The 144179-nt window shown below is 39.3% G+C and overlaps 1 protein-coding gene across 1 annotated transcript; it reads right to left on the bottom strand.

Moving 5' to 3' along the window:
* Positions 1 to 33953: 33953 nt before the first annotated feature.
* LOC149007498 (Molecular chaperone Hsp40/DnaJ family protein) lies at positions 33954 to 101584 on the bottom strand. The gene is made up of 11 exons (XM_089164547.1): positions 101070 to 101584; positions 89386 to 89454; positions 88422 to 88514; positions 75103 to 75224; positions 74557 to 74752; positions 58016 to 58191; positions 56993 to 57122; positions 52685 to 52845; positions 36211 to 36302; positions 35758 to 35854; positions 33954 to 35049 (listed from the first exon to the last, which is right to left on the bottom strand). Exons 1-11 carry the CDS (start codon positions 101355 to 101357, stop codon positions 35004 to 35006), a joined length of 1470 nt encoding a protein of 489 aa, XP_089020673.1. The 5' UTR covers positions 101358 to 101584; the 3' UTR covers positions 33954 to 35003.
* Between the last annotated feature and the right edge of the window lie 42595 nt (positions 101585 to 144179).

Raw genomic sequence — 144179 nt, forward strand, 5'->3', positions numbered from 1 at the left:
CCTTGCTGCCATTGCTTCTATCACTAACTGTTTTTGACTACAGAATAACTCTCACTATTTCACGTGAAAAGTATCTCTTTAGGTTACTTCCAACTAGTATATTGTTGAACCAAAGTACACCAGGAAAATTTCCAGGAAAAGACGAAGGGACACAACTGGTCCGCTTAAATACCAGACTCCTTAGACAAAATTTTCCTAGACATGCACTTAATCACCCAACATACCTTTCCAAGATACCCGAAAAGAAAACAAACACGTGAATAATGACTTCAAAAAATTTCTGCAGCACCTTCGTAGGAAGAAAACAAAACCTTGCTCGATACCACTTGTTGGGTTATGAAAAACCCACCGAACAGAACAATCAGCAAATAAGAGAAAAGAAGAACACAAGATTTTACGTGGAAAACCCTTAAAGGAAAAAACCACAGGCAAGAGAGAAAACTCCATTATAGATAAAGAAATATACAAGAGGAAAGATTTTGGGATGAATTACATATGGAGGGGGAGGCATCCTTTTATAGCCTCTCCCCATCCTACCTTCTCCCACATCTACTCGAACTAGGACTAAAACTATTAACAAACTCCCACTTCTTTATGATGTGGGATAACAACTCCTACTAGATGTGGGACTAAGACTATACAACACTACCAATGGAAGACAACTCGAATTTATTAGTAGATTCTGAATATTTAAAGCCTTGGCTAAGAGGATGGCATCACAACCCGCCTCCACTTCTATTCCTGCCACTTAGTATCTAAAACTCCATTTACACTTTGCAAACCCAAATAAACCATCAACGCCCTCAAATAATCACACTCCTGCCACCCACTATGCTATTCTTGTCCCACACTTCATCCACGAATGCAACAAAACGATGCAGAAGAAAGGGTTGAGCAATGTTCAAGAAGGTAGGGGTTCCTTTGGGACTGTTTGTGGCACCTTGAGGAAGTACATGCTCTCGGCCATAGTTTGATGAGCTGCTAAAATTGTTACACTCGGGTTAGGCATACACCCCTGTGGCAAAAATTTTACCTTACTTTACAAATGTTTTGAACCATTGCTATCCAAATACCATCAACATTCTAGACTACAAACCCCGCAAATCTATAATTGATAAAGACAATCCAATCTCAAAAGCTGCTGCCAATAAATTCCTTAACCTCTAACTGAAGGGGAGATAATTCCCAACAAAGTGATGTGTGTGGCCAGTTAACCAAAGCATGCAATACTGTCTCTTAAGCTTGATCACATAGAGGATTGCTTGTTGAGGATGCCATATGCCTCTCACCGAGCTCCCTTTTGACTGCAATTGCCTTGTTATAGCATTTCCAAATAAAATGTTGTAACTTGGGTGCAACCGACATGTTCCATAACTACTTTCAAAAAGGATCCGGAGATGAGGATGAAGGTAATGAAAATACATAATCCACATGGCTTAGATGGTAAGCGGACCTCATGCTGAATGATACTTGATATGGAAGTTTCATACCCAACCAGGTCAGACCCGGTTGGGGCTCCACATCCGATCGGTCAATTCTTGGCACGGGTTTCCTAGCCCATCGGGTGATACCCGGTTGGGGCTTCACATTCAATCGGGATAATAACTGACTGGATTGATCAAGGCACGATGACCGCTCAACTAATATGGCAACCTTTCTCTATCAAGAAAGTCAACTCCATCGTTGATTGCACGGGATTAATAACAGGAAGGCACGATCTCAGGAGATATGACAGCCCCCGTCGGATAGACTTACCAAATGCATATAAGGTAACTTTAACGGTATAAGATAGGGGACATACCTCTCTAGTAAGCATCGAATACACTCTGAGTATAATCTTGTGTAGCTTTTGCTCATAGACCTCACTCTATTCATCGTCTGACTTTGCCATCGGAGGCGGCTACCCGGCATACAAGCCGGCCCGCATCTAACCTTTCTTACAGGACTCATCGTCCTGGATACGAGAGGAGGCTCAGTCGGATCCAGAAGTTTAACTGAGATGCATCAATACTTTCTTTGACTTAGCACAAAACCATTTGTTTTCTAGAGTGGGGGGAGATAATTGATATCCTCAAGATCTCAGTTGTTACGGTTAGTCCCACATTGGAGCCTTACAAGCTGAAATGTGGGCTGATATATCTTGGCAAACCCTCACTTGGTAAGCCGGTTTTCCAGATTTTCTAGGTGGTGTGGAACCGAGGTTGTATCATCAGTACTCTCCATAGATGAGAACAAAGAATACGCCAATTGCGAACGCCAATTGCGAATTCCATTCCATGATTGACCAATTAATGAGCTGGTCAACCCAACAAATCACTGGATTTGCAAGAGGGTTGAGGATCTTCCTAGCTAGTAAAGTAGGGAGCCAGATCTATATATATATATATATATATATATATATATATATATAGTGATAGCTCCCTTGCGAATTTGCCTTCTAAGGCATTTAAGTAAGAGATCACGACCCTTCAGTAAACTAGCCCAACCCCAACCCCAAGAGCAATAACGAGGTTTAACTGCTTCAAAGATAGATACATTCGAGTGATCTTTAGCCTTCAAAATTTGCCCCTATAGGATGTCTGGTTCCTCCAATAGCTACTTGCATTGTCATGAGAGTAAGGCTTGATTGAAGACCAGAAAATCCCAAAACCCCAAACCACCATTTGCTTGGCTTTAATAGACATTTCTCCATTGAACCCAACAAACCCCTCTTTTATCATTATTTCGCCACCAAATCTCTTTGACCAAAGTGTTCAATCTCAAAAAATCTCCTTTGGAAACATAAAGACTAACATCGCATATGATGGCAAACTAATGGCAATGACCTTGATCATAATCTCTTTCCTTGCACTTGAGAGAAATTTCTCTTTCCACTCTACCAATTTAGAGGAAACCTTGTTAGTAACATAAGCAAGGGTTCCTCTCTTGGACCAACCAAATGAGGAAGGGAGACCCAACTAGATCCCTAGAGAAGTAACCACATTAAGCCAGAGGATTCCCCAAATAACTTCCCTAGTTTGATGTGGAACCCCTAAAAGACAAGTTTGATTTATCTAAATTTATCTATTGTCGTGAAAGAGCATAGTAGATGTGACATAGATGTGCTTCTAGCACACTAGTGGCAATATCTTTTCTTTATTTTTCTTTTTCCTTATCCTTTGGAATTGAGGTTTACTTGGGCTAGTTTATCCGCACATTGACTACATCCTTGGGGGTAGTTTTTTCACATACATAGTTTAAATATAAGGTGATTGTTCACCGCTGTCCTCAAGGAGATTCAAATTATTGACTTCATACTATGTGAGGTGTTGGTCTCTAACCAATTAAGCAAGTAATGATAGTTTCTTATACATAAGTAATATACCCAAGAAGGTCTTGGCTTCAAATCTGCGTCTAAAGATTCTTTGTGTACATGAAGATGAATACATAATCATTGTGTACATGAAGGTGAATACATAATGACCACTGCACTTGAGAAAATTTTACCTTTTTTGTGATTATGTGAAGCCAGAAATTACATATACAGATTTGTAAACAATTATAATTACACTTCTTTTATATATTTTTAATTATGTTTATACTCCCTATATTTCAAATTACGTATCAATCATGCCTCTACAATTAGAATAAGGGACTGAAATAATAATGACTCAATATCCATTATATTTTCGAAATTCCCACATTATTTTCCTTTACTTTGCAAGAAATATAAAAATATCTTTTTAAATTTAAATAAATTGAACGAAGAAATAAGGTAATTTTATACGTAATGTTGTGTATTCTAGTGGTTTTTAGATATTTTTCAATCTTTCCCTCATTTATAACTTATAAATAGATTTTTCTTGTTTGGCCCAAACTTATAATCATGGTAAAAAATTCGAGGGAAACTCAAGTTTCGACCGGGTGAAAATGGGAAACTTAGGTGGAAACTTGGGAAATTTCGAGGAAACCGAGGACTTTTCCATACAAGTTTCGACAGGTTTTAGAGAGTATTTTGGGGTGGGATCCTATATTTAAGCTAATTAGAGTATAATGAATACATTTGTTGTATTTTACTAAAAAGATCAATGTAGAAATGTCATTCAATGTACATAACATCAATGTAGAGTTGTCCAAACAGTACATTATAAACTTAACTACTTAAGCACATAACATTCAATATATAATTTCTAACTTCAAAATAGTTGACAATAAAAGGAAAATACAACTTAGTGTTAAGAGGAGTGCCAAGAGTGGATTCATCCTGTGAGTTGAGTAGTAATATGCCTGTAACATCCTCTCCTCCAATCAACGAACATAGACATCCCATGACATTTTATGTCAAGTCAAATTAATCGACAACTGTAACTTTATGAGTCTGATCATCAATATGCTTAAGATAACCAACCTGAGGGAATACGCACTTTGGATAGGGAAGTCCTGATGGAGGGGGCATTTGTCATGGGTATTTGGGGAAACATGAAATAAACAAAAAAATTAAAATTTTGGGAAAATTACAAAATATACAAGAAAAAGTCTCAAGTTTCCACGAAATTTCCCCAAGTTTCCCACGAAATTTGGGAATTTTTTTCCTCATGAACCAGTTGGTCCAACTGGGTTGAACCAAGTTTCGACAGGTTTCGAGGTTTCGACAAGTTTCGACAAAATTTCGACAGTTTCGATCGAAATTGAGGACTTTTTTTTCGGTCCCCAAGAATTTTGTTTCACATTTTCCAAAATGGGAAATTTCGATGGAAATTTCGCAAGTTTCAATGAAATTTTATTCTATGCTTATAAATATTCAAATATTTCCACAATTCAAAACTATACAATGATGTCAGGCACAAGGGGAAATTTGTAATAGAAATATTTTCGTAAATATTTAAATGTAATATTTAGCAAATTGAAGAAGTGTATATGTAATTTACTCTTTTATGCGATCTGTATTTATAAGAAGGGGCAATATAACTTGTTTGCACCTTTTTCCCTTATGAAAATTCATGGTGGATAAGTAAAATTAGTTAACTCTACCATCAAAGATTGTTTTATTGGTAATAACTAATGTTTCTTAGTAAAGTGATCATGAATTCAAATTTTCTGGAAGTATATTTAAAATTATATAAAACCTTAGAATTGTTTCAATATTGCTATAACACCATGCAGCCCATGGTCTAGACTCTAGATCAAAACTTGTATTCGAGATGAAATTTCGATCACTCGTTTCACCTCATTTAACGTAAATGAATATTTATTTGGTAAAGTTTAACTATGAATGAGTGGTCAAGATGACATCTTGACCACAAGTTTCGATTTTGACTGTAAATGTACGGTCACACCTATGAGGATATAGTTAAGGCTCGTGTAAGTTAGCTCCGCTAAACATCAGATCCAGAAAAAAAAAAAAAATAATAGACCCAAAGCTTCATATATAAACTGGCAGTTTGCAGCTATCATAGGGTTGGCATAAATCTGTGGGTCCCAGCGGTAAGATTAAGGGTCAATTTTTTTTGAGAAAAAAAGATGATGCGACTTGCGACATCACACGTTTGAAAAGCGAAAGGGATAAAAGGGATTTGGTCAATAATTGGGAGGGCCCGAAGAAGAACGTGCAAGAGCACTATTCAAATGCATGCGCGTTGTACTGTTCAACATTATAACCTGATTATTGGTGGTCGATTGGCCCACTGGGGCCCACTTCAAGCCCTCAATACCTCTAGGACACGAGGAATTTCAAACGGGTGGTTTATATGTACTGTTGTTCCATGCATGTTTAGATCAGAACCGTCGAAATGGTCCCACAAGAAGATCACGGGAGATCTTTTTGTCTCCTTTTCTTGTATACTTTTACAAGTCAAAACAAAACCAGAACCTTACCCCGTCCTTTTTCTTCCGCTGTCTTTTTGGAACTGAGGTGGTGGGTGGGAAGATACACAGAGATGTGGATCCGATCTCCCTTCTGCAACCCTTTCGAATGTGGGACCCACATATAAATCTCTCTCTATATATAGGATAATTGTACTTTACAATCATGCAAGCCACAGAACTAGACCTGTCATCTTAAAAGGGGCCATTAGAAATTCTTTACATTTAATTAACTCATGATTATGAAAGGCATATAGCCAAGTTACTGAAACCAGCTCGCAAGAAATCAGTTCTTTGGCGTATTATGGATCCTTGATTTCTTGATTTTGTAACTTGGATGCTTTGCGTGGGTCATGCGTTAATAAATAGACCATTTTCTACTAAAAAGAAAAAAGAAAAAAAAATTGGCACTTGGCCGGAGAAGAGAAAGAAAGGGGAGAGATCATATAAGAATCTTTTAAATTTGTTAGGAAAACTACATAACTAGTTATTTTTAGACTAAATACTTCAGTATATAAAATTAACCAAAACTGACTCCCAGTTTATAAAACTAACTAAAACAGTAATTTTTCATTCTTTTTGGACATTTTTAACCCTTAAAAAAGTAACTATACCAACATATTAAATATTCTTCTTCTCTATTCTTTTTTTTCCAGATTGCCTAATGTGTTGGGTTTGTTTTTCTCATATGTCACCTCTCATTGAGAAGACCCTTTTGAAAGTTTGAGAGATCCGAAGTGGCATCTTCCAATAACCTGGCAAGTCTCATAGAATCTTGGCTGAAGAAAAACTTGGGCGAATTACCAAAAAAAAAAACAGACTTGGGCAATATTTCGTAGGGGAAATTGGGGTAGTGGTGGTTGGAAGGGGAGGGGATGTGGTGGTGTCTAGTGGTAATGAGTGGTTTCCAATAAGCTATAGGAAGAAGATGGGCAAATGACTATATACCCACTTAAGGGCGAATTTCAATATTCTCTTCCGATGAACAAATTACAATCCCCATTCCACCCAAAATCCTAGGAATTCGTTGATAGTTAGAATAGATTCGTTGATAGTTAGAATAGATTCGTAAACCAGGTCGGCTGATACGTTTTAAAATAGTTCTATATGGCCCCTTCCTATTCCTTCTAGTTTGCAGGGTTGAAACCAAGAAATATTTGTTGTTTTCATGGTGTTTCCTCACGTTTTCAATAAAACCTTCTCGTAGAAGTATTTTAACAATGTTTTCAGTGATATTAGTGGATGCTATTCGAATTGATCCTTTTTTATTCATGTCAACATTTCGTATAGAAGTGATTACGTCAGCAATAGTGTTTCTACCCATGACAAACTATAATTATTGGTGCCCCAAGTTTTGATATAATCAACATGCTCTGTTTTTATTATATATTCTTATTTTACTATGTTCAACTCTATGTATTCCTCTATCCGTAGAGTACATTGAATGTACAGAAATGGCTATAACAGAGTTTCTGTTATTCGTATTAACAGCTACTCTAGGAGGAATGTTTTTATGTGGTGCTAACGATTTAATAACTATCTTTGTAGCTCCAGAATGTTTCAGTTTATGCTCCTACCTATTATCTGGATATACCAAGAGAGATGTACGGCCATCATACATGATTGAGTTGCGAAAACTTCTGGATAGGTATCCTACATCTGAACGGAATTCTTTCTGGTTAAAGAATCTCTTTCTAGTTGCTCTGGAACAATTAGGAGATTCTCTAAAAGAAATACGGGGTTCTGGCGGCAACATGCTATTGGGTGGTGGTCTCGCTTATGGGGTCAAATCAATACGTTCTTAGAAGAAATATTTGAATATCAATCTCATCAATATCATCGCATTGGAATTTCTTTTTGATCTTTTTATTTCTTTCTTTTTTTTAAAAGAAAAGAAAGAAAAGAAGAAAGGTTTTGAATCTTCAGCAAATACGTATATTCGGAATAGGTCCAGAATATAATGGAATAGACGTATCTAGGGATTAGGTATAGAATGAAGCACAAGGGTAATTTAATAAATTAATATTAATAAGATATTTTGATAGTTTTATTTTGAGATTTAACTAAGACTAACTGAGATTGTTAGTTGTGTGTTAGATGTAATATTGGATTAGGTTATACGTAATGGGAACAAAGAAAAGTTTTGGCCAAACTTAAGTGGATTATACATATAAAACTCAAAAGAATATAACCTATTTTGTTGGAGAAGAGTGAGGTAAAGAAAATAAAAACGTTCCCTAAAATCGGACCCGTTCCCTAAACGTTAAAGACTCAACTTCCCTAGGGGAGGTCTTGGGTTCGCACCCGTTCGGCGGCATTAATTATATATATATAAAATCTCCCTTGAGGATGTAATCGTGGTGCGCGTAAGCTGGCCCGGATGAACCTCATCCAAAAAAAAAAAAAAAAAAAAAAAAAAACATATATTAATGATTAAAGGCAAGAGAGAGAGTGGCAAGAAATAACAGGAAAATAAATAAATAAAAAATGAAATTGGAAACGTGCAGAAGTAGAAAGCCGGGGGGAGGTGGAGAGAGAGAGAGAGTTTGTGTGAATTTGGAAAGAGAGATACTAAGGGAGAAAATGAAAAGAGAGAGAGAGGATACTAAGGATAAGTAAAGAGAGAAAATAGGAAAGAAAATAAAAACGTAAATATGAGATTGAATTATGAAAAGAGAGAGGGAGGTAAGATGGGAAGAGGGAGACAATATTTGATAAAAAAACGAAGAAAAAAATCTAATAAGAAAATGGAAGGTGACTCAATATGTACACTTAGGAATTTTTTTCTTAAGAAAAAAAAAAACTCTAATTTTTATTACCTATTGAATATAATTTCTTTCTCTTGATACATAAGATACTCTTGGAGTGAAATGATCTTATACAAAATTTAATCTTGCTCCATTTTTTGCCTATCATGCTTAGAATTGTGTCTTTTTCACAGTTGAGAAATTAAATTAAATATTTATATGTGTAAAATTTCATGTTTTGCACATAACAAGTTTGAATATATATGGTACTTTCAAAGAATGCTAAAAATTTATAAACAACATAAATAAATAAATAAAAACCCCAAGGTATCACTATTCTAAATGTGTAAAATGCATGCTTTATGACTTAAATTTTCATATATAAATATGCTCATCAATTATTGATCAACCAAAAAGAATATCTTTGGTCTCTTTACCAATCTTTTTATGGTTTGAGTCTAAGGACAAAGTCAAGGTCAAGATCTATCATCGTTCAGTGTTTGACTTAGTCTAATCTAATCCTGGAAGATCAAGGTCAAGATCAAACTAAGATACTCAATGTCAAGATTAGGATTTAGAAAGAAAAAAACTAAAATCCCCATGTAACCTTGGATGCATAAGTTGGTTAGTAAGAATCGAAATGAACCACTCCTCATGTGACAGGTGGTTACATAGATTAAATTACTTTGTGTATGTTTTATTTACTAAAATGACAATGCAAGGAAACTTATGATGTTCAAACAAAGATGATATCCTAATTAACATGAAAGATCATGAAGTATTTATTTGTCCATCTAAAAACACCTCAATTTCATATCTTTAGTATCTTAAGATGTGATTGCTTTTGGGATAAGCTTTGCCGGTTAGGTATAACTAAGATGTGACACTAAAATGATAATGAAGGGCCCATAAATGATAAAACTATATCTACTCAATGTTAACCCAATATATATATATATATATATATATATATAATATATATATATATATATATATATATATATATATATATATATATATATATATATATATATATATATATATATATATATATATATATATATATATATATATATATATATATATATATATATATATATATCTACTCTATGGTATGAGTGTGACGTTAAAAATTTCATATATATTGATAAGATAAATTATAATTTTGACTTAGATTTTTTGGAAATTAGCTTATCCTGCCTCTTACTACTTCTTCTCTTCTTCCTCTTTTTTTTTTTTTTTATTTTTATTTTTATTTATTTATTTTATTTTAATTTTTTTTTTAATCTTTTGGTAATATTCTGCCTCTTACTTTTGCAAGGGAAAGTTACTTGGTTAGTTATAATTAGTAGAATTGTTTTGACAAAATACGCTTGTTTTTCAAATAATAAAAGTATAGAGAGATTTTGAGTTTGGGTTTACAAAACTAGTCAAAAGAGTGTCCTCTACTCATCTAAGAGTTTGTTTGGACAATTTTACCCTTCTATCATTCTCCGTCATCATGCCTTGCACTAACACACCTCTCGTGCTATTCGAGTTCAAACCCCTAACCCTCTTCATCTTCTTCCTCCTCCTACGCATTGCAATCTTTTGCACCATTCCTTATCTATCTTCTTTCAATCCCACCATTATAACCTCTTGCTCTGGCTCAACATTTGTGCTTCCTCCATCTTACCCCATTTTTTGTTGATTTTCCCCCCAAGGTTTTGTTTCAACACTGAAGAAATCAATTTCTAGGTCTTTTTTGATTGTGAATCTATAATGCTAACTTAAGATTTTCTTAGTTTTGATTTGGTGATGGTTTTTAATTTTTTATTCTTTGTTTAGGTATTACGACTTTTAGGGTCTAGGGTTTAATTACAAGGTTGCTCAAAGCATTACATTCTGAGTATCTAGTTTAGAATACCCAGACTGTTGCTTCCAGCTAGTATTTATAGAACAACATTAGGTTCTAATATTAGATTCTATGGTTAATTGGACTCTCCAGTAAGGCCCATTACACCGTTGGATTGTAACTAGTCTGATGGCCTTTATTAGAATATAAGTTGGGTATAACTCAAATACCTCAACCATAAGTTAGGTATGACTCAAATACGTCAACAATATCTCCTCGTATGTTCAACATATGGCTCCAGGCATTAGTCCCGAAATGTAATGTTCAAACTCAATACAAAATCATTCCAAACCTTATAAAAGAATTATATTCAATTAAATCCAAATTGTGAAATCCCTCAAATCCCTAACTTGGAATTCCATATTATAGGTCTAAAAACTCGGAGTGCGGGAAGAAGGCAACTGTGGGCCATCCAAGTAGAGATCATTGGGTTGGTTTCCGAACCAATGGAATTAGATGGAGATGAGGTTGAGTTGGGAGTTCTGTTAGAATTTGGAAGAAGATCTAACTCAGACATTGACGAACTTGGTAGATGGATCAAGAATACGGTAATGACACGTGTAGAAGGTTCCAAAAATCTGGTAGGACTCTTCTATAGCATAGAATAAGAGCTAAGGCAGAGCTAGGGCATTTAGGGCCTTAAATTTGCTCTTGGACCAAAAGTACCAAGGGCTGGTTGCCTACCCTAGTCGCCCCAGGCGACCCACCTAGGCAACCAGCCCAGTTTTGGGGAAAAATGGCATTTTAGGAAAAAATGATTTTTGAAGCCCTATTTAAAATTATTTCCCATTCTAAAACATGTCATTATGTTCTAAAGCCATTAGAGAACTTCAGAGCTCCTCAAAGAACCCTCCCAAGGTGGAAGAAAGTGTAGAGAACATCCTTCAAGGTTTTCGAACGGCGATTTGTCTTCTTAAAGGTTAGTATTCATCTTCTTTGTTATAGTTCTCTTCTAAGATTGATTCCTCCTACTGCCAAGACCTAGTTGAAGGCTTCTACTTGCTGTATCAACCTAATTCTTCTATCTTCTTAACTCTAGAGTGAATCCCCATTCACTCTGGCTCATATGTGAATATTGTAGTTAGATTTCGAAGAAGACCTAATATATTTGTTAGGTTTTCATTCTTTTTGCTTTGTTTGATCTCTAAACTATGATAGATCATGTTCTAGTATGATTTTGAATTTTCTAAGTATTTTTGGAGTAGTTTAGAACTCAAACGGGAAGCAGTTTGCCGATTGGAGCCAAATCTGTCCGTACACAGAAGGCTGGTTGAATGGCTTGGTTGCCCCGAGCAACCCACCCATTGACCGACCCATGCTCTAGTAGATTGCATGTCCCAGTTGATTGCCTAGGGCAACCAGCCCGAACAACCACTCTCTGTCACACCCCACCTGCCGGTCTCGGTTACCCGCCCGACAACCCGTGGGAGTGATCCGTCATAGGATCCATGGTTCTAGTCTATCAATAATAATAAATGCAAGTAAAGACAATCAAGAGCAAGAAAAGGTTCAATAATTAAATGAAAGAATTACAAGAGTCTAACTACCCCAATAAAATAATCAAGGAAAGAATAAATAATCAAAATGTAAATGACTTCAGCGGAAGCAATGCAAAAGGTTTAAATAAGTTTCTTTCTGGTTTCTTTTTCTAAAGCTAAAAACTTAGACTCAAGTTTATCAAGATGAGGGGTTCTCCAATTCTCCTCCATACGGTGAGCAAACTGCCTGACGACTTGTCTCCGCCCATCAATAGGTGCTATAAGCGCATTCCATGCACTCAGAGGAGCTCCCGCACAGGCTATCTCCTTTTCCCATTGCCGGTGCCACATCTTCTTCATACGGGAAGGTTCCTTCATAGGAAACCAATCCATCTTCTTGTGCATTTCCTCCATCTGTACAAGCTAATAAAACATAGACAAATAAAGGAATGAGTTCTGGAGAACTCAGTAAGAACAAACAATGATTCCCATCCATATGTTACTGGCACATGTCGGGGTTTCTAATCCAATGCGGGTCATAAAGGTAACATACTACATGAAGTCCAGATACATCCCCTATGGCACCAACCAACTCGGTTCAGTATCCTTCGCAACCTAGGAATGAGAACCCTCACGGACTGGTTACCGCTATTGGACTCCATTCCATAACCCTATGGTCATCCACATATTGTTGGGGCAGAATGCTCTCATGACACCCGGTCCGTTCCTTGGACGTCCATGAGCCCAACCCTAACATATGCAACCCTACCATTTATACGACCAATAGTGGACCATCGTCACATCATTGTCATCATGGGTCATCCGGCTTCAATTCCCCTACCGAAAGGGTAGTAGCATGTGGGGTACCTAGCCATGCAATTCTAGACTCTACCTAGGTATGTCTCCAATAGTTATGATAGAGCTAGAGACATCAGCAAGCATGTGTCCCATACCACAGCCCTCTGATATCCCAAGCTAGGATATCCCAATGGAACACCCTTTCCATCAAAACCACAAACCATCAACCATCAACCATTATCATATCATATTCATAATCAACAAAGTATAAGTAAAGACAATACAAACAACAAGCATATCATAAGATTAGCAAGCTAAACAAGGTTACAATAGCATATGAAATGAAAGAATAGTAATAACAGACACTGGACTAGCATGTTTAAGTCATTTCATACAGATAGGATTGTATGTCCTTACCTGTAATTATGCAGAATCCCTCTAACTTGCAATCCAGGAACTATTATAAGACTTTTATTTGAAACAGAGAACACCTATATACAGGGTTACAATAAGGTATAAGTCGAATGAATCAAATTGGATAAAAACCAAAAGTCATTTGGTCACTGGAAACCAGCCGGTCGCTTAAGTTGAGCGACCGCCACTAGTGACCGCCCCAAAAACAGAGAGTTTTCAATCCGAAACTCAGGCTTCTGATCATCCGATTTCAATCCGAATTTTGAATGATCATAGTCCGAATCTCAAATCTATCACTCCCATAACCACGTGATACTAAACCTAACCAAAGACATCAAATTGGTTATCCAGAATCCTCCCTCTTGATTAGATCAGCCCTTTTCACTAAAGCAGGGTTTCGTTTTCGGATCTGATCTCACCAAGATCATCAAAAAGGTAGACAGTGCAATAGAAGATCAAGAACAACCAAAGGGAAACACTAATCTACTTTTATCATAGCAAGTGGTGAAGTATGAGTGAACAGGGAATCACTTACCTCAACCAGATCAATTATGAAGGATAGTAGAACCTTCTGGGACTCTAATAGCACTTCAGATTTGCTTCTAGCATGTCTCCACAGCTGTCTAACCTCCAAAAACAGTAATCCCGAATATAATATTCATAAAATAGGTGAGGGTTACTATTTATAGGAGTCTGGGGGCAAGATAGGGCAAAACCCCGCAACCAGGACCAGGAGGTCGCTTAAGGCGGTCGCTTGGTTTAATCAACCGCCACTAGCAACCGCCCCCAAGTATATTGCTATACAAGGGTGCTTTGTTTAGGGGATTGATGTCCAAGTACAACCTAACCCTAATGAAGACATGGGGGAGGTCTTACCTTCATTCTGGACATCTCCAGACATCACTTACCTTCCAGAAGTCCAACTACCAAGCAAGGCAGGCTCTTCAACAAGAGAATCCAGATCCATGAGTTCAGGGTATGGATCATGGACTTCTATCCGGACACTCCACAAAAATACCTGGCTAGACCTTCGGGTCTAGGACCTGTAATACGGATCCCGGGTTAGAAATATGGGGGTTGTTACACCCTCTGCCAAGTTGGTCGATTGTTTCTCTTTTCAACGTCATACCTCTAGGGTTGTTTCTAACTTTGAACCAACATGTTAATAGGACTTTTTGGGAAGCGTGAACATACTCTTTGACATATTTTATAAGGTTACAAATCAATAGCAAGGTGAGGATGTCACATCCACCCAGCCGGTACCCTACAAGGCATACCCGGGTATGTGATCTACAACCCCAAAGATCGAGTATCGAAGAACCATGCCTCCCACATACACGATAACATAATCATGAACAAATATAATCAATGTAATGGCACATAATCAATAAGATCAAGACAAGATTAAAAGATACAATGTAATCAGAGTGCGGAAGTAAATGATACCAAAGCATAAATATAATCAGAGTATAGAGAGTGAGCGGAAATCACTCCCTAAATCGCAACAGAAAGTAGTTCGAATCACAGTTAAGGGTTACAAATCCAAGTCTCAAAAGAGAGAAATAAAGGAATAAATATCTAAACAAATCTTTCCTCAGTCTTATACAAAATATCCTCAAAAACATAAACTAATGACACTAGACATGGCCAAATCCGCTCCCGAGAAGATCTAATCTTGGTAGACAGCATAATCTAATGAGGGATCTTCACAGTAGTCTTCGTGATTGCCAGCACCTTGATGGTAGTGTGACTCATCAAAGGGTGCTTCATAGAATTGGCCATCTAGTTCTTCGGTACCTGTGGAATAGTTTAACAAAACATTTGCACAAAAGGACTGAGTTCAAAAGAACTCAGCAAGGCAAGTTATTCCACAATAACATAGATACATGATACAAAACATAACATGATGCAAGATGATATGAAACAGATGATGCAAATATGATTCTAACTGTATGTATGCTAGTCTCTATGGTAGACATGCTTTAAGTCATAGCACCATACTTTCTTGGGTAGGTCTGGTCACTTGGCTCCTGCATCCCTCGGGACAATCCATGGTTGGGGTTTAAGTCACCGCTCTCTCACATCACCATTTGGTATAAGTATTGGCGCATGTCATGGTAAAGCCTAGCCCAACGCAAGTCATTTACTCAGTCGTATCAAGTCAGATCCAGATACTTCCATTCCTCGCCCTGGGCGATCCTTTCCGGTATCCTTCACACTAGAGTCAGCATAGTCCCAGACTATGGACTCATCAACCCTATTGGTCATCCACAGATAATAGACGGGAAGCTCTCATATCCTCTCACGGGTTGGTTACCGGTCTTGAGTGCTCTTGAGCCCAAGTCTAGCTATTTGCAACCCTACCAATAAATGGCCTCTAACGAGTATTCACAATGTGATCTATGTCCTCTCACGGATTGGTTACCAGTCTTGAGCGCCCACAAATCTGCATTACTACCACGGGTCGTTTGGTCTCAATAGCCTTCTAATTCGAGTCTGATACAACAAGGACATCCTAGCCAACACCACTAGACAAGTCCTATGTATGACATCCAATAATCTGGGAGAGCGTCAATGGGCATTATCGGAAACATCCTATATTATTCCCTCCGATGTCCAAGGATAGAAATGTTAATAGGACATTCCCCAATCCCAAATCATACTTATCCAATCACATTCTCAATTCCATCATATCATACACAAATGATATTTCATCATATGAAAAGATATATAATGTAACATGATCAATCACATATGTAATTAACAAGAATATATAATCATGATGACCAAAAGGATATATAACATGGTACTACTATCTTGAAGTACATACAACAGTCATATGATGTTTAAAATATAACAAAGAATGTAAATCTACTAAGTTTCCAATATAGAGGCAAGATTCATATAATTCATGTAATTATGATAATAACCGTCTTTACCTTAAATCGAATTGAAGATAATCCAAAGATCAATTAGAATGGTCCCAAGTTTAGTACTTGCACCCTAGACAATCATATGTGCAATATCAGAAGAAGAATCAAGCAAATCGTAGGTCAAACGGATCAAATTGAGCAAATACATCAATGCTGTGTTCAGCTGGTCGACTGGCTGGTTGACTGACTCAGTCGACCAAGTGAACAGTGTCGGGGCTGAATATAGATTTTGGTCCAAAACCTATCTTCCGGGGCTCAGATCACTCCAAAATTTGGAGGGGATGTTAGGAGCAGTAAATAAAGATTATCTAGCAAAGATTTAGCATAAATCAATGGTCTAATTAAGAATTCCCAATTTGAAACCCTAGCTTCTATATGCTAAACATCATGTTCTTTAATGAAATCAATTGCAAATGCAAGGAACATTAGGGAATCAATTAAGGGAATGATAAGTAATAGATTAGAATCATATACTAATAAGAAATCAGACCTAGTATACTATAGAAATTAGTTTAGGAGATGAAATCATGTTGCTATGAAGAGAATCATGAAAATGCAAGGTTAAGAATAAAAATGGGAAGCATCGCATAGATAGATTGAGAGGGGTTTATGCATTTGCAAGGAGAGAACACAAGAAGAGGTGGTTGCAAGGTTGCAGCACCATCTTTATGGTCTCAACAGCAAGAAAGAGAAGAGGTGAGAATAGATTAGAGAGAGTAAGAATACATACCTTGTAGAAGAAATTTGAGAAGAGAGACAATGATTTTTGATAGAATACTTCACCACTACCAAGGAGAGGTTTTAGGAGGCTCTCTCCACGTTCTCAGGAGGCTAAAGGAATAGAATAGGGTTCTAACTATGAGGTTCCCTTAAGTAGGCAATAAAATAATCCAAAAATCACAATTTTTGTATTTAATAACTAGTTGGTCGACTGGCCCAGTAGACCAAGCAAGAACAATAACTTAGGTCAAGGAATTGGAAGGCCAGATCAACTCAAATTCATTTGGGCTTTCTCCTACAACTCAATCAACAAGTCTAGGTCAGAGTATTACCTTCGAATCAAGTTCGAAAGTGCATTAGGTTCTTCAACTAATCTCTCCCTCTTCTGGGTGCAGCTTCTTACCAAACACTGACAGTGCATCCAAGTAAGGGGCACCATCATCAATGTCCATGGGTTCGGAATCAAACACCATGTCTTTTACTGAGAGGGCCCACAACTTTCTTTTTCCTCCACTCCGGGTCTTCGGACCTACAAACATCAAGGATTCCGGGTCAGGGTCACGGTTAGGTAGGGCTGGATTTCACAGAGGATGTTCACTTGCACATAACCATTGTTATATTCCTAATTGTTATGAAACTTGCTTATATGATTACACATTGTTGTTTTAGGGTATAGCAATTATTATTATAAATATGAAATTTCAGTATAAAAGTGGTTAATAATGTTCATGATATATGGATCAATATACATGTGACTGCATGGACTTAGATTGACTTATGGATTGAGAATGTGATTGAATCCATCTTGTAATGTGAATGTAAGTTGTGATTGTGAATTGGGGAATACCATTCGGGTGCTTCTGCTTTGGGACATCAGTGGAGGTGGTATGGGATAGAATCTTATGATGCCCCTCGACGCTTTTCATAGTTACTGGATGTCAAAATTAGGAAGTCTATTTGAGTTTCATTAGAAACCTTATCCTATTACACCTTATCGGCTGGGTATTAATGCTGAGTGACCTGTGGCAGCAGTGTGGGTTGGTGGGCGCTCAAGACCCATAACCAACTCGTGAGAGGATACAACCACATTGTGGGGGCCATTTATTGGTATAGGGTTGTATATAATAGACTTGGGCTCAGGGACGCTCAAGACCGGTAGCCACCCCATAAGAGGACATGAGAGCTTCATTATATGTGGATGACCAATAAGGTTAAGAGAAGGTGTAGTCTGAGCTAGTTGGTGCCATAGGATACGTTGACTCTAGTAGGGGAGGGTACTGAACCAAGATTGTGAGATGCATGAGGGGAGGTATATGAACCTAGGTTGATGTGACTGAGTGGTTGACTTACCCTAGGCTATGTATAACCTTGACACGTGCCAGTACTCATACCAATTGTGGTGAGAGAGTGGTGACCTAAACCCCAGCCATGGTGATAGTCCGAGAGGGCCCAGGATCTCAAGACCGGTATCCAACCTGTGAGAGATCATAGTGACAAGACCTACTTAGAGGAGGTTGGTGTTTTATCTTAATGCGTGTTTGCCATTAGAGACTAGCATCCTTTAGAATGTAGTTGCATACTTGCATTTTGCCTCATGTCATATTGCACCATATGATATATTAATTTGGACTGTGACATAGGTTATTTGATTGTGAACTACTCTCTGAGTTCTTTTGAGCTCACCCTTGGGGGAATTTGTTGCTTTAGAATTTGTTGTAGATCTACATGATGCAGAAATCCAAGAATACGAGACACCGGCAGCAGATCCGTACGGTGTATAAGATCTTGGGGACTATGATGTTCATAGTGAAGAATGTTTGTGTCTCTACTACGCATATCAGAATTAGTTCGACTCATGAACTAATCTATACCCGTTTGTGATATGGAGATTTTGAGTTTAGAAATTATATTTTTTACTTAAGGACACATACCTAATGTAACACTTAGGTAATTTTGACTTTTCTTATTCCTTTACAGTTAATTACATTAGATTTGATATCACTTCCACACTTTGATTCAGTTTTGAGATCCTTCTAAGATTTTTGTTACTTGATTTATTTCTTTATTAATATTATAACATTGATTTATTCTTGCTCATGATTGGACTATTGTATGGAATGGTTGGTGATTGTCTGAGACCTGATCTATGGGGCTGTGGATCACACACCTGGGTATTCGAAAAAATGGATACCGGCTGGGTGGATGTGACAGAGTGGTATCAGAGCCCAAGGTTTCACACAATCCTAACTATGAAAGCACAGTAGTGGAGCATCTTGGGGTCATAGATCTAGAAGTGACCCAACTTGTCTAGAGTAAATAATAGATAATGACAAACTAGATACTTGAACTAAAGAAACATAATACATCAAGTGTGAATAATAACACAATAATCATGGTGAAACAAACACATATTATATTTAAAAGAAAGAAATTCATAATGCACAATAAATAAAGTGAAACATATTGTCACATCCTCCCAGCCGGTACCCTATCTGGCATACCCGAGAGTGTGATCCACAGCCCGAAGATCAGGTATCGAGTAATCAACCTCCCACATAAACAATAACATAATCATGAACAATAACAATAAAAGTGCGGAAGATAAACCATAGATCCAATAAGGAAAGAATGAATCATAAATAAATCAGAGTACTAGATATAATCAGAGTGTCAAAAACAGATAAGTAAAGTGAGGCAAAATCCCACTCTACAACCAGCGGAAAAGTAGCTCTAAAAGAGAATAAACTAGACAAAATCTAATCCCAGTAGCAAGTACAATGGGTAACTAAATTGTTCTCCACTTTATAGACAACATCCTTATAAGTATAAATCTCGTAAATGGCACAAGGACGCTTCCACTCAATGGTCGGACTAAGCATCGTACGGAGCATAACCACTCGCGGGATCTTCAGTGTAATTGTTGTAACTGCAATCACCTTCCTGGAGATATGCCTCTTCGCCTTGCGCTTCTTCATAGGGACCGTCATAATACTTAGTACCTGCAGAATAGTCTAACAAACATTGTACAATAAAGGAATGACTTTCAAAGAAACTCAGTAAGGCAGTTAAATCCATAATAACATAAATGGCAGGATTTCAGAACAAACATAAATGCAATATGATATGAGACAAGCAATGAATGAATGAATCTAACTCTATATATGCTGGTCTCTATTGGCAGACATGCTTTAAGTCATAGCACCGTACTTCTTTAGGAAAGTCTCAATCGCTCAACATCAGTTGGTAATGGGTTCGGCATCCCTCGGGACATTCCATGGCTGGGGGTTAAGTCACCACTCTCTCACATCACCATTGGTCTAAGTACCGGCGCATGTCATGGTTAAAACCTAGCCAAATGCAAGTCTTCTACTTAGTTACATCAATTCAGATCCAGATACGTCCATTCCTCGTCCCTGACGATCCTTTCCGGTATCCTTCACACTAGAGTCCTCATAGTCCCTGACTACGGACTCATCAACCCTATTGATCATCCACATATGGTAAACGGGAAGCTCTCACGTCCTCTCACGGGTTGGTTACCGGTCTTAAGCGCCCGTGAGCCCAAGTCTAACCATATGCAACCCTACCAATAAATGGCCCCCACAATGTGATTCCTGTCCTCTCACGGGTTGGTTACCGGTCTTAAGCGCCCATGAATCCCCATTGCTACCATGGGTCTTTCGGTCTCAATACCCCTCCGATTAGGGTCTGACATAACAGGACATCCTAGCCAAACACTACTAGACAATCCTAGATATGTCATCCAACAGTTTAGGAAGGTGTCCAGAGGGCATCTCCGGAAACATCCCATAATATTCCCGTAGTAGTCCAAGGACAGAAGTGTCAAAAGGACACCTCTCCTTTCCAAACCATACTTAAGCATACACATGCATCAATTCATATCATCACATATATGGTAACTTCATATATGGAAAGAAATCAATAATTGCAATCACCTTGTATATAATTGGTAAGTAAATCATACATGAGTCAATTCATTATGAATAAGTAATGCTACTGTAATCAAAGTTATGCAACAGTAGTATATCATTGTAAGAATCTAATTAAAGAAACATATCAATGATATTCAAATATAGAAACTAGATTCATGCTATCTATGCAATTAAGGAAATAACCATCCTTACCTTTTATAACTCGCAAAAGAATCCTAAGAAATCAAGTAAGATCTTGGCAAACTTGAGAAGAAGGTCCTAAACAAGTGCATACAACATATTAGGAAAGATCCCTAATAGGAAAAATACCAAGACATCCAAAACAGACCAATTCTGGAGTTGCTGTACTCATTGGTCGAGTGGATTGGTCGACTGGTCCAGTCGACCAATCAGTCGACCAATGCAGACAGTAGCCCAAAAAAAAACAGAGTTTTAAGATATGAAATCCGAATTTGGTGGTTCAAAAGGGTGCTAATCAAGGGGTAAACTACATCAGTAGTATCCTAACATATAGGGGACCTCAAAACACTAATCCAATCAAGCCATCAAGATCCAAATTAGGAAACAAAAAGTTACCATAATTAGATCAACCATGGATCTTGAAGAATTCAAGGTAGAAATCGAAGACAAGAACAATAGGAGGATGGATCATTGCTTCAGGTAAAGATATCATGAAAAACATACTTAGATCTTCAAGGAAATAGGCTTAAAAGCATAAATCTAAATAAGGAAACAAAACCTACCATATATGTAACTATCATGATTCATGAAGAACACATAGTATGGTAGAAGAGAACAACTAGAGATTGATAGATCATGGATCATGAAAAGAAAACACAGCATTTGACTACTAACATGATCAATATAGAAGATCCAAGGAGATCAGAATTCAAATAAGAAGTTAAACAAAGATTAGATCATGGTTTGATCATGATTCCTTCAAAAGCTTGCAATGATCATGGTTAAGATCATTGTTCTAGCCATTAATCCTTAGGATGATCATGAGAGACAAGTCCAGAGATGTTTGCAACAGAGAATGCAGCATCTCCTCTACTGTCTCAACTCAAAAAGGAAAGAAAATCAGAGATGGAGGAGAAGAAGAGAGTGTAGACATACATTTTGATGCAAAAGGAAGAGTTTCGACGAAGATCCGTCAAGAAAATCACCAAGGATGCAAGGGAGATGACTTGCAGAAGTCTTTGGTTCGTTCCAAAGAGTTTGGAGGCAGCAAATACGAAGTGGACTCGAGATTGGACTTAAATAGAGCAAGAAAAACCTAATTGCCAAAGACAGCACTCATTGGTCGAGTGGATTGGTCGACTGGCCCAGTCGACCAATCAGTCGACCAATGCTGACAGCAATTCCAAAACAGGGAATTGAAGACCCAGATCAAATCCAATCCTAAAGGGGTTTTGCACACATGTCAAGTGACTTACCTAATAGGTAGAAATGCCTTCAAACCAAGATAGAGAGCACTCCAAGTCCATCAACTAATCCGATCTTCATCAAGATTCAGTTTCCATAAATAGAACTTCATCATCAACTCTCATGGATTCAAAGCCAGACACCAAGTCCTCCACTGGGATGGCCCAAAGCTGACTTCTTACTTTACTTCGGGTCACTGGACCTACAAATAACAAGGTTTCCGGGTCAAGGTTAGGGCTGGGTTTTACACATATATTATTTGACTTTCATTAATTGATTAGAAATTTTTTACAAGATAGAGCTAAATAAGTACATCTGAAGTTAGCATAAGTCAAAATCCTAGAGCTAATAGCCTATCTAGGTGAATGTCTTTGAGATCTAGTACTATGTTGATCAGTGCGAGCATGGACCTCGTCCTCCACTTGAGACAGTCTCGCATCTATCTCTATATTGTCTTACTTCTGAAATTACAGTAGGCTATTCATGATGTGATTTACATATTTGAATTGAATATGAATGATGGAATTTTGAGTTGGACTTTGATATGATATTCAAGAAATCATGATGTGATGTGATTGCCTAGGTTGTGATTGAGGAATGGGGAATGCCCTTTTGGCGTTTCTGTCATTGGACACTAGTGGAGGTGGTATGGGATGCATTCCTATGATGCCCCTTGGCACTTTGCCTGATTACTGGTTGACATACTTAGGGCATGTTTAGCAGTGTTTGGCTAGGGAAACCCTGTCATATCTGACTCTATCGGAAGGGGTATTGAGACTGAATGACCCATGGCAATAATGGGGATTCCTCAAAAGATGTGCATCAGATCCGTGAGAGGACATAAATCACATTGTGGGGGCCATTCATTGGTAGGGTCGCACATAATAAGCTAGGGCTCGTGGGCGCCCAAGAAGGCGAAAAGCATAAGAGGACACGAGAGCTTCCCATTTATTATATGTGGATGACCAATAGGGTTAAGAGTCTACGTAGCCGGGAAGGAGATGGTGACTCTAGGGGAAAAGATATCGGAAATGATTGTGGGAAGCGAGGAATGGACGTATCCGACCCTAAAGTAGATGTGACTTAGTAGATGACTTGCATTGGGCTAAGTTTAACTTTGAAACGTGCCAATACTCATACCAATGGTGGTAAGTGATAGTGTTGACCCAAAACCTCAGCCATGGAATATCCAGGAAGGATGCCCTGATCCAACTACCGCGGAGAACCCAATGGACCGGGAAGGTTGAGGGAAAGTGATTTGAGAACTACCCAGAAGAGTATGGTCATTTATCTTAATGAATGTTTGCCAATAGAGACCAGCATACATAGAGTTAGAAGCATACTTGCATACTGTTTCATATCATTTGCATTCGTGCCTTGTCCTTGTTCTTAATATTGTGACAGTCGTAATTGTTAATTGTGTTTGAACTATTTGCTGAGTTCTTTTGAGCTCACCCTTCGGGGGACATGTTTTCTTTAGATTGTGTTGTAGGTACTAATGACTGCGTGATCCTGAAATACGAGGCCACGACGTGTGACTCATATGGTTTCCAAGATTTTGGTGACTACGAGCAATACCGCGAATGATACCTGTGTGATGACGGAGTGTACTAGAATTAGCTGGACCATGGAGCTAGAGTGTCCTGTGCTGGAGTCGGAGAGATCCGAGTCTAGACATTGTTTGATGGACATAGATACTCATTTTGATTCTTAGTTTCCTTTATTTCTTTCAAGTTGTAATACTTTGGAGATTTGATCTACCTTCCGCATTGCTTTTATGGGTATATTTCCGCTATACTCTATACCCTGATTTTGTTTTATTCCGCACTCTAATATTCTTTTGTGATCCCTCTAAGATCCATACTTGATTGTTTCTTAATTTACTTGAATACAATGTTTTGTTCTTGCTCTTGATTATATTATTGTGCTATGTGGGAAATGATTGCCCTAAACTTGATCTTTGGGGCTGTGGATCACACTTCCGGGTATTCTAGACAAGGTACTGGCTAGGGGATGTGACAGTTATTGTAAAATCCAGCCCTTTCCTAACCCTGACCCTAATCTAGATCCATTGATATTTATAGGTCCGAAGACCCGAAGTAGTGGTAGAAGAGACTTGTGGACCCTTTTGATTGATAATTTTGAGTCGGAGTCCGAGCCCGTGGACATTGACGATGATACCCCTTACTTGAGTACATTGTCTGTGTTTGGTGAGAATCTTCGCATCGAAAAAGAGTGATTTAGTTGAAGTACCTAATGGACTCCCGTGCATAATCCGAAGGTATTTCTTGAAACTAGACTTCTTGATTGAATTGTAGAAGAAAACCCCACTCAATGTGACCCTGTATAGCCCTCCAAATCCCTGCCCGAAGTTGCTGAACTAATTCTGGATTTTTTGTTGAAACCTGTTTTGGTTGATCCTCTTTGGTCAATGCCATCGACCAAGACCATCGACCAAAGTTTCCCAGACTCAAAGTTAATGATTCTTTGGAATATTCCCTATTCTATTTATACTAGCCTCGTGTTTTGAGCCCTATTCTAATCATTATCACTCCTGAGAACGTGGGGAGAGCTTCCCAAAGTGTCTCCTTGGCATTGGTGAGGAAGATTCCACCCAAATCATTGTCAATCATCGTTCCTTGTCTCCATCAACAACTACAAGGTATGATTCATCACTCTCACTCTCTATTCTATTCTTTTCTACTCTTTTCTACTCCTTCTATTGCTGTTGAAACCTTGGAAATGGTGCTGCAACCTTGCAACCATCACTCCAAGTGTTCACTCTTGCTTAACCTATGATTCTCTCCCTTGTCCATTGATGCTATGCTCTCATTTCAAGCCCTGCATATGCATTCCTTGATTTTCTTCTTAACTTCATGCTTTCTTATCATAAACTAAGGTATATAGTGTGCTATGTCTATATTTAAGGCTAGCATATGATCCTAATTAAATTCCTATGAGTTTCCCTAACTAATGCATGCCTTTCCAATGCAAATGTAATTGATTTCAATCCATGCTATGATTCTTGTCTATTGAACTTAGTAGCTCAATTTGGGGCTTTCTATTTAGACTATTAGATTATGTTAATCCTTGATTTGTAGTGTTCCCATACTATTCTTAAGCATCCCAACAAGTTTTGGATCGATCTGAGCCCCGGAAGACCAATTTCGGACCAAAATCCCCAAAACCCATTATGCAGCCCCGAAACTATTTTGGTTGATCATCCTTGGTCGATGCCATTGACCAAGAGCATCGACCAAACTTGTTGCTGACAGCAACTTCAACCAGTTTTGACCCGTTCAACATCCGATCTTGCCGATTTCTTCTCTAGTCTCTTATTTATGTTTGTTTAGGGTCTTAACACTACTCTTGGATCATTCCTTGGTAACTCTTGATTCGTCATCAACTCAATATAAGGTAAGGACGGTTATCGCCATAAACACATAGGCTATGTACTTATGTTTTGGTACTTATACTTAGTGAACATAGCCTCTTAATTGCTTTTGAATATCATAGGACTGCTATACATGTTTTAGAATAGTAGTATTGTGATTTCATATACTCTTGTTATAATGATTCATTATTCTTGCTACTTGTATTTATGATGGATCATTTCGATGTTATGATTTAACTTTTATCATGATGATGTATCAAATGTATGAGATATGATGGACTTGAGTATGTGATTTCTTAAGTATAACTTGGGATTGTGAAGTGTCCTATTGACGCTTCTGTCCTTGGGCATCGGAGGGAATAGTATGGGATGTTCTCCGAAGGTGCCTATTGACACTTTCCTGGGTTATTGGATGACATAGATAGGATTGTCTAGTTGTGTGGCTAGGTTTGTCCTTGTCGTGTCAGACTTGAATCGGAAGGGCATTGAGACCGAACGACTCGTGGTAGTGTATGGTTTGATGGGCGCTTAAGACCGGTAACCAACCGGGAGAGGACATAAACCATGCTACGGATACCCAAGAGGGGCCATTTATTGGTAGGGTTGCAAATAGCTAGACTTGGGCTCACGGGCGCTCGAGGATCGGTGAGTCATATCTGTGAGAGGACGTGAGAGCTTCCCGTCTACTATTTGTGGATGACCAATAGGGTTGATGAGTCCGGTGGGTAATATCCGTGACTCTAGTGTGAAGGATATTGGAAAGGATCGCCCGGGGCGAGGAATGAACGTATCCGGATTTGACTTGATATGACTGAGTAGATGACTTGCATTGGGCTAGGCTTTACCTGGACATGCGCCAATACTTAGACCAAATGGTGATGTGAGAGAGCGGTGACTGAAACCCCAACCATGGATTTGTGGGCGCTAAAGACCGGTAACCAACCCGTGAGAGGACATAAATCACATTGTGAGGGACCATTCATTGGTAGGGTTGCATTTGGTAGACTTGGGCTCATGGGCGCTCAAGACCGATAACCAACCCATCAAAAGATATGAGAGCTTCCCATTTACTATTTGTGGATGACCAATAGGGTTAATGAGTCGGTAGTCCGAGTTGGTTGTAGCCATATGATACGATGACTCTAGTGGGAAGGATACCGGAAAGGATCGCAAGAGGCGAGGAATGGAAGTATTTAACCTTGACTTGATATAACTAAGTAGATGAATTGCATTGGGCTAGGATTAACCTTGACATGCGCCAATACTCAGACCAATGGTGGTGTTAAAGAGTGTTGACCTAAACCCCAGCCACGGAATGTCTGAGAGGGATGCAGGACCCAATTACCAACAGAGATCCCAAGATATTGAGATGGTTGAGGGAGAGTGATTTGAGACCTACCTAGAGTATGGTTATATGACTTAAAGCATGTCTGCCAGTAGAGACTAACATACATAGAGTTAGAAGCATACTTGAATGACTATCTCATATCATATTGCATCATGTGTGTCTTGTTATCATGTTATATGTGTTATTGTGGAATAAACTGTCTTGCTGAGTTCTTTTGAACTCATCCTTTTTGGAACAATGTTGTTAGATCTTAATACAAGTGCCAAAGACTATGAAGGACAAGAATATGAGATTGCCCCGGATGACTCATACTGTTCCCAAGTTGCTAGGGGTTATGACTATGACTGTGAAGACTAGCAAGGTGACTGTGAAGACTAGCAAGGTGACTGTGGAGCATACTAGGATTAGTCATACTCTAGTGCTAGTACAACGGCACTTGGACATAGAGACTTATACTTTTAGAAGGACTTTGTTTAAGTTTGAAGAGACATTAGTTTAGATATTAGTTTATTTCTTTTCCAGTACTCTTGAAACGATTGTAATTATAGTTGAGTTTTGATCTACATTCCGCTGCTGTTATAGAGTATTTTTCCACCATACTTTATATTTGATTTATTCTTTTGGTATTTTATTTCCGCACTCTGATTGAATTGTAATCTTTCTATGATTATTCATTTATAATACTTAAACATTGATTTAGTTATGTTCTTGATTGTATTATTGTTAATGTGGGAGGTTGACTTCCTCAAACTGATCTTTGGAGTTGTGGATCACACAACCATGAATAGGGTACTGGCTGGGAGGATGTGACATATTTGACCCTATAGAAAGGGGTATTGAGGCCGAGTGACCCGTGGCAACACTAGGGAGTGAGTGCTCAAGACCGGTAACCAAACCGTGAGAGGAGGCAAATCACATTGTGGGGGCCATTCATTGGTAAGGTCGCACATAATAAGCTTGGGCTTGTGGGCGCCCAAGAATACGAGAGGCATGAGGGGACACGAGAGCTTCCCATTTATTAAATGTGGATGACCAATAGGGTTAAGAGTATACGTAGCCAAGAGGAGACGGTGACTCTAGGGGGAAGGATATCGAAAAGGATTGCAAGAGGTGAGGAATGGACGTATCCAACCCTAAGTAGATGTGACTCAGTAGATGACTTGTATTGGGCTAGGTATAACAGTTGACACGGCGAATTCTCAAACCAATGGTGGAGTGAGAGAGTGCTGACTTAAACCCTAGCCATGGAATGTCTGAGAGGGATGCCTTGACCCAATTATCGCGGAGAACCCAAAAGACTTGCTTAAGAGCCGTGAGGGAAGAGTGACTGAGACTACCTAGAGGAGTAAGGCGTGTCTGCCAATAGAGACTAGCATATCTAGAGTTAGAAGCATACTTGCATATTGTTTCATATCATTTGCATTCATGCCTTGTTCCTGATCTTGAGATTGTGAAAGTTATAATTGTTAATTGTGTTTGAACTACTTGTTGAGTTCTTTTGAGCTCACCCTTTGGGAAACATGTTTTCTTTAGATTGTGCTGCAGGTACTGAGGATTGCAAGTGTGAAACCCAGCCCTGACCCTAATCCGGAAACTCTGTTTATTGTAGGTCCAGTGACCCGAAGTAAGGCAAGAAGTCATCTTTGGGCCATTTCTGTTGAAGACTTGATGGCTGGATTGGAATCCATGAGTGTTGATGCTAGTGTTCCAATGGTGGAAACTGCACCTAGATGAAGATTGGATTAGTTGATGGTCTTGGAGTGGTCTCTGTATTGATTCAAAGGCATTTCTAACTCCTAGGTATGTCACTCTAGAGGTGTGCAAAACCCCTTGATGTTTGGACTTGATCTGAGCCTTCAATTCCCTGTTTTGAAGTTGCTGTCTTGATTGGTCGACTCATTGGTCGATTGGATCAATCGACCAATCAATCGACCAATTGATTCTGTTTTTGAAATTTGAATCCTGTCACTTCTATTTAAGTCTAATCTCGGGAATACTCCGCCTCCTCTGCCTCCTAAGCCTCTGGAACGAGTTAGAACCCTAATCTAACCCATTCCCTTGCATTCTTTGGTGATCTCTTTCAAAGACTTGAAGAATTCTTCATCTTTCTACGGCAAAGGTATGATCTCAACCACTCTCTCTTCTATCTCTGAATTTTCTTTCTTTTATTCTGTTTTCGTTGAGATCAGAAAGGTGATGAAGCATTCTTGTAATCATCAATTCTCTGATCTCACCATATTCTTTAAGACTCATGATCATCATCATGTTCTTAAACCCTACCTATTGAATTCTTGAAAACCCTAACCCTAATTCTTTGAAACCCTAATCTGTGTGATTGTCTGGAGAACTTTTGGTAAACTCCCTTGTGAAGGAAAATCTTCTTGAGTAATATTGTGTTAACCTAAACTTCATCATTGAATGACCCTTCTTGTTATTCTTGGCTAACAATTTATCTCCCTTCATCCAGATCTCACAATTATTTTCCGAGGGAACCAAAAATGGTAAAACCCTAATTCTTGGGTAAGATCAAAAACCTCTAGTTTAATCATGGTAACCCAATTATTATGTTTCCTTTACTAGATCTGAATTCTTTCATATCCTAGTTCATTATCTTTAATCTTTCTATTTTTTTCCCTCCTAACCTATGATAACCCTAATCAGGTTAACCTCATGATTTCTAGGTTGTAACTTGAGAACTGTTTTTGAGTTATGGTTTGATATCCTCTATACCCTAGAATACTACCATGATAATTCCCCTCTTAATTGTACCCTTTTGAACCATCGAATTCGGTTCGGATTCTCAAAATTCGGATTCTTGCAGACTCATCTTGCATTGGTCGACTCATTGGTCGATTGGTCAAAGAGACCAATCAATCGACCAATGAGTACAGCAACCTCAATCTTGGTCTGTTTCGATTGATTTATGATCTTTTCCTTTATGCATCTTTCCTAACATGTTGTGTGCACTTGTTTAGGACTCTCTTCTCAGGTTTTATCAAGATCATACTTGATTCTTTAAGATTCCATTCAAGTTAGAAGGTAAGGACAGTTAATTCCTTAACTACATAGATTGCTTGTTCTCTGGTTTCTACTTTATGAAACTATGAGATTACCTACTGTTATTGTATTTTAATTCTGATCTCCTACTGTGGGAATAGTAGCACTTATTTATATCATCTTTTCATTGTTTATGTTATATGAATTACTTATTACTGCTTAATCTGATGTTGCTTTTACATTCTCTTTTATATGATGAACTACCGGTTGTGTATGTCATGACTGATCTGAGAATGTGTTTGCTTAAGTTTGGTTTGGGATTGGGAAGTGTCCTTTTGACACTTCTGTCCTTGGACATTATCGGAAATAGTATGGGATTTTCCGGGGTTGCCCATCGACGCTTTCCCGAATCAATGGTTGTCATACCTAGGGATGTCTAGTAGTGTTTGGCTAGGATACACCCCTGTTATATCAGACCCGATTCGGAAGGGTATTGAGACCGAACGACCCGTGGTAGCAATGGGGATTCACGGGCGCTCAAGACCGGTGAGTTATATCCGTGAGAGGACGGGAATCACATTGTGGGGGCCATTTATTGGAGGGTTGCATATGGCTAGACTTGGGCTCATGGGCGCTCGAGACCGGTGAGTTATATCCGTGAGAGGACATGAGAGCTTCCCGTTTACCATATGTGGATAACCAATAGGGTTGATGAGTCCGGTGAGTAATACCTGTGACTCTAGTGTGAAGGATACCGGAAAGGATCCCGAGAGGGGAGGAATGGAAGTATCTGGAACTGACTTGATGTAACTAAGTAGATGACTTGCATTGGGCTAGGCTTTTCCCTGACATGCGCCGGTACTTATGCCAAATGGTTGTGAGAGTGTGTGTTGACTTAACCCCCTACCATGGTTTGTCCGAGAGGGATGCCCGGACCCACTACCAACAGGAGCCGTATGCGTGACCTACCCAAAGAAGTACGGTGCTATGACTTAAAGCATATCTGCCATAGAGACCAGCATACATAGAGTTAGATGCATACATACATTAATTGTTTCATACTGCATTGCATCATGTTATGTTTTGCCACATGTTATCTATGATGTTATGGATTAACTGAGTTTCTTCGAAACTCATTCCTGTTGTATATTTCTTTTTGTTAGATTATCTTGTAGGTATAGAATACTATGACGAGCAGTACAGCGAATCACAAGCTGATGAAGTGTGTTACACGCAAAGTGCTGGCAACGATCAAGATTACTTTGATGATACCCCGACGGATCAAGCTGCGTACTATTTTTGAGAACGGCATAGAGTTAGAACGGATTCATTGGATTGATGAAGTCCATACTTATGAAGACGTTATTTATAAACTTGAAGACGCTTGATCTTAGTTTATTTATTAGTACATTTGTTTCAGTTGTAATCCCTTTTTGATTTTTATACTACGTTCCGCTATTTTGGTAAAGTGAGTTTCCGCCTCACTTCACTCCTTTTTGATATCATTGGATATCTGGTATCTTTCCGCACTCTGATTATTCTGATTGTTCATTTCTTGTTTTGAACCTTGTTTATAATATTAAACCTTGATTTATTTCTGTTCATGATTATGTTATTGCATATGTGGGAGGATGATTTCCTCGATACTTGATCTTCGGGGCTGTGGATCACACTCTCGGGTATGCCAGTTAGGGTACCGGCTGGGAGGATGTGACAGAAAGATCCCGAACTACGAGGCTAGACCGTGTGACTCGTATGGTTTCCAAGATTCTGGCGACTACGAGCATAAGAGCATTACAGTGAAGCATACCCGTGTGATGACGGAGCGTACTAAGATTAGCCACATCTTGGAGCTTGAGTGTCCCATGTTGGAAAGGGAGACATTTGAGTCTAGACATTGTTTAATGGACATAGATACCCGTTATGTTTAGTTTTAGAACGATTGTTAGTTTCCTTTATTTAATTCAGTTGTAACACTTTAGAGATTCGATCTACCTTCCGCATTGATTTTAGAGTTTTTTCCGTCATACTCTATATTCTGATTTTGTTTTATTATGCGCTCTGATATTCTTTTGTGATCCTTTATTGATTGTTACTTAATTTACTTTAATACAATGAATTGTTCTTGCTCTTGATTATATTATTGTGCTATGTGGGTATATGATCGCCCTAAATTTGATCTTCGGGGCTGTCACACCTTCGGATATTCCAGATAGAGTACTGGCTGGGGTGATGTGATAAAGATGCTCCTGGGAATCAGGAAGAAGAAGAATACTAGAATTCGGGTCAAAACTTAACATAGAGCAAGGAATATAAAAGTATTTAACATAACAAAATTTGTAAAACAAAAGAAACAATGTCATTTAAGACTACAGTAGAGGCCAAATCTAAGCTATGATCCTGTCTAGAAAATGTTGAAACGTTGTTGAGGAATCTGCAAATTCACTTGACCTTACAATTCTTCTAGAGAGCTGAAATGTACCAAAGGTACTTTCTTTAATGTATTTAGACACCCCGATTTGTGCAATACGGGTTCTACAGTGTCTTCACCCCAAGATCAGTCAGACCCCAAGATCAGTCAGCTCAACCTTTAAGGTTGCACCCCAGAAAGGTTACTTAAGGTGTATCAGGTGATGTTCACTGCTTGACAGAACAACTACAGGGAGAGAGAGACAGAAAGAGGAGGAGGAAATTCAGTGTTCAGAATGAACACGAAATTGAGTTTATATAGAGCCCCAAAGGCTGCTAGGTGAAAGGGTAAGGTACCTCTTTTTGTGAGGGTACCTTTCAGCTCAACTCCCTTCAGGAAGGTACCTGTCCAGCTGACCTCCCTGCAGGAGAGTGCCTCTCATGGCATCTCCACGTATTCACCCAGCAGTGGGCTCTCCAGAATAGGGCCCATGACAAAATGAGCCTTTTGGATCAAAGCCCACGACCCACGACCCCAGTCCCAAGTCTTATAGATATATTAATATTAATATTTATATATCTATATAATCATGACAGGTGTCACAACAGATTCAGGCTCAGTTCGTGTCGCACAAATTAATAATACATGGACCCTTACTATATATAAACCATATAATCAGATCCTCTCAACCCGATGTAGGACTAAATAAAACCATGGATAAAAGACACAATTAAAATAGATATTTATATTAAATAAGTTTTAAACATATTTACAAAAACAAAAAAAAAAACAAACAAAAAAAAAAAATAAATAAAAAAAAAAAACACCCTACATTAAAACCAAACCCCCCACCCCCCCCCCCCCCCCCCCCCCCCCCCCCCCCCCCCCCCACCCCCCCCCCCCCCCCCCCCCCCCACCCCCCCCCCCCCCCCCCCCCCCCCCCCCCCCTCCCCCCCCCCCCCCCCCCCCCCCCCCCCCCCCCCCCCCCCCCCCCCCCCCCCCCCCCCGGGGGGGGGGGGGGGGAGAAGACATGGTTGGGGCAACATAGTGACAGGAGCTCCCAATTCCTAGAAAGAAAAATGTGCCCATCCTTGATAGCAGTGTGCAGTAGTGGAGATCCACTCCACCCAGCTTAATTGTCAAACCATCATCCCACATTGTCCTACTTGACTCGGACAGACCTTGTAAATGTAGATTTCACTACCTCATGTGAGTGTGAGAGGATGGTCTGATGGACAGGTTGAGTGGAGAGGATGTAAACTCAATATGGAAATTCATTGTACAGGTTGGTTGGGGTCTATATGGTAAAAGATGGCTCTAGTTCGAGACTTCCAAACCTGCCACAACATAGAGGGCCATATAATAGCAAAGTCTGATTTATTAGGAACAGTTGAACCTACTAAACAAATAACCCAGCCACTCTTTGAAATCTAAACTAAAGAAATCTGTAAAACTTAATCTGAGACGAGAAGCTGCCCAATAGTCGCTGCAAAAGACCAGTAAAAGAGGGCATCGACCACAAACTCTTCAGCACAAAGAGGACAAGCGGAGTTCCGAGACGAATTTCGGCAAAAAAATCAGACATCCCTTCACACGGTAATCTGTGTTTGAGTCGATCCTTCACCGTAAGGCGTAATGTTTGTGTTTGTGCTGTTAATCAAGTAACTCAGCACAAGCATTGCTGCGTGAAATTGACTGATTTTTGTGTTTTAATATTTTTTTAAATTTATATTAGGATCCGGGGAAGGATCAATGTGCTTTATTATATTGAAAACTTGTAAAACTAGTGGTGTTAAATATACAGGAATGTGTGTAATAGAATAATTTTCAAGGCTGTAAACATATTTGTTTGCAAAAACAAGGGGTGTGTATATAATCTAACGTTTACATATGAACCGATCCCAGTATATATGATGCAATTAAACTGATTCCTACTTTAAGCATTTGTGTCTCAGTTAAGACGGCTCATGGACCGAACAGGTTTCAAAATTACAAACAATTATTTTTCCAAAATCCAGCTGCAACGGCGCAGGCCTTCTAACTTGCTACACATGCGACTGACGAAAAAACAAACCCACCCAACCTGGTGGGGCTGGCATGAGTACCCTTTTAAGATAATGTGCTAACTGTTACTCTACTTGATACAAAATAATCATTAACATATGTTATCGGAATGGAAGGACTACAAATCTTCAGGGATCAAACAGGTTCAGCATCACCAGAATGTCAGAAAACTATAGTGAGATGCTCAATTTCAATGCACATGGTTCCCACACGGTAGAGAGAGAGAGAGAGAGAGAGAGAGAGAGAGAGAGAGAGAGGTGGCTGGAAGTCATACAGACCCAATACAGATTTTTTGACTTCTCTATTATGCATAGCCGTATATCCTAGTGAGCTCATACAATGGATCGAATACATCTGTGCCAGTACAATATGTATAAAAAGTTTTCGAAGATTTACATAAGAACTATAATGAAAGAATTTCTACTCAAATGCTGGTTGACTTCTTCGATACGAAATCAACAAGGAAAAAAATGCATCAAGACAATAAAACTGCCGCTTCAATTTTGTGGTCACTTACTGAGGAAAACAATTTGGCCCCCATCGAACATAACGTGCAGAAAAGAATTTGAACTTCAGAGTCTTCAAGATTAGAAGTTATCTTTCAGCCATTTCAGAGCTCCATTCGCAAGAGACCTGTAAGTTCCATAATCATAGATATCCCATAAGCGGTAAGCTAATGTAGCAGTGTCTACATAAATCCAAATACTGCATGGTTTAGTTGCTCGTTCATATCAACTTTTCTTTTCTCTTCCCCAAAGCCTTACTCGGCAAAGGGAATGACTATCAGAAATATGCTATAATCAGAAATACAGGTGCGCATATATTCTACAATTTTTTTTAATTTTTTCACTTGACTATAATGGAATCTACCAACAAGTTGAGAAACTCAGAAAAATACATCCACTCTGACTGCCTGACCATGTCCCTTCTCAGAGGTATGACTGATGTACTCTCTAGGTGCATCTCAAGATCATTAGTGCATTAAAAAGATAGAAACAGTTGTTACAAACTTACAATCACATAGTGGAGATAGATTAGTGAATATTGCATCAAATAGATGCAAGAAAATGGATACCTGAAAGTGAAAGTATACTAACTAATAAGAGGATCTTATTAGCAAAAGAGAGAAACCACTAAGCAAGTGAATAATCTTAATTTTGTGTCACCATGCAGCAAGAATCTAAGAGGTTGAACTAAACCAATTGTGGAGTCTGGGCAACAAAATTCACAGATAAGAAATGTGGCTAATGATGCACTACTTGCTTTATGCTTTCCTAATTAACATATAAATTATCAGTTAAGTAATTACCAAATGGAGGTAAGTAAAAATAAATAGATTACCCAGCAACGTTTCTTAGGTTTTGCCAGAAATCAGTTGAAGCTCCAAGTTCTTCAGTTTTCTCTGAATCTGTAACGGTCTGACTTTCCGAGCTTTTAGCTGAAAAAATAATGTGCATCTTTCAGTAGAAACCAATAACTTCAGCATCATATTGAAGCCTTAAATCATGGTAAATTCGTCAAAGCAGACAAATTTGTTCTTTTTCTGGGAGGTGTTGTGGGTTGGGGGCCCTCAGCCAAGCAAATTGCCATGTCTTTAGGTATACAAAACTAAGCAGCAGCTCAAATCCCATAGGCAAAAGACATTAATTCAGACTATCCGTCCTTTGCAGAAGTAGCCTCTTCAATAACACGATCGAGGTGATATTAATTCAATTTACGCCCTTCACCTACCATAAACACCAAACCTCCTCCCTTTCCTTCCCGATGACCAACAACAACAAAAATAAAACTTACTTGGTGGCTTAGTTTTAGGGCGAGTTCGTTGACGGCTACTCATCCTATCATTTAGGGAAGAAAGTTCTTCAAGCAATTCACGCTCCTTTGCACTGCAAAAACAAATCAAGAATTGGATATGTTTTAGACAACTTAGGAACCTTAAATTATGTATAATCATTCTCATCAGCCTTGACAAATAAATTAGTGAAGACAAATTATTGAAACACAAAATCAAATCACTGCTGGTGGAAAATTGGAGATTCAGCGTGCTTGATGTGGAGCAAATACAGAGCACAAGGCTCCCCCTACTGCAAGGTTAGGGAGAGGCAAATATATGAAACTTTACTGAAGACAAATGATTGAAGCACAAAATCAAATCATTGCTGGCAAAAAATTGGAGATTCAGTGTGGTTGATGTGGAGCAAATGCAGAGCACAAGGCTCCCACTGCTGCAGGGTCTGGGAGAGGCAAATATATGCAACTTTACTAATGCAGCACAGCTATGGAACTACCCAAACCTGCTTGGGAACCCAAATTGAGAACAGGTCCAAGTTTGGACTATATTCAAGTAGATATCTAGGATTTTGACAATTACTAAGGAGATCATACACTTAGGTAGGTAAGAAAGAATAGTCTTCAGTTAGTTTAAGACTGTTAAAGAGTGCTAGTATAATCATTTTCTTACTTTAGTTTGATTAATTATATTTTTGTAATCGATGGATTGAGTATTGAATAGAATGAACTGAATTAGGAAAAAAGGCTCAACTTTTTCAACTTTTTGATCTCCTCTAATAGATTCCCCTTCTCCCTCTTGGGTGATTTCTTCTTCCTCTTCTTCTCTATTTTCTGCAGCTGCTAAGGTAAGTTCTATCTCCTCTTGTCCCCTTTATTAATTTTTTTTTATTATTCCTGTCTCTGGCTGCTACAGTACATTCGTTACTGTTCATGCCACAGAGCAATGAACACGAACACTACAGTATAACAGTTGCTGTCTATGAGTATTATATCCCACCCTAATGATCATAACATTAATTTTCCTCTCCCTGTTTAAACCTAACAAACCATGACATGATTCCATCTATGATTGATCTTGTTTGCTGTTTCTTGTCATTGACTGCACGATTAGGACTTGATAGCCTCTATTTTTTTGCGGTCCTAAAAGAATTACTAATGGTGCCCATGATCCCTGCCCTCATGTTTCCTAGGTGACTTTTTGTTTAATCAATGCATGTTTAGTAGGATCTATATTCCTCATCATGATGGTTTATGTGCTATCTGGTTCGTAGTTGATTTGCACTCCAAATCATGCAATAGCGCCTGTTTCTCTATCAAGCATTCAAGCCCTATTGAGAACACAGAACTTTATGATGTCTGAACACCCTACAGTAGAGATTTTTGAGTACTTTATGATGTTTGAACACCCTACAGTAGTGACTTTTGAATTTATCTTCCCTGCTTTTGCAGTCCAAGGTACCTTCTGATTGCATGCTTCCAATGAGTTGATGTTGCTGTACCTTTGTCACTTTGTGAGCTGAGGACTTGAGCCAAGTCCTGAAGCATTTGGATGGCCTGGTTAGAGACTGCCACCTCTCCAAATAGACCTGCAGATGCTCTGTTTTTTCCCCTATAGCTTCTTGTGATCATCTTCTGGCAACCCTATGCTCTCTGCATTGCTTAATTGGTTCCACCAATACTTTGGGTTTTTGTTAAAACTTACCCGCTGCCCCATTAGCTTATGTTTTCACAGACCTGCTGATTAAAATTTTTGGTTCTACACTGCTTTATATAAGAACTCCATTTCAAAGAGTACTGTTTTACTCTCTCTTTTCCTGCTTCTGTCCAGACGACTGCCTCCATATTTTCCTTGTTCAAATAATGACCAACTCTAAGGGCACTACTTTTTTCTCTGCATATTCAAATTACTACCATGAAATTTATTGGGTTTCCAATTCCTTACTCTGGGCTCAAGCAGTCCAAACCTACATACATGCTAGGGGAAAAAGCAAGTACTTACTGAGAAACCCATTTAGTAAATCATGCATAATTTATGTATTGCAAGTATGCTTCTTCACTGCTCTAGTGTAGTGGTTTCAAACTTAGGGTTGAACTGGAACCCACAAATTTCAAGATCAGTTGAAAAGGAGGACAATTGGTGGTGGGCTTGAGTCTTGACAAACCAGCTAAAATTACCTGAATTGCATTGGACCATCTACTGTAGCTGCTGCCTTTTGCAAAGGTTGCCCCTCTTCAATGGCACCTTAGTCTCGGACATCTAGTGTAGCCTTGGGCTGAAAAGGGGTCAACCATCAGTTCTTCCAAGATCTCAATGAATCCCACACCTTGGGCATGTTCTTCTAGAAGGTAGCTGCAGGTTTTTAAAACAGCAGCAAGATGGATCAAAGGCAGGTTATGATACAGGGGTCTTCACTATTGAGTTTGGGAGGATTCCATTGATGTATACAGGCTAAAGCTGGATCCCTACGGAAGGGGGTTTCCAGAAGCAAAAATTAAAAACTAAATGAGAAAGAAAGGCAAATGGGGATTCGATCTCCTTACTGAGAGCACCAGCTCATGATGGCAGACCTGAAAGGATGGATTCCAAGTCAGCAAGAGGAGTTTAAATTTTGAACACCTCAGCACCCTCGATCCTCTTGGAATTTCATCACGAGGGACCTGGAGTTTTGACAACAAAACCTCAGTTGTCTAAATTCTAAACACCAGAGATATATGTCACAAAGGCGGCAGCAGCCAAGCTTGCAATCAGCAATTTCTATAATAGGTCCTATTACATCCTTACTTATAAGACTCCAAACTAGACCCCTACAAACAGGAAAGGTCTAGTGCAATCCTTAACCCCATTAAACTAACTAGGAAACAAAGAATAAATTAAAATCCCAATTACATTCTACTAATTTGTCATGTGCCAATGACATGATAAGTTAAATTCAACCAACTAATGAACCCAATTGAACCATGGTTCAATTAAAACACATAAAAGGACTAAAAAAGTACAGTACATTGATTTTTGTACTCATGTACCAATTTTTTAGGTCCATTAAGTAGGCTGATTACAAGGGAATACCCTAGGTTGTTTACTGAGAAAAAAGGCCTGTCAGGTGATGGATCTGCATCAAACGCAGCTTGAAAAAAATATTAGTTCTTGAATTTGATGATGAAATGGAGGAAGCATCAAAGCAAGTTGCATCTGTATCCACTCTTTTGAGCTCTCTCTTGGTTGGCTCTTGTTGCGTCTAGAACTTCTTCGAGAGCCGGAGAGTTGAATAATTTCTTGGAGGCTTCTCCAAGCGAATAAGAATAGCTGAGATGCCTGCACTCACAAAGAAAACAAAAATGGGCCGGCCAAGTTTTGGCCGCGGAGCCGCCTCCGACGCCCAAGTTAGTCTAGGCAACAAAAGAAGACCTAGAGAGAGTTCTCAAGGTGTAGTGAATAATGATAAGGTGAATCTCGTACCTTTCTCCTTGTGGGATGAAGGTTTATATAGAGGATACCTGGAGGCAGCGTCTCCTTGTATTTCGCTTATTCTGTTGAAGAGTGGGCGAGAGATCTAAGGAAGCACACTCCCTTCTTTGTCGGGCCTAATAGAGCCGTTATTCGCTTATCCATCTCCCCAAGTCTCGAAACGGATATGTTGAGTAGTTATCTGTAACTGACCCTTTTGACTTGGTCATCTTCAATGTCACTATTGAAGGTCTTCTTACCCGAGTGGGTGTGTATGTTCCTCTCGAGGGAGTTCTTTGAACCTCCCGAAAGAAGGGAACATACTTGCTCGAGCAGAGGTGTGTGTCCCTCCCGAGGGGCTCTCTGAACCTCCTGAGGGAGGGGACACACCTTCCCGAGTGAGGGTGTGTGTCTCTCCCGAGAGGCTTTCTGAACCTTCTGCGGGAGGGGGACACACCTACCCGAGGGGCCCCTCGAGCTATATGTTCTCCACAACAGAGCCCCCCATTCCGTGCAATCGGTTTCTCGAACGTATGGAATGCTTTTCTCGCATCTCTTTGTAGGTTATCTTTTCTTCAGAGATTCTTGGGTATAAGTCGTCTTAAATGACGAAAGTCATCTCTTCAAAAGTCTTCTTAAACGTTGTTATTCTTAACTTCCAACCATCGCATTAATTTGTCTTTATTGCAACTCTTGGTATGCCAACGGTGACATAATCCCAACTGTTGAAGTCTTTGATTCTTGGCCATCCGATCGTGATCTTAGCCTTCAATCTCAACCGTTGCCTCATTTCATCACCAACCGTTGGATCGCAACCTTTCGCATTCTTGATCTCAACCGTCGCCATCGATTTTCGACCGTTAGATTTTGCCTCTTCATTTCCTCACTTTCACTATAAATAGAGGTATAACCTCATTTTCACTCTTTTGCTTGCAAATGTTGTCTCTGAAGTCTCCCTCATTGCTAGCTCTTGCTTTCTTCGTCTCGCTCTTCAACTCTTCAACCAGTAAGTCTCTTCTAACTCTTCTCAATTTCTTTTTCTTTACCATTTCTGCAATCATGGATAAGTTAAGAAAAGGCAAAGAATTAAACCGTCCGTCTTCTCTTAGGGTCACAAAAATAGCCCGACCGTCTTCCCTTAGGGAGGTCCCGACCATAGAGGTTTTGAGTCCCGAAGCTTCTTCTCAAACTCATTATGTGCATTATTCTAGCGAAGAAGATCTTCCCAACTATGCTAACTCTTAAGAAGTTGTGAGAGCAGCGGCTAACTTAGCTAGGGATGACCCGATTAGTCAAGAACCCTTATGTTTTGACTTAGGAACTGACTTGATTAACTTTGAGCCTTCTTCGATTCCTTCTCCCGATCATCAGGAAGTTGATAAGATTAGTCAACCTTTTCCTGCTCAATCTTGAGTCGTTCGTTAGAGGCACTCTTCACCTCATCCTCCTCTCTCTCGTCCTCCGGATTCTAGGAACCGTTGGCCTCCACTTCTTCATGCTGAATTGCTTTCGGAGGAGGCGGTTCTAGAGGAAAAGAGTAAGCCGAAAACTCCCTCTCATATTGATTATGACCGAAAGCTTTTGGGTCCTGAAACCCTGGCGATCTCAAGCAAATTCATCTTAAGCGCTTGAAGGACTTCTGTGAAGTTCCTAGTGATTATTCATTCCTCCTCCCGTCTGAGTCCAGTCGGGTTGGAGAGCCCCTTGAAGAGGCATTTTCCCTTTATTTTGATGCCTTCTTGGGAGGTCTTCGTCTTCCGGTGCAGCGGATTATAGAAGATCTACTCAAGCATTATGAGATTTCTCCTTCTAATTTAATCCCGAATAGTTGGAGAAACGTAACTGGCTTCGTTGGCTTTTGCTACAATGTTGGGGTTAAGCCAACTTTTCCTCTTCTTCATCAATTCTTCAAAGTTAAGAGTCAATCCCAGCGGGAATGGCTTTCTCTTAACCGTCGGGCAACTGACGTGATTGATTGGTCGGGCAAGATAATCCTGCCGGGTACTATGCCGACATCCACCAAGGGGTGGAGACATCACTTCTTTTTTGCAAGCCCCACTCCCGTCGTTCTTCCCGAATACCTTTGTGAAGAAAACAAATCTGGAACTTGAAGAACCCAATAAGCCCGTTGAGTTGTCCGCAGCCGAAGGAGTGGCTTTAGAGAGGACCACCCAATTTGAGGGGGATTCGGCCGCAGTTCATGGGTACTCCTCTGAGTATCCATCTATCTTGCAGTTGTGGGGTCTCTCTCCGGGTGAGCCCCTTATTCTTTGACGTTCTTAAGCTTTCTTTTGATTCTCTTACTTTGTTTCTTCTAATCCTTTTTGTTTGTCATTGTAGTGGCCAGCAAATTAGATATTGACGCTCTTCGGGCTGTTGCCAGTGGTTGTACCAAAGAGGCATTCACCCGCAAACCCGCCAAGAAGACTGCTACCAAAGAAGCTGATCCTGTTGTTCAGGCTTTAAGTGTTCCTGGTTCGGCTAAACCCTCTGGATACTTGAAGAAAGGTTCCAAGAGAAGTGTTTCTGCTGGTCCCGCAGGGGGTCCTCCCGAGGTCGGTGTTCCTCAAGTGTCCCCTTCTAGCCAATCGGGCAAACCCATAAAGAGGCCTCGGGCTCCCGAGGACACTGCTGAGGAGTCTGCTAGGGCTTCTCCAGTCTTCGTTCCCGGATGGAACCTGACTTCTGATGACACTGTTCTTGGGGACCCCAATGCTGCCTGATCTTGGCTTCTTGAAGGGATGGTCCTGTCGGATTGTCAGCATCTAAGAACTCTTCCTGACGACAAATTTTATGCGAATGCTTATAGGTAATTTCTTCTTCCGTTATTTGGCTATGTAGCTTTTGATGTACATTTTGTAACTTGATATTCCAAACTTGCTTTAGGTACTTCTCGGGGGGAGCTCATTACATGGGAGAGTGCATAATTCGCTCTGAACATCTTATTGATCAACTTCAAGCAGCTGAGAAAGCCCATAATCAAGTCAATGTTGAGCATTCCAGTATGAGGAAGAAAGTTGAGTCTTCGAAGAAGCAGAATGAAGAAAATAGCCTGAGACTGAGAGAGATATCAAAAAGAAACTCAGTTCTTGAAGAAGAGCTTTCTCAAGCCAAAAAGGACCTGGAGGAGGCTCTTAGGGAGAAGGAGTTTGCGATCGGGAAAGAGAATATGGAGTCCCTCGTTCTCCAGCTTTGTTCTAAAGTGCGTGCCGAGAAACTTCCTGTTAGTGTTGACGAAGTTCCTGACCTCGTCCAAAAGGAGATTCTCACTTCCTACTTTGGTACTCCCCAGTTCAAGAGACTTTAGACTGATCTCTCCGTCACTGCCTATCGTCTGGGTCTTGATGATGCTTTTACTGCAGTTCTTCAGCGAGTGGATATTTCTAAACCTAAGGAGTTATCCGGGATGTTAGACGGGAGGGTATATGAGAAGCTTGAGAAAGCTATGCCCGAGGGGATTTAGTGCAAGGAACCATTTAGCCCTCCTAATCCTCTTCTCTATGCTGATGAAGTTGAAGAGGAGGGCACTGGAGATAGCTTTGAAAAGGAGACTTCCATGGTTAGGGATACTCCCGAAGAGGAGCTTCCCGAAGGGCAAGACCCTCCCGAGAGTTAGGTTTCTTATGTGAAAGAAAGTTTGTCTTCATTTTTCTGCATCTTGTTTTCGTTTTTCTGCAACTTGAACTTGTTTTTGTACTATCGGTCTGCAACTTGTTTTTGTAATCTCGGCCCTTGTGGCCAAATATTTCGAAGATTAACTTGATGAGGTTAGCTTTCAACTTTGTGATTGTCTGCTAATAACTGAGGCGTTATGCTTTTCTTTCTCCCAAGTAGCTACATGAGTGACTCCCCAAGCGTAATGCCTTAGAGAAATTTAGCCTCTGAAGAAATCTTCTTTGGTTTTCTTGTCTAAAGAAAACTGGGATTTCTCCCGAGTGGCTACTCGAGTGATTCCCCGAGCGTAATGCCTTTGAGAAAATCTATGCTTTGAAAACCTTCCTTGGGTCTTCGCTTCTAAAGATGACTGTGAGATTTCTCCCGAGTGGCTACCCGAGTAATTCCCCGGGTGTAACGCCTTTGAGAGAATCTATTTTGAAAAAACCTTCCTTGGTTCTTCACTTCTGAAGATGACTGTGAGATTTCTCTCGAGTGGCTACACGACTAATTCCCCGGGTGTAACGCCTTTGAGAGAATCTATTTTGAAAAAACCTTCCTTGGTTCTTCACTTCTGAAGATGACTGTGAGATTTCTCCCGAGTGGCTACCCGAGTAATTCCCAAGGTGTAACGCCTTTGAGAGAATTTATTTTGAAAAAACCTTATTGGGTTTTCATTGAAGGGCGTTCTAGGGTTCTTGAACTTGTTATAAGTCAAGAACTCTCTTAGGCTCTTCCTAATCTAAAGAACACTCTTGGGTTCTTGAATCTGTTATAAGTCAAGAACTCTCCTGAGCTCTTCTTACTTTGAAGGGCGCTCTCGGGTTCTTGAACTTGTTTTAAGTCAAGAACTCTCTTGGGCTCTTCGTTATCTTAAGAACGCTCTCGGGTTCTTGAACTCGTTATAAGTTAAGAACTCTCCTGGGTTCTTCTTTCTTTGGGGAAGTACTTGTGTATTCTTGCTTTCTTCATGGGAAAAAAGGGACATAAAAAATGGAGACGTAGATTTTATTGAAAATCAAATGGTTGTTTGACTTGCTGGCCAGTGCTACATATCTTGACTAATTCTACTGATAGAATTTTCGAAGGTTCATGAAATTCCAAGTTTGGTCTATCGTCTCGCCTGTGGCTAAACTTTTTAGCTTGTAGGTCCCCGGCTTTGCCTCCTTTTCGATGACGTACGGCCCTTCCCATGAAGGTGAGAGCTTCCCTTGATTTCTTGGGTCGTAGGCCGCAGCCTTGCGAAGCACTAAGTCACCCGGGCGATGTCTTCTATTCTTCACCCGAGTGTTGAAGTATCCTGCTACTCGATTTTGATATCTTTGATTTCAATATTCAGACATGCTTCGTACTTCATCTAAGTTACTCTTCAAACCTTTTTTGTTTGCTTCTTTGTTGAAGTCTTTGTACCTCTTCAACTCTGCTAATACTTCGACCGAGACAAGTGCCTCGGTGCCGTAAGCCAGCCGAAATGGAGTTTCCCCCATAGGAGTTCGGGCTGTGGTTCGATATGACCAAAGGACGGTAGGTAGCTCTTCTACCCACTTGGCCCGACTTGTCTCCAGACGTTTCTTTATCCCGTCCAAGAGCGTTCGATTGGTTATTTCTACCTGGCCATTGCTTTGCAGATATGCCACGGATGATGTTCTATGCTCAATATGGTATCTTTCACAAAAACGCTTGAAACCTGCTCTGACAAATTGTTTTCCATTATTGGTCACAAGGATCTTTGGAATTCCAAATCTATAAATGATCCTCTCCTCAAAGAACACTTCTGCATTTGCTTCTCAGTAATGGTCGAGAGAGGTTCGGCTTCCACCCACTTAGTGAAATAATTGATTGCGACAACCAAATATTCCCTACTATGGGTGGCCCTTGGAAGCTTTCCCACCAGATCCATCCCCCACATGGCAAAAGGGATGGGGCTGAAGACTGATGTAAGTGGGACAGCCGGAGTTCTCGGAACAGATGCATGAAGTTGACATTGCTTGCGTTTTTTGACATAATCCACGGCGTCCTTCTGAATAGTCGGCCAATAAAGCCCTTGGCGAATTATTTTATGGGCTAATGCCCGACACCCCATATGCGCTCCGCATATTCCTTCATGCACTTCGGCTAAGACATATTGAGCTCGAGAAGGGCCAACACAATTTAGAAGAGGTTGTGTGACTGACCTTTTATAAAGTTTCTCTTATTGGATGGTGAACTTTACTGCTTGATTCTTAATTGCCTTAGCTTCCTTGATGTCTTCTGGAAGAATGTCATTCTTCAAATATGCAATAATTGGATCCATCCAACTGGGTCCTTCCTCAATATCCATCGCCTCAACCTCTTGAATACTAGGAATCTACAATTGCTCAATATAGACGGCTGAGCCTAAGGTTGAATATTTGGATAAGGCTAACTTCGATAACTCATTTGCTACTTCATTTTCCTTTCTTGGGATTTGTTTTATTTCGAGTTGATCGAAATAATGGCAACATCCATCACTCTTGGCCAAGTAATTTGCCATTATTGTTTCTTTCGCCTCGTAAACACCACGAACTTGATTCACGATCAATTGAGAATCGCTTCGGACTTCCAATTCACGAATTCTTAAGGCTCGGGAAAGTCTTAGACCTGCTAGAAGGGCTTCATACTCAGCCTCATTGTTGGAAGCTCTGAAGTTAAATCTTAGAGCGTAATGGATTGTGAACCCGTCCGGGCTAATTAACATTAGCCTTGCTCCACTCCCCGAAGAGTTGCTCGAACCGTCCACATACAAAATCCAAATTTCCCGACCACGTTGTTCTTGTTCTCCCGAAGTGGTTATGTTACTCTCAAGAACAAAATCGGCTAATACTTGGCCTTTAATAACTGGTCGAGTTCTAAACTCAATTTGGTACTTGCTTAACTCAATAGCCCACGTTACCATTCTTCCCGCTAAGTCTAGTTTCTGTAGGATCTTCTTCAACGGGAAGTTAGTCAAGACTACGATCGGATGTGCTTGGAAATATGGCCTGAGTTTTCGAGACGCGGTTACAAGAGCTAAAGCTTGTTTGTCCGCATCCGGATATCGCGTCTCGGCATCCACAAGAACATGACTTATGAAATAGATGGGGTTTTGTGAAGTTCCATCTTCCTTTACTAATACTGCGCTTACTGATGCCGAGGAAATGGCTAAGTGCGTGAATAGTTGCTCTCTCGATCAAGGTCGGGCTAAGAGAGGTGGTGACCCGAGCTTCTCCTTTAACTTCCCGAACGCTTGCTGACATTCGTCGGTCCATAATGTGTCCTTTGCCCTCCCGAGCTCCTTGAGAGCCTTGAAGAAGGGCAAACATTTTTCACCCGATCTTGAAATGAATCTATTCAATGCGGCTACTCTTCCGGTTAGACATTGAATATCACGAACCGTCTTTGGTGATTCAATTTCAATCAAGGCTTTGATCTTTTCCGGATTTGCCTCAATTCCCCTTTGAGATACCATATATCCAAGGAATTTCCCGGAAGAAACACCAAACGCACACTTCTCCGGATTTAATCTCATTTGATATGTTCTCAACATATCAAAGACTTCTTCAAGATCTTCCAAATGACTTCCTCGGACTATACTCTTGATGAGCATATCATCGACGTATACTTCCATATTCCTTCCAATCTGGTCTTTGAAGACCTTATTTACCATTCTTTGATAGGTTGCCCCGTTCAACCCAAAGGGCATTACTTTGTAGAAGTAGCTTTCTCGATCCGTCATGAAGGCCGTGTGCCTCTCATCCTTGGGGTTCATCATAATCTGATTGTATCCCGAGTAAGTGTCCATGAAGCTCAATACTTCATGTCCCGCTGTGGCGTCAATTAACATGTCGATCCGGGGGAGTGGATAGCAATCCTTAAGGCACGCCTTATCAAGTCTGTGTAATGCGTGCACATTCTCCATTTGCCGTTGGCCTTCTTCACCATTACTACATTCGCCAACCAAGTTGGGCATTCTATCGGCTTAATGAAATCCTGATGGCGGCATGTTTCTCGAGCGAAAATTTTCACCTTCTTTGGATCATTGGAATTGCATCTTCTCTAATCCACAAACTATGTTGTGTAATTCTTCAGTCAATTCTAGGCATGTCTTCGGCCGACCACGTGAATACATCAAGATTGTTTTGGAGAAACTCAGTCAGCTCCTTCTTGAAGTCTATAGGTTGTTTTGAACCGATCATAGTTCCTCTCTCGGGAAAATCCGGATGAAGTTGAATTCGCTCAAGCTTCTCAATTGGTTTGGCTCTTTGCATCGCTTCTTCGTTTTAATCATCTCGAACTTCTATGCTCATCATATTGCCCAATCTCTCGGATCTTCTTACTTTCTTGAGATAACTCACATAGCATTGTCTTGAGAGTCGCTGATTAGAAGAGCACTCCCCGACTCTTGCTGTTGTTGGAAACTTCAACTTCATATGCCTTGGAGAAACCATGGCCCCCAAGGCGTTGAGAGTTGGTCTCCCGAGTAAGACGTTATATGCCGAGAGGTCCCGAACCACCATGAAAGTTGACTGGATAACGGCGTCTCGAGGAGATTCCCTGATTCTTAAATCCAACTAGATCATCCCCTCGGATATGGCTGAGGATCCGGCAAATCCATATAGATGAGTCCTACATGGAGTCATCATCTCATCTTCAAGTTTCAATTTCTTGAATGCCTCATATGATAATAAGTCGGCTAAAGATCCCGTGTCCACAAGGACTCGATGAACTTCTCGATTTGCCAATTTCACTTTGATGACTATTGCATCATCGTGCGGAGTAGTTATGCCCTTGAGATCTTCATCCGTGAAGGTTATTGGATCTAGGCATAAGTCATTTCTTCTTTTTCTCAGCAACTGCATCCATCCTACGAACCGCGCTTTTTGTTTAGCCTTCTTGATGGATTCCTCGGTCGGATTTCCTAATACAATATAAATAGGAGAATCTTCTCGATGATCTGGCTTCTTCTCGGGATGCTTATCTGCACGCTCGGGACTCTTGGATCTGGGTCTTTTGGTTGCTCTTGGTGGAGACTTCTCTCGATCTTGTTGCTTCCTTTGAAGATATTTTTCAAGATGACCTCCTTGGATGAGTTTCTCAATCTCAACCTTGAGACTTCTACACTCATCCGTATGGTGGCCGTAGTCCTTGTGAAAGCGACAATACTTAGTCATATTCCTATCTTCAGGTCGAGCTCTTAGCTTGCCCGGCCACTTCAAGAGGTCTTTATCTCGAATTTGCAATAGGATTTTTGACTTTTTTGTATTGAGAGGTGTAAAGTCCTCGTTGGCGAGTCTTTCTTTCCAACTTCCTTTTTTGTCATCCTTTCCCCGAGCGTTTGAATTCTGACCTTTTTCTCCATAATTCTTCTTCTCCTTTATTCCCCTTGTGGATTCTTCGCGGGCTTCGATAACTTCTACAACTGTTGCTTGCTTTTGGCATTTCTTGAGAAGAGCTCCATATGTCTTGGGCTTGTCTTGAAGTAACACTTCTAGCAAGCGTCGTTGAGTTATTCCACTCCATAGTGCATTGTATGCCACCGTATCATCCAACTACTCAACTTCAATAGCCACTTTATCAAATCTTAGGAGATAGTCTCGAACAGACTCACTCAACTTTTGTTTAATGGCGAAGAGGCTATCTGCCGTCTTCTTACTCCCAATACAACTTCGGAATCGGGCAATGAATTTTCTCCCAAGTTCCCGGAAGTTTCGGATGGATCTTGGCCATAGGCTTGAAAACCACTTTATTGCTGGGCCTTTGAGAGAAGCCGGGAAGGTTCGGCATAATAACTCATCTTCTCGGCCAATCACCGCCATAACAGACTTGAAATAGCTAATATGTTCACGAGGATTTGACTTACCTTCATAAGGAGTGAATGTCGGCATGATAAAGTTGGGTGGAAGAGGTGCTCTCATGACTTCTTCTGAGAAGGGCTCTCTGTCAACCACATCATAGTCGTCATCAAGGTCCTGATCATCAAGCTTCCTCTCCAAGTCATCTAATCTTCTCCCGAGACCATGCGCCTCTTGGCGCCCTTGTGGAGACCAAACACTTCCAAGATCTGAATATTGGGAAGTAGGTTCATGAGAAGATCCGAATTGGCTGACTGGCCCTCTCGGGTTATCAGACCTCATATCCCTTCTTCCTTGGCTTTCGTCTTCTTGTTCTCAAACTCTTTCATTTCGACGTTCTCTTCTTGGTAAATCCTGAGTCTGCCTGAGCCCGGCCAAACGGTTGAACACACTGATGCCATGTTGAGAAACACGATATTGGTAGAACGGCTTATCAATCAATGATCTCAAGCCATCTATTTATAATTAAGTGGAAAGTACACTATTACAAGGAATAGAATTTTACATGAATACAAACTCTAATTTAACTCCTAGTAGAATCCAACAGAAAGGCCAAACCTGATCCTAATCTATTAGGTAACCTAAATTTGACTAGAAAACTGAAATAATAAAGGAAATGCATAGTAGGACTCTTAAGTCTTAACCAAATTAATGAATAAATCCCGTTTTCCTATTTTCTACCCATATTTTAGGCCCATTAAGTTGACCATTATAAAGTATACCGAAGGAATCAAAGGCAAAATATGTATATGACCGGTGACCCAATCCTAGACTATATTAAGGAAGGAAGCCCGATTTGGCAATGATTTGGCATCGCCATCTAAAGGGTTGGTTGGTGGCCAAGGAGTAGCACTCAGACTACAGGTGCTGACTATTTGTATTTCTTCCCTTTGCACGGTTAAATTTTATTTGTATTTATATTTCCTTGGTTGTCAGTCTAGATTACTTCTGCATAATATGGTTTTGCAGTGTAGTTGGGCTTACAGCCTTACACTACTAAATATAACCTTGATGATTCTATTGAACATCTTAAAGCTTGGTTGGTAGCCACGGGGCATACTCAGGCCAATGGTGCTCACTATGTTACAGCTTTTCCCCACTTGCACGTTTGAATTATCTTCATTTTATATTTCCTTGACAGTCAATCTAGATTGGCTCCTCTATTAGTTGGAGGTGAAAAAAGCATTTCTGTATTGTATGTTACAAGAGGAGGTTTACAAGAACCAACCTTCAAGGTTTGTTGCTTAGGGTGAGTTTTCTTGTGAAGTTGGTAAAGCATTTCTGTATTGTAAGTTACAAGAGGAGGTTTACAAGAACCAACCTTCAAGGTTTGTTGCTTAGGGTGAGTTTTCTTGTGAAGTTGGTAAACTACATAAGGCTATCTATGGGCGGAAACAATCCCCACGTGGTGGTTCGAAAAATTCGGGTATCATCTTGCACATCATCTTGTCTCGCTAAATGGCACACGAGATATCTCACAAGAACTTGGTCAGACCTTGAGAGTTCTCTTACCATGATCTCAATCTGATCTCAATCTATGAAGATGTTCTATGACAGGTGCCTATCTACATTGCTAGCAATCCTGTCTTCTACGGACATACCAAGCACACTGATGTGGACTCCCATTTTGTCTGGGATGCTTTTCTGAAGAAGCTCACTATTACGCCTTTCATTTCATCTAGAGATCATTTCAATGACATTCTTACCAAGCCATCATTTGGATGTGCCTTTAGAAGTGGTTGTTGTAAGGAGGCATGGGAGATTCGTATGCTCCAGCTTGAGGGGGACTATAAAGAATTCTGATTACCACTTGAGTGGCAACCAGTTATGAGGGATCCACCTCAGATATAAGTTACCATACAGGAATAGACTTTGGCACCTGTTAATTAGATTATAGGACCTCTTTCTATTTTGCTATTGAAATCAATTTAGGAAAGCCTCTTCGTTAACTGTACTATCTTCGGTAAAATATCTGAAATGTGGGGGAGAGAAAAATGAGAATTCTAATGGGGCCTGGTTCACTCCGCTTCTTCTCCTCCATCTCTTCTCTTCGCTTCTTCTTCTTCCTTGGTTTTGTTTATAGCTCAAACTGTTACAAATTTAATTGCTGTATCCTTCTATATTGGTAGCAGAACAACCCTAATTTGACAATGGTCAAGCCAAGACACAACTTCTTGCGAAGTTCATGTAAGCGAGATAGTAACTGGCTGAAGGGTTTTCTGATAGACATGTGAAGCATGCGAAGTATCTTTACTTCTTTGCGTTGTTCTAAACAACCTTCTTACCTATTTTCCCAGAATTATTTCCTCAGAATCCCCAATTTTAAGTTTTTGCAGAAAGATTAATTTTGACACCTTATAATCCAACCTAAGGTAACCTAATTTGTAACTTTGGGTCATGATCGGGTGGACGATGAGGTGGTGAAACTTGATGATAAGGAGATTCCTCAAAGTGACTGTCTTAGATATCTTGGTTCAACCATAAATAAAAAAGGTGACATAGAGGATAATGTTTCAAAAAAATTAAAATAGTGGATGAAGTGGAGAGGTGCATCTAGGATCTTGTGTGATCGATGTATTCCTTTAAATTTCGAAGGAAAATTTTATAGGACCGTCGTTCGATCAGCTATAATGTATGGTGCAAAGTGTTTCGCCTATTAAAAAGAATCATATAGATAAATTTAATGTAATGAAAATGAGGATGCTAGGATGGATGGGTGGCAAAACTAGGAAGGATAAGATAAGATATAATACTATTAGAGTTGGTCTAGGAGCTGCTTCGATAAGTGACAAGCTACGAGGAAATCGTTTGAGGTGGCACGGCCACATTCATTAGAGGCCTGTAAATGCCCCTGTACGGAGAAGTGATACAATCCAAATTGAGGAAATTAGAAGAGCTAGATGCAGCCTAAGATATCCTTAAGAGAAGTGGTGAGAAAGGATATGCATAGCTTAGGCCTTGTATCTAGCATGGCCTCAATAGAGCTTATTAAGGCAAGAATCCATGTAACCGACCCCATTTAGTTGGGACAAGGCTTGATGATGATGTATTCCAATCTGTTAACTATGATATAAGGATGCTGCACCATTGATTACTCTCAGACTGCATCTGCTTGTACCAAATTGTCAGATTCTGCATTTTGGATTCTCATGTTCAGTACTAATATATTTTTCCCCTATGTTCCCAATAGACTCATCTCTTATTTAGTTTTCTTTTTCACCAGTAAAATCAATTTAAACCATATTTTCCAGCACTGAGTGGTTCACTGCCAGATCTCATTCCCAGAGAATTTAAATTATTTAATCTATTGGAAACCAACAAAGTTAGTTAAAAATTGCTGACTTATAGGCAGTGAAAACAAAAATAAGTTGGGGCTCTTCCACTGCTTTAACAGAAAATTCCAAATGTCATCTAATGATTCTCTAACAAAAAAAAAAACAATTAAAATTTATATACATTCATAACATTGGAATTTAGCAATTTTGCATACCACGAGATAAGCTATGCTCACAAATGATAAGAACCATACCTAATACGCGTGGGTATGGTGACTATAATAGTGAATAAATGGTCACCACGTATTGATGGTTTGTTTAGTTTTGGGACACCCATTTTCGCTAACACAATCACATCGCCAGGTTGAGTACCAGGGGGGATTTGTAATTCAGTAGCACCGTCAACAGTCTTCACCTGTTTATTTTGAACTTCAAACAATTATAATTGCAGATTAACTTCGGACAGAGTATCTAGCAGCATAGTTGTCTACATGATATATCTTATAATGGATTTTGCTGAACAAGAATGTTCTACTGTGGATAACATGAAGAAAGAAAAAAATGGAAAGTCCAACCTGCAACATGAAGTCACAATAGAATAGTAGTGGAAGAAGACTACATGATCCTAATAATTAAACATCAATTACTGAAAACTAACAAGGCAAAACCAGAACCCAAAAACATAGAAATGCTATGAAATTCACGTTACGCATGATGGACTAAAAAGTGTTGCGTAACCATTAGCTAATAGACCCATCATTGGACTGTGGCTTCTAGAATGTGAAGATTATCAAAGAGAGCATTTGAAGGACACTTATAGCAAGCCACAATGCAATGTTTTCCTAGTCAAAGCCTTCCGATGATAATTAATCTGGATTTAGGATATTTATCCAGAGAAAGAATTGGTTATCACTTTTCTGTTGTTTCTTGCAAGGGATCACGACATAGCCCTAGATTGAATACAATCAACTATGGGCCAGTCTTCAAGTAACTCAACTTAAAAAGTTATGGTTTAGGGTTTTAGAATTTGGGGACATTTTCTTGGGGCACAAGAATAAAGGTAATAGCGGTTGGATGAAACAAAGAGAGAAGTTAGGTAATGATATATGAGGATGATCCCTAAAGTTCGGAACAGTTTTAATGGTTAGAAAGGTATAGATCTAAGTATGAATTTTGAGTTTTTCTTTTGAGGGGTACAAAAATAGGAGGAAAAAAAAAGGGACGTGGGAGTGGAATATGGTTTTTGTATGAAGATCAGAAGATTGGGATTGAGGAATTCAACTTATGATTGTTCAAGATATTCTTAAATAACAGCTTGGATGATTAAAGATATTCTTGGGAGCAAGTGAAGAGAAAAAAAAATCACAGAAGATGTTCACACAACCATGCTATGCCATTAGTTATCTAACTGGTGGGAATAAAGAAAACTCAAAATTCAATTCATCAATTCAAGGCTCAACTAAGCAATTACATCTATACTTATAGCTACAGTGGTTGACACAGTTTCAAACTCAAACTAGGAAGAAAAAATTGAATCTCCCTCCAGAATAGACTCCTATACTGAAAGAAAATGCCCAACCAAGTCCTTCTAAACTTACTAGGAAAGTGAACTGATAAAGTACTAGACTTAAATTAGGGCTTTAACTAATATATGTAGAAGCCTAATTTGGTGATGAATCTGTATCAGATTAGTTAACGTGCTCTTCTCAATGAAAGCTGAAGCTATACTGAAAGAAAATGCCCAACCAATTCCTTCTAAACTTACTAGGAAAGTGAACTGATAAAGTACTAGACTTAAAATAGGGCTTTAACTAATATATGTAGAAGCCTAATTTGGTGATGAATCTGTATCAAATTAGTTAATGTGCTCTTCTCAATGAAAGCTGAAGCTATACTGAAAGAAAATGCCCAACCAAGTCCTTCTAAACTTACTAGGAAAGTGAACTGATAAGTACTAGACTTTAAATAGGGCTTTTACTAATATATGTAGAAGCCTAATTTGGTGATGAATCTGTATCAGATTAGTTAACGTGCTCTTCTCAATGAAAGCTGAAGCTATTTGAAAATAGGGAAAAGTGTTGGACAATAACCTGGGCAGCAGTTCATGCCGTTTGGGTAAGCTCACTAATACTGTTCAGTTTAACTGATGGAATACCTTCAAGTAAGGATTAAGGTCATAGAGTTGAGAACTGGTAGGTGGGCTATGATGTTGATTGTTCAGAAAACATGGGTTTTCCTCCAAGGCAAGATCCTCAAGTACTAAAAGCTTTGCTCCACCTCTCTTCTGCCGGTTGTGAACTAAACTTTGATTCCAGATCACTAGGTATATGAAGAAGCCAAGTCCACTGGGTATTGAAGTAACTTCTAGAAATCATTTTGATTTACCAAATACACTGGGTTTTTTCTTATCCTATTCAGCTGAAGACAACAGTAACAGGCATTGAGATCCACACTTCCCAGAGGTGACCTGAGTTAACTGCTCAGGGTGACAAAAATTTCAACTGGTCACAGTTTACCTTCGGAGGAGACTTGAGGTACTTTCACCTGATCAAAATTGTCAGAAGCCCAGCTTCTTTGAGGGGTGTTTCCGTTGAATGTTGATGTAAATAATTTCCAGGGGTTTCACAGGGCCTAGGGTTGATTCCCCAAACCCTATAATTGTTGGTAACTTTGCTCAATTTGTCACAATTAGGTTTGGGTCCCATCGAGTCCAGGGTATTGTCTGGACCTTAGATATATTTTTATTTACTTTTCTGATTAGTATTTTGCAAGTTATTTAAGAGTCCTAGACAAGGTGAGATGCCCAGTTATGTTGGGATCACATAATTTGAATCTACTTGAATTTCCTTATTTTTAGGATTTCATATCTACTCTTTGGAGTCCTCCAAAGTTAGTTATTGAGTTTTCTTGTTTGAGTCCAAGTCTTGGTCAAGAGTGGTTGAGTTAGTTGTGGATATGCCAGTTAGAGTACTAATTGGTTTCCAATTTAGAGTCTTTTTTTATTTTTTATTTGAGATTATAAATAAAGCCTTAAAGCCATAAAATCTTTAAGTTGAATTGGATGACATTAATCTGAGTTTGAAGTCAAGTCAAGCCGTGGTGTCTTGGGAAGACCACAGCAGTTTTGTGAGATCTACTACAATTTCCAGCCTAGTTCTTCAATCTACAACAACCAGCAGCCCTTAACCATCTCCAGATAAGCAGAGCCCCACTCCCCTTGTTCACTCTCAACTGCAAGTCTTCCCCACCCCTCTAAACCCTAATTCTGTAAATTCCAGCAACCCTCTCCCTATCGCAGACCTTCCCAGCCCCTCTCCTACCTGTGGCACCTCTAGAAACCCTTCCCCTTTCACCTTAGTCATTCCCTACCGTCCCCTAACCCAAGACCTCAAGAACAGCCCCTCCCCCCTTCTCTTTCCTTCTTTAGCCTGCAGGAGCTTAGGAAAACAAAGAAAACCCAAGTGCAACCTAACCCAAGAAGATCAAGATTGCAAGAAAGAAAGAAAAGAAAGTAAGATCCCATAAAGAACCAAGAAAGATCAAGAAAGCAATAAAAAGAAAGACAGAAGATCAAGAATCCATTCAAGAATCTTAGGACAGTAACCTATCTCACAAGCCCATTTGCTGTAAGACCCTAAACCCTAATCTCCCTTAACCGCAAGCCTTCAAACCCCCTTTATGGCTTTACCTACACCCAAAACCCTTCCCATGGCTGAATTTGACTCCATAGCAAAGTTACTAGTTTCCCTAACATGTTATTCCCAAACCTCTCCAACCCATCCAGGGTATTGCTTGGGTAATTGAAACCCTAATTTCTCAAATAGAATCCCTTAAAATTGCTAGTTCTCAGAGAGAGGATCCTGGAGTGAACCCAATTTTAGGATTTAATCACAAATCTCAAAACCCTAGAATTTGACTTACATCAGATGGAGGATGAGGTCAACCGACAGTCTAGGACTAAAACTGGACTCGATAAAGAAAACTTAAATATAGGGTTTCATTCTATGACAATCTAATGTTTGTAGTCTCAATTTTGTTGCCAATTGTTCTGTACCATTTATGTACCTTTTCATTTCCCCTCACAATAACAAGTGTTGTTCAGCCCCCAAAAAGAAGAAGGAAAGAAAAAAGAATTAGAACCTCAATGAACTTCCATCCTTATTTTCTACTATCTAAATCTATTTCAAGGAGCACAGGAGAGGCTGCACATTTATAGATGCATTTAACAATTTTTACTTTTTCTGAGATTTTTCTTGTTTATGTAGATATTCTTTGTCTGGGACCTTTGTTTTCCACTTAAATAGTATATCTTTCTTACATAATTTCAAGTTAATTTATCTTTTCTTGTTGACTTAATGCTCATTAGTGTTGCATTGCTTTCAATATCATATGAACATTTAGGTGATTATAGAAGAACCAACATAAATAAAGTCACCAATGCAGTATAATCATTTTTTTCTTTTTTTAATTCATCAAAAGGCAGAGAAATAGGATACCCCAATAGACAAGGGAAAAAGAAGGAATTACAGTCAACCACCAGAACAACTATACAGTTGTTTCACCTTAACAACAGTTCCCAAAATGGCATCTATATAGCCTATAGGAATTGTTGAGTATAAATTTATGCCATCTCTTTGGATCTCCGGGATCTCCGCAACGTCCAGATATACATAAAGATCTCCAGGTGGTCCCCTGCCCAATGGAAAAAAAGGGACTGGTGAATATTCTTTGTTATTCTTTTTATTTTATTTTTTGATAAATAGAAGAAAATTTTATTAAGGGCCTACTACTCTTTCCTGGGCTTCAAAAGGAAGACGTCAGTGACTGTTTTTAGAAGAACATTTTTTATCAGTGAGACCCAATAAATTTACAAGGAAATATCATAAAAAAGGAATGTTAAAATGAATTTTGAAAACAGTGCCTCTAAGGAAACATTCTTTTTAAAGAAAAACTAGCCAATAATGTTTGAGACACTATTTAAGAATACTGAAGTAGCTATTGAGCTAAACTGGCAAACCTAGACTGCCAAGGAAACCATTACACAAAGAACATAGCAGAAATAAGATTCAAAATGTTTCAATCACACCAGAGATTGCGGGAATTTACTCCCAGACAAGGAAACACCTAAAAACATGTCATTTAACTATTTAAGACCACCGGGACTCTGGTGATGTTTATTTTTAGCATTCTACGTCCAAAAAAATTGATGACACGGATAGATGAGAAGCAGTGGCTGGAGGTCACTAGGTCACCCCAGTGAGCTCGCATCTAGCATTTTTGTGCTTGACCCAAATGAGATGCAACTGGATTGTCGTCCTGTTTCTTCTTTTGCTATTGGCCATACATAATTCCTTATTTATAGCATGTTTGTCTCAAATAAAAGTTGAAAATACAATTTTTGGTGCATAAAATATCAATAGCACTACACCTCAAATAAAATTAATTTTATTGGGTGATGAAACATATGCTGGTGCACCAATAAATTGGGTGCCTTTTTCAACTTAAGAATTTTATGCAAACAACGATGCAATGGACCTCCAACTGGAACCTTGCGGCACAAAAAGGAAAAGAATAAATCTACATACCCTTTAGGACCTGCATCACCTTCCCCAGAAACTCGAAGAATGCTGCCTTTGCTGACTCCAGGAGGGACTTTAACTTTGATATCTTTCTTACTACGTATACGTCCTTCACCAGCACATTTCCGACAATATTCAGAAACTACTTCACCATTTCCCCCACAATTTGGACAGACAGAGACCTAGATATTAAAAACACAGCAGGATTTATCACATAACTAGAACATGATCCCTGATTTCATTGTCAAAAAAGTATCAGGAGTGCTAATATCTCTGACAAAAGAGCATCTAAATTATACAATATGCTACATCTCAATTTGTGAATCTCAAACATTTCGACAATCTTACCATTGAAGCCTATCTCAAACTATCTCAACTTAACTAAGCCTTATCTCAAAAACCACTGAATGAATCTTCTGATTTCAATCAATCAAAATTCGAATTGCATAAATTGGGTTAACTTTTTCACCTAATAAGTAAATATGTTTTTAATTTTTGTAAAGGATGTACCTAGTGCACAAGGATCCCAAGTTTAGCCAGGTCTGGGGAGGGTTGACTCTAAGCAGCCTTACCCTTCTCCAATACTCGAGCCCGTGTCCAAGAGTTCAGAAAGTGAGCACTTGAGTTGACAGACATGCCCAGCACAACCAATGACTATCAGATCTATGCAACCTAACCATCAGTGTCCCAAACTCTAAATTTCATCGTTATGTAGCATTCAAAAACTTCTAACCAAGTTATAGACCATTACCATCAGCCCAACTCTGAAAAACATTAAGTTCTAGAATTGTCAGATTCTCTAAGAACCCTATAAAAAAAGAACCTGGATCAGCAGCTCAATCCACCTATTTGAATGTCAATAAACTTTGAGGATCATCTTTCTTACACCATTACCCACATTCCCTCCAAGTTTCATCCCATTCCAACACCTACAAACCTCAAGTCTCCAGATCAAGAATATTGACCACATTTTCCTATGATCATAACCATCCCATTGGAAACTTCTTCCCCTTTTAGGTTAAATTCAGAATACATACGCCTTGTCTTCAACCATAACCTAGTATGTCCTTCAAACCCTAAGTTAAACAAATAACCCAAGACATCATTTGAGAGTGTGATTCTTGGAGACCTATCATTTGACCAATTAAATTGGTTCAACTTAAGATCATGGGAAAACGGGCTTCTACTTGATCCTCTATCAATCTGTAACTACATTAAGTCGTACTAAGCATGGAAGAACCAACTTCTATGAAAGAAAAGAATGAACATGAGATTCTAAGAAGCTTGCCCTAGAGTCATTGGATGAGTCAACTAATGATTGATGTGAAGAAGACTACCAAGGAGTTCTACTAGGTGACATGGCAGTTAATTCTTTCATTAATATATGAAATGTAGGTTTTTGGGTCCTTTTTCAACACATCTTTAATTACCTAATTCTGACGTGTAACAAAGAAGTAATGGTCGTTTTAATGCATAGGGGTTAATCTGTCAAATGGATAGAACGGCAAAACCAGGACAATAACCCTAGTTAGGGATTTCAATCCCATTTACTAGTCAAACTAATTGGGGATTAAATTCAACAAACTAAGATGTTCAGAATTTTACCTGATTGGGTGCCTGTCACTATGAACAGGTCCCAAATCCGAGTACAAGGGCCGATTCTTTAATCCAGTATCCCCTCTATACTCTTACCCTCTCTCTCGTTCACTTCCATATCTTTATTGCTCTCTCCCTCAGATCTTTATTGCTCTCTCCCTCTAATTCATTTCTTCACCTCTTCATCTCTCTGTCACTTCCGTATCTCCCCCCCCCCCGTTTTCTTTGGGTCTTATTTTCTCTCTTCTCCTTTTATTATTATTTTTTTTTTCTACTTCATTGCTCTTAAGGTGACACCTAATGGTTTAAGGTGTCACTTTCTTCACCATTTTTCTCACTTTCATGCCACCTTGTCTTTCTTTTTTCTTTTTTTCTTTTTCTCTTTCTTTTTGATATAAAGGTGACACATATAATAAGGGATTGTTGACACCAAATGACATGTCTCCTAGCCACATGTTGCCACAACTTTTACAATTTCAACTTTCTTTTATTCCTTCCTACTTGCATGACACATCACTAAGGAGGGTTTGTAATTAGTGCCACCAAGTGACATGTGGCCTCTTGTATGCATATAATAAGGTTAGCATTTCCAAAATATCTCTTTTCAAATCTTTTCAGATAATTTCCATTTCTGTTTCACTTTCAATTATAGTCATAAGCCTAAATTCCAAAGGATGTACATCTCTCAATACCATTGAAGTGGCTACACCACTGAAGTAGTTTTAGTCTTACCACCAAAGTGACTTCATTCTCTGGGCACAAGGCCATAGACACCTCGTAAACTGCTATCAGCGACTTAGACTCAGTCTTTCCACTGGTGAAGGTATTGTGGAGCAACCACACAAGCCAAAAGCTTCATGGGAGCTTGAATCTGACATGAGGACCCAATATCTTCAACTTTTTTTCTTGATCAAATAAGCAAATTTCGATGACAAAATTTATTTTACAGAAGGGAGGATGTGATGCCCAGCATCTTATTATATTATTATCTTAACATTGTACTAGAATGCTCCCAATATCTAGGATGATTAAAATGATTAGTGATGGTTGGACCCCAAATCCATAATTGGGTCAAAACGTATTTTCATTCAACCATGCACATGGTGGAATTAGACAAAAACGAAAGCAGGAAATAGATCCTCATTTTGAATTGAATCAAACCTTATAATTAATTGCCAATCTAATATAGCCTAAGAGTGTAATTGAACATGAGTCGATTTAGGCTTTTAGGAAACTGAATAATACCCACATGCCCTTGATCTTATTATATGCACATAAGAGGACACATATCACTTGGTGGCACTAATTACAAACCCTCCCTAGTGATGTGTCATGCAAGTAGTTGTAAAAGGGGGGAAAGATGTGGCTAGGCCTGTAGGCCATATGCCATTTGGTGTCAATAATCCCCTTAGTATAGGTGTTTAGCAATGAAGGAAAAGAAAAAATAAATATATAAAATAATAAGAGAAGAGAGAGAAATAAAGTGTAGGGGTAAAAGAAATTCGTGAAAAGAGAGAAGAAAAATGAGTGTGATAGAGAGAAATAGATAAGTAGAGAGAGAGAGAAGGGGAAGCTACAGAGAGGGGGAGAGAAGAAATGAATCAAAGAGAGAAAATGGAGAGAGAGAGAGAGAGAGAGAGAGAGAGAGAGGTAAGAGTACAGAGGGGGTATAGGATTGAAGAATAGGCCCCTATACTAGGATTTGGGGACCTATTCATAACGAATCAAGCACCGGATTAGGTAATTAATATAGTATTGTATTTGATTGATCAAAATAGTAGCCAAATAGGATCTTTCACAGGGAATCAAGTTCAGATTTGATAGAGTTAAGATGAAACATAATTTAGATGTGAAAGAGGGCTGAAACTAGAGTGGTATTATAAGGATAATAGCATAACAATATGGGCTGAATAGATCTTCAAAATAGGGGCAGAACTATGATGAAGAAATTGAAAGGACAATATGAGGAAATTGAGAATAACAATGTAAGTATGTAACACCCGGGCTTCACACCGCAAGGTGGATCGGTTGGATTGAACACCAACCTACTAGGGCTGCAACTGGGCCGGGCTTTTGCAATCCCAAGCCCAGCTCTATATGTTCTAATCTGAGCCCATCCCCACCCTAACCCTAGTTCAGGGGCAAGGATTATTGTCCCTATCCCTAAGCCCTACAGGGCCAATCCAAGCCCATTCCCGCCCCTAATTGGGCCGGGTCGGGATTGGTTGGCCCTGATTAGCCCTGATTGGCCCCTGTCCCTGACCCTGATTAGTCTTGTCCCTGGCCCTGATTGACCCTATCTTGGCCCTAGCCTTAATTGGTCCTATCCTTGGACCTAAAATATCAAATGTAAATTCATAATAAAAAAAAAAAAAAAAAAAAAAAAAATAAAAGTATCACAAGTAAACTAAAAATAAAATTCATAGAAATATAAGATGATTCAAGCTCCTACAAAATGATAATATAGTCAATAAGTTGATAGTGTTGCTTTAAACATAAATAAGTTCATACTCCATAATTCTATATTGAGCTTTGAAAGTCTCTTATTGCTTTGGTGAAGGAAATTGAAAACCTCTCCCATTACTTTGATGATGGAAATTGAAAACCACTCCCATTGATATCCTTATTCAACAAAAAAATCCATATTCAAAACTTTGTTAACAAGTAAATCAACGATAATTTAGTATTGATATTTTTTTCATAGTTAAAAGAAAATGATATTTTAGTAACAATTTACAAACATAGCTATCTGTCCTTAATAAGTTTTTTTTTTCCCCCGAAATATCACATTGGAGGCGAAAGAAAGATGTCAATATTTATGATGAGAACTTGGGGTGTAGATTTGTTAGATATTAATTCTTTATATACTAGCTTTTATTATTTATAATATATTATATCGCCTTAGTCCAAAAAAAAATTAATGATTTTTGGGAACCAAAAATTACTTAGTTCGAAAAATAAAAATTATCTTAAAAATAATATAAAAAGTGAACTCATAGTCTAATATGATCAAAATGACTGAAGGTCAAAGTCGAGATTTATAGTTATATCAATGTTAATATGAAGATTAGGGTAAAAATCTAGTACATGATCAGGGTCAAATTAACATTAAGACTAAAGCCAAAATTAGGGTTAGAATTCGGCCAAAATCAGATGGATGCTTACTACACTAGTAATGAGGATATAATTTAATTTTATTAATTTTTTACAAAACATGATCATGTTTTTTAAATTTGACACGTGTCAAGTATTCACCCATGTGGATTAGAATTAATTCCTCTCCATATGGGTGGAGGGTCCAGACTCAAATCAGGGCCATAATTAGGGCCAATATCAAGGTTAGAATTAGGGCCAGGATCAGGGCCAAGATCAAGGTCAGAATCAGAGCCAAAATCAGGGCCAAGATCAAGGCTAGAATCAGGGCCAGAACTAGGGCCAAGATCAGGGCCAAAATCAGGGCCGGGCCGGGTTGGGCTGGGTGGGCCAAAGAGTAATCCCAGGCCTGCCCTTGGCCCTAGTTTAGGGCCAGAATATTTTGGCCCTAACCCGCCCTTAGGACCAAAATCTTTAGCCTAAGCCCTATTTGGGCTCAGGGCGGGCTTAGGGTGGGTCAGGGCCGCCAAGGCAAAACTTGCACCCCTACAACCTACCTTAATCAAACACAAGGATTCTCCATACAGAAGGAATGCTAACAAAGCAATTTGATTTCAATTGATGTGTTATGTCTTCACCTCTTACATAAGTCTCTTTATATAACATTCTAAAGAGACATAAACATTAACGGTAACATCCAACCACTAGCTGACACCACCTACCTATTAATAACTCAACTACTACCTAACTCTTTGATAAAGGAAAACTCCTTTGACAATGAGTTCTTTTATTTTCAAACCACAGCCTCCTTTTATTGACTTTTCAAAAACTAGATATGGGCTTAGGTATCAACTATGAAGTTCAACATATGTGGGTTAACTTTAACCTACTAAAACAGTCCTAGCCCATTAAAGCCATGGGCTAATTCAAGTGATAGCTTTAGGCCTTTGATGGGCCTAACCCAATGGGCTTTTTCTTCTTAAATATGTCTTTAATTCTGCATCAGTAATACTTCCTTACCTTCGTGATGTAACTAGGGTCTAGGTTAGACCTTTCAAGGATCCTCTATAATTAGAACCAACAAATAGTGGGCTGTCTAAGGATTAGTATTGGATATGTGGGTTGACAAAGAGATGTTTTGAGATCCTAGGAGCCTATGGGTATCCTATGGGAGGGTTTAGGCATGCTATGGGATAGTTAAAAAATTATGGGATACCCTATGGGATGGCTTGAGTGGGTGAAAAGGGTAACAGATTATGTATCTTTGGTTGCGAGAATACCTACATATCCTACGGAATGGATTAGGGTTGATGGGAAGGGGAATGGAATAATTTGGATTAATAAAGGTAGGGTGGGCCCAGTGGGATATGCCAAAGGAAATGGGGAGGGGAAAAAGTTTAGTCAAATGATTTGGGGAACCCAAGGGATATTTAGACTTACCCTGGATGGGAAAAGGTTCGGGATTTGTAAAACCTAAAGTGAAAGGAAGAACACAGGGAATTAAGGAAAGGGAATGGAAATGATAGGGAAGGCATGTGATTAGGAAAGAAAAGGGATTTGTTCCTTGCAATTTTCTTTCTCTCTTTCTTTTCCTTTCTTTCTTTCTTTCATTCTTTCTTCTTCTTTTAATTTCTTTTATTTCCGTTTCAGTCTTCTTTTCTTTTCTTTTTCCCTGCTGTTTCACTTGCCACAAGTGAAGGGGGGAAAAAATAAAAAAAATAAAGAGAGAAAAGAAAAAAGGGAGGCAGGGGCTATGGCAAGAAAGAAAGAGGGAGGGGGTTGGTTTCCTGCTGCTGCTAGAATGGAAGACAAGGGGGAGGGACTCCAGGGTTTATGACTTTATGCAAGCAGGGGCTGGGCTGGGAAGTAGTGCAATAGGTTTGGGTGGGTGTGGGAGGGGCCTGGAGTCGGAGAACTAACTTGGGAAACTGCCGTGACTGTCAATGGATGCTGGAGATTGGAAGAAGATGCAGGAATCTTGAAGGAGGTGCTGATCTTGAACGAGAACTGTCAATTACTCAACTGTCACCTCCTCAACAAGGCCATGATCCTTAACTCGAACTCAATTTATCCAAAAATCAGACTTAACTTCACAACTAAATACCCCAATTTAATTGGGAATCCTTTATAATCTAGGATCTTCCTTACAATTAATCTCAGCCACACAAATAAAGACTTTAATTTAAACTAGGCAACTAATGGAATCTTCCTGAGAATAGATTTCTTCTAAGACTCTAGGACTCTAACATAAGGAAAGAAACTCTTCTTGTAAGTGAAGACTCACAAGAGTCCTTCTTTAAAGAAAGACTCCTAAGGACTCTAAGAACTCATCTTTAAATCAAACAAGACTTCTAAACTAAACAAGACTCCAGGAAATTAAGAAATAAAAATCTTAAATTTAGTTCCAGAAATTAATTAGGGCTCGAATTGACCAAAATACCCCTCTAGGAGGGGTTCGGCCAGCCCTAGGTGCACCGCCTTGAAGTGGCCTTGGGGCCCATTCCAGGGTTTTGGCCAAGGAGTGAACCCTTCTTCACATCACTTAGCTTGTTGCAATTTATAAATTTAATCCCCAATCAGTTTGACCAGTTATTGGGATTAAAACCTTACCCGTAGTGTGGTTATGGTCCCAGTTTGGCCTTTTCTGTCCATTTGACAGATGGACCCCTATATACTAAAATGACTGTAACTTCTTCGTTACTTGTCAGAGTCGGATGATTAAAGATCTGATGGAAAGAGGACTCAAAAATCTACATTTCACACATTTACGAAAAGTCCCAGAAACCCATAAAAGGGTCAAAAAGGCCAGCAGTGAAGTTACCGGTACGTATGGAATCTGGCCAGTCAATAATCGGTTTTGTTTTGTACCTTAAAATTTGGCCTTATATTCTGAACTGTATTTGTACCATTATGAGTAGATTAAGATTATGCAGGTTTGATTATATTGGGTTAGACTTTGCTCTGTGAAGAACGGAATCTGGTTCAAAAGGATAGGATCAAACTGGTGTACTTTGAGTATTATAACTCAACCAATAGTTATATATAATTGTGCTGTATGATTGAGTATTATGACTCATTAATGGATTATGCATACTTTTGATGCATGATAAAATATGGAATACTTTATTCAGTATTTGATTGATTCTTCACATGATTGGTATTTGGATGACTGATTTAAAAACATGCAAGTATGTTATGATTATGCATATTGTAAAATTAAGTAATCTAATGGATTGCTTTATTTATGCATTTATCTTAACACTTGCATCTTGATGTTTGAATATAAGTTTAATAAATGCATGATTGAAATGGAATAATAAAAAAAAACATAGTGCTGACAAGCACTGCCCATGTAAGTCTTGGTACCTTGAGTACCCAAATGAGAAGGCGTTGTGGCCAGAGTTAAAGGGGAAAAACTGAGTCTAAGACAATGATAGTAGTCTAAAAGGTGTACCTGGCCATGTGCCCAGGGAATGAGACCACTTACTGCTCTTTTGCTGAATAAAGTGTGGTTTACCAAAAAAAAAAATTAAAAACAATGTGCCCAGGGAATGAGACCACTTCGATGGTGTAGCCACACCGATGGTACAGAGTATAGCCACTTGACCCACTTCGGTGGTATAGAGAGATGTACATCCTGCATGGATCTACGCTTATGACTGTAACTGAAAGAGAAACAGAAACAGAAGTATTTGAAAAGATTTGAAAAGAGAAATTTTGGAAATGCTTTTCTAGATTACCTGTTTTCAATTCAAATTGAGTATTTTATTGTGGAAAATTTATTAACATGTATTTTGAAAGGAGACTGAATATATTGTTTAAGTATATACATGTCATGTTTTTGGTTGTGGCATAGTAGTTTCATAATATTCACTAGGCTAGTGAAGCTCATACCTCTTTACCATGTACGGATAGATAGTCAAAGGACAAGGGTTGAAAGCTTGAGGTTTCATTTGATTTTGGTTAAGTAGTTCAGTTCATAACTAATGCTTACATTTTATATATCTTAAAGGTTTGTATGAGACAGTAAATGTTCAATTCAGCAGATGATGTAATTCTGAATAATGGATGTCTATATTTATAAGCAAGCATAAATAGATTATGTTGGTTGCCCTCAGATTATTGTACTTCTATATTTACCCCTCTTGCTAGATAGACGTTTCCACTGTCCTACCATGATTTTTGGACTGTTATTTATAAAGGATGAAAGAATTAACTGCCATGTCAAGCTATCAGCCAGTAGGGTTTAAGTGTCATGGGCCGCACTTGACCCTAGTAAATGGGGGATGACAGGAGTTGGTATGGTCACCAAGCACTTGGAGCAGAAACCCAGAGTGAAGGCTGGCATCACCGTTGCATATTTCAAACCAGAATGAAGTCTAGAGGAAGCACTACTCAGGTAACTGTTGTGAAAACTGGCACTGTGATTGCATACTCCAGACCATGAAGTCTCGAACATGCACTAGTTAAGTAATTGTTGACAATGGTAGTTGTGTTAATGTTCAGTCTGAATCTTCTGTTAAGAAAGTTAAAGACAGCAGCATCCACAACCCCATAAAGCATCTCTTTTGGATGATGATAAGCTAGAAGTCACGGTAAGGAAGAAATTTCAGTTCGACCCAGGAAAAGGCCGAAATTTTCATGTTTCGACCGAAATTTCGGTCGAAATTTGTGATTTTTTAACTGAAGTTTCAAACTTCAGTTTCGGGCAAAATATGGACTCAAAATTATCTAGATTCTTGCATATTACCTATTTCAAACATAATAAACACCATGGAACTACTAGTTTACCAAAAAAGCTATTGAAAAGGTAACATTCAAGTATATAGTATATATGAGAAGAAGCGAAAATATTACCAATTGCAAGTCTACTATATTCCATGTCTCCATCTTCCCTCTAAACCCCATACAAATGACAATACAAGTCCCATAATGTTTGCCCCATATAGTTGTCGATGTAGTCAACAACTACAGGTTTGTATGTGGCCTCATCCACATGCCTAAGATGTCCTAATGATGGGAAGTTGTGAATCTTTGGATAAGGAACTAGCTCAACTACATATGGAAATGCTGGTGGTGGTTGTGGTATAGAGTGGAAGATTTGCTCAACAAATGAAGAAACACCTTGGTCGTCAGCAGGGGTAGGGACACCATAAGCTCCATACTGACAATAAAGTTCCAGTGGCTGACTCCAATAGGTGACAGTGGGAGGGAAACCATAAGCTCCATGACCATAAGGCTCCATTGGTGGTTGCTTGGTTGACCTAGAGTCTGATAGCCAGGAGGGACACCATAAGGTCCATAACCATAAGCTCCATAAGCCGACCCAGTAGAACCAATACTCTCCACAGCAGTATCATATGAGGATTCTATAGCCCTATGCCATCCAGATCCTCTGGAGGTGGTCTCTGGAATCATTGATGTTCATTGATCTCATAGATCTCACCAAGCTCTCCATATTAATCGGACGGTAAGACCCATATGATGGTGTGTCCTCCGTACTATATCTGTATTGTCTCCCCTTCCCCTTCCTCGAATATGACGAGGAAACATTTTTGCCTCAAGTTGCAGCTCCAATATGGTCTGAATCATGTGTCGCGCGGGCTAACTAACTCTTGCCTTGTGAATCTCGTGGTCATCCTCCCCCTCCTTGACTCTCACGTACTGCTAGTGCTGGTGCCGGTGGTCTGTCCTTAGGATCAGCTAAATCTTGATCATGAGGTCCAACACCCTCCTCATCCCCTCCATCATCATCATCGTCGTCGCGTTGTCGTCGTCATCGTCGGGGGGTGCCTGAGTCACATCATCCTCGGTGTCAGACTAGGCAATTAAGTGGATGCACTAAGGTGTGGCACGAACGGACGACCGGGCGCTGCATTTGCACTCCCCTCCTAAGCCATTAAGTCTGCCACATCAGCCCCCATCTTCTCTACAATCTATCTACTAGGACAACCACCCTCCTCATTTAGCAAAGGCTCTCCACTATCCTTGATCTAGTCAACTACTGGGTTATCATCATCATCCATCTCAAATATGTCGGCCAACTCGATATTGTTACTCTCTTTATCCATCCCCTGTCTAGTATGATCCTCCCTTAGTCTCATATTATAGTGTAAGTAGACAAGGTCCTCAAGACGCTTCACACCCAATCGGTTGCGCCTATTTGAGTGGATGAAGCTAAAGGTGCTCCAATTTCGCTAATAACCAGTGGCAAAACATGTCTGGGAGAACACTTTACTTACAATCTTACTCAAGTGGGGTGAGTCACGTTCAAATTACAACCACCATTCAGCTGCAACAAACATAGACTCAAAGTTATTCCAATACTTAAATTACTAAGTTAAAAATAGAATATAATTAATTAAATATATAATGAATTAACTTACCCCCAAGGACAAATTCCCTTCCAGATACAGGCAAGGAACGACTGAAGCTCCCAGTGGCATCCCTAAATGCCTTTATCTAATATATAAAGAAAAGAAGAAAAAAAACCAATAAGTAGGTTAATACTTAATAACTGAGTATAAAACTAAGAATTGTGAATATCAAATCACTATCTCACCTCCATAAGGATAATTGTCTGTTTAGATGGATCCGGTTCTAACCTTTCCACTACAATTTGGACGGCATCCATCAAATATTGCCTCATCCCAAGATTGTATTTGTAATGGTACTTGGGATTTAAATAGTATGTAGTGTAAGAAAAAGCAAAAATAAGAGGGCATAGTCAATACTTAATAGTGTGATAACATAATGAAAATTAAATTGATTCCTAGACTTAACAACTCACCACCCTTATGTAGTGGATGCTACAACATAGACTCCCATCTAACTTGGATGATGTTGAGGATTTTCTTGTTGCTCTGTGTGTAGACCTGAACAACTTGCTGCTTCATCCTATCTATTGTAGCCCATATGGGTGATAGAGTAGGCATTCTCTATTGATCTATCATCCTCAACACATGCACCATAGGCTCAGGCATCTTCACCACTGTCCTCACATTACTCCAAAAACTATCATCGAATATGGTCAAGTGTGCTCTCCTTCCTGTTTTGGATGAAGGACCCTCCCAATTAAACCACTACTCTGATGCAAACATGCTTCTAAGGCCAATCATCCTACTCTCAAAGCTCTACAGTGCTATCCAATTGGTAGCAAATCTAGTTATGCATGGCCTCACTAAGTCACCTTGACACTTTCCCTCATCATCTTTAATGCATAGGCATGGTTATTGATAAAGGTGCTAATTTGTTAGGCTTGCTCCACAATTTTCTTCACAAGCTTGACCTTTTTTATGTCCTTTAGCATTAAGTTAATGCAGTGTGCAGCACATGGAGTCCAAAAGAGCTTATATCTGTCCATTAAGACATCAATACAAAGTCATAAAGTGTACATGTAATGTAAATATGTAATATATATAATTAAAAATGAAAATTAGTACTAGAAGTATAACCATGTTTTGATACCTGGCGTTCCCCTGCATCTTTAACCTAGCTTTCTTGTAGTTGGAGCCATTATCAATCACAATTTGGATCACATTCTCCACTCCAACCTCCTTCACCACTTGCTTTAATAATTTATAAATGTATTTTGCATCCTTCTTCTCACTAAATGCACATACTGACTTGAGGAACACTGTCCTCCCATCACAATTCAACATAAAATTGATGATGGACTGTCTAATGGGACCAGTACAACCATCAGCCATCACAGTCACTCCATAATAAGCCCACATGGGCTTTAATCCATTAATATACTCATTCAAGTCCTCTTTATGCTCAGGAAAATAGACATTATATATCTCATGTGGAGTGGGCCCTTGTACACCACTCCTAGCCCTACCTATCTCCTCAATCATATCTCTATAATAGGGCCCTTGGGCTGTATGTGTTGGTATACTATAATACATATCCCATTTGGAGAAAACTATCCCCACTCCCCCACAGGTGCTTCAATTTTCTCTCTTTGAGCGCAGGCCTCCTAAATAGGGTCGGATCATCATGAAGAATCTCAAGATCCGAATCTGTAGGATGTGCTGACGAAGCTCGACCCCTTGTGAGGACCGTGGGATAGGAATCTCCTCCCTCACACTCTAAGTCCTCCTTATAGGGACTTAAGAGCTATGTGTGCCTCTCATACTTGCTAGCTCTCTAGAGGATCCACAACCCATAGCCCTCTGTTGCTTCCTCATGTCATCAACCCACGCCTACTCCCTAATCATCATCATCACCCTCCTGATCTGTTTGGACTTTGGGTCAAGGTCACATAGATACTCTCCTGGCTCCTCTAGATCAAAATCCTACTTTCCTGGCTCTAGAAGGTCATCTAGACATGCATCCTTGACCTCCTCCCTCTATGCTCTCCTCTTTCCTCTTTTTCTTTTCCCTAGCCAAGTATGAGGCCATTGCCTTCTTGACCTATAAGGGCACCTTTTGGCAACCTACTACATCCATGTTTCCCCTAGCTAGATACACCTTCAGTCTAGTGGTCCCACCTCCTCCTATTTGTTTCTTGCAATAATTACACTCGCTTTTATTCCTATCAGTTGTCAGTGGTCACCCGTGTTGTCAAGCTATGTCTGACATATTTAAAAGAGAGTGTAATACAAGAAATATACACTAAGTATCTTAAAAAACTTCACAATATGCTCCAAAAATTACATACATTCTTCTAATAACAATCTCCTATTTTTAAATACAAAACAAAAATAAATAAATATTTTTCTAATATCTAAATAATTTAAAAAAATATAAAATACACACTAATTATCTTAAAAAGCTCCACAACATGCTCCAAAAATTGCATATATGCTTCCACTAATACTCTTCTATTTAAATTTAAAACAGAAATTAATTAGTATTTTTTAATATTTTAATATTTTTTAAATTATTTAAACGTATATTAAATATAGTAAAATAGATAATTAACAGCAAAAAAATTGATTCAACACCATCACAACAATATGGTATCTTAAATACATTAATTTGAAGCTCATACATCTACTATACAATTATACATATATATTTTTAGAAATATATAGAATTTACAAAATAATTTTAATAACAGAAAAATAAAAAAAAACGTACTACGAAGAACCAAAAATTATTTTTGACATCACAAATTCATAGATCAACACTCTAGACTAGACATATTTTAATTTGAAAGCAATCTAAGTTGATTTGAGCCATAAACAAAACCAAAAAAAAAAATGGAGAACTTTGTTAACTCACCTTGTTTGATTCTCAAAAACCCGACAATGGAGGAGCAAGAGTTGAGAAGGAATGCAAAGTTGCTAAAATGAGGTGAAATGTGGGTAGAATGCAAGAGAAATTAGAAAAAACTTTAAAAAATCTCGAAATTTTGAGTGGCGGTATCGCACAAAACTGGCAAAGGTTCCGCTTGAAACAGGTCATTTTATAACCTAGGTAAATATCATTTCAACCTGATACAAAATTTCATGTCGTTTTGACCGAAATTTCGTATCGTTTCAGTTGAAACAAATAACTTATCCGAAATTTTTGGTTTTTTGTTTTGTTTTCCAAAAATGCAGGCATTTTGGTCGAAATTTCGACAATATTGATCGAAATTTCTTCCATGAAGTCACCATAATGTGTCTAGTATCCTTACAGCTCAATTTCCACTCAGAGGACATCAAGTGTGGTATACTGGTATTACTCCCATCATCCCATGACTCATAGACATACTATTATATTTCTACTTTCTAAACTTACATGCTGAGATGCAGAAGCACACTCTCTGCACCATTCAAGGACAGGTTCTGACGAGATTTTTTTTTTCTGGTTGGGGGGAGGGGGGTCAATTTGATTCTTCTAATAAGCAAATTGATGGTACCAGCAAAAAATCAGATTTCCACCAGTCACAAGAGAAGAGGGTCCTCCACCTGAAGTTTCAGCTCACAATGCCCATCAAGGAGCTGCTGTGCAAGTCTTCAAAAGTTATTTCAGAATCGCTCTTAAAGTGATCGATGTTGAAGAGATCAATGCTGAAGACATCCATGCAAACAAGGCTGGACATGGTAGGTACTATAGAGGTCCACAAAGACATTATCAAGGCACTAATATCAGCTAAAGTTATAAATAAATTAGACCCCATTATGCAGGTCTTGAGACCTACACACCAAATGGAAGGCCAAGTCCAAGAGAAGCCCCTAGACTTGTTTCCCCGCAGCACAGCATTTGTTCTATTAATCTTCTGATTCCTGTTGGGCAGTGGCAACCATGTAACTCTACCTAACTTCAAGTTGGGGACAGAAGAGGCCTTTCATGTTTGGCAGCCCTTTTTTATTTCAAGTATCTAATTCAGTCTTTTAAGTCATGTAAAGAAGCCCCGGGTCTAGGCTGCATAAGACCCAGTAGGAGTTGTGACACTGTCCTAGTCCAAGTCAGTCTTTTAAGTCCTATTTCAAGGACTTAACTTGTAATGATATGTAGATAGAGCCACTAATGGGAAGAACAGAGATTGATTAATTGATTATTTACTTCAAGCTGTCACAGCTATTTTTGGTTTTTTTTTTTTTTTTTAGTATTATTATTAATCTAACTACTGGTTTGGTGTAAACCTTGGTAAAGGAATCTCCAAGGTGCACATTATCTAGCGTTCTTGGTGAAATTAAGCCAGATCCTGCTATGGCTGAAGTGTTCAAGAATCCATTCCAAATCCTCCACAAGCATCTAAAAGTTGTCCCCCCCCCCCCCCCCCCCCAAAAAAAAAAAAAAAAAAAAAAAAAAAGAAAGAAAGAAAGAAAAGAAAAAGGGTAATCTTGAGGCTTACAACCCCTGCCCTCTTTCCTCTCACCTTTTAATTCTGTTTTTCGACACCCCACCTCTGGTTCATTCCCTCTGTTCCAAAACAATGAATCCTGATATGTCACCAATGCTCCATTAGAGTCGGCACCAGCTTAATACATTATGGCCCACATACCCTAGACCATTTCCACCAATTCTTGATTGAAACCTAAATCTTGATCTGAAAATCGAGATACTTCATATCTTTCAACCTATCCATTCAAACATTGAGATCATCTCCCCCCCCCCCCCCCAACCAAAAAAAAACAAACAAACATAATCTTAATCTTCCTCAATGGAGCTTGAATTCCTAGTGTCACCCTGTTACATTTCAAATGGATGCCAAATTTCCCACAGCCATTGATGATGCTCATGAAGTTCTGATTTATAATTGAAGATCAAATATTTACTCATCCCAAGAACCAATCAGGAAGTGGTTACCGGCCCAAGAAAAGGACTCAACCTGTATAGAAGACTCCCCCTAATAATGTATGGCTTACCCCTGCTTTTATTGAAAGGCTTTTTCTGAATTTGAACCCCGTGATCACTTGCTCAAAATGGAGCAACCTTTACTGTTGCACCAAACCCAACCTTAACACATTTGTGGAAAAAGACAACAAAACCACCATCTTGCACAGCTCTGATATAGGAATTAGAAGCCAAATTTTAAATTCGTTAATGAAATTCCCTGACAATGTAAGAAGAAGGATGATAGGGATGTAAAAACTAAGGAAGAAGTATCTCATCTATGAATATCTTTTGTAGACATTTTTCCTCTTTTTATCCCAAAAATAAATTCAAGTGAAGGAAATAACATACAAGAATATTTTTTGTTTTTAATCTGGAAGAGAGAAAGCAAACGAAACTACAAGAAGAAGAAGGATTAGAAGTCAATAGCTGAAAATAATAGCATGATGTAAGCCAAAATGAATTAATGTTGGAGCTTTCCCATGTCATCACTTCAACATGAAGGTAGTTCATTCATGTTAAAAAAAATCACTTGAAAACAGAAGAACCAATCCACTTGTTTTAGGCACTAGAAAATGACTTACCTGGGAAAATAAACCAAAAGGAGTTTGTTCGGTTCGCATAACTTGACCCCTGCCACCACATGTTGAACATATTCTCAACTTGGAACCCACCTTTGCTCCAGTTCCAGCACAGAGTTCACATGTTTCCAGATGAGAAAGCTCAAACTCTTTTTCAGTTCCAAAGATAGCCTCAGAAAAATCCAATGACATGTCATAACTGAACAAATTAGGGAAATTGAGTTAACTCCAATATCCTTCACAAAGTCAACTAGTTTGTGTAGCACTAAGAAACATCACTGCATAAGAGCAGTAAGACTACATACCAAGATCTCAATTACATATACTTAAAAATTACATTGTTACATATACAGTGAAAGTAATCATTATTCCATAAAGACAAATTTATTATGGCTTAAGGAACTAGAATTGGATAGCACATTCAATTTTGCACTTGTACCTGTCTTAATTTGTCTTAATCAGGTTCAGTTTTCATCATAACGGGAGCACAATTTTCCAGAAAGATAATGACAGATAAGCATAAGCTTTCCAAGTCAAATCTCAACTCACCGTATGTCTTCACCCTTAATCACAGTGGTGCGACCACGTGTTCTAAATCCAGTCTGGTCCATACCGGGGAAATTACCCATACTTGCTCCAAAGAAAGTCTCAAATAGGTCAAAAGGATTAGTCTGTCAAGAGTCAAGACAATAAATAAGTTATCAACTGAAATAAAATACAAACATGAACAGTTCTAGCATGTTTCTGTGGAAGCTAAAAGAATAGAATGAGGCCATTCTTCAGTTTGTGAGGAACAGAAATCTAAACTTGGTAATCCACTAATTCATGATATGTCAATTCTATGCTTTAGATAGAACAAGTTGGAGTTCTTTTGTCAGCTAGCAAATAATTAATAAACAATAATATTAATATATTAATCAATTTCACATCCACAAACAGGGCCCAGAGCACATGTATGCCTGATTCATTCAAAATGGAGGGAGACCAACAGATCCAAACAACAACAGGTATTGCTACTTTTGGAGATACGTACAACATTTTATGTAAACAAGAAAACTGATTCTATAGGATAATGTATAATGAGTAACAATCAAAGTCAAATGCATTCATGCAAGACAATATAGCGATCAATTTCCAGGATTATGCTATGTAACCGAAGTATGGGCAAGAAATGAATGGTTAGGTCAAAACATTTAACATTGATTAACTATATGTAACCATATCATTCATGAATTGCATGCATCAAGGGTTAAAAATCATTGGTCTACTGCTAATGACTTTTTCCTGTAAAGGTCAATTGCAAAATTACCCTGCCACTATTTTCAATTGGGCTTGGAATCAGCAAAAATTAAATTTCCATAACAAAAAAATAAAAATAGAAATAGCAATAAGCTACTCAAATGTTTAAGGAAACAACACTTAAAGGTGCCTAACATTTTCAAAACTAAATCACCCCCCCCCCCAAAAAAAATTTTTTATTTTCACAATATGTTTGGGAATATCCACATAGTTCGAGGTCTTTCAAGATCTCCTTTTTTTGAGACCTCGAGATGAGATCTCATTCAAATTGGTATGATCCAAGAAAAATACAAGAACTCAGCCAGGATCTCAATTGACTTGAGATCTCATCATATCTCGTGAGATCTCGATTCAACCCAATCTTTAGAAATACCACATCTCGGTCAGGACTTGTCGAGACATTTTGATCTCGATCTATCTTGACACTCCTTCTGCGTTTGCCGGTTTCCGAGTTTTGGCCGGATTTTACAACGGAAAGTTGGTCCAATCACTACCTAGGCTACATTAGCATGGCTATTTAGCTCATCTGCAACAAAGAGTTATTGATTTGAAGCCAATATTGAAGTAAGGCGAGTGTTCTTCCCAAACTTCATTTTTTTTCAAAAACTATGTTCAACACTGATGGAGGTGGTGTTGGTACTCGTGAAGCTGAAGTTGGCGAAGTTGCTTCGTCATTAAATTTATTCTTGTACTCTAATGGTGTAACTGATAAGTACGTTGTAATGTGAATGTGTGAATAGTGGAACATGTCTTATGTACTATTTGCATAAAACAAAATTCGGTCGAAACTTGCGAAATTTCAACCGACATTTCCCATTTTGGGAACCTCAAACCGAAAAACTAGGGGACCGGAAAAACTTTCAAGTTTCAATTGAAACCGTCAAAATTTCGTCGAAACTTGTCAAAACCTAGTTCAACCCAGCTGGACTAGCTGGTTCATGAGGGGGGGAAATCTCAAATTTCGTGGAAACCTAGAAAATTCCGTGGAAACCTGGGAAATTTCGAGGAAACTTTGGATATTTTCTGGAAACCTGAAACTTTTTCCTACAAGTTTCATAACTTTCAAAAAATTTCAATTTTTTTGTTGCTTTCATTTTCCCCAAATACCATGACAAATACCCCATCCATTAGGATTTCCCTATCCAAATTGTGTATTCCCTCAAACTGGTTATCTTAGGCATGTTGATGACCAAACTTATAAAGTTGCAGTTGTCAATTAACTTGACAACCATAGGCATAAAATGTCATGAGATGTCTATGTTCATTGGTTGGAGGAGAGGATGTTACAGGCATAGTACTACTCAGCTCACAGGATGGATCCACCGAGGCACTCCTCTTGGCACTAAGTTGTACTTTCCTTTTATTGTCAGTTACTTTGTATTTGATGTTTTGAAGTTAGAAATTATATATTGAATTTTATGTACTTAAGTAGTTAAGTTTATAGAGTACTTCTCAGACAACTCTACATTGATGTTATGTACATTGAATGACATCTACATTGACTTTTTTACCAAAATGCATGACTTTTTTAGCAAAATGCATGTGTCAATGTGTTTTTTATACTCTAATTAGCTTAAATGCAAATCCACCCTAAAATACTCCCTAAAATCTTGTCGAAACTTGCATGAAAAAATCCCAAGTTTCCTCAAAATTTCTCAGTTTCCCACCTGGGTTTCCCATTTTCACCCGGTTGAAACTTGAGTTTCCCTCAAATTTTTTTCTATGACTATTTGACAAACCTTCATGTTTCATTTATATCAAGTCATGGTTCTTCTTTCATGTATTATAAGTCCGCATGTTCACTCCTTCAGCATATTGATTTCAAAGTTAGGGTCGCGTTAGAACTCATATATGCAGTTGTTTCCTCACAAATCTAAGGCCACCAATGTGTTTAGAAGGCCTAAAATAGGCTAAACACCAAATTCTAGTCCAAATTGAGCACTGATTCCCATCGAGATGGGCCCTCGAGTTGGGTCGATTTGATAAAGGAACTTTACAAGATCTTGGCCGAGAGTTCATGAGTTCTCGATTTCTTGAGGAACCAAGTTCTCTATCGAGAACAAGATCTCAAACCATGGTTATTCAAGCACAAGCGTGTTAAAGAGGTGCTAACATATGATGATCAAATGACCAAAATATTTAAGTTCTTATATTTATTAAAGGGTATCAATTGGAAGTAGATCGTTCAACATCTGAATTTTACATTTCTCCTATGCTTGATTGGATTCTAGCTGTTAATATAGCATTTTGAATCATAATGTTATAACTCTTTTGCAATTGAGTCAATCTAGAAGAGTATTTATTTGCACTTAATGGACGATTTAATCAAAGACATTCCAGATAAGGTTCCTTGGTGTATGTTTCTTGCTGATAATATTGTTCAGGTAGATGAAACAAGCATGGATTATTACCAAGTCAAAATCATGGAGAGCAACTTTGGAATCGAAAGACTTTAAGCTAAGTAGAATGAAGACAGAGTATTTAGTATGTAACTTAGGTCGTAACTGGAAGAATGATGAGGTGGTGAAGCTTGAAGAGAAGCAGATTCCACAAAGAAATTATCTTAGGTACCTTGGTTCAATCATTAATAAATAAGGTAATATAAAGGACGACGTTTCCCAAAGAATTAAAATAGGGTTGATGAAGTGGAGAGGTGTGTCCAAGGTCTAGCATAATGAACGTAATCCTTTAAAATTCAAAAGGAAAATTCTATAGGACTATATTATATGACCAGCTATGACATAAGGTACAGAGTGTAGAGCTATTAAGAAGCATTATATAGATTTACTTAGTGTAGCAGAGATGATAGTGCTAAGATGGGTGACTGGCAAAATTAGGAAGGATAAGGTAAGGAATAATCATACAGCTTGTCTAAGAGTGGCTCCTATAATTGATAAGCTACGAGAAAGTCAATTAAGATGGTACAAACGTCCTCATCGAGGCCTTTAAATGCCCCCTGTATGGGAAAGTGATTTAATCTAGATTGAAGGAACTAGAAAAACTAAGGATAGACCTAAGATAAACCATAGGAGAAATGGTGAGAAAGGGTATGCATGGAGGCCTTATATCCAGTATGACCTCAAATAGAGCTGATTGGAAGGCAAAGATCCATGTAGCCAACCATTTAGTTGGGACATAGCTTCTTGTTGTTGTTGTAGAAGACTATTCACTAGATGTTGGCAAACATGCTAGACGTTATGAATTAGTTATCAGGTGTTGTATGCATGCTATGTCAAGGAAGTAGCAATTTTAGTTAGATATCTAATTGCAATTGGAGAAGTGGATTTAGTTATTAGAATTGGCTGACTAGTAGGAGTAATCTCAATGCATTGTAATCTTAAATAGTTTATGTAACGCAAATTGAGTTTTAGAATCCTACCCCATTGAGTAAAGAGCTTATGGTCTCCTCCAATAGACCACCCAAATCACTTTTAAGACTTTCTTCCAATTTGTGCAAATGTGAACATTTTGACGTAGATCTAGAACCAAATTAGTCTATTTCCCTTGGAGACAACCTAGGGTTGATAGATAAAGGAGTTGGGCATGTGTTTAATAAGTTTGTGCGGTCAAGGGCCTCCTCTACGGACGCAAAAGCTCAACATTTAGGTTAAATACGAATGTAGGTTAGTTTAATTGGTCTAATTATGTAAATTCTATCCAACCTACGTTTGATGTAAGCCGAATACTGGACCACTCGAAGAGGTAACCAGTACCTTGTGGCCTACCAGCAACCCAAGCTATTTTGTCCAGCATAGAGCTATTTTGGTCATTTTGGGTCCCCAAGTCAGCAATCTAAGCTAGTTTGATACAGAGTTCTGTTAGGACTTTAGATCTACTTTTATTTTTGTTGAGTCCTTTTTGTTAAGTTATGAAAGAGTCCTAGTCTAGTTAGGGGTCCTAATTAGAGAAGGATTCCTTTACTTGGATCTAGTATGCTAGTAGTATCCCAAATCTACTTTAGTTTTTGAATTTGGTTTTGTTTTGGTAAAGTTATTGATGAGTCCTACTTAGGTTAGGATTCCTAAGAAGTCAGGGATTCCACAAGTTAGATTCCACTTTCTACAAGGATTCCACATCTACTTTTATTTTTCACTTTGGATCATCCTAGAGTATGATATGACAATGTCCTTGTGTGAGACAATCATGCTACTGGACTTTAGGCATCTCTTATTTATATGAACATTCACCTCCAAAGCAGAGAAGCTGAAGATGGATTGAGTCCTTAGTCCAAGTAGGAGTTGTAATTAGGATTGACCACCATAGGGCACCTCAGAGTTTAAGCCCAAAAACATACCCCAAAGGGTGCACCAAGGGCTTGCCAAATTCTATCCAGGGGTATTTTGGTCATTTATCCCCTTTTATATAGCAGGAATCCATATCACTTCTATTTTTGAGTTTAGTGTTGTTTTGGTCAAGTTATTGAAGAGTCCAATCAGGGTTGGAGTCCCAATTAAAGATAAATTCCCTTAGTTAATACACTCTTTACAAAGATCCTAGATCTACTCTTTAGTATTACAAGGACCCTTGATCTACTCGTTTTTATAATTTGGATCATTCCTTGATGAGTTATAAATTATAATAGAGTCCTTGTCTAAGTAATAGTCCTAATTGGAATCCAATTTCTAAGTAGGATTCCTTCTGGAAGTTGGATGCTTATTTTGCAAGTAGTATTTGCTTAGGAACTCTTATTTTTAAGAGTCTTTTTCTAGTTTAGAAAGTTAAGTCTAGTTATAATAGGGAATTCTAATCCAACTATCCAAGTTTGATTCCCTAAGTTGAGTCCAAGTATGCTTCTTAATTAGAGTCAACTAGAGAGCCCTAGCTGCATTCCTTCAATGTAATGAGGCTATAAAAGGCTCCCACACCTTGTAAACAATTACGATAATGAGGAAAAACAAATAAAATAAAATAAATAGAAAAAGAAACAGCAGTGAAGGAAGACTTAAAAGACTCTCGGGAGAGAGCCCTACAACCTGGGTATTGAGTTCCTTTATTTCTGCAATTGTGTTTCTTCTTCCCCAAGTCTGTGGCAGCCATTGAAGCCTTTGAATTTCTACAACTTCTTCAAGGAACAGCTTCGACAAGTACAGACATTCCCCAACCCCACCCATCCTTAACTACCCTTAGCCACCCTAAAACCATAACCCTAATGCCCTTATCATGCTTTTTTTAGGAACTTTTAGGGATTTTTGGACCTTTTCTTAGACCTAAAATTCAAGGTCAGATCTATGGCCATCTAACCATTAGATCTGTCCCAAACTTTAGGAACATCATTCCCCTAACCCTAGTGACCTTCCCTCCTAACAGCCCAATTGGACCAATAACCCTACCCAGGAGGCTTAAGCCAAGTAGGAAACCTAGTTTGAACCCTAACCTTGAGGGATTAATTTTGGAATTACAAAATAACAAAATCAAAGTTAATTCTAACCTAACTGAACCCTTGAATGATCCCATACGTAATCCTAGAAGCCTTAAAACATACAAACCTTAACTTGTTTGAATTCTGCAATCACATCTATGTTATACAGGTTATTTTTCATCAATTCCAGCCTCAGACTTAACATGGCTGAACCCTAAAAACCTTTCCCAATTAACCCTAGACTACCCTTAACCCAACCCTTAGACTTGGGCTTCAAATTAGCCTATCCATAGGCTGTTTGGTATAAAAAACAACTGCTGTCCACTGAGATTTCAACCAAACAGCAAGGCTTTAAATCCAAATTTGCTGCTGGTCATATTTAAGAGGATCCTGAAGACTGGCCCAGACCCTGGGTTACATCAGGAATCCTAATTAGATTTGTTTTCAAAAGTTGTGTCCTATTATGAGTTCCTTCTAAAAGGCTATTCATAAGCCTCTCCAGTAAAACGCAGATTATGTTTATAAATAAAGTTTAAGATTTGAATGAGCAAAGAGCTTAGAGTCGTGCTCCCTTGGAGGGAACTTGCGGCTGCTATTGAGTGAAGATTTCGCAGCATTGTGAAGCCACTGAATTCCCTTCTTCTCCAAGTAGGAACAGCCAAGCCCCACCCCCAGTCCTCCACACTCACACTTCTTCCTCTCTCATCCGCAGCCTTCCCTCATCAAACCCTAAAACCATAACCCTAATTTCCAAATCACCCTCTTTTCTATTTTTTCTGGAATTTTCTGGAATTTTCAGACTTCGACAGAGACCCAAATTTCAAGGTCAGATCTACAACAATCTAACCATTAGATTTGCCCCAAACTGTAGGAGCCTCAACCCCCAACCCTAGTGACTTTCCCTCTTAGTTTCAGCCCAATGGGACCAACCATACCCTAGTCTAAAACCCTAATTCCTTTTCTGCCTTAAGTTCCCAAAAACCCTAGAAACCCTAACCATATTTTCGACATAACTTTCAACCCTTCATCCAAAACTTAATTGCTTTCAGGGTTACCTTCCACTTACCCTTACTCACTCGATCCCTACCCCCATCCCTTTTCCTCATCTAAACCATAGAAATTTTGTAGTTTATCTTCTTCACTAGAAAACCCTAATTCTCCTTAACCTCTCATCCAAACCCAAAGCCCTTTTAGGAGCATCTTCCCTCAACCCTACTTAACACTCAACCCTAAAGCTAGCTCAAGCCCTAGAAAACCTAGAATTTAAGAAACCCCAATTCTAAATCCTAGACATGGGATTCAATTCTGAAATTAAAGATACAGTAAAGGATTAGACTTGGATTTCATGTGAAGTCCATCTCAGATCCTTGACAGTGGCTGTAGGAGACAACCGCTGTCAACAACACCACTCCAGCTTCATCCAGGCTACATTCAAGGTCCTAACTAGGTACTATTGGAAGCCCTCATCAATCCCCTTCTAATATCACCCAGAATTTTTTTCTATTTTTCTTGAATTTTCAAAGTTCCCAAGACATCCAAAGTTCAAGGTCAGATCTATGCCAATCTAACCATTGGAGTGGTCCCAAACTACATGCATCATCCTCCTGACATTAATGACCTCGGATCCTAGTTTGACCCCATTCTGACCATCTGATTTCAAGATGAAAATATTTTCCTGAATTATTGTACTCCCTTAAGCCCCTAAAACAAGAACCCTCGTATCTTCTAATTTAACCATCCAAACCCAACCAAACTTGGGGAATCATATCCTTATATAATTACCTAAATTCAATCCAAGGTCCAACCCATTCTGGCACTATATATCCCAGTTTCCCATCTCAAGGAATTTATCATCCTCCTAGGGATGGGCTAAATATCTTTGTACCCTATATACCATTTAGGAACATATAATCTTAACCACAAACCCTGACTTAACCTATTTCCCTAAAATAATCATTCCCTCACGGCCCATATCACAAGGAACTCCCAATATCTAATAACCAAGATTTCATGAAACCTTAATCCCATATGAGTATGTACTATTGAAAAAGATCTGGGAAGAAGTGGCCCTCCATAAATCAAGGCTGCGTTACCTTCTCCTTGATTCCCTATTTCCTCTCGTTTAAGGAAATCAGGCTCATACAGCTACTAACAAATGGTATCAAACCAGGGCTAAGAGTAAGGGTAAAGAGATTGGAAGTAGCCATGAATTCACTTCATGTTGGACAACAACAAATAATTGGGAAGCTTACCCAAGTCATGGAAAGCCTTACCAAATTGTTTAACAAACTTGGATCTCATATGTAAGCCAATGATCATTCAATGTAAACATTTTTAAATGTGGTTAGGAGACTGAAAGAAATAAGTGATAGTCAATGCAATTGAGTTGTCTTCATTGAAGAAACAACAGCAACAGCAGCTAACTGGAAGTATACAAAGGTGAAGGAGTGGAAGAAAATGAAGTTGAAGCAATGCAAACTAGGCACCACCAACTTCATAGTTCACACCTTTAAAGCCACAAAATACGTGAAGGATTATGGAACTTCTATGAAGAAGGTACTAGCAAAAATGGTGATCTCATGCCCTACAATTCAGGTTTGCCCTATTAAGATATGGAATCCAGGTGGACCCTTGTTTTCTTTAATTTCATTGAGCTCGAGGACAAGGACAATTCCAAGGAAGAAGGAATAGTACACAACTGTTGTAATTGAAGCGATCGAGGAAGGTATGCATTGGGTAATTGTAAATGCAGTGGACAGCTGGACGCTCATTTGGCTGCATGCTATGGCAAGGGAGTAGCAGGTTTAGTGGAATAGTGTACTTGTTTATTGATATTTCTCCGCTCATCTTCCTCTTCATTGCAGTTACTATTGTGACAATTATCATAGGAGGAAGAAGATTTGGGGAAATTTATTTTGATTGGTCAACTTGGTCATACTTCTTGTTGCCGGACTAGGTTTCTTATATTGTTGTCAATCAGAGTAGTTAAGGTCTGAGATAACTAATAAGTAGTGAGGCAGGAGTGGTGTAACCAGCCAGAGGCATTCCAGGAAAACCTGAAAAAAAGCCCAAGCCCACTAATAACTTGTAGCACTGCCAGAAGGGACCGAACCATAGCAGGGGTATTTTGGTCATCATCCACCCCTACTTCGAGTCCTTATTAGTGTTTGGATAGTTTAAGATATTTTGGAGAGTCCTTATCTACTTCTATTTTGTCATTTGGAGTCCTAGAAGTTATGTTATTTAAGAGTCCCAGTTTATGTAGGAATCCTTTTAATTAATTAGTTGAGGACTACTAGTTGTTAATTCAGTTAAAAGTCTTAGTTACAAGTCAGTTTGGATTTCTCATCGTGAGTCCAAGCAGGAGTCTTTTGTAGTAGATCATAAATTCAGATCGAGGCTCGTAACTCAAATTAGTTTTTGATGATAAAACTATCGGGAGTTGCAGCCAGGAAGTGTGCATGAGTGCTTCAAGGCTTTGAAACCCTGCAGCACCTAGTTCAAGGTGTTTTCTTCTTCAAACTTCGACCTACATCCTTCTCCCATCAAGTTAGTTCAACCCCCAGTCCTACCCCATCCCTAATTCCCCTCTCCTAGCTCCCATTTTCCTCCCTAAACCCAGTGGCACTTAGAGAAACCCTAAAACCCTAAACTTGCAGCAACTCACCAACCACTCGTCAAAAACCCAAATGCAGTCCATCACACCCTTCCCCTCCACTCTCGACTTCAAGTGGAATCCAAGCCCTAAAGCCCTAACCATAATTTCAGACCCACCCTTCAAATTCAAACCCTAAACCCTAGAATGCTTGCTGCCATTGATAAAACAGAAAAACAGCTTAACAGCAATAAAAGTACAGCTTTGGCAGATCCTATTTAGACCCTACGGAAACCCCAACTCATCCCCTAAGCCCTGAAACCCAACCGCAAGGATCTAAACCCATTCCCCCCCCCCCCCCCTGCTGCAGACTCTAGAAACCCAGGTTTAGCTGCTATCCAGTCCAAATTCCATCAAAAACCCTAAAACCAGAAGCCCTAATCTACTGCAGAATCCTAATTCCAGATCCGGTAGACTGGCCCAGTGACCCTGGATTACACCAAGGAGTTTTTGAGTCATTGAGGGATTATTGATGAACTTTGTTAAGCTCACACTGGGTAATGTCAGCTGCTTTCTTTATTTCTTTTTTTACCTAAAATGATTTGAGATCTGAACGTATATAATTTAGGAGTTATTGATGACCTAGTTGAGTGATGCGCAACTTGCAACTCAGAATTTCAGTCTTGGATTGACATCTGTGTATTTAATTCTTATTGTTGAATAACAGTGGAGGCCTTTGGTGTGCTGAATCTATTATCATCAAAACAACCAAGATGTCCACAGCTATACATGCACAGCACTGTGGAAATGATTATTCTAGCTGAAGCCATGGAATGCTACACAGGGAAGCAGCGAAGGGCTGGTCATGAATCAAGGCTTACAATTTCTATTATACAACATGTTTATCATTTCAGAAATTACCCAAAGATTGAGATTTCTCATTTTACCCAGTTTTTAGAAGATTGTGCTTGCAAACATCCTTCTAAACTGAGAAATGCAAGCATTTCTATAATTATTCGCGGTCAGATCACACTTACTACAGATGATATACCCATTCAAGCCCTTAATTTTCACACTAAGTTTGTTGGACTGGATGCTGTTGTACTTCAGCCCATTACTAAAGCTTTTCAATTTTTTTATTTCCTTGTTTCATTTTTGAACATCATTTTTCATAAATTTTTATTTCTGAAGATTCAAGAAATTGATCTTGATTTGGGTAGAAGATTTAAACTCCTATACATATTTATTTTAAGGGGGTCTCCAATATCTATTATGTATCAAAAGCCTATGCAGTTCTAGCATGAATATATCAAGTAAAGCTTAGATGGTCAGATGGTTGTCTCAGACTCTCTGCCATTTCTTATTGGAGGTCAGGATTTTAAGGACCCGTTTGGTAAGGTTTCCTTTCCTCGTTTCTGGCATTTTTCTGTGCTAGTGGAATGAAAAAAAGAATCTTCTGTTTGGGTAATACTAAACTGCTTTTATGTACCAATAAAACAGACCAGTCTCTCTCTCTCTCTTCTTTTTTTTTCCTCTTTTTTTTTTTTTTTTTTTTTGGGGGGGGGGAGGTGCTAGAGACAATATTATGAAACACCAAAAACCTTGCTCCACCAACTTTCAGAACTTTTTTTTTTCTTTAAATGAAAAATCTAACTCCAAATAAAACATCTTTTCCTGTAATTTTCCATTAAAGGCTTGAACAAATAAGAAGAAAGAGCACACACCTGCAGCTCTCCATCTTCTACCTATGCCTCTGCCTTTAGAAAAGAGTTTTGGAATAGGTTTACCAAACAACATGTTACAGTTCAAAAACTTTTTCTTTTTAAGGTTGGGAACAAGGAAAAAAAATCATTTTAGGTGAGAAACATGTGTTTCTAAGCAGAAGCATTAACAGACAGACCCTAAAGATTTTTAGGAGTTAGTTACAAATTTATCATATCAATTGTATTTTACGTCATTTTGGCAAAATAAGGAATATTTCTTTTTAATGCGATCCTTACAAAATTTCATTACTTCTTAGCATGGAAGAAAATTCGATCGAAATGGTCGAAATTTAGACCGAAATGCCTGCAAAAATCCAAATCGAAACGAAATGTAGTAGTAGGCACGAAATGTATCCATATCGTTTCGTATCGACCGAAATTTCGACCAAAATTTCAACATATCAGCATTCCAACTTGTTTTTCCTTAGCTTTTATTGATTTCTATCCCATTTTCACCTAATTTTCACTACTCCTTTGCCTTCAAACACCACTTTTGCTCATTTTTTGCCTCCAAACACCTCCTAAGCCACAACAGCTACAAAGGAAACTCCAGCAACTATAGAATATGAAGCATGAGCCACACCCAACAGTTCCAAACTTCCCCTTTTTTTATTTTTGTTTTGTTCATGCCTTAAATGATCTTGTATTGCCTTGAAATTAATATATGTTTAGCCTAGGACTATGATCTATAATTGTGTTTTGTTAAACTTGATCTAGGCTTTAGCTTAATATATTTGAGACACCATCACTTGATCTAGTCGGTCATTTTGTTTTGTCGACTTGTTGTATATGTAACCATTCTACCAAACAATTCATGTATGTTGTTGATTCAATGCATGTATGCAATACAATTTGCACTTGTTGGAACCAGTCATTTGTTAGTATACTTGAATGATAAATTTTCAATAGTTTTGTTTTTTACAAAATACTAGTTCCATTGTGTTTATTATGCTTGAAATAGGTAGTATACAAGAATCCAAATCATTTTGAGTCCATATGAGGCCCGAAATTGAAGTTCCAATTTTCAGAAAAAGTGTCCAGTTTCGATCGAAATTTCGACCGAAACGTCGAAATTTCGGCCTTTTGCAAGGTCGAAATTCCTGTTTCGGTCGAATTTTCTTCCTTGCTTCTTAGTCACAAAAAAGTTCTTTCCCCCACATTTCCATACAAAATTCCAGGACCGAGAAACACAAAATCTATGCTAGACCGAGAAATATTACCATGCAACCCCTAAATTGTCTACTTGTGTCTCTTTCTTTGCAATATAGATGTTTACAATAAACAGATCATAAGCAACAGAAAAATCCAAAACTAAGACACCTTCCTCATTCCTCAAACCAAACCCACAACCTCTATGGTCATTCGAAGTATTTGATCTTTCATTTTCAATATCAATGCCTATAATGATCTAACATCAGCCTCTACTGCTGCCTTTATCATAATAAAAATGCTATATCAGAGACAATGCAAATCAAAGTTCTAAAGACACTGAAATATAATGATTAAACTGTATCATTCGAATCAGAAACTTAAAGAATTTTACACCTGTCTTGTTCATGATTTAAAAAACTAATGAAATGGTCAAGGTTCAAATCATTCATCTAAAACTGTTAGCTTCCTTTACATTGAATACCTTAGTTATAACCACTAAAAACAATAAAATGACATCTAATGGCCATCGATAAACAGATTATCTTAATGTTTGAAAAGGTGACCAGCCATATAGCTTGTGCTCTCAAGAAAAAGATGATATTGTGCTGAACTTTTACCCATGAATACTATCATGATACTACTGAGACATGAAACCATACTATTTAAGATAGGTAGAAAGTTAAACTCAGATCTCTAATACCGTATATGCTCCAGCTGATCCACTGGCAGAGCTCTTGATCCCAGCTTCACCATATTGATCATACATAGTCCTCTTCCTATCATCCGACAAAACCTGATAATGTGGTACTTCAGCACACAAAATGAAGTAATATAAATTGACTAGTTGAACGAGACCATGGGAACCAAGTGCAAATACATGTAAAGCTGCTGGCAGAAGTAAGTTTTGATGAGAGTATTCACATAAGGGATGACATAGAGAAACTGCAAAGACTAATACAACAAAAAAGATGCTTTAAAGCATGAAAAATTATGCACAGCACATCATAGGCACATGGACCAAGCATTTTGGCTGCAGGGCCGCGTACACATTGCACCTATAATTTATAGCTCCAGAAGTCCATGAGGGACCTAGTCTCTGATGACTGGTGACTCAGTCCTAGAATGCAGTTGTCAATGAGCCTAGGAACTACCTCTCTAAGGTTACTCCAAAGTGATGTGGGAGCTCTTTAAATTTTCAGTTATTCAATTGTCTACTTGTTTATGGTTATCCACATACAGAAATTGTAATTAGTAGTACTAGTACATTAGCTAAGGGAGACCACCAAGCTTATTTTCGAAGTTGAACCATAAACTAATTTTATTTGACATTTTTCTACAGGAACACAATTTTAGTGGTTCAATTCTGGTTGCAGCTTGTGTCAATCCACAAAGTCTAGTTGACTCCAGGAGACTAACATAACGTAGCAGGTATAACTTTGGTAGTCCAGATTCTCTTGGATGTCAAGAGGTAAGAAAAATACGGACAGACTACTCAATTCAAGTTGAACTTTGCGAGGAACAAGAGGACGACCTAGTTCTCAAATTGGTAGTTCTTTGTTGGTTCTCCCAGTTTCAGAAGAATACACCAGAAAATAATTACACAATAAATGTACAGAGGAAAAGGAATCAACATAAAGGACTGCAAATAAATGAATAAGACATACCTCATATGCAGTACTGATCTCCTTAAACTTTTCAGTTGCTCCAGGTTGCTTGTTGACATCAGGGTGGTACTTAAAATATAAAGAAGGCAAAGTAAGTGTCCAACCAAAAATGACATTTAAGCCTTATCCTAACTTAACAGAGTCAGCTATAAGTATCTCAAGAACAAAATGAGAATAAAAAAAATTAGGAAAATAAATGCTTTTCAAAGAAAGCATTAAAAGAAAAATGCAAGTGTAGAGTATTTGAAGAGTATCAGCAAAAATATCCAAACAATCATCAACTTCTTCACAAATTGGACTGAACTTGTGTAATGTATTTTACTTGTTGGAACTTTAAACCTTGAGCATTAATGTATGAGCATATGATGTAATGATGTAATGATGTAATGATGTAATAATCTATATAGTAGGCCATCTTCAGGGTCCAAAGTGGAACTCATATTTACACTAGTTATTTTCTTTTATTTGAAGGCACCACCGTGCTTAGAAGGCCTTCAATAGGTTAAACAGCAATTTTCAGCCCCCAAATGATCCCTTGTACCCCTTGAGCTGAAAGGGGGAGGGGGGAAGGGAAGGAATTCACCGACTCAGCAACAGCTTCCTATTTTAGGGGGCAAGACTGGCCATGAGATCGAGTTCCTGAACTATGTGCTAGTCTAGGGAGGAATTCCTCCACCTGAGGCTGTTGTTAGACAGCCAAACTGCATCAACTCTTTGAAAGGCACCTAGAGGGAGGGTGAATAGATTGAACCAGTGGATTTGCCTTGTATCCGAAAGACAATTAACAACTTAAAAAATAGAAGCAATGAAATGAACAATGGACAAGGCACATAAGATTTATTGTGGTTTCGATTCAACTTAATCTATGTCCATTCCTCTCCAATCTTAGAGCGATTTTCACTAGTATATCCTTTTCAGTACAGTGGGTGGGGACACAAACACCTTTACAAGAATCCTTCAGTAGGCATGACTGCAAGTGTACCTTTACAATCTTAATTTCGGAGAGAGTACCTAATTTACAAAAGATAAAAGAAGGAAAATAAACACCTAGGTGTGACACAAACCCTTATATGAATATGAGAATGAATGCACCACCTTTAAGTTTCCAAGCATTCCTCTCTTGAGTTCAACACTACAACCTTCTCAACCAAAGAGGGAATGGAACTCTGAAAGGATTTGGATTTTTAGGGAGACAAGGCTATAGTAAAGCAGAACAAAGTCGGCCAATAACTGCTTGGAAATTTGTGCTTAAGTGTGTCATTAAGATTGGAGGCCAGCCTGGCTTGATGGTCAATTGCTGCTCAACTGGTGCATCGATCATCAGCCTGGGGGTCAATCAGTAGCCTCTGATGGTCGATCAGGCTTATTTTCCTGATGGTCGATTGTCACTTTAACCAAGGGCTTTTTTGGGCGATCGAAAAATATATTCCAATTTTGGGTTTTACCCTTAAAAGTCTGACCCATTAGTTCCTTCTGCCTATGCAATTAGGTTGCAAAAAAATATAAAGATGAAATTTATGCTATTACAAGGTGCCACTTGTCCTAGCTTAAATGCAAGGCCTTCAATACTCGTTCTTCCTTCAATCTTGAGCACTTCAAGTGTACTTGCTTGTACGCAGTCCGATGTGGTCTTCTATAACATAGATGCTTCACTTTGATCTTGTGCACCTTTCAAACAGCTTCAGTACAACATACACTCTCAGAAGCCTGTACACCAAAACTTCGGATTACAGCTTCTTTCCTTCCCCACTACTTAAATATGTGATAACATCCACCTCCCCCCCCCCCCCTTTTTTTTTCTTCTTTCAGGAAAAAGATAAGCATCATATTCACAGACATCTAAGTATTCTCCTCTGGACTAAGATTTGATGTGAGCCATGCAAGAAGAGTAGAAGATCCACAGAATCCCTAGAAAGAACTTTACCATGAGCATTAGTCAACTAAATGGTGAAGCAACCAGTACTTTGAATTATCTGAAGAAGAATCAAATGACAGAGGATAGCTTTACACTTTGAACTATTACCTTTGAGAGTTTATAAGTCCTCAGGTATACAACACTCATAAAGCTACATATTGCAATTTGCAACCTCTAAAATCCACAAAATTTCAAATTTCTATTACCCAAAATAAAATTTTTCCAATTTGAAACTTAGGATAGATCTACCGCAGTGTGTAGAAAATTGAAAAGTCCTTGAAATTTTGGTAGAATTCAGCTAAAATTATCAAAAACAATATGACCCAAAATTCAAATGCAAAGCCTATCAAATTTCATCTACATATTTTGGTTTCATGGGGCAATATCCAAAATTTAATACCTTGGTCTGAACTTTGAACAGCTTGAAGAAGGTACAACAAATATTCCCTGAGGACTAACAAAGAAGTTGGTGATTGACCTAAATCATCCAACACCAAAATGTGCTTTATGACATCTTTAAAGGACTCCAAGAATAATTTTAATTAATTGGACAGGGCATAGTCTTGGCAATTAAAGGATTTGTATGATCACCAATGACACATTAGCAAGCATGGGGGTCCGTCTTAAGAGGTTCCAATTTCCAAACCCATCTCAGGGTCAAATTTACATAGAACCAGCAAGATTCATCATTCAAAAGTTTATCCAAAATAGTGATTAATCACAAAATTGTTACTATCATGCTAAAAAAAAACCATAAAATTTGAGATTCGAAATTTAAAAAAAAACCAGCAGATTCTGGATTGGTTCTGCCAAAGCAAACCTAAAAGATTTTGCAAGATTAGACAATCAAAAAGGTCGAGCTGCCAGTTCATTCTTCAACAGTGCACATGGTCAAAGCCCGATTCTCCTTCCACTGCTTTACGCTTTCATGTTCTATTACTGCACTTCTTCCATTTTTATTTTTGGCTGCGGTTCATTTTTCTTTGTTTTCCCCTTTTTTTTTTTTTTGGGGGGGGGGGGGGGGGGGGTTGTGAGAGGGAGATGAGTCTGTTATTGCATTTTATTGAAGCTATGGCATTTTCAAGCTTTGAATTTTTCTGCCATGTTTTGCCAATCTCATACTCACACTGGTCAGAAACTCCAGTACTGAGATGGATATGGGCCCCTATCACACGAACTCACCCTTATTCATTGAAATCTGCCATATAGCAATGGCCTAATCAAAATGACAGCAATTCCCTGAACACTATGATATTTATGAATTTTCCCTTAACTGATCCAGCTAAGAAGAAAAAGTGATTGTGAAACCCTAGAACTTATGGCACTCAACCTAAAATCCTAGTTTCTAGATCTCCCAGAATCCCTCCTCTTTTAGGATTGTCTTCCCAACCTTTCCCTTGCACTCAATCCCAAGTAGTAACCCTAACAACGCCTAGAAACCCTAAAATTTGTAACCCTAATTTTAACACTTGTGAAACCCTAGAACTTGAATCTGAATTTGAAACTAATTAGGTTCAGATTTGTGACAAACCCAGGACCTCTACTAGAACGCAAGAGTAGACTGAAGAGAAGAAGAAGAAGAAGAAGAAGAAGAGATGGGAGAGAGATGACTCTAGGAAGAGGAGTCAATGGCCTCTAGTTCTCACTATTGCAATATATGAATACAAGCCTAAAGATAATTCCCATATGTGACGGGATTCTACTCTACTAATTTAGAATACATAATCAACAACCCAATCAATAAATCACATAATAAAGGAAACAGATATAACCCAAAAAAGGAAAGCTAAATCAATGTCCAAATCTTCTAGCTAGACTCCACGATTTTTCCTTGATCCCAAAGGCATATCCACCAAAGACTCAGCCCCTGCACAATAATGAAAAGACAACAACCCCCCCCCCCCCAAGCAGTCCCAGCTTATGGCATCTTTCCACAAGGGCTGGACCAGGTAAGGACTTAGTGAAGATATCCCCAACTTGTTCAGCAAAAGTAACATAAGTTGTAGAAATGACTACTCTCATAACTGCATCACAGACAAAGTGCAAGTCCACCTCAACATGTTTTCTCCTCTAATCAAACACTAGATTATTGGCAACATAAACCGCAGCCTGATTATTACAAAACATCTCACAGGCTCTTCAACCTCAACACCAATTTCTTTTAAGAATGATTTGACCCAGAAAAATCTCTAAAATTGTATGAGCCATAGCATGATACTTTGCCTCAGCAATGGATTGAGCCATCGTAACCTGCTTGTTTCTCCTCCATGTAACCAAATTCCCTCCAAGGAACGTACAAAACCAGAAGTAGATCTTCGATAATCCTGTGACCCTGCCCAATCTTCATCTGAATATGCATACAATTTTATATGCCCATTTCTTCTGTACACCAGTCCTTTCCCTGGAGCCTTCTTCAAATACTGCAAGATACAGATCACAGCATCCCAACGTGGCTTCTTAGGAGAATGCATAAACAGTGAGATATTTATATACATGGATGTATCAGCAGACTTCCATCCAAGGATACCGATTTCTATCAATAAGTCCATCACATACTTCCATTTGGAAAGATTAATACCTGACTCTCCATAGAATCTCAATTCCAAGAAAATATTGCAAATGCCACAAGTTTTTTATGTGAGACCAGTTACTAAGAAATGTCTTCACTTCCTCAATGCCTACACTATCACTTCCAAAAACAATTATGTCATCCACATACAGAATTAACAACACAATTCCAATGTATGTCTTTCATACAAAGACAAGGTGATGTGAATGGTACTAGGAAAATCCCACTTCAGATAACACTGGACTAAACTTTTCGAACCAAGCCCTTCGAGACTTTTTCAGTCCATAGATTGACTTGTGAAGCGGACATAATTTGGTAGAATTCTCCCCTGAGCAACAAACCCAAGAGGTTGCATCATGTATAATTCCTCAACAAAATCTCCATACAAAAAAGTATTTTTGACATCTAGCTGATGGAGAGGCCATCCCAAGTTAGCCGCCAAAGACAACAAAATACGCATGGAATTTAAACAAGCTACAGGAGAGGAAGTTTCAAAGAAATCTACTCCATAAATTTGGGTATACCCCTTTGCCACCAACTATGCTTTGAGTCACTCCACAAAATCATCAAAATTATATTTAATCACAAATACCCACCAAAAATCTAACTAGATCCTTACCAGGAGGCAGATCTACAAGAGCCCAAGTGTTCCAAGAATGCAAGGCCTCAATTTTCGATTCCATCGCAGCTTTCCAACCCAGATCAAAGAGAACCTTAGAGTATGTAGATGAAATAATAATAGAAGACAGAGATGTGGTAAGGCTACGGTAATGATTAGGCAAATGAGAAACAACATAATGAGAAATAGGATACATAATATTTGACCTTTGTGAACAGGAATGCTTACCTTTCTTCAAAGCAATTGGAAGATCATTAGGATTATCAGAGCTAAAGGAGGATCTGTAGAAGAACTGAAGAAGTGATATAAACAATTGCACCATCTGACTGTTTTTGTCTTTTTCGACTATGAATTATGATAGATCTGTAGTGGTGGAAATTGGACTGACACCTCATCCGACCTGGGAAGACAAGAGGTTCATATGGTCACCAAAGGGAAGCTCAGAACCGTCCAGTTCTTCCTCAGGCAACTCAACCAATCTAGGTGCCTCAGTAAAACCCAACACAACCATAGGTAGAAAGGGGTCAAATTATCATCTTCTGACAAGTGTTTGGGATCATAATATGGAGTATGTTCAAAGAATATAACATCAGCTGTGACAAATCGACACTTAGTTACATGATCAAAAACTTATATCCCTCTTGAAATCAAGAACATCCTAGAAATATACATTTATGAGCCTTAGCTGAAAACTTATCTTTTGGTTAAGACAAAACATCTGCATAACATACACAGCCAAAAATTTTGGTGAGATGGAAAACAATGGCAACTATGGATAAACAACCCAAAAAGGCATCTCATTCTGCAAATCTGAAAACGGCATTCCATACTCAAGGTACAAGCTGTAAGTACAGCATCTCAACAATACTGCTTGGGAATACTTATGAGTCGGGATCCAAAAATTTGGTGTGGGCCTCACATATGAATAATAATAATAATAAATTAGACCCAAATTTATGGTGAAAAAGCATCGAGAAGCAGTATGTGCTCCCCCAACAAGGAGGTGATCCTGACTCAACACTCATGTGTAGCATAAGGGAACTTGTGACCTCTAACAAATGCCTATGTTTTGCTCAACCACACCATTTTGTTGTGGTGAGTATGAACAACTGGTTTGGTGGAGAATCCCTTTAGTGGAACATAAGTCAGAAATCACATTCTGCAAGTACTCTAAGGCATTATTAGTATAAAAAAACTCCGAATTGAGTAGAAACTTCAGCAAAAAAATCTATGATCATTTTTAAAAACTTCACTCGATCCTTTATTAGAAATAACCACGTGAACCTAGAAAAATCATCTACAAACTTGTCCTACGATGTTTACCTAACTCACATGCCTCACAATTTATTAAGTAATATTTTTGCAAATGGGTACTACTAAACAATATTTACTAGGAGAAAGATGCCCCAAATGATAATGCCATTCCGTCAGAGACTCATTGTATTCCTTCACAGCAGAAGAGTCAAAATCAGTCAGATAGTATAGTCCATCTTTCCAATTCCTCCATCAATCCTCCTTTTGTCTGATGATCCCAAATTCAAAAAAAGATAGGAAGAACAACATAAGACAATGTAAGGAGTTGGCAATACGACTCACGACTACAAGATTTACTGGAAATTTTGGAATAAGTAAGATAGAGGAAAGGTTCAAATTCGGTAAAGGGAAAACATTTCCACTACCAATGGCAGTAGATTTTTCCCCATTAGCCATAACATTAGAAGTAGGATTGGACAACTCAAGAAAGGGATTAAAAAAAATGGGAAAAGAAAGAAAGAATACCTGTCATATGCTCCAAGGCCCCAAAGTCTACAATCAAAGATCCAAAGCATAAGATTTACTAGATATACCTGTTTGGGCTAAATCAGAAGTGGAAGCATGTTGGCTCTTCTCCAACTTTAAGCACTTTAGATGATAGAGATCCACACCTCAGAAACGAGGAACTTGTGGATGCCACGGGTGCAGGTTCAAAAGAGGTATCAGTAGAAATTTCTCCAGTTGATGTCGTCATATTGACAAAATTCTCTGCCCACTCAGGTCGGCCATGTTTATTCGACCAATTTTCTTCACTGTGATTTTGTTTTTCATAGTGAGAACAGTAGTCATTGCCTTTTGACAAGTTTGGAGGAGGAAAACAACGTCCTCCTCTTCCTCTTCCTCGGTAACACCCCTCCCACGTGATTGATGTTGCGACCTCAACTGCGACCTCGACCAACAACCATAGTTGCATTCTCCTTGCTTACTTGAGTACTTTTACTTCCACTAATAATGCAACAGTCTATAAAATGTATCACTCAAAGTGGGTATTATTTCAGATGTTAGAATCTAACTTTTTCTCATAGAAAATTCTCGACCTAATCCAGTTAAAACCTTTGAGACAGAACTCAGCCCTATATGTCTTTAAGGTTTCAAGGTTGGTAGTGAGAGGCTGATGTTGCTGCAACTCTTCAACTAAACCCTTAAATCCACTATAATACTCCATCAATGATCATGCAATTAATAAACAAGCAAAATATTCTGTTCTTAACCAAAAGAATCACACATGTCCTCCCATATTTCCTTGGACGTGTCATAAAACATAACATTCTTGACAATCAACACTATTCCAAATCCATACCCTGCGATCCCATGTTTCATGCATGGCAACCGAGGCTGCATCCTTCAAATCAACATCAAGACACTCTCCCTTTAAATACTTTGACTTAACCTAGGCATGGATAAAGGCGTACATCACTTTAGCCCAAAGAAAATAATTCCAGGCTCCTTTCAACTTGATACTTGTGACTTGAAAAAATATACCCTCCTTGGGTATATTCCTTGAAGGATCAGCCATGATCATCACTTACAAAACTAATTACGAACGAAGACTACAATCACGACTATAGAAGATTCAATTATCTTCTTCGTATCTAATGCATACTCGCGATTACAATAACTTTGCAGCTTGAGGCAGCTGCTGCTACGTACAGAGAATAGCAAGAACCACCAAAACTCAACTCGCAAAAGCCTTGCATCCTCAGTAGGGAGGCTATGAAATCATGTGACAAAACTAGGATGTCTACTAGAACATAGGTGTAGACTAGGAAGAGAAAAAACAAGAAGAGAAGAGAAGGAATAGAAGAAGAAAAGATGGGAGAGAGACGTCTCTAGAGTCAATCACCCTTCTCGTTCTCACTATTGCAGTATATGAATATAAGCCTAAAGATAATTACCATATCTGATGGTATTCTACTCTACTAACTTAGAACAAATAATCAACACCCTATCAATTAAAAAAATATAACCCAAAAAAGGAAGGCTAAATCAATGCCCAAATCTTCCGACTAGACCCCACGATTTTTCCTTGATCACCAAGGCATATACTCCAAAGACCAATCTGCCCCTGAACAATAATGAAAAGTCATCAAGACTTATTTTCCTTCAATCATAGGTCTGAAAACCCTAGCCGCATCTAACCCACCCTCCCCTACACACCCTAAAACCCCTATACAACCCCTACAACCCCAACGACAGGTTTTGAGAAACCCTAGTTTGCCAATTGAATTCAATTGATTGATCTCGTAACTAGCCCTCAATTTTGAGGTTACATCAAAAATGCTAATAATAAGATATAAAATACAGGAAATTATACAATAACAAGGATCATCAAAAGCCCACTTAACTCTTGGTCTTTTGAGGAGTCTCTCACCACAAGACCTGAAACTCACAAAAGTGCTCACCATGGCATAGCCACAAGTTTCAAAAATACATATTATCAACTCTTCATCTCTTCAAGCCAAAAGATACACAAAATGTATGTTGTGCATGTGTTTGTGTGTTTGTGTGTGTGTGTGTGTGTGTGCGTGTGTATCTTGGAAAAAGCTTCTCCTGAGAAGCAAGGGCTCCCAGACCCTGCAGTTGCGAAGCCTATCTAAGGATGAGGGGCAGAGCGATTGGAATAAAGCCATTGAAACATTGCTGGAAAAAAGCTGTTGAAACATTTAGGAAAGACTGCCTTTGGAAAAGAGCCATTGCATGAGAAAGATGCTGGAAGGAAGGGAAGAAGTGAAATAGGAATTAATTGCTCATCATCATAACTATGCCAAGAGCCTGGAACCCTCGCAGCTCAATGTCAACATTAATCCTGCATTCCGGCTTCCAGCAAAGCCCCTCCAACAAGATAAGGCTCTGCCAACACTCCTACTCTCCCTCCAGCTCTGGCAAGATAAGCTTCTGAATTTTGCAAAGCCACTACACTTACTCCGGCTCTGGCAAGGTAAATGTTTGACATCTTGTTCTTCTTGCTGTCGTCTATTTTTTCTCCTTTTTCTGTTACCCCATACTAACATGATTTGGTGCTCGCAAAGAGATATATTTATCTCACAAATGCCACTTAATTTCTAGAATTACTACTTGCTGAGTTCAGAGGCAAAGCTGCATAGAGACCATCCCAAGACCCTGCTAAATGCAGGACTGTTGTGCACTAGATACGGCACTTTACTTCTTCCTGGATTCAGTAGGCCTCCGTGTTGTAAAGGAGTATCTAATCTTTGAAGTTAAATCAAGACCTATCAAGTGAGCTTTCTCCATCAAAGCTGTCCTGGTTCTACCACCCCACGGATAAAGTAGAAGGCTGAAGAAGACCTGGATTTTTCTTTCTTCTTCTTTTCCTATTTGTTTCCCTCCTTTCTTCTCAGTTACAGCATAATCGATTACTTTTCCCCCTTTTTCTCAGCAAAAAGTGTTAACATATCCCCTTTGTTCTTATAACTTGAAACTTTTTGCTACGTTACCACCTGCTACTCCCCCCCCCCCGGGCCTGCTCATTTTCTTTGTTACCACCTGTATATTCTCTGTACTGTTTTAACAGACTGTTGATGATCCATGCACTAGTGGAATACGTGGAGCTGCAGATAACAAAATTATGCTTTTTACAGTTTACAGTAGATCATCAGATGGTATCTCTTACCTGAGGTCAACGAATTGAAACAGCCTCTCAGCAAAAATTGCTGGGGTAAGACTGCGTAGGAAAATACCCCCCCCCCCGACTCTGCTTGTACTGAAGCCTCCAGCACCGGGTCACTTTTTATTTATCAAATGGTATCTCTTACTCATTACTTGTTAAACTCATCTTAATTACTTCTTAGTAGCGTGTCTTGCCTAGTACAAACTGCCAAACTACTCTCTTTTCAGTATCACTTTTTTCTTCAAATATAACACTGGAAACAGCATCTCTGCAAAAGCAAGGTTATGTTCCATACATTATGACCCTCCTCAGATCCCACAGTGGTGGGAGCCTTGTGCATTAGGTGTGCCCCTTATCATTGTTTTTTTCTTTCCCTCCAGAAACAAAATATGCTAGTTTCAGTATACTATCACAGGGATTATTGTATCAAGTGATGTAATTTTCAGTAACATGACCAAGGCTGCTTAATGGTAATAAGATCAATAAAGGAGAGAGGCACTGAAAAGTTTGTTGCCCTCAAGATTTGAATAGGGAGAATGATGCACAAAAGTGTTACCAATTATTGTGTTTGAGACCTACTAGTGATAGAAATATAAATGTTCATAAGATTGATGGTACCTGACAACTTTATATAATGAACCACTTCACTCCCCATAGATTCTAAATACTCTAAGAGGATTCTGAACTAACATAAACATATGACACTTGGGTTCCTCAGTCAAGTAGGAAACACCTAGGCAGGTTCCTTTTCAACTAAGCGCTAAGCACCCCTCCACTGCTTTAGGTTGCCCTTACAACTAAAAAATACAAGTGAAGCAATAAAAAGGCATTTTTGCTTAAGACTGCAAAACAAAGGAAGCTGAAGAAAGCATAGCCCAGAAAGGAGAGACACAGTTGATCAATCTCCCAGAAACTAATCGAACAGAAAGGCAATAATATTTAACTACAGCCAAAATAATAAATATCAGAATAGATTTCTCCAATGTAGGAAAAGGGAGAGCAAGTAAGTTCATGTTTCACTCAAGCAGTGAACTAAAACAAGAGAAGCTCCAGTCTGAATTCACACTAACAAAGCACTACCAAACTAGTACTAGGTTAACAGATGGACTGCTTAATATCCTATTTCATTCATCCTTCTAGCCCAAATGCATCATCGCTATTCAAAAAGCAAAATGACAAGTAAAGCGAGCATTCCTAACGTATCAGCAGACCCCTACGTCACATTTTTGAAAACTCAGATGGAAAAGTTAGAGGTCATCTCCATGAAGTCCACACTCATTCCCAGTAATCAAAAACCATACTAAGCACTCCAATTTTTTATTGCTAGAGTAAATGATATTGCCGACTGAATCAACACAATCTACAGTTCAGGTCGCACAAGACGATCACATACTGAGTCAATTATGACCTGCTATTTCTGATTAAATTCTTTTTTGCGTGTGAATGGGAGAGGGGATTATTAATTTGGGTCTAATTTTATGTTCATTGACAGATTTAAATACAATTAAAGCCCAATTTCTTTTCCTTCAAATTTTGGGGGAAGAAATCTTTGAAGGGAACAAAACCAACAGAAATTATTAGAGTAATGGTAAACTTCAAAAGATAAAACAAGAACCTCCAGTGAGTTTCTTTCCAGTACCTGGCGGGCCAACCTTCGGTAAGCAGCCTTGATTTCTTTGCTGCTCGCAGACTTAGGAACCCCAAGAGTAGAGTAGTAATCAGCAGCGGCAGTAATTAGAGTTGAGAAGCGCTTAGTAAACAACTTCTTTCTGTTGGATTGTGAAAAGGAAAACGAAAGAGATGGCTGGTGGCTCTTGAGGCTCAGGCCACCATTGAGGAAAGAAGAGTCACGGAGGAGTGGTTGCCGCTGGTCAGTACAAAAACCGAGAGAAGTAGCAGTAGGGGAAAATGACAGAGATAACGCCATTGGAGAACAGGCAGAAGATGTTTGTTAATTGTTCTAAGAGAAGAAGGGGAGGCATTTGACGAAGGGACGAGAAGTTGGGTTCATGCTCATTCGTAATGCTCTCAATCTCCTTCTCTCGCACACATAATTTGGAATCTCTGGTTTACCGAAAAACATAAAGAATCTCTGGATCATGGGCGGAAAGGCGGAGCTTATGGTTATGGACGAAACGCGCGAGCTTATGGTTATGGACGAAACGCGCTCCCGCTCTCGTGTGATGCATATCAGCATATGTTAAAAAATGTACACGTGTTATACCAAGAAATGATCCCTCCGGAAGACGATTTGGTTACAAAGTTAAAAACTTAAAATGATTAATCTCAAACTTTCCAAATTTCCCCCTTTTTCCGACATGATACCCTCAGCTGAGAAATTGATACCAAAAAAAGAAATGATACCCTCAGCTGGACCTGTAAATGGATAGCCGAAATCCGCCTCTGAATTCGCATTCGTATTCGTTTAAGGGTATCCGTATTCAAAATTTTTCTTACCGGAAAATATCCATATCCGTCCGCTAAGCAACCGGATTCGGATTCGGATAATTTTTATCGTCGGATAATATCCGGATAAATTTTTTATCCGGATAGAGTAAAGTATTTAGCATTTTTTTCTTTAAAAATAGATGATAATCGAATTCAGATACCGATAATTGGATTCGGATAGCAATATGAAATTAGAAATTTATAATAAAAAATGTAAAAAAAGTGGCAATTATCAATCAATAATCGGACATTTTATCGGATCGGATTATTATCGGATATCCGATAAAGTTTCGAATTCGAATTCGGATGCCTTCTCTAAATTTTTGCCAGATTCGGATTTGGATACTGGTGTATCCGAGCTGAATCCAATCCGTTTACAGGCCGACCCTCAGCCGAGAGGATTTGGCTGCAAAGTTCGTTCTTTCTTTCTTTTTTTTCTTCTTTCTTTTCTTTTCTTTTCTTTTCTTTTCTTTCTTTCTTTCTTTCTTACTTCTTTTCTTTTCTTTTCTTTTCTTTTTTTTTTTTTAACACAGATGAATTAATTGAGGCAAAGAAAGAGTTACAAAGATTATGTAACTGTATATAATTATATAAGTAGGATTTTTGTTAAGCATTAAAGTATTAACTTAATTTATTTGTAATAATGCAGTTGAATGGTGGGTTCTGTATGGAGGTGATGCAAAGAAACTCTGGAAAGTGGCAGTGAGGATCCTCTCCCAGACTTGCTCTACCTCTGGGTGTGAGAGGAACTGGAGTACATTTGGCATGATTCAATCCCAGAGGAGGAACAGGTTGGGAAGTCAACGCCTAAATGACCTCATGTATTGTCATTACAACATGAGGCTGAAATTAGAGAATGTCCATTTAAAGGCTAACACTGAGACAGATAGGGGACATCAAGCTCGATGATATCTTCAAGTTCACTGCAGATGACCAACATCCACTCACTGATTGGTTGTTGGACAAGGGTGAGCTAGTGTTATACTAGCCTGGAGGTAAGCAAGACCCAGTCATTACTCAAGCTGCGGGAGTTGATGTAGATGAGTACATGGCATCTTGAGAGGGGCAGGTACATCAAACGGCTGCCACCACGGCGGATGAGGATTGGATGGTGTAGCCTGGCACGCAAGATGATGATCCAAATGACACATTTGCTACCAGTCCCAGTCAAACTCGAAGGGATGATGATGATGACGACGGTCTTGGTGGCGATGGTGGTGGAGGAGGAGAACAGGAGCGATATTGTCACATCCACCCAGCCGGTACTCCATTTGGAATACCCGGGAATGTGATCCACAGTCCAAGGATCAAGATTCATAGGTCCATGCCTCCCACATACACAATGACATAATCATGAACAAAGATAATCAAAATAAAAACATTTAATACTAAGTATCATAAATAAGATAAGATTAAATAAATCAGAGTGCAGAAGACAATAACAGTAAAGTGTGAACATAATCATAAAGGTGAGAGAAGGTATGATAACCACTCTCTCAGAGCAGCAGAAAAGAAGTGTGATAACGTTAATTACATGTCCAAGTATCAAAGATAAATCCAACAAGTTAATTATAAATCCAAGTACTCCAAAAATACACCAAGGGAATGGGGCACTAAGCTAGGGTTTCCTCTACTCTAATAACAGTCTCCTCAATGGTACGGATGAAGTAAACCCAGCTTTGCCGCTCCCTCACAACCGTGGGGCTAACCCTGGTGCGGATAGTAATCCTCCTCGACACCAACACTCGGATCTTCACAGATGCCACTACCCGAAGGGTAGTATGCGGAATCATAGTACGTCTCGAAGGGGGTGCCATCGTAGTCTTCGGTACCTGTAGGATAATCTAAAAACATTTGTACAAAGGAACGAGTTCGAAGAACTCAGCAAGGCAGTTATTCCATAATTAGAAATCATACACATACCGAACATACATAATGCAATGTGATATGGAACATATGATGCAGTATGATTCTAACTCTATAAATGCTAGTCTCTAGGGTAGACATGCTTTAAGTCATAGCACCGTACTTCTTTGGGTGGTCAGTCACTCCCCCTCAATCATACAAGATATCTTGGGTCTGCCAGGGAAGTTCGATAAAGTCATCTCAAAAACCATGGTAAGGGAATAGGTCACCACTCTCTCACATCACCATTTGGTATAAGTATTGGCGCATGTCACAGAAAAGCCTAGCCCAATGCAAGTCATCTACTCAGTTAGTCAAGTCAGATCCAGATACATCCATTCCTCGCCCCCGGCGATCCTTTCCGGTATCCTTCACACTAGAGTCAGCGAAATCCCGGATTTCGGACTCATCAACCTTATTGGTCATCCACAAATAGTAAACGGGAAGCTCTCACGTCCTCTCATGGATTGGTTACCGGTCTTAAGCGCCCGTGAGCCCAAGTCTAGCCATTTGCAACCCTACCAATAAATGGCCCCTTTCGGGTATCCGTAGCATGGTTTATGTCCCCTACCGGATTGGTTACCGGCCAAGAGCGCCCATCCAACCATACACTACCACGGGTTGTTCGGTCTTAATGCCCTTCCGATTCGGGTCTGACACGACAAGGATAAACCTAGCCAACCAACTAGACAGTCCTATGTATGTCATCCAATAACCCGGGAGAGTGTCGATAGGCACCATCAAAGAACATCCCATACTATTCCCTCCGATGCCTAAGGACAGAAGTGTCAATAGAACACTCCCCAATCCCAAGTCAATACGTAAGCAATCACATATTCAAGTTCATCATCTTCATGCATCCAATGCATCTTATCATAAAAATTTAAATCATGATATTTGAAATGAATCATCATATACATAAGTAAACAAGAATAGTAAGGCAACATGATAAAAGTATGAAGATATCAATACTACTGTTCTAACACATATATAACAGTCTTATAAAGATTTAAAAGAATTCAAAAGGTTCTATTCACAAACAAGAACATAAATCATAAGTTGGTGATATATATATTTATGAAGATAACCATCCTTACCTTGGGTTGAATTGATGATGAATTGAGAGTACCAAGAAATAGTCCAAAATAATTGTTAAGGCCCTAAACAAACATCAATAATAAGTTAGAGAAGAAATTAGGAAGATTGGATATCATTTGGATCAAAACTGGCCAAGGTTGTTGTTAGCAACAACTTTGGTCGATGGTTTTGGTCGATGGTATCGACCAAAAGGATCGACCAAAATTTCCTTCGGGATAGAATGATGGATTTTGGGTGTTTTCATCCGAAATTGGTTTTCCGCTATTCGGATCAATCTGAAACTTGGAGGAACACTTAACAATAGTAATAGGACACTATAAGTCAAGAAATTTACCCAATCCAATGGTCCAAACAAAAAGCCCCAAATTAAGCTAACAAGTTCAAGTGACAAACATCATGGCATGAGTTGGGATTGATTGCATTGTCATGGAAATGGCATGTAATAGCTAGGGGAACTAATAGGATTTCGATTGGAATACAACTCAGTTTGGTAAAAAATGACATGATGTTAAAAGAAAAATGAAGGAATACATATGCTAGGCATGAGGTGGAGGCATAGCATCAATGGATGGCTAAGAAACTCATAGGCTAATCATGTGTAGACACTTGGAGTGGTGGTTGCAAGGTTGCAGCACCATTTCCAATGTCTCACCAGCAAGAAATGAATATAAAGGAATAGAAAATGGTAGGATAGAGAGTGGAATGGTGATTCATACCTTAGTGTGGAAGAAGTAGACAAGAATCAATAGTAAACAATGAGTTTTTGATGAGGTGCCCTTCACATTAGCCAAGGAGGTGCCTTGGGAAGCTCTCCCCACGATTTCAGGTGAGAAAATGATTGCACAAGGCTCAAGGCTCGAGGTCATAAAAAATAGAATAGGAATATTCCATGGAATCTTTAACTTGACAAACTGGGAAACTTTGGTCGATGCTTTTGGTCGATGGCATCGACCAAAAGGATTGACCAAAATGTTTCTCAGTAGAAAAACAGGTTTAGTTCAGCAACTTCAAGTAGGGATTTGAAAGGCTATACAAGGTCAATTTGAGTGAGGTTTTCTTCCACAATTCAATCAAGAAGTCTAGTTTCGGGGAATACCTTCAGATTGTGCACAGGAGGTCATTAGGTACATCAACGAGATTAATCTTCTCCGATGCGCAGACTTTCCTTAAACACTAATAATGCATTTAAGCAAGGGGTATCATCATCAATGTCCATAGGCTTAGTCTCCGAATCATGATCATCAATCAGAATGGTCCATAGGTCTCTTCTACCACCACTTCGAGTCTTCGGACCTGAATACAACAGTGGATCCGGGTTAGGGTCAGGGTTAGAATAGGGCTGGATATTACAGATATCATGTTCCATTATCAGAGGGATAGCATCCCCCCCCCGAGATACGGATTGTATTTTGCTTGCGTAGCGCGATCAGCACCATTGGAAACAGCCAGCAGCAGCTGATGTAAATAAAAATCCAACACCTTGCTATGTTCTTCAAGGATGAGAGAAGATGAGAGATAATAACAAGTCAATCTTTGACAAATTTGAGAGCTTGAGATTAGTTGGGGAGCAAATCATCAATTGGCAAGATAGAGGCTCTCAAATGGGGTGGTTGGTTTTATAAAGATAGCCATTCAATTGCTTAGCCCAAGCCCACAATGGCTAGAACTAACAATCAAATTTTAGCCTAGATGTGCCCCTTCTCATTAGGCAGTGTGCCATCACTTAAAAAAATAGCCATAAAATATGGCTGTTGGGCTACATATACCTAGACGGCTCTCAATCTGCTTAGATAGACAAGTCCGTCTGTCTAACCCTCTTGTGATCATATATGTCACATCCCTCCAGCCAGTACCCTATCTGGAATACCCGGAGGTGTGATCCACAGCCCCGAAGATCAAGTTTAGGAACGATCATATCCATTTAGCACAATAACATAATCAAAAGCAAGAACAAATCATTGTATTCAAGTATTTTACTAAGAAAAGTCAAGAAAGGATCTCAAAAGGATCACAAGAGAATATCAGAGTGAGGATAACAAGATATCGAATCAAAAGACAACTGTAGAGTATAGCTGAAATATACCCCACAAACATATACGGAAGGTAGATCGAAACTAAAGCAACGCTCTAAGCTAATACAAATAACAGGAATAGTCTAGAAGAAAAGAGACAATCTAATTAACATCTTCCATCGGCTCTTCTTCTTCTTCAATCTTCATCTTCTTCACCTTTGGGTTGTGCTCTTGTAGCTTCAAGTCAGCATCTAGCTCATGATCCCTTCGGCGAACAAGACAATGCTAGTTGCCGTCAACAGGAGCCATCAATGCAGTCCAAACCTGAGTGTTGGCTGCCCCACTGGTCATGACCTTCTCCAGAGACTTTCGAAGCTGCATCATATATGGAAGGGTCCTCCGTACTATGGCATGGGTTCTCTTCCGGACCTACAAAGTCATCTAAAACAAGTCCCCCGAAGGGTAAGCTCAAAAGAACTTAGCAAATATATCCAATCACAATAAGCATCTTCACACACAATCAAAGGTAAACATAAATGCAATGATATGAAACATTATATGCAGCTAAGCTTCTAACTCTATATATGTATGCTAGTCTCTATTGGCAGACACGCTTTAAGTCATAGCACCATACTCCTTTGGGTGGGTCTCAAATCACTCTCCTTCAACCATATAGGTATCTTGGGTTCTCTGGTGGTAATTGGGTCATGCATCCCTTAGGACATTCCATGGCTGGGGTTTAGGTCACCGCTCTTTCACATCACCATTGGTCTAAGTATTGGCGTGTGCACAGGGTTAATCTTAGCCCAATGCAAGTCATCTACTTAGTTATATCAACTTAGGGTTGGATACTTCCATTCCTTGCCCCGAGCGATCCTTTCAGGTACCTTCCCCCCTAGAGTTATCGTATCGTATGGCTACAACCAACTTGGACTACGGACTCATTAACCCTATTAGTCATCCACAAATAGCAAACGAAAAGCTCTTATGTCCTCTCACGGATATAACTCACCGGTCTTGAGCGCCCATGAGCCCAAGTCTACTACTTGCGACCCTACCAATGAATGGCCCCCACAATGTGATTCATGTCCTCTCACGAGTTGTTACCGGTATTGAGCATCCACAAACCCCCATTGCTACCACGGGTCACTCGGTCTCAATTCCCTTCTGAATAGGGTCTGATATAACAGGGTATTCCTAGCCAAACACTACTAGACCAATCCTAGGTATGTCAACTAGTAGTTGGGGAAAAAGTCAAGGGGCACCATAAGAAAGCGTCCCGCACCACCTCCACTGGTGTCCAAAGACAAAAACACCAAAAGGGCATTCCCCATTCCACAACCACAACCTAGGCATTCACATCATATCATGATTCCATACATATCACATTCACATTCATATTCACACCATAATCCATATCACATTCTCATTAATCAATAATCAATTCTAATATGTAAATCACAATATGAACATGCTACTGTAGTTTCAAAAGTATCATGATGTAAAGAAAATAAGACGGTAGTAGCTAGATCATGTGTTCATGTCATATTACAACAAGGCATGTAAATAGGCATATCGTGAGTTAGAATACTCACCTCGAAATCCAAAATTATAATCTTCAATTGAGAGATTAGAGATCAAGACCAAAATCACCCAAACAAGCTTGACAAAACATGTATAGGTCATAAGAAGCAAATCCAAAAGATTGGAGTCGAAATGGAGCAAAACTGAGAAATTTTGTTGTTGGCAGCATGCTTGGTTGATGCCTTGGTTGATGGGATCGACCAAGCAGTTTCAGTATGGACAAAATACACTACTTTGGTCATAACTTCTTCGTTTGAAGTCCGATTACTTCGAAATTCGAAGGGGGGAACCTCACATAAACATACTAAGACTATCTAGCATGGATTAGACACCATCTATGGTCAAAAATCATGACTCTCTAATTTGATCGACAACCATGACTTTCTAATTTGACTTTCATTGAAAACACACCATGGACTCAAAGGAGAATTTAGAAAGAACAAGGTTTCACTCTATAGTAACATCAACAACAAATCAGAGATAAGAACTATCATGAGAATGGATCTATCATGCTAGAGAATTAAGATTAAACATGCATTCATGAAGATATCAATGATCTCTTTTAGAGCCTGTTTGGTTTCATGAGTCTGGAGATTTCAAATATCTAGAGATTTCAAATTTATAGATTTCAAATCTATGGAGTCATAATTTTTAAAATTAAATGTTTGGTTGTGGAATGAAATTTGTGGATTCATCATAAAAACCTATTTGATTGCGTGATTTTGTAAATGTGTAATGTTGCTTTTTGAAACTCGGTTTCACCCCTACCCATAAATCCGTTCCGTTTGTGGGTGACTCGATTTCTGAACGGGATTTTACCACGGGTATAATTTCGATTCTGATCCGGTTTGAATCTCTGTTCGTACCCGCCCTTAGAAAATCAAATATGGAGATCATAGCATCATTGGAATGAATGGAGATTCATTCAAAGAGGAATATGTACAGTAGATCATGCTTACAAACTAATAAGGAACAAGTCTACTACAGGTTAGGATAGAAAACTACAAGGATGATAAATCATGTTAACAAAACCAATAAAAAACATGGAGAATTGCCATATGGCTTCAAGGAATGCATAGAGTGATTGGGGTTTCACTCTAAGACACAAGAGATCAAAGATTAGGCAATTATAGTAGTGTAATGCCTTCCTCACAATCAAAACAATAAGCTAGAACAGTAGAGAGAAGAGATTAGAGAAGAATGGGGTAGAATACTAACCTTGTTGAAAAAGAATTTAAATAGAAACTAGGAGGAATGCTTGAGGATCTTCCTTGGCTTGAGGAGGAGGATCTAGGGTTCTTCCCACGTTCTCCAGTAGTTTAGAGGCCAAACAGTTAGGTTTAACACAAGGTTGCATTATATAGGGAATCCCAAATCAAAAACTTCCAAAATTAACAATTTCAGCTTTCGGAGCTGCTTTGGTTGATGCCTTGGTCAATGGGATCGACCAAAGGGTCTTCCACCTTAAATTTCTGAATTTTGGATCTCCAGGGTTATATCCAATCACTTAGGCCTTCAACCAACTTAAGGAAATGTCTGAATTGTCTTTCTAGAACCTTATAAACCTATCCACACTGAACTCTGGGTCCCACTTAAAGGTCAAACACCTACAAGTCACTTTCTTTATCCAAAACAAATAGGGTATCCAGGCTAGGTTTTGGGCTGGATTTCACAATATATGATGCATATTTAATCACAGGGTGTGCCGTCTGGCACTATGTCTCCTCAGACTGCTCGCCGTCCGGCGTCTAGTTGAATAGAGTGGGTTTTAGGTCCTCCTAGCCAACTCTATGTACACACACACTCTCCTAACATGTCCTAGGTCAATCTAATGACGTGATGCATGTTAGGTCAATCTAATGATGTGATGCACATGATTTGATGCAACTAAGTCCAATTTACAATTGTATGTGTAAAGAGGTGTCCTAAGCTCAAGTTTGCTAAGTCTTCTTGCTTGAACTTTAGTTGATTTTCATTGATGTTCTTGAGTCTTCTTGTACTTCATTCATGCACATCTTGACTTAGACTTCATGTTCATCTTGGCTTGGACTTGACTTGGGCATCCAATGTTGTTTGGTCCACTTGCTCTCATATTGAACTAGACATACACAACTCAATATAGCCATTAATACTTTGTGTTTGTTATCATCAAAATTAATGGGGGCTGACATGGCAATGTTGACATGGCATTTTCCCAACAACCTCAACCCTTCCAGCTTCCCACCTTCCTATAAAACACCAGTTCTTATGAAATTCTCAATAGGAAAAATACATTCACTAGTCCATAAAATGTGAAATATCCTGGACAAGTTCTTAAGATACTATAACTTAAGTTGAAAAGTTTTCTTGAAAGGGACACAATACCATTACAATTACTAATATTATTGGACACTATATGGTGCTCAAGCTTGGGTGACAGCATCAAGTGACGGATAGTGATGGTGTATAGGTCAGCAATGCTTAGGATGAAGCTTAGCACTTATCCTAGAACTAAGATTATTATGTAGGGGTGTCAATAGTGTGGTTTGGAGTGGTTTCAAGCTAGGCTTAATGGTTTCAGGCTGAGAAACACCCAGCCCAAACACGGCTTGTTAGGAAAACAATAGTTTCAGGCCAGTTTTGATTTGGTGCGCTATGGGTTCGGGTTGACTAACGGTTTGGGCTAACGGTATGGAAATGGTTTAGACTAAATTAAAAGAATAAAAGTCAACATTCAAATTTAGTTTTCATGTTCCTCAACTCCAAGTCATGGTTTCTCAAACACTACAGAATTTAGAAGATGTAATATATACTCTTCAATCTTCAATGTCTTCTTTCTCTCCCAACACTACACACTCCCGCCCACCCCCAAAAAATAAAAACATATAATTCCTTGTGGGGAGTGGGGAGAAATTGGTTGGGTTGGAAGAGGCTTCACTAGTGAACTCAAAAAGAGAAAAACTCACCATATCAAGATTGAAACACCCCTTGGCATCAATCTCCATAAGTTTGTATGATGCAAGTTTAACATCAAAGTAAATTGACGAAAGTCTCAAAACTAATAGATAAACTAAGTCATTCCATGTTTGAGTAGAAAACCCACCCTATAGAAAATTAGAAATGAAGAAATTTTGATAAGAGAAGTGGACAATCAGACTATAAGGCAGAAAGTTTATATAACAAAGTAAAAAAGAAAATCATATATCTAACTAAGAAGCAGAAAAAGACATAATATATGCACAACTGGATAACTCTATTGGCAAGGGTCTTAGAATAACCACAAACACTTTAAATTGCATTCGAAGGGCAACTATAATCAAACATTTTTGTCATAATACTTGAACAAGAAGAATGTGCTCAACAGTTTCAAAATCTAGCACCACCTTAAATCAGGATATATGATTCTTTTTTAAGGGTCTTGAAATTCATAACACAAGAGAGACATATTGTGAAATCCTGCAAAACCCTAATCCGGAAACCCATAGTGTAGATCCGAAGACCTGAAGTGAAGGTAGTAAGATAGTTGTGGGCCATCCCAATTTGAACCCTTTAGGTCTGACCTAGAACCCTTGGAAGTAGATGATGAAGATCTTAATTAGAATGGAAACCCTGAGTGAGTTGGAAGATGATGGGACTTGATTGAAGTTTGACAGGAAAGGCGGACCAAGAATACAATGTTGACACCTTCGGAAGGTCCTATGAAGTCAGGTAAGACCCTTCCTTAAGTTGGTTGAGGACCCAAGTGGTGGTTTTGGCCTTTGGGAACCAAAATTCAGCAGTTTGACCTAAGACACTACCTTGGTCAATTGCTTTGGTCGATCCAATAGACCAAGCCTAGGGACAAAATTGACTATTTTGGGGAATTTAGGTTTTTGTAGCCCTATATATTCAAACCTCGATCTAATTCGAACCACTTTACCTCTTTGCCTCTAGAGAACATGAGAAGAACCCTAGAGCTCTCTCCTCAAGCCTGAGGAAGATCCCCAAGCATCCATTGAAGTTCCCCCATTGAATCCTCTTCTACAAGGTTAGTATTCACTTCTATTCTCTCTAGATCTAATTTCTCTTCTATTTCTACTCTTTGTTTTGATTGTGAGGAAGGTCTTACACTGCTGTAATGGACTAATCTCTAGTCCTCATAGTCTTAGAGTGAATCCCCATTCACTCTATTCTTTCCATAGACAATACGATGTGATTTCGGTGTTTAACCTAGCATGAAGACCATGATCTATTCATACTTGAGTTGTTTGAATTCTAATCTATGTTAGATCTATTCCTAGGTTGTTTTCTATGCATGATCTACTATTTTCTTATCTTTAGAATGAATCCCCATTAATGCTAGTCTTTCCGTGAGAATCCGCGAATCAAGCCTATTATGAGATTTATTAGATTTCTATTCCAATGACCTTGCTTGATGTTTAGATCATTATAGATAGTCTCTATATGTTATTTAAGAATTTTCCTATTAATTTCAGAGTGTTCCGATGTCATTCGATGAGTCTTTGACCAAAGTTGGAAGTACACAGTAGCTTTGGTCGATCCAACCAACCAAAGGCCAAAGGGTGTCCAGACAGCAGTTTTGTCTATTTTGCCTCCGTTTTATCTCCGATCATCAGAGTTTATTCCTTATACTCTCTACATGTTTTTTTAGGGTTATTTTGGTGATTTTGGACTTGCTCTTTGATCTCTTACTTGGAGTTTTCGAAGTTGAATTTAAGGTGAATATGTTCACTCACAATTGACATCATTATGTGCTATACTATGATAAGATTTTATGCATATGTTAGCTACTGTTTTAGAACTTTTTCTTTATTGTTATACTTCTGTAATTACAGTATACTATCCATGATGTGAATTACATGCTGGTATTGAATTTGAATGATTGGAATGTGAATGGATCTTGCTTTGACATATGTATGGAATCATGATGTGATGTGATTGCCTAAGTTGTGATTGAGGAATGGGGAATACCCTTTTGGCATTTTTGACTTGGGACATCAGTGGAGGTGGTATGGGACGCTTTTCTATGGTGCCCCTTAGCACTTTCCCTAATTACTGGTTGACATACTTAGGGCATATCTAGTTGTGTTTGGCTAGGAAACCCTGTCATATGTGACCCTATCGGAAGGGATATTGAGGCTGAGTGTGTCACATCCACCCAGCCGGTACCCTACCTGGTATACCCGAGTGTGTGATCCACAGCCTCGAAGACCAAGTATTGAGTAATCAACCTCCCACATAGACAATAACATAATCATGAACAATAATAATCAATGTGCAAAAGATAAACCAAAGATCCAAATAAGGAAAGAATAAACCATATATATAATCAGAGTACGAAAGATAATCAGAGTGTCTAAATCAATAAGTAAAGTGAGGCGGAATCCCACTCTACAACCAGCGGAATAGTAGTTCTAAAAGAAAAGGAACATAATGAAATCTAATCCCAATAGCAGGTGCAATAGGTAACTAAATTGTTCTCAATCTTATAGACAACATCTCTATAAGTATAAATCTCAAAAATGGCACAAGGGCACTTCCACTTTATGGTCGGGCTAAGCATCGTACGCAGCATAACCACCCGCGGAATCTTCAGTGTAATTGTCGTAACCACAATCACCTTCCTGGAGATATGCCTCTTCTCCTTGCGCTTCTTCATACGAGCAGTCATGATACTCAGAACCTGTAGAGTAGTCTAACAACATTGTACAAAAGGAATGAGTTTCAAAGAAACTCAGTAAGGCAGTTAATCCATATCAACATATATAGCAGGATTTCAAAGCAAATTAAAATGCTATATGATATGAAACACATGATGTAATATGATTCTAACTCTATGTATGCTGGTCTCTATTGGCAGACATGCTTTAAGTCATAACACCGTACTTCTTTAGGAAGGTCTCATCACACAACGCCTTTTGGTAGTGGGTCCGGCATCCCTCGGGACATTCCATGGCTGGGGGTATAGGTCACCACTCTCTCACATCATCATTGGTCTAAGTACCGGCGCATGTCAGGGTCAAAGCCTAGCCAAATGCAAGTCTCCTATTCAGTTACATCAAGTCAGATCCAGATACGTCCATTCCTCGCCCCTGGCGATCCTTTATGGTATCCTTCACACTAGAGTCCTCATAGTCCCTGACTACGGACTCATCAACCCTATAGGCCATCCACATATGGTAAACGGGAAGCTCTCACGTCCTCTCACGGGTTGGTTACCGGTCTTAAGCGCCCGTGAGCCCATGTCTAACCATATGCAACCCTACCGATAAATGGTCCCCACAATGTGATTCTTGTCCTCTCACGGATTGGTTACTGGTCTTGAGCGCCCACGAATCCCCATTGCTACCACGGGTCGTTCGGTCTCAATACCCCTCCGATTAGGGTCTGACATAACGGGACATCCTAGCCAAACACTACTAGACAGCCCTAAATATGTCATCCAACAGTTTAGGAAGGTGTCCAAAGGGCATCTTCGGAAACATCCCATAATATTCCCGTAGTTGTCCAAGGACAGAAGTGTCAAAAGGACACCTCCCCTTTCCAAACCATACTTAAGCATACACAAGCATCAATCCATAACATCACATATATGGTAACTTCATATATGGAAAGAAATCAATAATAACATTCAACTTGTATAAAACTGGTAAGTAAATCATACATGAGTCAATTTAATATAAACAAGTAATGCTACTGATATCAAGACAGTACAACAGTAGTATAACATTGTAAGAATCTAATTAAAGAAATAAACTAACAAGATTCAAATATAGAAACTAAGATATACAATTTATGTTGTTAAGGAAGTAACCATCCTTACCTTATATAATTCGCAAAGAAATCTTAAGAATTCAAGTAAGATCTTGACAAACTTGAGAAGAAGGTCCTAAACAAGTGTATACAACATATTAGGAAAGATCCCTAAAAGGAAAGATATTAAAACATCCAAAACAGACCAAATCTGGAGTTGTTGTACTCATTGGTCGATTGGATTGGTCTACTGTCCCAGTTGACCAATCAGTCGACCAACAGAGACAGTGGCCAACAAAACAAAGTTTTGAGAATAAAGAACTGAATTTGGTGGTTCAAAAGGGTACCAAACAAAGGGTAAACTACTATGATAGCATCCTAGTATATAGAGGACTTCAAAACACTAATCGAATCAAGTTTTCAAGTTGCAAATTAGGAAACAAAAGTTACCATAATTAGACCAATCATAGTTCTTGAAGAATTCAAAGTACAAATCATAGACAAGAACAATAGGATGATGGATCATTGATTTTGATAAAGAAATCATGAAAGGCATGCATAGATCTTCAAGAAAATAGATCTAAGACTGAAGAACATGGATCTAAATAAGGAAACAAAACTTACCATAGATGTATCAGTCATGATTCTTGAAGAAAGCATGGTATGATAAAGGAGAAACAACTAGATATTGATAGATCATGGATCATGTAAAGAAAACATAGCGATTGACTACTAATATGATCAATAAAATAGATCTGAGAAGATCAGAATTTAAATCAAAGATGAACGAAGACAAGATCATGATTTAGATCATGATTCCTTCAAAAGCTTGTAATGATCATGATTAAGAACATTGCTTTAGCCATTAATCCTTAGGAAGATCATGAGAGATAAGTACAGAGATGTTTGCAACAGAGAATGCAACATCTTCTCTACTGTCTTATCCCAAAAAGGAAAGAAAACAAAGATGAAGAAGAAGAAGAGAGTGTAGACATACCTTTTTGTGTAAGAACACGAGTTTTGACGAAGATCCGTCAAGATAAACACCAAGAACGCAAGGGAGATGACTTGCAGAGGTCTTTGGTTTGTTCCAAAGAGCTTGGAGGCAGAAAATACGAAGTAGACTTGAGATTGGACTTAAATAGAGCAAGCAAGACCTAATTAGCAAAGACAGAACCCATTGGTCGATTGGATTGGTCGACTGGACCAGTCGACCAATGAGTTGACCAATCAGAACAGCAAGTCCAAAACAGGGAATTGAAGGCTCAGATCAAATCCAAACATAAAGGGGTTTTGCACACACACCAAGTGACTTACCTAGTAGGTAGAAATGCCTTTGAACCATGATTGAGAGCACTCCAAGCCCATCAACTAATCCGATCTTCATCAGGATTCAGTTTCCATAAATAGAACACTGTGTCATCAACACTCATGGATTCAAAGCCGGTCACCAAGTCTTCCACTGGGATGGCCCATAGCTGACTTCTCGCTTTACTTCGGGTTGTCGGACCTACAAACAACAGGGTTTCCGGGTCAAGGTTAGGGCAGGGTTTCACAGAGTGACCCATGGCAACAATGGGGATTGGTGGGCGCTCATGACCGGTAACTAACCTGTGAGAGGACATAATCACATTGTGGGGGCCATTCATTGGTAGGGTTGCATATAGTAAGCTTGGGCTTGTGGGTGCCCAAGAAGGCGAGAAGCATGAGGGGACATGAGAGCTTTTCGTTTATTATATGTGGATGACCAATAGGGTTAAGAGTCTACGTAGCCGAGAAGGAGATGGTGACTCTGGGGAAAAAGGTATTGGAAAGGATCGCGAGAAGCGAGGAATGGATGTATCCGACCCTAGATGTGACTTAGTAGATGACTTGCATTGGGCTAGGTATAACCCTGACATGCGCCAATACTCATACCAATGGGGGTGAGCGATAGTGGTGACCTAAACCCCAACCGTGGAAAGTCCGAGAAGGATGCCTTGACCCAATTACCGTGGAGAACCCAATAGATCGAGAAGGCTAAGGGAGAGTGATTTGAGACCTACCCAGAGGAGTATGGTGATTTATCTTAATGCATGTCTGCCAATAGAGACCAGCATATATAGAGTTAAAAGCATACTTGCATACTGTCTCATATCATTTGCATTCATGCTTTGTTATTGTTCTTGAGATTATGATTGTTTATAATTGTTAATTGTGTTTGAATTGCTTGTTGATTTCTTTTGAGCTCACCCTTTGGGGAACATGTTTTCTTTAGATTGGGTTGCAGGTACTGATGACTGCAAGATTCCGAACTACGAGGCCATGGCGTGTGACTCATATGGTTTCCAAGATTTTGTCGACTACAAGTAATATAGTGAAGCATACTCGTGTGATGACAAAGCGTACTAGAATTCCGGATCATGGAGATTGAGTGTCCCGTATTGGAGACGGGGACATCGGAGTCTAGACATTGTTTGATGGACAAGATACTCATTTTGTTTAGCTCTAGAATGATTCTTAGTTCATTTATTGTTCTCATTTGTAATTCATTAGAGATTCGATCTACCTTTTGCTTTTGTTTAGAGTTTATTTCCGCTATTCTCTATACTTTGATTATATACATTGGTATCATATTTTTCTGCGCCTAATATTCTTTTGTGATCCTTCTAAGATCCATATTTGATTGTTTCTTCAATTACTTGAATGCAATGATTTGTTCGTGCTCTTGATTATATTACTGTGCTATGTGGGTATATGATTGCCCTAAACTTGATCTTCGGGGCTGTGGATCACACCTTTGGGTATTCCAGATAGGGTACTAGTTGGGGGGATGTGACACATATAAACAACATAATCAGATAATTGATTATACCTGATAGTCTGATACAGACCTGCAAGTTCCTAAATCTGAAAAATGAAAGAGGCATATAGCACCTCCACCATTAAATTGATTTCCGGTTGATAGCAAATATGCGAGCAATCTTCGTCCATGCATAAACAACTTCTGGAAAGTCAGAACACATGCCTCTGTAGATATGCTTGTAGTAGTTGATGCTTTTGGACCGATAAACATACCAGGGGAAGATGAAGAACCAAGAAGAATTGATCGTTGCTGCTTGCTTGCTAGAGTCGCCATCGCCACTGCTTGCTTGCTAGAATCGCCCCTGATTTCGCGAAATAGAAGAAGTAAGAAACCTTGAACTGAAACACAAACACTAAAACAATGAAACCATAAGGGTAAGGCATTAAGAATTAGGTTATTAGGGGTTGTCGGGCTGGGGTTCATTTAACTTAACATGTTTAATGGGCATTGGTTCAATTTTGGGCTGGTTCGGGCCAATCGGTTCGAGTTAGTGGGCCACACACATGCTGGGGCTCCTCAGACCTAACACAACCAATTAAGGTTCGGTTCAGGCCGGGCCGGTTTTAACGGTCCAAGTTGCAAATTGGCAGCCCTACTGTCAGGGAAAAAAGAATCCCTTGGTTAAAGAGATCGTAATGAAGTGGACAGTCTTGCAGATAGATATAAAGCTGGGTTTCGAGTAGTGTAGGATTTGGCTATCATAATTGGTGCTTTTAGTGACATGATGTAGCTGTGGGGTTAAAGACCTTCTATGTATTTTGATGAGCACATTTATGTGTGAATCTTAGGGCATAAATCATGCATTTTACACACTTAGAGTGTAGTTACCTTGAGTTTTATGTTGTTTTTGCAGATTTTAGGACTTTTCAAGATTTAAGCAAATATTTGGAGTTTTGGGTATGAAATATGCAATTTTAAACGTCAAGAGGTCCGTTCAAATTCTCAAGTGCGAAAATGGGCCTGATCTGGAGCATGATGGGCTAGAGATGTGATTATGGGTCAACTCCAAAATATTTTAGAAATAAATAAGCAAATTTTTATCTACGGCTGAGATTAGAAATTATCAATCAAATCTACAGAGGTATTATTGAGAGAGTCCTAATGGAGAAAAAGAGTCCTTACATACTTGAATATCTTATTTCCTATTTGGGACTTGATCAAAGAAAGAAAAAGAGAGAGAGAGAGAGAAAAGAAAAAAAAAAGAATTACATTCAAAGAAGGAAGAGGAAAAATCCCGTTATTGAATGTCTCTGTCCAATTTCGATCAAGCCCTTCATAGAATGGTCATCCGGTGTCCAATCAAGCTGATTTTTGGAGGAGAGCTTCATGACTTCTTGATCCTAAAATCCAATGGTGGAATTGTGCATTTGATCTCTCTAAGTCAGTCCGATTAGTACGCCAAAACCCTAATTGGTTGAGTCAGATAGGAACTCTGAGTTTGATTCAAACTCTGTAAAGATTCATATCCCATGTAAACTCTATAAAGGGGAGCATACACCATCAAGGGAAAATGTGTTTTAGAGCTTAGGAGAAGCACACTTTCTTTTCTCTTTAGTTTATTTAGGCTTTCTCTAGTTTTCTTTGATTGCTTTTGTGAAATTCTAATTTCTAGATTGAATGTTTAGGTTTAAAATTTCTATGTAATGCAATTTCAAGTTCAAGTTCAAGTTTCAAGTTTGAGGATTCGTTTTTCTCTGGGTCTAGCAATTGTAGATCTAGATCATTCTAGATCCTGGCTGTTAGGGTTGGTTGAGATTTGATCGTTCGTTCAAGTCTTTTTTACTATTTGAAGTTCAAAGATGCAAGTAAGTAACCTTCTTCAAAAATTTTCTCTCCCCCCTCCATTCCCTGCTTCTATCTACCCCTCCATATTCTTAATTTAGAATTTACTTTTAGCATTTATTTATTGTTCTCTCTTCCCCTTGGGTCAGCATTTATTTATTGTTCTCCCTTCCCCCTGGATCCTTGATCAAAGATGCCTACAGTCGTGCCTCTCTTTGGTTAAGGTTTCCCTTTTCCTTTTATTGCTTTGTTATTTACTTTTTACAATTTATTTTTCTTGCATTTTTATTGTTCTCCCTTCCCCCTGGGTCCTTGATCAGAGATGCCTACAATCGTACCTCTCTTTGGTTAAGGTTTCCATTTTCCTTTTATTGCTTTGTTATTTCCTTTCTGCAATTTATTTGTCTCGCATTTATTTATTGTTCTCCCTTCCCCCTGGGTCCTTGATTAGAGATGCCTACAGTCATGCCTCTCTTTGGTTAAGGTTTCAATTTTCCTTTTATTGCTTTGTTATTTCCTTTCTGCCTTTTATTTATGTGTTGGTTATATTTGTATTATCTTTAATCTCGATTTGATCGCATTAGATGTATGGATTAGGACCATTCGTTTAGTTTAATTAATTAGTTAACAAATTTGAATCAGTGCACTCTCACATTATCATTAAGAGGTTAAATTCTAAAGTGACATATCTCCTTGAGATCGACCCGTTAGCTACACGATACCGTGTGCTTGCGGTTATTTTTTATTTCACAAACATATTTGGACAATTTTGTTAGTTTCTTCTCATATTTAATTAGGGGTGCAACTGGGCCGGGTTGGGCCGGGCTTTTGCAATCCCAACTCTATATGGGTCAATCCCAGCTCTAAGCCCATTCCCGCCTTGACCCCTCCCATTGATATCCTTATTCAACAACAAAAAAAAAATCATATTCAAAACTTTGTTAACAAATTGATATGGAGAAAATATAACCGAACCTGGTTCAAACTTGGTTCGATCCTTGACTCCGGTCGGGACGAAAGGAATCGACTTGCTTCCGAGTGAGCCAGGTTCGGGAGATAGCTTGCTGAGGAAGAAAACTAACTCAGTCACAAGCATGCCCTAATCCAATACGATCGGATTAGGTTAATCAACCTAGAGATGGCTAGCAGCATTTGGCGGCTGTCACTGATCGCTATTATATGGATAACTTTTTTTTTTCGTCCAAATATTATATGGATAACTACCATATAACGATTGTATTATCAAAGGAGTCATCCACTAGTCCAACCTAGTAGAGATCTATCACTCAACGGATCTATCTGTTAAGATCCAACGACTATCCGAAGAAGGCTCAAATACATCCAACAAAGGAGATTCGAAGGTACACTCTATATAAGACATCACCTACTCACAAGGTAGAGGACGGATACAATCTGAATCGTATTCTTGTTATTCATTCCTTAGCTTTGTGCTCCAACAGAGCCGTTTGTGATTAAGTTCATCAACTAACTTAGCCTTCGGAGGTGGACTCCTCCAGATCCCGCACGGTTGGGACAAGACAAGTTACGTTAGGTTTTACAGTCATTCTCATAGATTTAAGGGCAAATCAAGTGGATGCTTACACATGAGAACACAAATAAATCAATGATAATTTAGTATTTAATATTCATGATCCATGATTTAACCTAATTAGGTTAACTTTTTGGTTCCTAAGTTGTGACTTGGAAACTTGTTTTGGTTGGTGGTTTGATGTCCTCTATATACTAGGATGCTGCCATTGTAGTTTCCCCCTTATTTGGTACCCTTTTGAACCACAAAATTCGGTTTCTTTTTCTAAAAATTCGGATTCTTGAAGGCCACTGTCTCTGATGGTCGACTCATTGGTCGACTGGGGCAGTAGACCAATCAATCGACCAATGTGTACAACAACCTCATTCTTGGTCTGTTTTGATTGATTTGATATCTTTCTTTCTATGTATCTTTCCTAACATGTTGTATACACTTGTTTAAGACTTTCTTCTCAGGTTTAGTCAAGGTCTTACTTGATTCCCTAAGTTCCTTTACGAGTTAGAAGGTAAGGACAGTTATTCTTTAATTACATAGATCGCATATTCTCTGGTTTCTACCTTATGAAACTATGAGTTTTACCTACTGTTGTTATACTTTATATTTTTGATTTACTACTGTGAGAACAATAGCACTTGCTTATGTTTTCTTTTATTATTTAAGCTTATGTGAATTGCTTATTAATATATCGTTTAAAGATTAGATCATGACTGTATACTCTCTTGTATATGATGAACTGTTGATTGTGTATGTCATGTCTGATCTGAGATTGTGTCTGATTAGGTATGATTTGGGATTGAGAGGTGTCCTTTTGACACTTCTGACCTTGGGCATTATCGGAAATAGTATGGGATGTTTCCGGTGTTGCCCATCGACGCTTTCCCGAATTATTGATTGTCATACCTAGGACTGTCTAGCAGTGTTTGGCTGAGATGTCCCCGTTATATCAGACCCAAATCAGAAGGGTATTGAGACCGAACGACTCGTGGCAGCAATGAGGATTCACGGGTGCTCAAGACAGGTAACCAACCCGTGAGAGGACAGGAATCACATTGTGGGGGCCATGTATTGGAGGGTTGCATATGGCTAGACTTGGGCTCATGGGCGCTCGAGATCGGTGAGTTATATCCGTGAGGGGACATGAGAGCTTCCCGTTTACCATATGTGGATAACCAATAGGGTTGATGAGTCCGTAGTCCGGGACTATTAGGACTCCAGTGGAAAGGATACCGGAAAGGATCCCGAGAGGGGAGGAATGGAAGTATCTGGACCTGAGTTGATGTAACTGAGTAGATGACTTGCATTGGACTAGGCTTTACCCTGACATGTGCTAGTACTTAGACCAAATGGTGATGTGAGAGAGAGATGACTTAACCCCCAGCCATGGAATGTCCGAGAGGGATGCCGGACCCACTACCAACAGGATCCGTATGTGTAAAACCCAGCCCTAACCTTGACCCGGAAACCTTGTTATTTGTAGGTCCGATGACCCGAAGTAAAGTAAGAAGTCAGCTTTGGGCCATCCCAGTGGTGGACTTGGTGTCTGGCTTTGAATCCATGAAAGTTGATGATGAAGTTCTATTTATGGAAACTGAATCTTGTTGAAGATCGGATTAGTTGATGGACTTGGAGTGCTCTCTATCTTGGTTTGAAGGCATTTCTACCTATTAGGTAAGTCACTTGACTTGGGTGCAAAACCCCTTTAGGATTGGATTTGATCTGGGCCTTCAATTCCCTATTTTGGATTTGCTGTCAGCATTGGTCGACTGATTGGTCGACTGGGCCAGTCGACCAATCCACTCGACCAATGAGTGCTGTCTTTGGCAATTAGGTTTTTCTTGCTCTATTTAAGTCCAATCTCGAGTCCACTTCGTATTTGCTGCCTCCAAACTCCTTGGAACGAACCAAAGACCTCTGCAAGTCATCTCCCTTGCATCCTTGGTGATTTTCTTGACGGATCTTCGTCGAAACTCTTCCTTTTGCATCAAAAGGTATGTCTACACTCTCTTCTTCTCCTCCATCTTTGTTTTTCTTTCCTTTTTGAGTTGAGACAGTAGAAGAGATGCTGCATTCTCTGTTGCAAACATCTCTGGACTTGTTCTCATGATCATCCTAAGGATTAGAGGCTAGAACAATGATCTTAACCATGATCATTGCAAGCTTTTGAAGGAATCATGATCAAACCATGATCTAATCTTGTTAAACTTCTGATATCCTTGGATCTTCTATTTTGATCATGTGAGTAGTTAATTACTATGTTTTCTTTTCATGATCCATGATCTATCAATCTCTAGTTGTTCTCTTCTACCATACTATGTGTTCTTCATGAATCATGGTAGTTACATATATGGTAGGTTTTATTTCCTTATTTAGATTTATGCTTCTAAGCCTATTTCCTTGAAGATCTAAGTATGTTTTCATGATACCTTTACCTGAAGCAATGATCCATCCCTCCTATTGTTCTTGTCTTTGATTTCTATTTCGAATTCATCAAAATCCATGGTTGATCTAATTATGGTAACTTTTTGTTTCCTAATTTGGATCTTGATGTCTTGTTTGAATTAATGTTTTGAGGTCCCCTATATGTTAGAATACTACTGATGTAGTTTACCCCTTGATTAGTACCCTTTTGAACCACCAAATTCGGATTTCATATCTTAAAACTCTGTTTTTTAGGCTACTGTCTGCATTGGTCGACTGGACCAGTCGACCAATCCACTCGACCAATGAGTTCAGCAACTCCAGAATTGGTCTGTGTTGGATGTTTTGGTATCTTTTCTGTTAGGGATCTTTCCTAATATGTTGTATATACTTGTTTAGGACCTTCTTCTCAAGTTTGCCAAGATCTTACTTGACTTCTTAGGATTCCTTTGCGAGTTATAAAAGGTAAGGATGGTTATTTCCTTAATTACATAGATAGCATGAATCTAGTTTCTATATTTGAATATCATTGATATGTTTCCTAAATTAGATTCTTACAATGATATACTACTGTTGCATAACTTTGATTACAGTAGCATTGCTTAAATTGATTCATGTATGATTTACTTACCAATTATATACAAGTGATTGTAATTATTGATTTCTTTCCATATATGAAGTTACCATATATGTGATGATATGAATTGATGCATGTGTATGCTTAAGTATGGTTTGGAAAGGAGAGGTGTCCTTTTGACACTTCTGTCCTTGGACTACTACGGGAATATTATGGGATGTTTCCGGAGATGCCCTCTGGACACCTTCCTAAACTGTTGGATGACATATCTAGGATTGTCTTGTAGTGTTTGGCTAGGATGTCCTGTTATGTCGACCCTAATCGGAGGGGTATTGAGACCGAACGACCCGTGGTAGCAATGGGGATTCATGGGCGCTCAAGACCGGTAACCAACCCGGTGAGAGGACAGGAATCACATTGTGGGGGCCATTTATTGGTAGGGTTGCATATGGTTAGACTTGGGCTCACGGGCGCTTAAGACCGGTAACCAACCCGTGAGAGGACGTGAGAGCTTCCCGTTTACCATATGTGGATGATCAATAGGGTTGATGAGTCCGTAGTCGGGGACTATGAGGACTCTAGTGTGAAGGATACCGGAAAGGATCGTCGGGGACGAGGAATGGACGTATCTGGATCCGACTTGATGTAACTAAGTAGAAGACTTGCATTTGGCAAGGTTTTACCCCGACATGCGCCGGTACTTATGCCAAATGGTTGTGAGAGAGTGTGTTGACTTAACCCCCCGCCATGGTTTGTCCCGAGGGATGAAGGACCCATTACCAATCGGCTGCTCAAGACCGGTGAAATGATCCGTGAGAGAATCCAAGATATCTTAAATGGTTGAGGATGTGAGTGGACCTTCCTAAAGAAGTACGGTGCTATGACTTAAAGCATGTCTGCCAATAGAGACCAGCATACATAAAGTTAGATTCATTCATTCATTGCTTGTCTCATATCATATTGCATTTATGTTTGTTCCGAAATCCCGCCATTTATGATATTATGGATTTAATCGCTTTACCGAGTTTCTTTGAAACTCACTCCTTTATTGTACAATGTTTGTTAGACTATCCCTGCAGTATTGAATACTATGACGGTTCTATGAAGAAGCGCAAGGCGAGGAGGCATATCTCCAGGAAGGTGATTGCGGTTACCACAATTACACTGAAGATCCCGCGAGTGGTTATGCTCCGTACGATGCTTAGTCCGACCATTGAGTGGAAGCGTCCTTGTGCCATTTATGAGATTTACACTTATAAGGATGTTGTCTATAAAGTGGAGAACAATTTAGTTACCCAATGTACTTGCTACTGGGATTGGATTTTGTCTAGTTTATTATCTTTTAGGCTCTTTTCCGGTGTAAGTGGATTTTGCCTCACTTACTTATCTTTTTGATACTCGATTATATCTATCATTCCCGATTTATTTATGATTCATTCTTTCCTTATTGGATTTATGGTTTATCTTCCTCACTTTTATTATGATTGTTCATGATTATGTTATTGTGAATGTGGGAGGCTGATCACTCGATACCCGATCTTCGGGCTGTGGATCACACTCTCGGGTATGCCGATAGGGTACCGGCTGGGAGGACGTGACAGTATGCGAGACCTACCCAAAGAAGTACGGTGCTATGACTTAAAGCACGTTTGCCAATAGAGACCAGCATACATAGAGTTTAGATGCATACATACATTATTTATTTCATACTACATTGCATCTTGCTATGTTCTGCCACATGTTATTTATGTTGTTATGGATTAACTACCTTACTGAGTTTCTTCGAAACTCATTCCTTTTTGTACATTGTTTTGTTAGACTATTCTACAGTGCATCGACTACTATGAAGAACAAGACAATCGAAGCGCATGCCGATGAAGCGTACTACACCCAAGGTGTCGGCGACAATCAAGATTACTCTGATGATCTCTCAGTTGATCAAGTTCCGTATTACTATTAAAGGCAACGTGTAATTGGAACATCTCAGTTGGATTGAAGAAGTCCACTATTTTGAAGATGTCATCTATAGGATAGAAGACTCTTAGTTTAGTTTATCTTTCTTTTTTCCTTTGATTTCAGTTGTTATTCCTTTTAGACTTATACTACGTTCCGCTGTATTTGTGGAGTGAATTTCCGCCTCACTTTACTTCTTTTGATATCTACAGATATCTGGTATCATTTTCCGCACTCTGACTATATTGTTTATTCATTCTTGTTTTGAACCTTGTTTATAATATTAAACCTTGGTTATTTCTTGTTTATGATTATGTTATTGAATATGTGGGAGGATGATTTCCTTGATAGTTGATCTTCGGGGCTGTGGATCACACTCTCGGGTATGCCAGTTAGGGTACCGGCTGGGAGGATGTGACAGATTGGTATCAGAGCCCAAAGTTCAAGGAAATCCTAGCCACAGAAAACAATAACAGAACATTCCTGAGTCATAGATCCAGAAGTGACTCATCTACTCTTAGATGTGAATAATAGAACACTTGGACTAGAAACTTTGTAATGAAGCATAACTAAATACTTTTGAATAATGCACAATAATTATACTTAAACAATTGTCACTTAATGCAATACAAGAAAAGTGCATAATACACAATAATAAAGTGAAACAAAAAGAACTTCATTAACTTTAAGAAAAGTTTTTACAACGATTACATCAGAAAAGCATAAAGAGGGAAATCCTAAGTACAGCTATCTAGGTGATCTCCTCTGATATCTGTTTGCTCTGAAGTCCTCTGTTAGCTGAGTCACCTGATGCTCTATCCTATCCTATCGTGACTCCATCCTCTCATACATCTGCTCCTGTCTGACCTCCATCCTCTCCAGCATGGAAGTCATCGATCTCATCTGTGCACTGAGATCTGAAGTCTCTGAAACTGCATGAGAAGGGCCACCTGTCTCAAAGTGCGATGAAGGAAACTCGTGATGTACTGGCTCAGCCTCGTGCATCTCTGTATCATCTCTGGCCTGATCATCACTATCAGGACTGTAACATCCAGTCGGTTTGAGAGAAAACAAGATTTTTCTAAAGATATCGATTTCGGTATAAAAACATTACGAGATGAACACCAATATGTTAAAACTTGTTGTCTATGCATGGCATTGTGTTTAAAACCTAGGGAATATGTTTCTAAGCATTCCTAAGCATGATTTCTAGCATTGGATACAAGCAAAGCATGGTTTTGTTTGAAATGCAAGAATGAGAAGATGAAAATGGAAGAAAGAAGGAGAGATTTACCTTGTTTGTGAAGATTGTGGGTTGTTGTGTTGTTGTTGAAGCACCAAGTCACCTCAAGAACACTTGTGAGAACTCTTGGAGACTTTCCCTAGAGCTCTCTCACCTTTGGAAGAAGTTAGAATGAGGTTGGAATGTGAAAATGAGGCTTATAATGCGAATTTTCGCATTTTGTCTGCATTGGTCGACTCATTGGTCGACTGGGTCAGTCGACCAATCACTCGACCAATGGTCACAGAGACCTCATTTGCTGTTGAATTTTTGGAAAATGTGATTTTTGCCTTATGGATTATTGTTTGATGACTATATGGATATATTTGAGCATGATTTAAGTTTTCAAATCATTTGGACTTGTGGTTTATGTTGAAACTTCGAAATTCGGTATTTTGATGTTCTCGGTTTTGCAGAATGGTTACTCTGAGAAGTGGGCGTGGTGAATCCAGTGGTCAAGGAGGTGGTGAAATACCTCATGGTGGTGGTGAGATACCTCATGGAGGTGGTGAGATACCTAATGTTGATCAGGGTACCCATGAGATACCTGGTGCCCCGAATGTTGGATGTTTCCGTGATATTGCCAATATTATGGGCAATATGATGCAGCAGCAAGCAGCTCAGTTCAACCAGATGTTGGTGGGTTTCATGACTCAGCATAATGAGACCCGGGCTGGTGCTAATGTGAATCCTCATGCCGCAGATCCGAATGCGGGAGGTTTAGCTGGAACTCCTCATACTCGCCTTGATGGAGAGTTTTTTGAAAATGCAAGTACCCACTTTCACTGGAGTTACCAAGGACCCCTTGTTCCCTAACAAGTGGCTTCGTGAGTTGGAGAAGGCTTTCCGACATCCGCAATGCTCGGAAGCTTAGAAGATTCTGTTTGCTTTGAACGGGTTACAACAAGAAGCTGATGCATGGTGGATCTCCACTCGGCCTGTTTTGGAAGGGTTGCATGCAGGAGTTGTAACTTGGGAGCTGTTTAAAGAGGCTTTTTGTATGAACTACTTTCCCGAGGCGGTGAAAGATGCGAAGGAAGCTGAGTTCATGGTTCTTACTCAAGGATCTCTGTCTCGTGTTGGAGTACCAACAAAAGTTCGAGGAGCTTCATTTCTTTGCTCCGCATTCTCCGAAGGATGACCTCGCGAAAGCAAAGAAGTTCTTCAAAGGACTGCGCCCGCCATTAAAGCTTACCTCACAGTCCAGCCTATAGTGAGCTATGCTCAAGTGGTGCGAACTCGAAGAAGTTGGAAGAAACAGAGAAGGAAAGTGCTCGTGTGCAAAAGCCCCGGCAATCAAGGAATTCTGGTTTGGTGGATCGTAATGACCGTCGTTTTGTGAGACCTACACCCTACCCCACTCCTACCTTTCAGGCTAAGAGTGTAGGTCGAACACGGGTTTTCAGCAGCCCGGTCGGTTTAGACAAGATGGCGGAAACCGACCACTAGCAAGTGCAAGTGCAAGTGCAAGTGCAAGGCCTTTTGTTCGAAGCCCTCTGTTGCAGCCACCCCTGTTGGATCCAAAGCAATCCCGTTTGCTTCTACCGCAAGCAAGCTGGTCATTTCGCTCGTGCTCGTCCGAAGCGGCCCGCCCAAACAGCCTGCCCCCCAGTGGTGAAGAGTGCTCCCGCTCCTCCCTCTGGTAGAGTTTTCAGTATTTCTAGTGCCGAGCAGGATCCAAGCCATGAAGTGATTACAGGTACATTGTTAGTTGCTTCTATTTCTGCATTTGTCTTATTTGATACGGGTGCATCTCATTCGTTCATGTCATCTCGCATTCATCAAGAAGACTAACCTAATCCCCGAGAAGTTGTCTAGTTGTTTATTGATTAGTACACCTACTGGTCCTCATGTGAAACTAGATAAGGGGTTATCTAAATGTCCCGTGTTGATTGGTGAGAAGAACTTGGAAGCCAATTTTGTAATTCTTGACATGAAGGACTTCGATATTATTTTGGGAATCGATTGGTTGACAGCCCACAAAGCCGTGTTCCTTTGTTCCTCAAAGAAGATTCAGTTCCATATTTGTGGAAGTCCGGTCTTAGAATTTCGGGTGAAAAGAGAAGGGTTTGTAAGAAGGTGCTGTCCGCACCGATGCAAGTCTATGCCCTAGTGGATGATGCTTCATCTGAAGGCAAGGGTAAAGTGGAGAAAAGAGTCGATGAAGTCAGAGTTGTCTGCGACTTTGTTGATGTCTTCCCTGATGATCTATCGGGAGTGCCTCCAGACAGGGATGTCGAGTTTTCTATTGATCTCGTCCCCGGTGCCGCTCCGGTATCTAAAGCTCCATATAGGATGGCTCCTACTGAGTTGAAAGAGTTGCAAAATCAGTTGAATGAGCTCATTGATAGAGGTTTCGTACAGCCTAGTGTGTCACCTTGGGGAGCTCCGGTCTTGTTTGTCAAGAAGAAAGATGGTAGTATGCGCTTGTGCATCGACTACCATGAGTTGAATAAGCTGACTATCAAGAATAGATATCCGCTGCTCAGAATTGATGATCTCTTCGATCAGTTGAAGGGTGCAGTTGTGTTCTCAAAGATTGACTTAAGGTCCGGATATCACCAATTGAAAGTGAAGTCTAGTGATATCTTCAAGACAGCTTTCCGAACGCGGTATGGTCACTACGAGTTTAGAGTCATGCCCTTCGGATTGACCAATGCTCCTGCAGTGTTCATGGACCTCATGAACCGAGTATTTCACGATGTGCTTGATAAATTTGTGATTGTTTTCATTGATGACATCTTGATCTATTCGAAGAGCGAAGAAGAGCATGCGAGTCATCTAAGTTTCACTTTGCAAAGGTTGCGAGAAAAGAAGTTGTTCGCTAAGTTTAGCAAGTGTGATTTCTCGGCTTAAGAGAGTGGTATTCCTTGGTCATGTAGTTTCAGCCGAAGGTATTCGTGTCGATCCTGAAAAGGTTCAAGCTGTGGCTGATTGGGAAAGACCGAAGTCAGTAACGGAAATAAGAAGTTTTCTTGGATTGGCGGGTTACTACCGAAGGTTTATTGAGAACTTTTCTCGGTTGGCTGCTCCTATGACTAAGTTGACCAGGAAAGAAGAAAAGTTTGTTTGGTCCGACGCTTTGTGAGAAGAATTTCCAAGAGTTGAAAGATAGATTGACAAGTGCCCCGGTTTTGACTATACCCGATAGTTCCGGTGGTATGACAATTTATACCGATGCATCAAAGATTGGTTTGGGTTGCGTATCGATGCAACATGGCAAGGTCGTAGCCTATGCTTCTCGGCAATTGAAAGATTATGAGCGGAATTACCCCACTCACGATCTAGAACTTGCCGCCGTTGTCTTTGCTTTGAAGATTTGGAGACATTACCTTTACGGTGAGAAGATTGCCATTTTCACGGATCATAAGAGTTTGAAATACTTCTTTACCCAAAAGGAGTTGAACATGAGACAAAGGAGATGGTTGGAACTAGTCTCCGATTATGATTGTGATATTCAATATCACCCCCTGGGAAAGCAAACGTTGTTGCTGATGCTCTTAGTAGGAAGAACCAGAAGAAGACTTTGGATTTGAATGCTTTGAGTTTACCATTGTGGTCTTCTATTGAGAGTTTTGATTTGGAAATCGTCCCTGAGAATTCTGATTTTATTCTTTCTGCCATGACGGCAAGATCTGGTCTTAGAGATAAGATTGTAGCTCTGCAGAGTTCTGATCAAGAGCTTTTGATCAAAGTTGAGAAGATTTCTTCGAATCTTGAGTCGGACCCCGACTTTGGTATATCCATGGATGGTGCTTTGTTGTTTAGAGGAAGACTGTGTGTGCCTGCAAATGAAGAAATTAAGAAAGAAATATTGAAGGAAGCACACCAGTCAGTCTTTACTATACACCCGGGAAGCACCAAGATGTACAAGGACTTGAAGGAACATTTTTGGTGGATTGGTCTGAAGGCTGATGTTGATGATTTTGTTGCCAAGTGTGAGACTTTCCAACGTGTGAAAGCCGTTCGACAACCTCCATCTGGATTACTTCAGCCTCTTCCTATTCCTAGTTGGAAGTGGGAGGATATCTCCATGGACTTTGTGACTAGCTTGCCTTGGACAAGTAAAGGCAATGACACTGTGTGGGTGATTGTTGATAGGTTGACCAAATCAGCCCACTTCATTCCTATGAAGATCACTCATACTCTGGATAAGCTAGCAAGGCTTTATGTGGATAATGTGGTTCGTCTGCATGGTGTGCCATTGAGTATTGTTTCGGATCGTGATCCTAGGTTCACCTCAAGGTTTTGGAATAGTTTGCAGAAGGCCTTGGGAACCCAATTGAACTTGAGTACAGCTCATCATCCACAGTCTGATGGACAATCCGAGCGGACAATTCGGACATTGGAAGACATGCTCGATCTTGTGTGGTGGATATGGGTGGTAATTGGGATGAACACCTAGCTTTGGTTGAGTTTGCCTATAACAACAGTTATCAAGCAACAATAGGCATGGCTCCATTTAAGGCTTTGTATGGCAAGTACTTGTAGGACACCTTTGTATTGGACTGAGACAGTGAAAGAAAAGTCTTAGGTCCCGAAATGATTGAAGCTACGAGTGCTATGGTAGATATGATAAGAGAAAGGATTAAGTCTGCCCAATCAAGACAGAAAATCTTATGCTTGATAAGAGAAGGACCGATTTGGAATTTCAAGTTGGAGAGAAAGTATTTCCGAAGGTTTCACCAATGAAGGGTGTGATGAGATTCAATGTTAAGGGAAAGCTTAGCCCTCGTTACATTGGACCTTTCGAGATTTTGGAAAAGGTTGGACCTGTTGCGTATCGATTAGCATTACCTCCGCCTCTTGCTGGTGTTCACAATGTGTTTCATATTTCGATGCTCCGAAAATACATAGAGAATCCGGAACACATTTTGCAGGAAGCACCTGAAGGACTTAGTGCTGATTTGACCTAGGATGAAGAACCGGCCGAAATCTTGGATAGGAAGGACAAGCAGCTGGAATCGCACCATCCCTTTGGTGAAGATTCGGTGGAAGAACCATACCCCTGAAGAAGCTTCTTGGGAGAAGGAAGAAGACATGAAGGAGAAGTTTCCTTACCTCTTTGGAAGCACAGGTACGCTTTCAATTTCGAGGACGAAATTTCTTTAAGGGGGGGGGAATGTAAAACCCAGCCCTAACCTTGACCCGGAAACCTTGTTATTTGTAGGTCCGATGACCCGAAGTAAAGTAAGAAGTCAACTTTGGGCCATCCCAGTGGTGGACTTGGTGTCTGGCTTTGAATCCATGAAAGTTGATGATGAAGTTCTATTTATGGAAACTGAATCTTGTTGAAGATCGGATTAGTTGATGGACTTGGAGTGCTCTCTATCTTGGTTTGAAGGCATTTCTACCTATTAGGTAAGTCACTTGACTTGTGTGCAAAACCCCTTTAGGATTGGATTTGATCTGGGCCTTCAATTCCTTGTTTTGGATTTGCTGTCAGCATTGGTCGACTGATTGGTTGACTGGGCCAGTCGACCAATCCACTCGACCAATGAGTGCTGTCTTTGGCAATTAGGTTTTTCTTGCTCTATTTAAGTCCAATCTCGAGTCCACTTCGTATTTGCTGCCTCCAAACTCCTTGGAACGAACCAAGGACCTCTGCAAGTCATCTCCCTTGCATCCTTGGTGATTTTCTTGACGGATCTTCGTCGAAACTCTTCCTTTTGCATCAAAAAGTATGTCTACACTCTCTTCTTCTCCTCCATCTTTGTTTTTCTTTCCTTTTTGAGTTGAGACAGTAGAAGAGATGCTGCATTCTCTGTTGCAAACATCTCTGGACTTGTTCTCATGATCATCCTAAGGATTAGAGGCTAGAACAATGATCTTAACCATGATCATTGCAAGCTTTTGAAGGAATCATGATCAAACCATGATCTAATCTTGTTAAACTTCTGATTTCCTTGGATCTTCTATTTTGATCATGTGAGTAGTTAATTACTATGTTTTCTTTTCATGATCCATGATCTATCAATCTCTAGTTGTTCTCTTCTACCATACTATGTGTTCTTCATGAATCATGGTAGTTACATATATGGTAGGTTTTATTTCCTTATTTAGATTTATGCTTCTAAGCCTATTTCCTTGAAGATCTAAGTATGTTTTCATGATACCTTTACTTGAAGCAATGATCCATCCCTCCTATTGTTCTTGTCTTTGATTTCTATTTCGAATTCATCAAAATCCATGGTTGATCTAATTATGGTAACTTTTTGTTTCCTAATTTGGATCTTGATGTCTTGTTTGAATTAATGTTTTGAGGTCCCCTATATGTTAGAATACTACTGATGTAGTTTACCCCTTGATTAGTACCCTTTTGAACCACCAAATTCGGATTTCATATCTTAAAACTCTGTTTTTTTAGGCTACTGTCTGCATTGGTCGATCGACTGGCTGACCGACCAATCCACTCACTGACCAATGAGTTCAAGCAACTCCAATTGGTCCGTGTTGGATGTTTTGGTATCTTTTCTATTAGGGATCTTTCCTAATATGTGGTATATACTTGTTTAGGACCTTCTTCTCAAGTTTGCCAAGATCTTACTTGACTTCTTAGGATTCCTTTGCGAGTTATAAAAGGTAAGGATGGTTATTTCCTTAATTACATAGATAGCATGAATCTAGTTTCTATATTTGAATATCATTGATATGTTTCCTAAATTAGATTCTTACAATGATATACTACTGTTGCATAACTTTGATTACAGTAGCATTGCTTAAATTGATTCATGTATGATTTACTTACCAATTATATACAAGTGATTGTAATTATTGATTTCTTTCCATATATGAAGTTACCATATATGTGATGATATGAATTGATGCATGTGTATGCTTAAGTATGGTTTGGAAAGGAGAGGTGTCCTTTTGACACTTCTGTCCTTGGACTACTACGGGAATATTATGGGATGTTTCCGGAGATGCCCTCTGGACACCTTCCTAAACCGTTGGATGACATATCTAGGATTGTCTTGTAGTGTTTGGCTAGGATGTCCTGTTATGTCAGACCCTAATCGGAGGGGTATTGAGACCGAACGACCCGTGGTAGCAATGGGGATTCATGGGCGCTCAAGACCGGTAACCAACCCGTGAGAGGACAGGAATCACATTGTGGGGGCCATTTATTGGTAGGGTTGCATATGGTTAGACTTGGGCTCACGGGCGCTTAAGACCGGTAACCAACCCGTGAGAGGACGTGAGAGCTTCCCGTTTACCATATGTGGATGATCAATAGGGTTGATGAGTCCGTAGTCAGGGACTATGAGGACTCTAGTGTGAAGGATACCGGAAAGGATCGTCGGGGACGAGGAATGGACGTTTCTGGATCCGACTTGATGTAACTAAGTAGAAGACTTGCATTTGGCTAGGTTTTACCCCGACATGCGCCGGTACTTATGCCAAATGGTTGTGAGAGAGTGTGTTGACTTAACCCCCTGCCATGGTTTGTCCCGAGGGATGAAGGACCCATTACCAATCGGCTGCTCAAGACCGGTGAAATGATCCGTGAGAGAATCCAAGATATCTTAAATGGTTGAGGATGTGAGTGGACCTTCCTAAAGAAGTACGGTGCTATGACTTAAAGCATGTCCGCGCAATAGAGACCAAGCATACATAAAGTTAGATTCATTCATTCATTGCTTGTCTCATATCATATTGCATTTATGTTTGTTCCCAAATCCCGCCATTTATGATATTATGGATTTAATCGCCTTCTTCGAGTTTCTTTGAAACTCATTCCTTTATTGTACAATGTTTGTTAGACTATCCTGCAGGTACTGAATACTATGACGGTTCCTATGAAGAAGCGCAAGGCGAGGAGGCATATCTCCAGGAAGGTGATTGCGGTTACCACAATTACACTGAAGATCCCGCGAGTGGTTATGCTCCGTACGATGCTTAGTCCGACCATTGAGTGGAAGCGTCCTTGTGCCATTTATGAGATTTACACTTATAAGGATGTTGTCTATAAAGTGGAGAACAATTTAGTTACCCAATGTACTTGCTACTGGGATTAGATTTTGTCTAGTTTATTATACTTATCTTTTTGATACTCTGATTATATCTATCATTCTGATTTATTTATGATTCATTCTTTCCTTATTGGATTTATGGTTTATCTTCCGCACTTTTATTATGATTGTTCATGATTATGTTATTGTGAATGTGGGAGGCTGATCACTCGATACCTGATCTTCGGGCTGTGGATCACACTCTCGGGTATGCCAGATAGGGTACCGGCTGGGAGGACGTGACAGTATGCGAGACCTACCCAAAGAAGTACGGTGCTATGACTTAAAGCACGTTTGCCAATAGAGACCAGCATACATAGAGTTTAGATGCATACATACATTATTTATTTCATACTACATTGCATCTTGCTATGTTCTGCCACATGTTATTTATGTTGTTATGGATTAACTACCTTACTGAGTTTCTTCGAAACTCATTCCTTTTTGTACATTGTTTTGTTAGACTATTCTACAGGTACTGACTACTATGAAGAACAGTACACTGAAGCGCATGCCGATGAAGCGTACTACACGCAAGGTGCTGGCGACAATCAAGATTACTCTGATGATCCCTCAGTTGATCAAGTTCCGTATTACTATTAAAGGCAACGTGTAATTGGAACATCTCAGTTGGATTGAAGAAGTCCACTATTTTGAAGATGTCATCTATAGGATAGAAGACTCTTAGTTTAGTTTATCTTTCTTTTTTCCTTTGATTTCAGTTGTTATTTCTTTTAGACTTATACTACGTTCCGCTGTATTTGTGGAGTGAATTTCCGCCTCACTTTACTTCTTTTGATATCTACAGATATCTGGTATCATTTTCCGCACTCTGACTATATTGTTTATTCATTCTTGTTTTGAACCTTGTTTATAATATTAAACCTTGGTTATTTCTTGTTTATGATTATGTTATTGAATATGTGGGAGGATGATTTCCTTGATAGTTGATCGTCGGGGCTGTGGATCACACTCTCGGGTATGCCAGTTAGGGTACCGGCTGGGAGGATGTGATAGATTGGTATCAGAGCCCAAAGTTCAAGGAAATCCGAGCCACAGAAAACAATAACAGAACATTCCTGAGTCATAGATCCAGAAGTGACTCATCTACTCTTAGATGTGAATAATAGAACACTTGGACTAGAAACTTTGTAATGAAGCATAACTAAATACTTTTGAATAATGCACAATAATTATACTTAAACAATTGTCACTTAATGCAATACAAGAAAAGTGCATAATACACAATAATAAAGTGAAACAAAAAGAACTTCATTAACTTTAAGAAAAGTTTTTACAACGATTACATCAGAAAAGCATAAAGCGGGAAATCCTAAGTACAGCTATCTAGGTGATCTCCTCTGATATCTGTTTGCTCTGAAGTCCTCTGTTAGCTGAGTCACCTGATGCTCTATCCTATCCTATCGTGACTCCATCCTCTCATACATCTGCTCCTGTCTGACCTCCATCCTCTCCAGCATGGAAGTCATCGATCTCATCTGTGCACTGAGATCTGAAGTCTCTGAAACTGCATGAGAAGGGCCACCTGTCTCAAAGTGCGATGAAGGAAACTCGTGATGTACTGGCTCAGCCTCGTGCATCTCTGTATCATCTCTGGCCTGATCATCACTATCAGGACTGTAACATCCAGCCCAAACCTAGCCCGGGATACCCTATTTGTTTTGGGATAAAGAAAGACTTTTTTAATGTTAGACCTTGAAGTTGGACCTTGATTTCAATGTTGTTATCCTTGAAAGCCTTAGGAGGCCATATCCTGCCTTATCCTTACCCTGACCCGGCTCGGAATTTGTATTGTCTGTTGATCCAATGATCCGAAGTGGTGGGAAAAGTCCTTGTGTACCCTTTTGGTTGATGATTTGGTGTCGGAGCCCAAGCCCATGGACATTGACGATGATGCCCCTCACTTGAGAGCATTGCTAGTGTTAGTTTTGAATTTGCGCACCGAAGAGGGGTGAATTAGTTGGTAGACCTAATGAACACCTGTGCACAATATGAAAGTATTTCCCAAAACTAGAATTCTTGATGGACTTGTAGGAGAAAACCTCACCCAATTTGACCCCATATAGCCCTCCAAATCCCTATCTGAAGTTGCTGAACTATGTCTGACAAATCCTGCTTGCGCATCGAAGAAGGTGAGCTTAGTTGGTGAACCTAATGAACTTCCATGCTTTATCAAAAGGTATTTATGGAAACTAGACTTCTTTATTGACTTTTAGGAGAAAACCTTACTCAATTTGACCTTGTATAGCCTTCCAAATCCCTGTTCGAAGTTGCTGAACTATGTCTGGCAAATCCTGCTTGCGCATCGAAGAAGGTGAGCTTAGTTGGTGGACCTAATGAACTCTCATGCTTGATCCAAAGGTATTTATGGAAACTAGACTTCTTTATTGACTTGTAGGAGAGAACCTCACTCAATTTGACCTTGTATAGCCTTCCGAATCCCTTATCGAAGTTGCTGAACTATTCATGAGAATTCTGTTGAAACTGCTGTTGGTCGATACTATTGGTCGATACTATCAACCAAAGGTATCGACCAAAACAAGCCTAGAATCGTGAAAAAGATGCTTTTTGGATATTCCTTTGTCATTTTAAGTGAAACCTCGAACCTAAATCATTATTTCACTCTTTTCAACATCTGAGAACGTGGGAAAGCTCCTCTAAGCCTCCTCCTTGGCTTGGGTGATGATCTTCTACAAGAATCATTGTTTCTCTTCTCTAATCTCTTCTCCAAGGTATGTAATCTCTCACTCTCTCTCTAATCTACTTCTACCTCATCTTGTTCTTGCTACTGAGTTCGTGAAAAAGGTGCTGCAACCTTGCAACCACCTCTTCTACAAGCTCTCTTGGGTTGATTAAACTTCTCTTCATTCTTTCCATGCTATGTTTCTTATACTTGATATTCTTGCTTTCTTATTTTGATTTCCTCTTCATGGAAACATGAGTTCATCTTCTTAATCTGATTTTCCTTAGCAAATAGGTTTGATTATATGTTAGTAATTGTCTATATTCTGCTGCTCATCATTCTATTGATTAAATTCCTAAGTTCTCTTGCAATTTCAATTGATTCCATTGAAGAACATGATTCTTGCAAGTTTAAACCTAGGACCTCAATTTGGGGGTTTTCAATTTGACCATTGGATCATGTTAATTTTTGCTACGTAGTCTCCTGCTACTGTTCTTAAGCATCCCTCCACGTTTCGTATCGATCCGAGACCCGAAAGACCAATTTTGAGCCAAAACCCAAAAATTCCATTTTGCTGTCCAAGACTCTGTTGGTCGATACTATTGGTCGATACCATCAACCCAATTTATCAACCAACAAGGTTGCTGTTAGAAACTTTTGCCCAGTTTTGATCCATTCGATCTCCGATTGTTTTGATTTCTTCTTTAATCCTTCATGTATGTTTGTTTAGGGCTTTAAGACTATAATTGGACCATTCTCTTGTGACTTCGGATCATCTTCTTCACAATTTGAGGTAAGGACTGTTATTGTCATATAACATAGACTGTATGACTTTTACACTGCTGTTGGTAACTTAGTAGACTTAACTTATTAATTGATTTTAGACATCATATGACTATTGTAGTTACCTTATGACAGTAACACCATGCTTAATTACTTGATTTATCATGTTTACTTATTCTTGTCATTTATTTATATACTGTATTATGAGATGTTATGACATGTTTTCAATATGATAATGTATTGTTGATATGTAATGGATGGAAATAAGCATGTGATTGCTTAGGTATGATTTGGGATTGGGGAGTGCCCTACTGGTACTTCTGTCCTTGGACATCGGAGGGAATAGTATGGGATGTTCTCTGAAGATGCCCATCGACGCTTTCCTGGATCATTGGATGACATACATAGGACTTGTCTAGATGTATGGCTAGGATGCCCCTGTCATATCAGACCCGAATCGGAAGGGCATTGAGACCGAACGACCCGTGGTAGTAGTGTGGATTTGTGGGTGCTCAAGACCGGTAACCACTCCGTGAGAGGACATGAATTGCATTGCGGATACCCGAAAGGGGCCATTTATTGGTAGGGTTGCAAATGGCTAGACTTGGGCTCACGGGCGCTCAAGACCGGTGAAATGATCCGTGAGGGATTGTGAGAGCTTCCCGTCTACTATTTGTGGATGACCAATAGGGTTGATGAGTCCGGTGAGTAATATCCATGACTCTAGTGTGAAGGATACCGGAAAGGATCCCGAGAGGGGAGGAATGGACGTATTTGGAACTGACATGATATGACTAAGTAAATGACTTGCATTGGCTAGGCTTTACTTTGACATGCGCCAATACTTAGACCAAATGGTGATGTGAGAGAGTGGTGACCGAAACCCCCAACCATGGATTTGTCCGAGAGGGATGCAGGACCCAATTTCCCCCCGGTGATGAGTGACTGAGACTACCTAAAGAAGTCTGGTGCTATGACTTAAAGCATGTCTACCATAGAGACCAGCATACTTAGAGTTAGAATCATATTTGCATCTTATGTCTCATATCATCTGCATCATTTCATGATTGATATCATATGGCTTATGTATTATGGAATAACTTTCCTTGCTGAGTTCTTTTGAACTCACTCCTTTTTGCAACATATTTTGTTAGACTTTTCTGCAGGTACTACTACTGTTGACTGTGATGGTCAACACTTGGAGGACTAAGTTGGTGACTCATACCACTTTGGCTACGGTGACTACATCGGTGAAGGCTATCAGTTCAAGACTCATATTTGTTAGGAGTAGACCCGGCTTGGCTTAATTTCTTATGATTATGTTATTAAGGAGACATTGTATAAGTTAGAAGAAACTATAACTTAGTTGCTTACCTTGTTATTTCCCTTCTTTGGAAATCTGGTTGTAACCTTTACCTTATTTCGATCTACCTTCTGCACACGTTGTAGAGTATATTTCCGCTATACTCTATAGTTTTCTTTTGATTTGGTACTTGTTATTCCGCACTCTGATGTTCTTTGTGATCCTTTTGTGATCATTTCCTAACTTTTATTATTAGATTACTTGAATACTATAAATTGTTCTTGCTTCTGATTATATTATTGTGATGAGTGGATATGATCGTTCCTAAACTGGATCTGTTGGGCTGTGGATCACTCCCGAGTAACCCAGAATAGGGTACCCCCGGGTGGATTTGGGGTGGGATGTGACAAGGACCGACATCCTCCTCTCCATCCTCTGAAGAGATCTCACAGTCTGTTGCAGCCTCATCTGACGAATGGTCTGAGTCCCGATCGTGTATCCTTGTGAACCAGTGTCCACTGGTGTATCCTCGAAACTCACCCCGAAATGCCTGAAGATCAAGGTCAGTAGCCTCCCATAGCAAAGGTTCCTAATACTAGGCCGCAAAACCAGATCTAGCATGACTTGCTGAATGATGTAAGAAAGGTCTATCTCAAAGCCCATGTAGATGCGGTAGATGACTAAGGCCTCCATCACTGTGACCCAATGGTGATGTCCGGCCTTCGGTATGATGTTTCGGCCGACGATGCGACCGATGATTGGTGCTGAATCTGTCATCCGCTCACTGTTCCACGAAGTGTAGCATCGGCGACTATCCCCCAGTGTGGAGCATATCTCGCGTAGCTCATATGGCATCAAGTAGCTGTCTATGTCTGCCCCCGCAGGTATCCGCACGCACTGCTCTGGATAGTAAGGAACCCGCAAGATCTCAGCCAATGATCTTGTGGAGAATCGGATCTGTGTTTGAAAGACCCTGCTCTGGAGGACTAGCCGAAGAGGATGTCCTGGACCTCGAGACTCCTCTGTGTAGGTAAGGTTGCTGAAGAACAACCTCATTAGCTCCGGATATATAGGCAAATCCTCTGTGAAGAGATGTGTCCACTGCAAAGTGTCGAATCTCTGCTGTATCCTGAAGACTCTGAGCTGACGAAGGTGAAGTAGACATCCCAGCTCGATGCTGCAATAATTGAAGTAGGCCTCGTACAAGAATTCGGCCTGTGGAGTGTCAAATCGCTTTGGTCTCCGAACTACCTGTCTAGGCTCTAGGAACCTGACCTCTTCCTCTGAGTGCCTCTACCATACGACCTCGACCTCGTCCTCGTACTCCTCTAAGCATAGTGATGTCTGTAGAAGAAACAAAGACATTGTTGTTAGTGCTATTCCAAGATTTCAGCCAAAAAGGGTATTTTCGTATTTTTTCGGAAAATTTCAAATATTTGGAAAATTTGATTTGAAGGTACTAGCATGTGCAAAATACTTGTAATTGCATGGCTATGAATTTTATTTGAAGGAAATCGACCGAAAACTTGGATTAAAGTGGAAAATTCAGCAATAAGAATTTGGGGATTTTTGCATTTTAGTCTTTTAGATCAAAATTGGATTTTTGAAAAGTTGAAATTGGTTAAATCAAACTATATGGACATATCTACAATATCATCTTGAGCATGTTGCATTTGATTTCGTGCGAAAACTCCAAGTTGTTTGGGAGAAAACGAAATTTTTCTAAAGTTAACGATTTCGGTAACGAAACGTTATGAGATGTGCAAGAATGTGTTAGAACTTGTTGTCTATGCATGACATTGTGTTTAAAACCTAGGGAATATGTTTCTAAGTATTCCTAAACATGATTTCTAACATTGGATACAAGTAAAACATGGATTTTATTGAAATGCAAGCATGAGAAGATGTAAATGGAAGAAGGAATGAGAGATTTACCTTGTGTGTGATGAATGTAGGTTGTTGTGTTGTTGTTGAAGCACCAAATGACCTCAAGAATACTTGGAAGAAACTTTGGAGTCTTTCCCCTAAGCTCTCTCACTTTTGGAAGAAGATAGAATGAAGTTAGAATGTGAAAATGAGGCTTATAATGCGAATTTTCGTATTCTGTGAGCATTGGTCGACTCATTGGTCGACTGGGCCAATCGACCAATGGACCCAGTGAACTCATTTTCTGTTGGATTTTCGAAAAATGTGATTTTTGTCCTATGGATTGTTGTTGGATGACTAAATGGATGTATTTAAGCATGATTTAAATTTTCAAATCATTTGGACTTGTGGATTGTGTCGAAACTTCGAAATTCGGTATTTTGACGTTCTCAGTTTTTGCAGAATGGTTACTTTGAGAAGTGGTCATGGTCGTGGTGAAATACCTGAAGATGGTCATGATCAGCGGACCAATACTGGTGATCAGGGTACCCGTGACATACCCAATGCCTCGAACGTTGGAAGCTTTCGTGATATTGCCAATATCATGGGCAATATGATGCAGCAGCAAGCAGCCCAGTTTAACCAGATGATGACCGGTTTCATGACTCTACATAATGAGACTCGTGCAGGTGTTAATGAGAATCCTCATACTGTTGTCCCGAATGCGGGAGGTTTGGCTGGAACTCCTCATACTCGCTTGATAGAGAGTTTTCTGAAAATGCAAGTGCCCAGTCTCACTGGAGTTACCAAGGACCTCTTGTTTCCTAACAAGTGGCTTCGTGAGTTGGAGAAGGCTTTTCGTCATTTGTAATGTACGGAAGCTCAAAAGATTCTGTTTGCTGAACAAAAGTTGCAACATGAAGCTGACGCTTGGTGGACCTCCACTTGGCCTGTTCTGGAAGGTTTGCATGCGGGTGTTGTAACTTGGGATTTGTTCAAAGAAGCTTTCTGTATGAATTATTTCCCTGAGGCGGTGAAGGATGTGAAAGAAGCTGAGTTTATGGTTCTTGCGCAAGGATCTTTGTCTGTGTTGGAGTACCAACAGAAGTTCGAGGAGCTTCATTTCTTTGCTCCTGATTCTCTGAAGCATAACCTTGCAAAAGCGAAGAAATTCTTTAAAGGACTGCGCGCTGCCATTAAAGCTTACCTCATTGTCCAGCCTATAGTGAGCTATGCCCAAGTGGTGCAGAACTCGAAGAAGTTGGAAGAAACTGAGAAGGAGAATGCACGTGTACAAAGGCCCTGGCAGCCAAGAATCCCTGGATTGGTGGATCGTAATGATCGGCGTTTTGTGAGACCTACACCCTATCCCACTCCTGCTTTTCAGCCTAGGAATGTAGGTCGAGCCCTGGTTTTCAGCAGCCTGGCCAGTTTAGATAGTATGGCGGGAATCGACAACCAGTGAATGCAAGTGCTAGGCCAGTGAATGCGAATCCAAGGCCATTGGTTCAGAAGCCCCCTGTTGCGGCTACTTCAGTAGGACTTAGAACCCCCTTTGCTTTTACTGTAAGCAGACTGGTCATTTTGCTCGTGAATGTTCGAAGAAGCCTGCCCAGCAGCCTGCCCCAGTGGTGAAGAGTGCCCCTACTCCTCCCTCTGGTAGAGTGTCCAGTATCTCCACACTGAGCAAGATGCGAGCCATGATGTGATTACAGGTACATTGTTAGTCGCTTCTATTCCTGTATTTGTTTTATTTGATACGGGTGCATCTCATTCGTTCATATCATCTGCATTCATCAAGAAGACTGACCTAATCCTTGAGAAATTGTCTAGTTGTTTGTTGATTAGTACACCTACTGGTCCTGTTGTGAAACTAGATAAAGGGTTAGTTAAATG

Source organism: Hakea prostrata, chromosome 8 (assembly GCF_041222555.1).
Source record: "Hakea prostrata isolate BN-2017 chromosome 8, UWA_Hpros_2, whole genome shotgun sequence".
NCBI lineage: Eukaryota > Viridiplantae > Streptophyta > Magnoliopsida > Proteales > Proteaceae > Hakea > Hakea prostrata.

Coding starts and splice junctions, on each gene's coding strand:
- LOC149007498 (XM_089164547.1), bottom strand. CDS start 101,357: ATGGCGTTATCTCTGTCATTTTCCCCTACTGCTACTTCTCTCGGTTTT. Junction 57,123..58,015: donor GGTGATGCAGGTCCTAAAGG/GTATGTAGATTT, acceptor TCCATTGGGCAG/GGGACCACCTGGAGATCTTT. Junction 35,855..36,210: donor CCCTAAAACTAAGCCACCAA/GTAAGTTTTATT, acceptor TTATTTTTTCAG/CTAAAAGCTCGGAAAGTCAG.